The sequence below is a fragment of the Thermobia domestica genome, chromosome 7 (genome assembly GCF_964235325.1).
Source record: "Thermobia domestica chromosome 7, izTheDome1.hap1.1, whole genome shotgun sequence".
Classification (NCBI taxonomy): Eukaryota; Metazoa; Arthropoda; class Insecta; order Zygentoma; family Lepismatidae; genus Thermobia; species Thermobia domestica.
In genome coordinates this window covers 230,747,922-230,892,100 of record NC_137460.1, presented here as the reverse complement: position 1 = coordinate 230,892,100, position 144,179 = coordinate 230,747,922, and the positions used below count along the sequence as shown (strand labels likewise).

The window sequence follows — 144,179 nt, the reverse complement described above, 5'->3', positions numbered from 1 at the left end:
TTCCTCCCACAATTTCATTCCAACAATTCTTCCATCATCATTCACTTACTTTAATCATTCTCTCCCTTAGCCTAACAGGCATAATCCTGGGATGTTACACTCAAAGATTTGATTTCATTTTTTAAAAAACCAATTAAATCATAATTGAATTGAAAACTTATTCTTTTAGCATGGGAAACATATTGACACCCATGGCCGTAATCAGGCTTGAAGATTTGGTCGGACAGACATCATTTAGGGTCAGACTCGTAAGTATTCTTTTAATAAACAATACTGAACAAACTAGACAATCGTGTTTTAGGATTGTAGAAAACGAAAGTGAATTATGTTCAAACACAATTATTATTATTATATTTATTTCTCTGACTATTTGATCTATACATTACAGTGTTAAACAAAAGAGAATAATTGTTTAATTGTTTGTATAATAGTATTCAAGAGTTTTCTCATCATGATTAGTTTTGTAAACAATTCAATTACACTTATTTGGTGTTTATTTCTAAATAATAAGCCCTAATACAATTTCATAAAGTTGTAATTCTTCTTTAGTTTGTATCACTTTACAGAATGACAAATCCAAAAGGTGTGTTGTATCGGTGCAGTACCAGTTTTTCACGGTTTTCAAATTTTCCAAAACCCAAAGAATAATCCTTAATTTCTGATATTTTAGTCGTCACAAATTACAATTTTATAATGTAGTCAATATTTATAATTACTGGGCAGTTGGGCGTTTAAACTAATGACATCATAATAAAGTCAAAACCATAATTTTGAGTTGAATTGATTCTGAGTTTAACGTCCCGTTCAGCAGCGAGGCTATGTGAGACGTGGACCTACTGATTAACGTGGAATCCGAACCACATGAACTCCCACCGGGAATCAGCCCAGGTTTCCCACGTCAAAGGCAAGTATGCTAACCGTTAGTCACGAAGGAGCTCCACCATAATTTTAGCGGGCGATAAGAAATATCTCGCCAGTGCTTTTACAATAAATAAAATTTTATAAGTATTAACGAATAGTGGTAAGAGATTTTATAATAGCTCTTTTATTTATGAGATATGAGTATTTTAAAAATACTAAAGAATAGGTTGGCGGAACCATAAAAGACTCGTAAAATAAACTTTCTTATAAATACATACGCACCTTACTCACCTTTTATAATTGCTATGCTTACGTTCTCCATAAAAACAGAAATTCTCTTTTAGTGATACTTTACACAAGATCACGAAGTGGATTCCAATTTAATTAAAGGCAAAATACAATACAATAATCCACAAATATTGCCTCAACTGAGTTTAAAGATTTCTAAACAGTGCGAAACCGGGCTCTGCCGTTGCGATCGATTTGCAGGTCTTGAGACGAAAGTAAGAAGGGACTTACGCACATAGTAAGTAAAAACAATTAATATGCCTGTAACTTTCCCCCAAATGGGTGTATCTTAAAACTAACCTCACCATTGTTTTCCTAATTAAATTCTAGCAGGAAATTATGTATCATATTACCCTATTCCCATTTTGAAAACTTGACCTTAATTCAAAATGGCGGATTTCAAGATGGCTGCCGTCAAGGTCATACCTACCATACGACTTCCCCCCAGTATCCACATGGTTGTTCTTCACTTTTCTTCATTAACGCTCCGTTTACAAAAGGTAGTAAGGGACTTCTGTAGTAATCTCTAATAACCACATCACAACTCTTAAAAGTTATATTTAAAAAAATATATAGAAAACATGCACCATGGCAAAAATTTGTCATCACAAGTAATGCAGACATGCCTTCTATCAGCAAAAAAAGTTTCATTGAAATTGGAGCCGGACATTTGAGTGATGTCCCTTATGGGATCTGATTGAACGTGACGTCAGAACGCATCGCCCCCTTTCCGGAATTTACGGGAATTAGGTGACCTGACTGTGCACATGTGGATTCAGCTCTCTCCAGCGACCTATCAAGGATCATTGCGTGTATGCCAAGACGTGTCGCCGTTTTTATCCATGCCAAAAGTCGACATACTGACAATTAGGTAGGTAGTCATAATGGTCTGGCTGATATGTGCGTATATTTTAACTCGTACATTTTGTCTCGACTCGAATTTCGAGAAGTCTCGACTCGAATTCGAATCGAGTCGAGACAGAGACTGTCAAGTCGAGACACGAGTCGAGACAACATTTTCTCGAGTCGAGTCGAGACAGGCTTAAATCTCGACTCGACTCGACTCGTGCGCATCCCTAAAACTTATAAACTAGTTATTCCTATGTAGTTTTGCCCACGATTAATGTTTTTTTTCAAGTCTCGTCTTATAAATAGTGTTGCCACGAGACGAGACGAGACGAGACTTTAGGCTGTCTCGTCCCGTCTCGTGCAAACCTTGTCTCGTCTCGAAAAAAATGTGCTCGTCCCGTCTCGTGTCTCGTCTCGAGAGGTTCTGTCCCGTCTCGTCCCGTCTCGTCTCGTCTCGTCTCGTTTTGTCTCGTCTTGTCTCGTAAAAAATATAGCAGCATACCATGGGAACGAAAGTAAAATGTAGCAGACAGCACCATGCTAATCAAGATACAACTAAGTTACACGTATTACCCAGAACACACAAGACAAGAAATGTCACGGTAGCTACACCGTGAAGCCTTCACCTCTGGTGTATGTGGTCGTCGGTTCGATCCCGGTTAGTGCCATGTGAGCTTTGTGGTGGACAAACGTCGAATGTGTGTGGGGGCCGCGGTAGGTCAGTGGTAGAGCGTTCACCTCTGGTGCTTGGGGTCTCGGGTTCGATCCCAGCCCCCGCCAAGTAAACTTTGTGGTGGACAATGGGTTTTCTCGGGGTTCTCTCGTTTCTTCCCACTTTCTTCATTCCACCATTTCATTCATTACTCATCATCACCGTCTCCTTCAGCCTAACCGGCATAACCGTGGGACGTAAAACTCAAAGATTTCATTTCATTTCATTTTTCGTATGTGTTTGTTTTCTCGAAGTTGTCTAGTATCCTACCACTTTCTTCATTCCACTAATTTTCCCATCAACATCCATTCGGGGTGGGCCAAAGTTGCCTAAAGATCTTAAAAATAAATTCAAATAGGCTCACGAGGCAAGGAAAAATAGTTTACAAGATAATATATCTCTGCTGTTAGTTGTCTGAGGCTTCTCGACCCTGGCTTTTTTTTTTTTTTTTTTACATTCTGAAACATTGTAATTTGTTTCACCAGTTTCAATACACGAATATACAGTAAATTGCTCATAGGTACGTCGAAGATGAAGACACTAATGTCAAATAACACTGGTATACAAAATTTTGCTTATTATTATTTCTTGATGAATTTTTATGTATTTTGACCCCCTGAACACGAATCTGTCACTTATTTTTATGTAGTGTCTATATTTTCAATGATATAAGCATGTTTTATTTTTCTCCTGTACTGATTTGTGCAGAGTAATTTGCGTCCTTTTACTTCGATACTCGCTAGGTGGTATCGCATTTGTTATTAAAGATAATTGTTCGGAGTACGAAACAGAGAATATAGATTCTAAAGATACATAGCAGAATTGTAAATTGATTAAATAGAGCTAGTTATTCAAGTGTGAAGCTCATGTTGGAGAAAACAAAATATAAGGAACATCAATGGGACGTGTGTGGGGATTTCAATATTATTGGTTTTCTTCTTGGGTTGCAAAGTGGTTATACTAAATATTCCTGCTTTCTATGTCTGTGGGACACTCGGACAACTAACCAGCATTATGATCAAACCGTGTGGCCTGAAAGAACGGAGCTTATTCCAGGAACACATGTGATAAATGCAGCATTAGTGCCCAGGGGGAAGATTCTCATGCCAACATTACATATTAAGCTGGGATTGGGAAAACAATTTGTGAAAGCTCTGGGTCGCAATTCACCTACCCTACAATGTATCAAACAAATGTTTCCAGCTTTATCAGAGGCAAAAGTTCTGGCTGGCATTTTCACAGGGCCTCAGATTCGTGTCATGCTTAATAGTGCTCCACTTAAACAAAAAATGACGGAGTTGGAAAGAAACGCTTGGGAGGCCTTTCATAAATTGGTGGCGGGATTTCTTGTGCATAACCGAAGTGAAGCGTTTAAACACCAAGTTAAGACACTCATTGATCAATATCGAGCATTGGGATGTAGAATGTCTTTAAAATTACATATGCTACATTCATACTTGGATTTCTTTAGGGAGAATTAAGGAGATGTTAGCGAAGAGCAGGGAAACGTTTCCATAAGGACATTGAGGTAATGGAAAGCAGGTACCAAGAAAGGTGGGTCTGTGCAATGATGGGTGATTATATTTGGGGGTTAGTCCATGACTAAGTGAGCGTTTCCCACAAAAGAAAAAGAACCAATAACTTTCACTTTTGACTACGGAATTTCAGTACTTGATGAACACTTCCCTCCAATCTCAAGTACTTTTGTATATAATTTTTATAAGAAATGTAATATTCATATATTTTAGTATTTATGTATTGTTATGTAGATTTTTGTTACCCAGAAAGTTGATGTCCAAAATGTGTTATGTTTGTAATTCAATGTTCCTATAAGACACAATTGTATAATATATTACTGTTTGAGTAAAATCTAATACGCTTATAGCATTACAAATTTTGACATTACGGGAAAGTAACTGTCATACTCGTGTTCAGCGGGTGCAAATCATTAAGAAACCAATGAAAAATCAACAGAAGCACGACTACAATGCTTGTGTTATGCTTGTAGTTCAATGTTCTCATAAGATACAATTGTATAATATGTTACTGTTTTAATAAAATCTGATATGCTTATATCATCACGACATTACGGGAAAGTAACTGTCATACTCGTCTTCAGCGGGTGCAAATCATTAAGAAACTAATGAAAAATCAACAGAAGCACGACTAGAATGTTTGTGTTATGCTTGTAGTTCAATGTTCTCGTAAGATACAATTGTATAATATATTACTGTTTTAATAAAATCTGATATGCTTATATTATCACAAATTTTTACATTACGGGAAAATAACTGTCATACTCGTGTTCAGCGGGTGCAAATCATTAAGAAACCGACGAAAAACCAACATAAGCACGACGTTGATCAAAATTTGTATACTAGTGTAATGTTTACATGACAAGCAAAGTTCGATGTAAAGGTGTCACTATCCCCGACACTATCAGCCCACTTGCTTTATAGTGTCTGCATATATATATATATATATATATATATATATATATATATATATATATATATATATAGCGAGAGAGAGAGAGAGAGAGAGAGATGGAAAGATATATAGATAAATAGAGAGATAGATATGTGTGTACACTTTGATTTCATATATTCTAGCCTTTAGGTTTCCATACCAATCCAAAAACTACTTTCCATTAGATTTGTTGCAATTCTTCTTTTTTTTAAAAAAAAAAAGCTCGGAACCAAATAATTTTATTGAGTAATGGAAAGTATTTGATTGAAATGTTATATGTTACTGCACAGTAAGCTCTACTTAAAGTGCCATAGTAATGGGAGCTGAAAGACACATCGGACCAAAGAATGCTTGGGGCCAGTCTTCACCTCCATGGTACAAATCTGTTCCCATAACCGCGGGGTGTGTGCCACTATATGGTGGTTGCCCCGTTTGTGTAACAAACTTATGACAGTACACCCAGATTAACTAGTAGTCTAAAAAAGTAGTTGATTTTTCGGTGGCCAACACCCAGATTAGCTAGTAGTCTAAAAAAGTAATTGATTTTTGGGTGGCCATTTTGGATTAAAGTTTCTTATATTGTCGTGATCTATTCGCAATCATACAACGTACATCTTCATACCAAGCCGAGCGGTCTGCGGCGATAGACCATCGGCTTGAAGGCCCCGGGTTGAGTCCCGGAAGGGTCATGTGTATGGATTTTAACAGCATTTGTTTTTTCGTATTGTGTCAGGGGGCGAAATCGTACGGGATAACAGGATTTCAGTCTGAAAAAATTGGAGAGAATATCCTCCCCAGGATACTTTCATGGGAGTAAGAAATTAGTAAAAATATAGGATATACATTTTATAGCAGGTTTAAAATTATGGGTATCCTATTTCTTTTCTGTTAATTATGTTCTTCAATGTTCGCATTTTGATCATTCTCATGGTATTTTCTGCTTTCAACCAGTTCCATGAATATTATACCAAATGTTCTTTACACTCTGTAAGAAACCATTTCTGAAGATAATTTAGGCCCTAATGAATATTATTCACTAGGAAAGGAAAATATTCCTCTCCTCTCAACATGGAAGCAGAGGGCAATTTCGCACTCTGCCGCATAACAAAACGAAGGTCCCCCTGTAAAACCTCTTCACTTCTAAGTGTTATTGTTAGTATCATAAATTTGCTGAAAGCAAACAATTTGAAGGGTTCGTCGATAATATCTTTGCTTTTTTGTCCTTCGACCGCCTTCCAAACAAAGAGGTGAATTTTACAACATGACTGCTGTATAATAAGCGAGCGATTGGTAAAACGGTAAATGTGTGTTTTTATGTGTATGTGTGTGTGTGTGTGTGTGTGAGAGAGAGAGAGAGAGAGAGAGAGAGAGAGAAGACAAAATTTTAGTTGCAAGATGACATACTTCAATTGCCGTTTTTGGTTCATATAGCAAAAAGAATACCGCCACCAGAGAATAAAGACAAGTGTAGTGTGTTCTGTTCTCTTCCGCCATCCCAGCCAGAACTTTCAACTACAGCCTGTAATGAGAGTAGACCTTACCCAGTTTTCAAATTGAATAGATGGTCGTGGTAGTTCGGTTTCTTGACCTTGTAAAAATCTTCCCTGTCTTTGATTTTGTTCGTCATTATTCCAGCCAGAAATGAAAAAAAATGAGAATTCCTCAGTTTACAGCAAGGGGAATTGGGGACAAGACATTAAGGATGATATTCCTGGAAGCTCATGTATCACGATTGTTTCATTCAATAGACAGAGGACACTTTTCTATGAAGGCTTTCAACATGTTTTCACACAAACATGTTTTCTCCTTTTGCAATCTATATGACTACTGGCAATTTCAATCTTGGCCATTTCCACCAGCGTTTTCATTTTCGAGACACGAGACTAGACGAGACATTTCAAGAGACGTCCCGTCTTGTCTCGTGTCTCGTCTCGTTTTCGAGACGGGACAAATAGTCTGTCTCGTCTCGTGTCTCGTCTAAAAGGTTCTGTCTCGTGTCTCGTCTTACGAGACGAGACGAGACAAGACCCGAGAAATGTCTCGTCTCCTGACAACACTACTTATAAATTTTGTAAAAGTGTCATCTCATCTGGATTCTCAAAGAATTCCTTCTTGGTTTGTATCGATTCTCGAAATGCTTTTCCATTTCCGCTTTGGAAAATTTTCTCGTCTCATTTTGTAAGTTACAAACTGATTTTTTACTTTCTTAATTTAATCTCGAAATTGTCAAAATCGTTCCGCGTCGCGAGACGAAGTAATATAAACAACATTAAAACCACATTTATAATTGGAGTACATTGTGTGTAATGACTTGGATTAATTTGTTATGTTTCTCGGTTGGTCTTGAATTTAAAAATGTTCTCGGGGGGGGGAACTACTTGTTTCTTTTTATCAAAATTACTTATCTTTAGGGAGGCGCACGAGACAAGATTTGTGGCTGTCTCGTCTCTAAAATTTGCTGTAAAAGTGATATCTCGACTCGAAAAATGTATATTTCTCTATTGGAAGAACCGTGTCTCGACTCGAATTTTGTCAGGAAAATCCTGTCTCGACTCGTCTCTCGTGCGCATCCCTGCTTATCTTGTAGCATGCAAAGTATGCGTAACTTCAAAAGACAAAAATGAAAGCTTCCAGTTTAACGTCCCACTGTTATGCTCTTTAGGTTGAGGCACACGGATGACTAAGGCAAGTAAATGAATATGGGAGAATCGGTGGAAAGAAAATGTAGGAGGAAACGCGAATAATCCAGAGAAGACCCACGGACACGATGTTGTTCATCACAAAATTACCTGGCCAGGGCCGAACCAGGGATCCCACGCAGTAGAGGTAAACGCTGTACCACTGAGATACCTTACAGAAAGAAAGAAAAAAGAAGAAAAACTATTAAGAAGCTTTAAGTATGAGAATCTACTTACTACAAAGAAAGATAGGCAAAATTGATATCCATGCGACCATACTCAGTGAGAATAAGCTAATATAGGTCTACTTAATAAAAATTGAGATTTCCAGTATAATCTACTTTCAGATGATAAAAAAGAACCTTGAAATTTGAACACATTATCTCAGTACGGATTCCATTTTAAACTATAGGTCCATGTCACATATAGCCTCGCTGAAAGGGATGCTAAACTCCTTAACACGTTATTTCAGTACGGATTCCACCTTAAACTGTAGGCCCATGTCTCATACAGCTTCGATGAAAGGGATGCTAAACTCCTAAACACATTACGTCAGTACGGATTCCACCTTAAACTGTAGGCCCATGTCTCATACAGCTTCGATGAAAGGGATGCTAAACTCCTGAACACATTACGTCAGTACGGATTCCACCTTAAACTGTAGGCCCATGTCTCATACAGCTTCGATGAAAGGGATGCTAAACTCCTAAACACATTACGTCAGTACGGATTCCACCTTAAACTGTAGGCCCATGTCTCATACAGCTTCGATGAAAGAGATGCTAAACTCCTAAACACATTACGTCAACGGATTCCACCTTAAACTGTAGGCCCATGTCTCATACAGCTTCGATGAAAGGGATGCTAAACTCCTAAATACACTACGTCAGTACGGATTCCACCTTAAACTGTAGGCCCATGTCTCATACAGCTTCGATGAAAGAGATGCTAAACTCCTAAACACATTACGTCAGTACGGATTCCACCTTAAACTGTAGGCCCATGTCTCATACACCTTCGATGAAAGAGATGCTAAACTCCTAAACACATTACGTCAGTACGGATTCCACCTTAAACTGTAGGCCCATGTCTCATACACCTTCGATGAAAGAGATGCTAAACTCCTAAACACATTACGTCAGTACGGATTCCACCTTAAACTGTAGGCCCATGTCTCATACAGTTCGATGAAAGAGATGCTAAACTCCTAAACACATTACGTCAGTACGGATTCCACCTTAAACTGTAGGCCCATGTCTCATACAGCTTCGATGAAAGGGATGCTAAACTCCTAAATACACTACGTCAGTACGGATTCCACCTTAAACTGTAGCCCCATGTCTCATACAGCTTCGATTAAAGGGATGCTAAACTCCTGAACACATTACCTTAGTACGGATTCTACCTTAAACTGTAGACCCACGTCTCATATAGCCTCGCTGAAAGGGATGCTAAACTCCAATCAATTCAACAAAGCAAATATCATTTGTCGTTAGTATTTGCTAACTAAATGCTTCGATTTACGAAAGTTAATAAATTTAATGAAAGTTTAGAAAAATATATATTAAGGCATATATACAATTAATTTAAAAGTACGATTTTAAACTCAGTGGGGTCCCATTGCCTCCCTTTGCCCTCTCCAAATGATACATCTGGTTTCATCAGTTAATCAGTCTCTTTTTGTCTAAAGGGCAAATTGTTAAGAGATACAATAACTTACAGTATTTTTTCTCTGAGGCACTCGATTAAAATTGGGCTCCAATAACAAAGAAGAATATACGGAGACTATACTTGTTTAATCAAGTAACTTGTATGAAAAAAAGTCATTTAGATAACAAAAAAAAAATTAACGGATAAAAATCTTTTTTATTTGACTACAAATTAGACATTATTTTGATTTACTGCATTTGTGCAAAATGGCTCAAAATTGGCAAATATCCTGAAATACGAAGTAAAATTTACTGTACCTAGATTGTTTCTTTTCACAATCTTAACTTCAAAATTTAATTTTAAACCATTTGAAATTTTGCCTAAGGTATTTCAATAAGTACTCGTACTGCTAATAAGAATAATGGAGCACAGTAGCTCAGTGATACAGCTTTCACCTCTGGTGGAAGGTCCGTGGTTCGATCCCCTGGCTTGAGAGTTTGTGGTAGAAGATATCGTGTTCATGGGTTTTCTCGGGGTTTTGCTATTTCCTCCTATATTATAATTCCATCAATTTCTCACACAACCATTAACTTTCACTCAGTAGCGTCGTTTAAGATTTTGTCAGGGAAGGGGGGGGGGGAGCAAAATTATCCAGCAGCATAAGAGTTTCACTTTCTTGTTAGTGTATTAGTATACGATTTATTTAAAAGTGTGTGTTTAAACTCAGTGGGGTCCCATTGCCTCCCTTTGCCCTCTCCAAATGACGTCCCTGGTTTCATCAGTTAATCGATCTCTTTTTGTCTAAAGGGCATAATCGTGGGACGTTAAAAATAAAGATTTCACTTCAATAGGCTAAGGGAGGTGGATGATTAAGGCAAGTGAATGATAATACAAGAATTAGTGGAATGAAAACGTGGGAGAAAACGGGAATACCGGAGCAAATCTATGGACACAATGTTATTCATTACATATTTGATTGCACCAGGGATCCCCACGCACTAGAGGCAAGCGTACTACGACTGAGCCACTGTTCTTCGAAGATTTCATTTCATTTCAATAATAAAGGAGTCCCATCCAGGGACGTCATTTAGGGGGCAGGGAGGGGCATTTGGCCCCCCTGAGTTTGAGATTTATATAGATTTTATCAATAGAATAGTAGTAAGTCAGTAAAAACGCGAAATTTTACTTATATCAAGGGGTCTTGCCCCCCCCCCCTTTCCAAGCCAAATCTGAAATTACGGTACTGGTCCCATCATTTCATCAGTCCTATCTTAGGCTTGTGTTAAGTGAAATCTGTCTGCCAGTTGGACATTTTCCTCAGAAATCAACAGCAGAGATTTCCCTCTATTATAATTCCATTGCAAACTAGAAATGAATCGGAGCAGAAACGCGCGACGTTCTAAAGTAACTGTTCGCTGCTCCACCTGCAATAGTGATTCCTGCTGCCGACAGATTCGGAGCAACGGTTATCAACTGCGCTTCGTCATCCATCTATCCAGAAAAAGCGACAGACCTGTTCTGGTCTTCTAGCTAATGGCCACTTTTTCTTTTTCTTTTCTTTTTTTTTTTAATTGTTGATTTTAACATCTCTGCAGAAGCCATACATGGCACCCACCGCACAGAAGCACACCTCCCCTTTTCCGTGAAAGGCAAACACAGCTTCTAAATTCTACGTCAGAAGTGGTTAAAACAATCTATAAATTATCATTCACAACGCTGCCCACCCCCATATGGTCTATCTTCCTTAGCCCGCTTTATTTTTTATTTTATTTTATTTTTTTATTTTTTATTTTTTATTTTTATTTATTTATTTTATTTTATTTTTTTTGTAGGTACACGCATTTTCGGAGAGCATATTTGTCAATAATAGAAATGAATCAAGAGGATCCGATGTTTCAAACACTTTGCTAACTTCCAAAGGTAATCTTTAAACATCTTGGTAACTTTAATTCCTTGACAAATTGTCCGACCGTAAACTGCTTACTAATATAATAAAATTAATCAGTAGTGTATGCAGGATGCACTATTTTTTTGTTGCTTTCTACATTCTACAGAATTTTCACGGAGATGTCTCTAGAAAATTAGACATTCTAGAGTAATATTCGAACATTCTAGAATATTATTAAGGTAAAACGAAGCAAAAAAAAGAGCGGAAAGAAAAAGAAAGTCTCTATATGAGAGCTAGATAGGGCCTATGCAAAAAATCCGACATTTTGGGACGAATGTTATTTCCCATAAAACCCATTTTTTTTAAAAAAAAAAAGAAAGAAAGAAAAGGTTCACTTCTTTCACTTTTTATGACTTTCTTGCTTCATTACCAGTACTACTTGTGTTTGCCTGTACTGGATTCTACAATTAAGAAAGCGCGTTAGTAGTAGAAAATGGATCGATCTGGCTCATAATAGGACAACATCAATCAACTCAGGAGCCCCTGGGAAAATGAGCATTGTACACCGTGAGCCCACGGTCTTTTACGACCTCCATTTTAGGGGTGAATTTATTCCCTTTTATGAGCACTTTTTAGGGGGTGTATTCGTTCTCTTTTACCTGCACATTTTAGGGGGTGAACTCGTTCCCTTTTATGAGCATATTTTCCAACCCCTACGAACACATAACAGAACATCAGACTACGTAACATAACGAACATACAGCAGAGCAGATTGAACTCGTTCCCTTTTATGAACACTTTTTCAAGGGTGTATTCATTCTCTTTTATGAGCATATTTTTCAACCCCTATTTTAACATAGGAGATAACACATACGATTACGAACACATAGAAGAGCTGATAACACATAGCACTATTTTAACATAGCAGAACATGAGACTACGTAACATAGCAAGGGTGTACTCGTTCCCTTTTATGAGCATATTTTTTCAACCCTTATTTTAACATAGCAGAAATTACACTGAGACTATGAACACACAGCAGAGCATAAGGCTACGTAACACATAACAACCTCCATTTTAGGGGTGGACTCGTTTTTCAGCCCCTTAGCATCAGACTACATAGCACATCAGACAGAGACAGGGGTGAACTCGTTTTTACGAACACACAGCAGATACATAAGACTCGTTCCACCCTTATTTAGAGTATGGTATATTATGCTCTTTTACGACCTCCATTTTAGGGGGTGAACTCGTTCTCTTTTATGAGCATATTTTTCAACCCCTATTTTAACATAGCAGAGAATAGAAGTGTACTCGTTTCCAACCCTTATTTTAATGTAACATTATTTTCTTTTACGGGGGTAGCAACACCCCAACCCTTCTCCTTTCTCCTCCAGGGCTTGGGACCGGCAATGGCGGAGTTTTAAAAAGTAACATCATCATACTCTCATAAATGAGTAAAGCATAATATCATTAGCATCAATAGTGGTGAGTGAGAATTTGTTTAAAAAATCGTACAACGAATAACCAGATGCACGACATGCTAAATATAGGAAACAGTAATGTCCACAAAATTGAGATAAATCACCTTGAATACGTCTATTATTCCATGTATAATACAGACAGTTTCGTTTTAAAAACCTTATATGATGTTGTATATAGGGAGGTATACCATAGCTATCGAAATACTCTCCCACACACATATTAGATATATAAACAGAAACCCAATGTTCACCAGGCTTATCACTAGAATCAGTATTTATAATTATGGCGGCTGGAAATGTATGAATAAACAAAGGTAACTCATCAGCAGCATATACACCAATAAAATGATCTTTAGGCAAATTTTGTTGTAATGCTTCATAAAGCTCAATTGTATTTAACATTTTTTTCTTTAATTAATATATATTTTTCTCTGGAAATCAATTTCTAATTCTGAAGAGAATTCACCATAAATAATTGTTGTTACAGGAGATGGCAGTGCTTCTTTAAAATGAACCTCTAAACGTACACTTCCTTGCCGTTGTGGACTAGTATGAAATGCAGCACTTGCGCTTGAATCAGGAGTTAAATCAAACACCAGTAGAGTATAACCATTAGGATATTCGGCAAGTGAAATATTATTACCTTGATTAGAATAATAAATACCTGAACCTGTAAATAACGTAGAATATGCTTGTACAAATAGCTTATTATCAAAATCTGGTTGTAAAGGTTTGAAGGGCATTGGATTTCCATCAACATACAGTGTAAAAATGACATATTAAAATGTTGAAAATTGAATGGATTTGTTTGATAAGTACCATTGAAAGCAGTATTAGTAACAAAACCAATAATAATACGTTTAGGCACTATGCCTGAAAACAGATCTGGAAGTGTACTATCCATAATTCCTTGTGGCAGAGTTTCTGTCTTCACCTGCACTTTTGTTATAGGATATTTTATTCTAAATTTAGGATTTTGTAATACTTTATTTTGTGCTATTTTAACTGCTGGTGACACATCAACCTTTTTCACAAGTAATGTTGCATCTGTAATTACAACTTTTCCATCAGCACCTGCGTCACCCATTAGACAAAATGTAGGTTTAGCTGGAATTAGTTTAATACGCAGTTGTACACCATTCAGTAAAAATTTCTCCTGATTAAATATATCAGCATGAATATAACCCAATAGTTCAAATGACTGACTTAAAATAGTGAGAAGAAAACGTTGTTTAAGTCCTACATTAGCATCGGTCACACTGTCCATATGCCCTGCAGTATCTTTAAACCACATTGATGTTTGAAGATGCGTTGTTTTAGCTTCAGCATTATAATTTAGTAGTTTTTCAATATACGATCGATATGGATATGTATGTGAAGAGTAGGAAATAATTTGATTATTTAAATATAATTGCACTTCACTGAACATTGCATTGAGAAAATCATTTACAGGGCCGATTTTCTTATCGGCAGAAGTTAAATTAGAACCATCTGATTTAGTAATTTTACCTTTAACATATAACATTGTGTGCGGTAAGTCAATATAGTCATCCCCATGACCGGGGACTACAAATTCTATTGGTGCATTATCAGTTATTGAAGCCACAGGCTTATATGGAACTATTTTATTACCTATAATACTGGTTTGAGTGGGTAAACCAGCAAATAAATCTAATTCTGATTTCATACACTCACACTGCATTTTTTCTTACTATTAATATTCACACATGGTAAAATTTACAATACCATATTACGTCTACGAAAATGTAATTTTACACATACACTGCCATATTGGAAAGGAAGTGGATTACCTGTACTATCTCTTAAATCAATAATAATTTGATCAAATTGTTTACGTTGCACGGTGACATAATGAGGATTATCAAAAATATGTACATTATTAATACCATGATCTGTAATATTTGTATTTATAATACGTAACAATGGAGCTACGGTGTCACCCACCATTTGTGGTTCTACAATATCACTGTAAATATACATAAGTGTAGGTAGCGCTTTTTGTAAATCAGGTGGATAACGAGCATGATGAACAACTGCAATATCTTCTTGTTGTATGTGATCAAAACCTAGTATTCTGGCTAGTTCAGGAGATAGGCGTACTTGTATATGCTTCTCTTGATCTTTTATTACTCTATTAACCTCAATTCGTTTCACTGATGCTTTGACTTTTAATTGTAAATTTAATATATCACTTTTATGATTAATTTGAGATAGAATATCATCAACATGATAATAGTGGCCTGGTAAGATTTGAGTTATGTTCGTTTTTTGTATTCATGAGACGATAATAAATATTATTTGTATATTTGGAAACATTCTGAAATAAACTTATATAATGTACTTCAACAACAGCTGTTTCCCACACTCCCTTCTCCAGTACAATAGGTTGATATAATTTAGTAGTATAACAAGCAAGAGTATTTTGAGGAAAATATTTCATAGAACTATTGCTAGGAAGTGTGAGATAAAAAACTATCACTTTGCTCCATAATTAATCAATCAAAAATATCTTTGGATCTTTTTATCCGTCTCACACCACCACCACCACTAAAATGAACTTTCTTTCTTTTTCTTCTTCCAGATCCTTCCAACACTTGATTTAATTTATTTCGAGCTTTATTTTTTAAATTTGTTTTAGCTTCTTGCCATCGATCATGCAAAGACTCTTCAATAGGTCTATTATTATCTAGTACATCTCCTGCTACATTAATTCCTGTACGTATCAATTCTTTACCAACAGTTTTTGCACCTTGTTTTAATAAAGGAAATACAGTACGAAATAAACCTCCTAGAAAACTACCAATGCCATAACCTTCTTGATATGCTGTACCTCTATACACGTTATAATCACCTCCTGCTTGATGTATGTAATAATTAAGGTAGGGTTCATTCATCTTTCTTTCTTTCTTTCTATATACTTAAAAATATCAATAGATTACAATAGAATATTATTCTTATTGCTTATAAGTACACCATTTGCGTTTACGGGGTGGAGGACCATCCTCTTCGTCCTCTTCGTCTTCTGTTAGTTTTCTAATATAATCTATTCGTTGAGGATTACCAATGTACTCTAAGGGTATATTGGCTTTTGCTAATAATGTAGCAAAAGGTTTCCAGCCAGCAACTGAAATATTTTTCTTACGACATCTAACAAAATCGGATATCAAATCCACTATATTTGCACCTGGAATTAATTTATTATTAATATTCACATTTCCATTATCGTCCCATTGAATATTTGGATTTTGTTTCAATTTACGTAATAAAGGTCTCGCTTTACGTTTACAAATTTCAGGGAGAGTAGATATTATTTCATCATCATCCTCTTCTTCTTCCTCCGTAGTAGTAGTGGTAGTTGCTGTTGTTGTAACTGCTGCCGGTTTTTGAATAATATTTAAATATTTTTGTAAGACTTCTCTATATCTTGTCCATTTTTCTTCTGCATTTAAACTTTTATTATTTAAAATTTCTTTCATTTCATCATCAAGATTAGATATCGTTTGATAATGATGTAATTTTTCTGGTGAGATTAAAATAAGTTTTTGTGCGTTTTGCATAATTATTTAATTAAACTAGATAGTATACCTCCAATAATAGGTGCAAGCAAAGCAGTAAGAAAACCACCTTTTTGTATAATTTTTCGTTTTTTCTTTTGTTTTAATGACGGACCTTTTTTCACCAAATATCTCAGTTCCTTTTTATATTTTTTTAGCTTATTTATCTCTGTTTTATTTAATGGAACATTTCCCTGTAATACGTTATAGGAACATTCACAAATAGAGCGAATTAAATCAGGATCTGCATTTTGAAAATTGCCTTACATGCTTTCGGTTTTGACTTTGCTAAAAGTTTTAACAAATGTGCATTTTCCTTACTAATTATTTTTTACGGGTATTAAAGCATAAATAGTTGTTAGAATATAAACCATATTACAATTAGTTTTTTTACAGGTACATAAACATAATTAAAAGAATCTTTTGGAAAGATATTTGTTCGAACTCGCTGCTCATCAGGAGTATTTTGTTTTAAATCAAAGAGTAAATAACCATGTGCAATTCGAGTTGCATCTTGATATGCTTCTTGAATAAATTTTGTCTTACCTGGATACAATTGTCGTGCGAGATAATTAATTTGAGCTTGGTCTCTAGGATTTTTAAAACAAACAATATAATGACAATTTAACGAAATATCCCGCATTCCTTTTTGTTGATGGAAAATATTCTGTGTTATAAATATTACACTTATATTTCTATGATGGCTACCCTTAGTAAAAATATCTACAATCCGATGATCACACTTACGCATTAAATCATCAATAATGACAAGATGTGGACCTTCGTGTGCTTGAAATTCATTATTTTGAGGTAAACCTTCTTTAAACGTGCAGTTTGAAAGAGTATCCTACAATGGCTGCCATTCACCATAACACCATACAATATTTTTAAATAACTTACTATAATGGTCAAGAAATGTTTTAACAAAATATGATTTTACACAATCTGTAGGACCTGCTACCATACATGTAAAAGGAATTTTAAATTCCATCTCTATTACAGATATATTGCTAGAATTTAAAATACTTGTGACGACATGCTTCACCTATAAATTCTTGACTTATCTTTTTTTTACAATATAGTATGTTTTAAATCAATCCAAGAATTTTCATTTTTTGGCAGACCTAACCATTTCACATAGGCCTTATTATTTTTCTTTCGCAACACTTTTTCAATTAAATATGTTTTTGGGAATTTCGTTAATTGTAATTCGTGTCCGTAAAATCTTCCTTCAATAGGTTTATTATTTGAGTCTACTAAGTGATATGTCGGAGGATTAGTGAAGAAAACTTTAGCAATTCGAAAAATTTCTGTACTCCAATTGCGTGTAAAACCTCTATCAAAACCAGGACGCTTAAGTTTACTAATTCTTACATATTCACCTATCTTAAATTTACTTTTTCTTTTTATCACAGAAAACTTTTTGCAATAGATGTTTGTCAATAGATGTTTTTCATTTTCTTTTTAATAGCGTCGATAGGTTTCATTTTAATAGTGGAATGAATAGTATCATTATATTTATGTAGTAATTCCGGCAGAATGCCAATCCATTTATAATTTCCCTGCAGTGTAAATTTTCTCCACATTAAATTACGTAATGATCTATTAAATCTTTCAATAATACTTGCTTTCACATCACTGTACGTGGAATAATGTTTAATGTTATTTTGGTTCATCGCCTTCTGAAACTCTGAATTATAAAATTCTCGACCCCTGTCAGTTTGTAAAAATTTAGGGCTTTTGTTTGCTTTTCTCAGTACTGTTATAAATGCAAGTGTAATTTCTTTTCCAGTTTTATTTTTCACAGGAATAGCCCAAGCATATTTAGAGGATGTATCTATGACAGTTAATAAATATTTGTAATTTCGATTAATTTTTGCTAGACCTTTTAATTTTCCACTATTCATTTCAACTAAATCAGCTTGCCATAAACCATGAATCCCTTTCGTTATAACGGGTATTCGAGGATAGTTTCGTCTTGCACTTTTATGTAATTCTGCAACTATTTGTTCTCGAACTGATTGTGACATATTTTTTAATACTAATATATCAAAAAAAATATATCATATTTACAATATACAAATCGTACATGTTAAATCTTTATTATGATACCCCCAAGGAACAGTGTGTATATTACAATTTAAAATTTTTCTTTTGTCATCATACGGATCTAACGCTAATTTTGTCACCTGATTTGTTGTTAAATTATGGTATTTACTTTTAATTTCAAATTGTGTTTTATGAATCGTTTCGTTTTGAAATAGACATGATTTATAATCTTCAAACGTAATTTGTTCTTTAACTACATTTTTCTTGATCCCTTTACATTTTTTCAATTCTTTATTTTCACCAGTTTTTATTGCATAATTTTTTGCTCGTAAGCCGACATATTCAATAATGGGAAGTCCACCTAATTCGTCTTTCATTTTACCTAAAACGTGTTTATTTTTTGTGCTATATAAAGAATTATTTTCAGGATAATTTGAGGTATCAAAATAGTCATTCATATCTTTTATATCGTTATAAATATTGTTAGTTTTAATATAGTAAATGAAAGAGTCAGTATCCATATAAGCAATACTAATCTTATCTCCATATCGAGGTTTCATTATATTATAATGGAATTCATACATTGCTAATTTTGATAATTCTAAAACTGTAGCTCCTACATAGATCGGTTTATTTAAAGTTACAGATTTTTTTAACATATGGAATAATGCAAGATTATCTCCTAATTTTACCCAATTTTGAAACTGATCTTGCGCTACTAATTTTTTACACTTTTTTCATTGTTAATTAATTTTATATCAATTCGTTTTCGTACATTCTCCATTGTCTTTCCGTATACAGAATTATTCAATTGTAGCATTTGCACGGCGTTGAGTATTTTCTTGTATATCAGATGCAAGCCATTTAGATTGATGAAACCATAATATTTTATGTACTTTTACCAATATTAAACCTTGTTTTAGATAAAATTGTAATACTCTATAATGCAAGATATAATTCGATTTCGATTTAAGTGTCAATAGTAATTTTGAGTATTTACCATTTGGTGGAACTTCATTAGTGGGAGCACACGGAAAATCAGAATGTCAGAATGGTATTCGTGTAAATAATTTGGATACTCTAAGTCCACTTCTAGAAAAAAAACCCATTCACTATCCGTGGGCCAATTGATAATTGTATTTTTGTCTTGCCAATTGTCAATTTTATCCTCCCACCGAAAACCACCATATGGTAAATAGTCAATCATTGATAGTCCGTACAGATTGTTCATGTCAATATACAGTAAATAAGATTTTTCTTTTTCCGCATCAAAATCATGTACGTAAGGATTATTAGCTTTGGCATACCTTAACACAGCTTGAGTAATACCTCCGCGAATCGATTTTTCTACAAACATATACATATTGATATCTGATAAAAGTTGAAGTTCAATTTTTGTTCTATATAACATGGCTTGCCATGCCAACCCAGGTGCAGTAACCCATGCCATGCCAACCCGGAAATTTGTGTTCCATTCAATTTGCTACTAAACGCCTCTCTTCCAGGAAATTCAGTTTCTTTAAATGTATCTAAATTTGTTATGTATTCATAAAAATAAATCCCCTTACGGAGAATTAAAGGAAACTTTTCATCAGAAAAATATTGCTTTGTATAGACAAATTGCTCAGGTTTTAATTTTGACACCAAATTTTCGAGACTGTACGGCAGGAATTTAAATAAGTCTACAAAACGTAACTCGATAGGTCTACCATTAAAATTAAAGTGCTTAGAGAATGTTATGTATTTCTCAGTGCTTTCAGCAATTACAGAAATATTTCCAGGGGTGCAACCTAATTCTTTCACAAATAAATGTGCATCATACCCAGACAAATTATGGAAGAAGACAGGGATAAAATTACTTTGACGTTTAATTTGTAAATTACACTTGTTGCACACCGTGGCAATAAATTGACCAGTTAAATGGTTATGATGTTTAACTTTTCTATTGTTACTCGTATATTTACTATCACAAACTGAGCATTCAGTGGATAGGTTAAACTCCTGTAACTGAGAACTATTTAATGGTATTAATGGTTTTTGTTGATCTAATATGTTTATGATTTTTCTTAATTCATTCTCCATAGCAGACATAAACTTCATCGATACATTTTCTCCTCGATAAATAACTAAATCTGATTTCATATAGTTGTTACTTCAACATACAATATAACCAAAACTGCATGGTATATGTTGGTGAATTTGTATTGTATGAGATCCACTTTGTTTATTTATAAGTTTTAATAAACTTTCCAAATATGCAATTATTATCACATCATTCTGTAATAACAATTTCAAATTTCGAAATTTTAAAACTTCTTGTTTCGGCATGTTAATTTTGGTTGGAGTGTGTTCTTTACATAATTTGTCATGTTCATCTAATTTTGATTTGTTATAAAAAGATACTAAACATCGTCTACAAATAAATGTTTGATGACTACCTAACTGATGTCTAACTAAACCATTTAAATTTGTAATTAAACAATAATGAGAGTTTAAATATAATAAATCTATATGTTTAAATACACCTGTATTTTCGCTTATACGTAACGGAAAAATAGTTTCATTATCATAATTAATGCCATATATATTAATAGAAATTTGTTCCTTAGTAAATACAGAATTATACATATGTTCAAATTTGCTTATGTGTGCTATTTCGACAGGGAATTGTATATTCGTTTTTTCAAATAACGGTAATAAAGTATTAATATATTGTATGTAATTATTCACACGATATGGATTATCTTTTGTGGGATGCAACGCAGCTAGAATACTATACATAAAACTTCTATTATCGTTATTTTGAATATTTAAAACACATTTTGTGGATAAAATCCATTGAGGCAGTTTTACATAAGTTTTCTCTTTATGACTTTTTAATAACGCATTGAGATTTTTTATTAAACAATAATGAGTGTTGCAATTTTCTTCACAATACAGTAAATCTATACGTTTATCTACACATGTGTTTTCGCTTATACGTAACGGGAAAATAGTTTCATTATCATAATCAATGCCATATATATTAACGGAAATTTGTTCCTTAGTAAATACGGAATTATACATATGTTCAAATTTGCTTATGTGTGCTATTTCGACTGGAAATTGTATATTCGTTTTTTTAAATAATGGTAATAAAGTATTAATATATTGTATGTAATTATTTACACGATTTGGTTGTTCTTTTACTGGATGCAACGCAGCTAGAATACTATACATAAAACATCTATTATCGTTATTTTGAATATTTATAACAATTCTTTTTGGATAAAATCCATTGAGGCAATTTTACATAAGATTTCTCTTTATGACCCTTCAATAACGCATTGAAATTTTTTATTAAACAATAATGAGTGTTGCAATTTTCTTCACAATACAGTAAATGTATACGTTTATCTACACATGTGTTTTCGCTTATACGTAACGGGAAAATAGTTTCATGATCATAATCAATGCCATATATATTAATGGAAATGTGTTCCTTAGTAAATACAGAATTATACATATGTTCAAATTTGCTTATGTGTTCTATTTCGACTGGAAATTTTATATTCGTTTTTTCAAATAACGGTAATAAAGTATTAATATATTGTATGTAATTATTCACACAATTTGGATTATCTTTTGTGGGATGCAACGCAGCTAGAATACTATACATAAAACATCTATTATCATTATTTTGAATATTTAGAACACAATTCTTTTTGGATAAAATCCATTGAGGTAATTTTATAAAAGAAGAAGCTGACAGAGGATCATATTTACTGATTTTAATTTCTAAGTGATGGTTTGGTTCAGAACATAAAGACCACCCTGATTTCTTAATTGCTCTATTTTCTTGTTCAACTAAAATTTTATTAAATAGTTTTTCTATTATAGAATTCACATCTGTACTCGGTAAAATAATTTCGTTACCACTATTTACAAAGAATCTACATGTTTCTAAATCTACTGGTTTTACAAAAGTTGTAGCCAAAGAAAAATTTACTTTAAAAGATGAATTATCTTGTTCCTGTTTTAATATATCTAAACAGTCTTTTCTTTTATTCTTTAAAAAACATCCACTATCCTCATTTAAATCAGTATCACATTTTAAAATATTTTTTAAAATTATTATTAAATAGAGTATCAGTTGGTGAATTAATAGTATTTAACCTTTTTTGTTGCCATTTTTTAAAACTAACTCAAAGTTACTATAATAATTCTGAACTGAGTTTTCATAATATAATATTATTATTATAAAATGTCTTACTTACAAAAGAAACAAAACCACACTAATAATAAACCACACACAAAAAAATATCTGAACTTTACGCTTCAAACAGCAAACAGGAAGTGATTACAAAAAAACATGTCGGTCAGTCTTTTATACCTGTCTGATCGCATTACGTCATATTGCGCAATAGGTATGAATCATGCTCGGGAATTCCCCTTTTTTTATACCTTTGTTATTGATTACATTACGTTCAGGGATTCCTATCGTTGAATGCCCGTATTGTCTGTTAAAGAGAAAACTAGTTCAATGTTTTTAAAATCCGGATGAATGACGTAATGAGAATTATCTACATATGGCGGAAGTTATTATGTAACTGATAACAAAACACGGAAGTTTCGCATTCCTTTGCAATCTTTAAATAATCTCTGTTATGTTCAAATATAGGTTAGAACAAGTTCACTCCTTAAATGATTATATTTACTATAGAGAGTTAGAACGAGTTTACCCCTTAAAAATGGACTATGCTCAAATAGAGGTTGAAAAATGAGAACGAGATCACCCTTTAAAATGGACTATGTTTAATCTAAGATGGAACGAATACAACCTCATTATTGTCTTAGTTTTATGTAATTCCTACTATGTTCAAATAGGGGTTGGAAAAGGGAACGAGTACACCCTTATATGATCTTCACTATGTTTCGTAGTCTCTGTCTGATGCGCTATGTTGAAATAGGGGTGGAACGAATACAACCTCATTATTGTCTTAGTTTTATGTAATTTCTACTATGTTCAAATAGGGGTTGGAAAAGGGAACGAGTTCACCCTTAAAATGGAGGTCGTAAAAGACCATGGGTTCAAATAGGGGTTGGAAAATATACCATACTCTTTTATTAGCTGTGCTGTGTTCAACTGCTGTGTGTTCGTAATCGAGTCCACCCCTGCTATGTTCGTTATGTTCACCCCTGTCTCTGTCTGATGTGCTATGTACTCTGATGCTAAGGGGTTGAAAAACGAGTCCACCCCTAAAATGGAGGTTGTTATGTGTTACGTAGTCTTATGCTCTGCTGTGTGTTCATAGTCTCAGTGTAATTTCTGCTATGTTAAAATAAGGGTTGAAAAGGGGAACGAGTACACCCTTGCTATGTTACGTAGTCTTATGTTCTGCTATGTTAAAATAGTGCTATGTGTTATCAGCTCTTCTATGTGTTCGTAATCGTATGTGTTATCTCCTATGTTAAAATAGGGGTTGAAAAATATGCTCATAAAAGAGAATGAATACACCCTTGAAAAAGTGTTCATAAAAGGGTACGAGTCTTATGTGTTATCTGCTCTGCTGTGTGTTACGTAGTGTTATGTGTTATCTGTTCTTCTATGTGTTCGTAATCGTATGTGTTATCTCCTATGTTAAAATAGGGGTTGAAAAATATGCTCATAAAAGAGAACGAGTTCACCCCTGAAAAAGTGTTCGCGGCGACAAACCACTCGCGGCAAACCACTCATTAAAAATTGCGGGCCTTAAAGTCGTTGTGTGAGGTAGAGACCTGCACGGGCCGAATTTTTCGGCCCGAGCCCAATCCAGCCCGAATATACGTAGGCCCGGCCCGGCCCGATAAGTTTTTTAAAATTATTGGCCCAAGCCCGGCCCGGGCCCGATAAATTTTCGAAGTTCCATTTTGTAACATTTTCACGGACACACTTCTTCAACGTTTGCATTTATTCTAATTATCGTTTAACAAATGTCAATAATTATTAAAGAATTGCAATTAATCGACCCCAGCCGGCCCGACCTGAACAGAAATCAGTGTCGGCCCGCCCAAGCCCGGCCCGCGCCAGGTCCGGCCCGTGCAGGTCTCTAGTGTGAGGTAAATTTGTCATTTGGGCAAAATACGGCACTTTGGCGTCCTGTATCGAAGCTCCTAGGACGCGGGACAAAATCATAAAATAAAGGATTGTCCCTTAAAATACGGGACATTTTGAAATGCTGCCGTTAGCTGTTAAGACATTGTCGGATTGACTCGATTAAGGAATTGGGCGGAGAGAATAGCTTTAGCAATCTATTGCAATAAATATAAATTAAAAATTTACAAGTCACCGTTACCCGTTAAGACATTAACGGATTGACTCCATTAAAGAACTCAATCGAGTTAATCGCAGTAGCTACCTATTGTAATAAACAGGAAAGAGAATAGTAAGTCAGCGTTACCCTTAAGATATTAACGGATTGACTCCATTAACAATTCGGCCGAGATAATCGCTTTAGCAATCTATTGCAACAAACAGAATCTGAATTATAACACGCCGTTACCCGTTAAGATATTAATGGATTAATTCTATTAACAATTCGGCCAAGACAATCACTTTAGCAATCTATTGCAGTAAACAGAATCTAAAGATTTACAAGTGACCGTTACATGTTAAAATGTAACGGATTGACTCCATTAACGAACTCGATCGAGATAATCACTTTAGCAATCTATTGCAGTAAACAGAATCTAAAGATTTACAAGTGACCGTTACATGTTAAAATGTAACGGATTGACTCCATTAACGAACCCGATCGAGATAATCGCTTTAGCAATCTATTGCAGTAAACAGAATCTAAAGATTTACAAGTGACCGTTACATGTTAAAATGTAACGGATTGACTCCATTAACGAACTCGATCGAGATAATCGCTTTAGCAATCTATTGCAGTAAACAGAATCTAAAGATTTACAAGTGACCGTTACATGTTAAAATGTAACGGATTGACTCCATTAACGAACTCGATCGAGATAATCGCTTTAGCAATCTATTGCAGTAAACAGAATCTAAAGATTTACAAGTGACCGTTACATGTTAAAATGTAACGGATTGACTCCATTAACGAACTCGATCGAGATAATCACTTTAGCAATCTATTGCAGTAAACAGAATCTAAAGATTTACAAGTTACCGTTACATGTTAAAATGTAACGGATTGACTCCATTAACGAACTCGATCGAGATAATCACTTTAGCAATCTATTGCAGTAAACAGAATCTAAAGATTTACAAGTGACCGTTACATGTTAAAATGTAACGGATTGACTCCATTAACGAACTCGATCGAGATAATCACTTTAGCAATCTATTGCAGTAAACAGAATCTAAAGATTTACAAGTGACCGTTACATGTTAAAATGTAACGGATTGACTCCATTAACGAACTCGATCGAGATAATCACTTTAGCAATCTATTGCAGTAAACAGAATCTAAAGATTTACAAGTGACCGTTACATGTTAAAATGTAACGGATTGACTCCATTAACTAACTCGATCGAGATAATCACTTTAGCAATTTATCTGAATGTATAACACACTGTTACTCGTTAAGATATTCACGGGTTGCCTCTATTAAAAAATTTAGTCGAGATAATCACAGTAACTACCTATGGCAAAAAAGAAAGAAAAAAAAACAGTATGAAGTTCCTAGATAGAACATACAACTAACTAAACATCTTGTTTAGGAAGTGTTTCGGAGGGCAAATTAGTTTGTTAGAATTACCTCTTGAGAATCTTTTGATAAGTAAAGAACTACATGTTATAAAAAGAGTATCTCTAGAGGAAGAAAAAGAAGAATGATCTTGGGGCTTCCGGCTGTGTGTGTCCATGTCTCCTTTTCAGTCTAGAGTCCACTTCACAAGGATCTGTTGTTGACGCAATGAAGTGTTCATCAATAAGGGATATAACCATCTTCCACTTGTCTACTACATCTTCATCTGGGCAAAATGCAAATGACAACAGGCACGAGGCAAAAATTATTGACTACACAAGGATCTGAAATCAGAGTACTTCAAGCTCTCCTTCGTTTTTATAGTCTTCCCGCACAGTCCAGTGACTTCAATACATGCAGTCCATTTTGATTCTTGATGGAGCCAAAGAATTTTTTTTTTGTGATGAGTTGAGTTGATCTTCAGTTTAACGTCCGTGTCAGCAGCGAGGTTATATGAGACACGACCTACTGATTAACATGAAATCCGAACCACATGAGCTCCCGCCGAGAATCGAACCCAGATCTACCACAGTAAAGGTGCGTACGCTAAACGCTTAGCCACGAAGGAGCTCTGTTTCTGTGTTGAATTGGCACTATGAAACAATGGATATTTGAGGGGTATTTTTGAGGAGGGTACACTTTTACGATGTTCAGTCATAAAAATAGTAAATTTGCTGTTAATATAAGTGAGTATAGGTCTATATGAAAGAGGGCCGTCTAAGATATTAATTTTCATAGGCGGAGTATTTCTATACGGTGTACTGAAGCTGTATTTTATGTTTATAAATGTAGGTTTATTAGCTTAATGTTTAAGTTTTATGTTCTGCTAGGCTAAAGGAGACGGTGATGATAAAAAAGGAATGAAATGGAATGAAGAAAGTTGGAGGAAACGGGAGAACCCTGAGAAAACTCAGACAGACGGTGGTTTATCCATCACAAAGGGATTGAAACAAGGACATCATACACCAGAGATGACCGTTCTACCACTGAGCCACCGTTGCTCCTTGTAGGTTTATTAATATCTAACCATTACAAGTAATGTAAGAAACAAGCAAGTTATTTGAAGAAGTGAAAAATAAAATATCCAAAATGATCATGATTAGCGTTTAGTTCATAGTTTTCGGAGTCGGGAACACGACTAATTCGTTTGAAATAACTTTTGAAACATAGTTACTGTCCATTTAGAAGTGTCTTTTTTTTTTTTTTTAATTGTGTCATTTCGATTGAAGTTCGTATTCTATAGGAGTAGGGTGTTTCAAAATTTATCCCAAAAGTAGAGTATTTTATGGATTTCCATTACTAATTTCATTAAAAAGCTTATTCTAAGAGGAAAGAGAATTGAAATATTTCCTACATACCTATTCTTCCTATTCGAAGAACGGTCATATATATATATATATATATATATATATATATATATATATATATATATATATATATATATAAAGCGCGCCATAGACGCACGCACTTGCATTACCAACATGTATGAAAGGTTTCTTTCATCATGCATCTTGAAAGAATTTTTTGCCCACACACGTACCAACGTGCTGTCCAACATACTGAAAGTAGTTGGAGAAATGTGGAGGACGAGGAAACGCGTCCTTTTTCTTTCTGCAACAGCACGACCTTGACATGCGACGGAGGAGAGACTCACATGATTTCTTCCGCTGTCGTGATTGGCGGACCTAAATATAAAACAGCCACCTTGCATGAACGAGCCCATACACGGTAAACATGCATGCAGAACGGCAAAAACATCAAACATGTTTTCAGAAGATTTTGAAAACTTTCAACATGAATGAACGAGGCCATACACGATCAACTTGTCTGTGGTTTTATCATTTTTCATACAAGTCGGGCTGTTTCTTCAGGCATGTGTTTACGTGTATGGGCTGCTTAAGGGATGTAGACCTCTATGTAAGTGCTAGAGCATAACTCTCCAGATAGAGCATAACTCTAGAATAACTCGAACAATTTCAATCCAACTTTGTAGACATATGCCTTACAATCTTTTTTTTTTTTTTTTAAGAGAAAAGTGGTGAAAGACACCCCACAGCCATAGGGCGTGGATAGAAGGTGAGATATAAAAGTAATCAAAAATGATTGATATTAGTGTCTAATCTATGGTTTTCGGTGTTGTTAAGCTGATTAGTGACAGACACGATGAAACTAACTAATGCAAAATAACTAATCAATTAAAGGAAAAATATTACATAGACCATAGGATTATGTTGCAGAGTAATGTGTCAGTAGTAACTGGACGAGTATCGTAGATATTGAGAAAACGAATAAAATTGAATTTAAGAAAATTCGTAAGAAATTCACGGATCTGACCCAAAATTATTATACGAAGTGGTGGAAGATGTTATACCACATGTGGAACACCCAAACATATAATAAAGGGTGTCCAATTACCATATAGTACTTTACCCTTAGCATGTGTAACTATCCCGAGCATTCACACAAACAATTGTTCAGGGAGGTACAGATGCAATGTATGTACATGGTCCCACAGTAGATAGTCCCGGTTAGAAGTCGCACCATGTCACCCACGTTAGGACTGTCTGGAGAAATAGTAGGCCAAAGAAGGAGGTATGTCTCGAGTAGAGCACGCTGGGTTGCTTTTGTGGTATACATGGGGAGGCGCATTACCCTGCTGGAACATGGAATCTCGCAACACTTCAGAATTTCCCGCTCACTTGAGTGCTTTCGGACACGCATGTACCGTCCATGGCAAGGTAATTCTGATCGCAGAATGCAAGATACTCAATCCGCCTCGTCATTGCAGACTCCCCTAGCTTACCCTCACCCCCAAATAAAACGTATAGCAGTCCTGCCTACAATAATCGATTGTTTATGTTCGTGTTGGTATAGATATTGGGAGCTACTATAGCTCTGATCAGTCGTATAGTTTAGTGTAGCTCTATGGTCGTGAAACTGAGCGATTTGTTCCCCTTTTTAACTTTATGTGTAACAGAAAGAGTGTAGCTGGCTGTCATAATATACTGTACGTAAATCAAAACTTGGACTTTTATTTGTTTAATTTTTTGATTACTAAGTCTATGTATAAGAAGACCATTGATATCGTATCGATTTTTAGAACAAAAAATATTTTAAATAGTTATTTTTAAATCTTTCTAGCACAGGCTTTAGATTTGGGGTACTTATTTTGTCCTGAACCGTGGTGTTTTACAAATTAGCCATCACTGACGTACACAATCGATAGACCACTGAAAATCACAACTTAGGTTTGCAGCTATTGTGAGGAATGGTCATTCGGCTATTTACAGCCGCATTATATGTTCATCGTGAAAGCATAATTTTTCGCAAAAAGTCATGCTTGTAGTTGTCCTGGGACTGACATAGACTGTGATTTACACACTACACTGCGCTTTTGAGTTATTAGACCATCTCCAAATTACTAACAGTATAACTTCCTTAGATACAACGCTTTCTCTAGGTGGCCAGCACGCTGGGAGCAGTTTCAAATTGGATCAGGCCTTCTAAAGGTATACTTTCTATAGTGCGAATTTCGTTCAAATCGGATGGGACTAGTTCTTAAATTTCTCCACAAATATACAAAGGAGTTCAAAAGTTTTGCACATTGGGCCATAACTTTTTTAATAGTTGCAGTAGAAACAAGAAACATGTGTGCATATACTTGTGTTCTTCATGTACATACTCATATTGCTCAATGTATCTTCTATTCAGACGACCAAACGGAAAGAAATCAGACGGGTTCAGGTTCAGACTATAAGGAGGTTGAGGAACCACTTTCCATCCCACACTGTCCATTTTCTGCTCTGTGTGATAGGCAGAGTAGATTTGTTTCTGTTCGCTTGTGAGCAAGTGTGGCGCCCAACGGACACAAAGTTTTCTGTAGCCTAAAGACTACGTTACTGTTAGAATACACCCACAGATGACTCAGTCCTTTCAACAAGGTGCAGTGTGGTCTTTGTTAACGTTGTTCACTGTACTTGGTGGTCTGCCGTACCATGTTAATTCAGCAGACTGACATCACCACTGTGAAACCTTTGTAGCCATTACTGAATATTGGTGCGATCCAGGAGGGGGGCGATCGGGGTAATCGCCCCTCCCCCAGAAGAGGAAATTTTCTTCTTGTATACATATATAAATTAAACCCATCCCAGAGTTTGGAGCTCTTAAAAGTAGCTCTAAGTAGCAGTATTAGAACCCACCGCCCCTCCAGAAGTCCGTCCTGGATCGGTCCCTGATGCAATGCAATATATCATCCCCATATACACTAAGCTATTTGTGTCAAATGGATATGGCTGAGTGATTGGTGGTTTTGTACAGGAATTTAATGGCCAACTGAATTTAATTGGCGGGTGCGGCTGTCTACTGCCTTCTCCATTGTGAGCGATCTGTAAATAGAGGAAGAAAATTTGCTACAGAATTTCTTCATAAAGGGCATAAGTCTCGTACGCACACAAAATTTCACGGTTCTAGTGAAACTAGATTTAAAAAAAGTTATGGCCCTTTGTTCAAAATTTTTGAACGCTCTTTGTATATGTATATAGCTAGGTACGTGTCATTGGCTTCTTAGTTTATCACAACGCACAAGTGCACACACACACACACACACACACACACACACACACACACACACACATACATACATTCATTCATACATACATTCACTAAGGCCGGGTGCACATTGACGAAAGAACGGGTCAGCCAAGCCGAGATACAAAGGTATTGCAACAAATGCTCGTACCGCAAATTCACTCGAGCCAATGCTAGGCAAAGGCCTCTCCAACGTTGGTTGTTATTGATACACACGGTCAACGTACTCAGGGATCTGTCTCCTCTCTCCTCCTGTCTCCCTCTGCTTCAGCTTGGATGTCCTGACTCTAGTCAATGTGCAGCCGCCTAAGATAGCCTTAGTACCGCTACTGAATTCTGCAATAACAAAATTAGCTTCTTTTTTATGTCAATTTTTGCATACTGTGCCTTAACTGACATAGCTGCAATCAGTATTTAAGTGCTTAGAGATTTGTCGTTACTCATTTATTTTATTTATAATGCAGTATTCTATATTATAATAATTTGGCGGATCGCTCTCCTCTGATGCAAGGTATCCCTGGTTTGATCCCAGATCATTGAAGTTTGTAGTAAAGAACATCGTGCTCATGAGTTCTTCTGTTTCATTCCACATTCGTATTCCACAAATGATTTCGTAATCATTCACTGTCATTGATCATCCGATACCTTTAGCCCGAAGAACAGAACCGTGGGGATGTTAAACTACAAAATTTATTTCTATAATATTCTTTGTGTATTTGTAATATACTATAGCCTAATGTAAATAGATAACAAATCTACTAGAAAGAAATGAAATAATTACAACGGCTGGTTCTTTATTGATTTGATTCTCGAAACAATATTTTTGAAATTTCCCGTAGCAGGTAAAGCATGTTCATCATTGCATAACGGTAGCTCAGGTAATTTACACAGTTGACAGAGAAGAAGTAACTGTTTCAAGTGTCCACAATTTTTTTTGTATGTTGTATCTTCTTGCAAAAAGTATGGAAGGTAATCGGTTCGACCATAAGACTCCTGACAGATATTATAGAGCATATAACTTCGGAATATATATAGCTATCGTAGACCTCGATCAACATGTAGCAACGCAGGAACAGCAGACATACAGCAGTAATAGCAGAAGCAGCAGCATTTCAGTATTGGTCTTCATTTTAGCCTATTATTATTCCTATTCAGCGATTGTATTTAATTTGTAGAGTAGTTTTCTGACTGTATGAAACATTCCATTTTTTTTATTATTATTATTATTTTTCTTAAAGGATAATGAAATTTCTTCTTCTTCTTCTTTGTCCTCTGACATCAAGAAAAATTCTGAGTTATAGCGATAAGTTCATTGTGTTACAATTATCGAACGTAAAACAACAAAATAGGTGCATTTCTATTTTAGAACATCTTCTCAACCTCTTCAGATCCATAATCTCAATCTAAAGTGGATCAACCAAATGTGATTAAATAAAGTCAATATGACGACAAGTAAACCAGAAATATTTCATTTGTTTTGCTTTCTTATGTCCTGTTCATCTTCAGTTTTAACTGAGGAAAGTGAAGAACATTCAATAATGTTTTTTTTAAAGTACCACCAAATGTACAATAACTAATTAACATCTTATTTCCAAAGTTCATTCTCTAAATTCTCCTGGATTCGTTAATACTTCTTCTTCTTTTTCTTCTTTTTCAAACAAGTATGAAGACTTCGTTTCATTTTCATAACTTCCTCTTCCAATCTGTGGGCCAATCTAATACCAAATCAGTTTGCAACGAAAATCAGCATTCTTTCCTGCTTAGAATTGTTGTATTATCAGACGGCTTACAATGAATAGTACGAATTGCAAAAAACAGGGTAAAAACTTGACATTGTGGTCTCATTACAAAGATTAATAACTTTAACATGTTCAATAATAAAATGGACGTCACTTGAATCCATTTACAATTACAATTCTCACTTTACAATCAAGAAAAAAAACGCAACATTTGACCATACACTCAATTCCGTGAGGAAAGTTGCTTCCTTCTTCTTCTTCTTCTTTTCTAAATTTATTTTCTAGAGAGGAAAAACAAGTTGAATATGGTGAAAAATTATACAAAGTCTTCAATTACTTCTTAGCTTTAAAAAATAAAAGATGGCCTGGAAGATTCATTTTTCGATTATTCTGAATAATCATATCACTTGCCTCAGTTCTGGGTCGAGTCTATCACTCAAATTATATTACTTTCCAATCTAAATCATATTTTAACAGTTGTGCTAAAGCCAGCAACTACGAGAAAAATTTACATGTATTTCTCTTCAGAGATTGTCCCAGACAGTAAGTAGTGCAAAAGCGGTGATTATCAAAGGGAGGGCTTCCACTTAACATTGGCATAGCAGAGATGGTATAAAAGCCATGAAATCAAAGCCCTTTGCTACATATGATTGGATAATAGCTTCAACAATACAAAGATGGGACTCGTAGTTTTCATTTGAGTTGAATGCAGCAGCAAGAGCATAACGCTTTCCAAATAGCTTTCCATCTGCTAGATGGAGGTACAGGATCAGCTGATGATGGGTTGTGATCAGTTGGCTCCTCACTTGGAAAATAATTCCATCGTATTCTTCTTCTGGAATTGAATCAAGATCCTCGTCCAAGTTTGATGGTACTTCTGGAGCAGAAGACGAAGATGGAATTGAAGATGGATCGGGATCGCCTTCGTTGATGGTGGATGATGATTCTACCACGTCTTCGCATGTGTTTGATTCCGAGTCATTAATTCCAACGGAGGAGCTTTCATACAACTGATCACTAGGTGGGTCTGAGTAATAAATAATATTTTCTAGCTCTGGATCTTCAATGCTCCCAATATCGCTTTCAGACGAGCTTTCATATATATAATCATTAAGAAGGTCTACCTCATCCTGTGAATCTGTTAAGATATCATTCAAGTCGAACTCTGATATACTTTCACATGAGCTTTCGTAGATATATTGACCTTCATTTAGTTCCTCTTCTGAATCATAGATGACATCAAGATCTGACTCGGCTACACTTTCATCATCACTATCTGAACTTTCGTATACATCAGCGCTAAAGTCAACGTCCAAAGGAGTTTCCTCATCGTAATAACAAATGATACGACCCTGTATTCTTCCACTCGATTGACACCAGATAAAAGCAACTATGCAGTAAGACATGAAGATGGTCCCAGATGTTACAATTCTCTCTTTCAATAGGAAAATCCAATATGGACTGTTGTTTGCGATCCCAATTATTTCCGTACATTCTCTTTCGGTTGCTCTTATACTTGAGTCCCAAGAACCACAGCGTGGCCTAATGTTATAGTCCCTTAGAAAGGAAGCCATTTGTGAACTTTTTTCTTCGCTTTATATTTCAAATGTCTCTCTCTTAGAAAAATTTCGTTCCTCTTTGATTAATTCACCTCGCTACACTGAAGATTTCTATCTTTTCCAGGAAACGCAAAACAATATTCAACAATAATGTGATTTTTAATATATAATCTACCCATAGCAACAAATATGAATAAAATGCCAAATATTATAGTTATTAATTAATTATTCATTATATATGTACATATATAATTGAAGAAAACGAACAAAAAATTATGTAAATATTATAAGATACAAATTCACGTTTTAAAGATGGTTTAACATTTTAAGTCATATTATTATTACTCTTCAGTAATGAAATATGTTATACTAAGCTGAAATACTCGAATCGAAATAGGAGCTTCCTCGAGGTTAACGCGCGCACCTTTAGCTTGGGAGACCTGGGTTCAATTTCCGGCTAGAGCTCACGTGGTTCAGATCCCACATAGCCTCACTGTTGAAAGGAAAGCTAAAATCGAATCAATCAAATAAAAAAAAATCGAAATGAAATTATAAGAACACAGCTCGATACAAATGCTAACCATATTAACAGTCCTTTTATACACACGTTCTTTGCAAGTGTATCGCATGCGTGGAAATTTAGAATCTACCATCCTTTTCAAGTTTCCAGTGATTATAAATTTCTTTTATATTTTCACTTGTAATGACAATTGAGGTACAATATTGAACATTTAAGGGTTGCCAGACGAACGGAAACAATTTACAAGTCCATTAAAACTTTATTTTTGGTTAGTGCAGTGTCAGTACGCTGCTTAGCTATATAAATGGGGTCTACTAGTCCCCGTTTATAGGTAATGCACTCTTTTTTGTAGCACGGAGGGAAGTTCGGAATAATTTAGGGTAGGTTGTACCATACATTTACAAGATGTATTATACACCACTTTGTAATAAGTAAATAGACATTCGTAGGCAACACGGTTTCTTGGAAACGCCGAACGATTGCGAACAACTGTGCAGTTTGATGTTATGTGGTTGTCTGAGCATTCAGCACAACAAGCTGTACTTTGACGCACGGACATGGCTGTGAGTAGCAGCAGAAGGAGTTAACCGACGTCGTATAATTGGGCATTGAGATGGTAGTACAAGTTAGCACATCATCCATGTTGTGATAACACATGGGCTGAAAAGTCCCGGGCCTAACAAAGAAAACACCGTTTTTTTGGTTCAAAATTAGCTTTATTCATCAACGTAATCTCCATGAAGAGCAACGCAATCAGTCCAGCGCCGCTCTAACATTTCAATACCACTTTTGTAGAACGATTTATCTTTTGCCTCAAAATAGGCCTCAGTTGCAGCGATAACCTCTTCATTCGTGCGAAATTTCTTACCGGCGAGCATTTTTTTCAGGTCTGCGAACAGCCAGTAGTCGCTGGGAGCCAAATCTGGCGAATACGGTGGATGTGGGAGCAATTCGAAGTTCAATTCATGTAGTTTTGCCATTGTTTTGATTGACTTGTGACACGGTGCGTTGTCTTGATGATACAAAAGTTTTTTCTTTGCCATATGCGGTCGTTTCTTTGCAATTTCGGCCTTCAAACGCTCCAATAACGCTATATAATAGTCACTGTTAATGGTATGTCCTTTCTCAAGATAGTCGATGAATATTACACCACGCACATCCCAAAATACCGAGGCCATAACCTTGCCAGCCGATTGTTGTGCTTTCGGGCGCTTTGGACGAGGTTCACCAGTTGCTGTCCACTCAGATGCCGATCGTTTTGATTCCGGAGTGAAGTGATGGATCCATGTTTCATCCATGGTCACATATCGACGCAAAAAGTCCGGTTTGTTACGTTTAAACATGGCCAAACACTGCTCAGAAGCATCAACACGTTCTTGTTTTTGGTCAACAGTGAGCAAACGCGGCACCCACTTTGAACAGAGCTTTCTCATAGTCAAATGCTCATGCAATATAAAGCCAACACGTTCTTTTGATATCTTTACGATGTCAGCTAACTCACGCACCTTCACTTTTCGATCATTCAAAACAAGTTTGTGGATTTTTTTTATGTTTTCTGATGTTACTGCCTCATTTGGACGTCCACTGCGTTCTGCATCATCGGTGTCTCTACGACCACGTTTGAAGTCAGCAAACCAACGTTTTATTGTTGTTTCTGATGGAGCGGAGTCCCCATAACACTTTTCAAGCCATTGCTTCGCTTGAACGGTATTTTTTCCCATCAAGAAGCAGTGTAAAATTAAAACACGAAATTGTTTTTGATCCATTGTTTTGAAACTAACACAAGTAGGGTCACTCTTAGCACAATAACTCACAGACGAATGAATAGAATATCATGAATTTCTCACAGCTGTCTTGTGAAGGTTAGTATTCACTGAAAACAAGGTGACTGCAATACAACTAGCGCCATCTATGTGTTAGGCCCGGGACTTTTCAGCCCATGTGTTATGTACTATTTGTAAGTATTAACACGATCGTAGCACGCTTAAAACGAAATGAAAAGATATGAGTAGACCCAAGGCCCAAGAACAAAGCGGGATTTCGTATGTGCGGTCTTCTAAAGGACAAGGATAAAATCTCCCACTGATATCCCAGCCGAAATTGACAAATCCGCACGAACCGGGCAGCGGTATTTCTATTGTGCCCGAATGTAGTCAATACGTCACTAGAAAATAAGTCTTTGTTTACAAAGACCAGAAATGACACGGAGATGCAATTTGACCACTACCACATGAAATAAGCCACAATTTTGGAATCTGATGAAAGTCGATTTTCCGATGGTAGTAGATTTTGCTAATTCTTGGACAGCCGCCCGACAGTGCTTGTGGAATGGACAGACTGCAATTCACTAAAATTCCATAATCCTATGGAGAATTTAGGTTGCGTAAGTGTCAGGTATTGAGTAGTCTACCTTTTCGAAAAGTGATGGTAATAACATAATAATAATAATAATAATAATAATAATAATAATAATAATAATAATAATAATAATAATAATAATAATAATAATAATATATTATTATTATTATTATTATTATTATTATTATTATTATTATTATTATTATTATTATTATTATTATTATTATTATTATTATTATTATTATGTAATGGACACAGTGCTGCAAAATGTTTCAAGGTATTGCAAATTGAATTGCTGCCCTTCTTTGAAATACAATGTGCTGCGTGGTGTCATACAATTCATGGATAACTGGGTATCAAACCATGGGACAAAATCGATTACCTACTGCAAGAGATAAAATGGATTCTGCTGTGCCTCGTAAAATCTATAGAGAATGATTAGTGTCCGCTAAAAGTAAAATACAAACCCACGAACGAACGATATATTACTTGAGAGACGCTCTGTGATGAATAATATCATCTGCTCCAGGATGCCATTAAGAACTTTTCTGTATCATTCTGGGTTGAATCTTACGCGCTTCCAAAAGGGAGCTACACGAAGCACTAACTCCAGTATCTGCAATGGTTCTTTCTGCGTACTTCGTAGCAAAATGGCTACAGGGTTATTTTTCAGGTCTATTTACTTGCATCTCGGTAGTGTATTTTAAGTATTAAGTATGAAGTTGTAAAATGGAAGCAACGTACGTACAATATATTGTAAGCTACATTAAACACGTATATGGGGAAAATTGCGTTGTGATATGTACGGTACATTAGTAATAAAGTAATACATAGTTGGTTAAGGTATGTTTTATTTATCTTCCAAGGACGACGAAATAACGTACTAGAATAGTAAAGATAAGAACAGATAATTTAACTAGTATATTTCGATATTCTACATACTGTACATACCAATAGTAAAGAAACAAAAATGTTTTTAAGACTACATAATATTGTCCTAATTCTTGTTATGCAGTATTTTAAACGCAAGTTGTTCCACTTTTAGTAGTACTAAACTCCCTGAAGCAGTCCATGAAAGGACAGGTTGGCCAGACGGCGCACATTCAACAGGTGATATGTGTTCAGAATATTGGTTCCCAACCTCAATATATCTGGCTTTTCATTCTTAGGTCACCGTGTCTCTGTATTCATGTCTTCCCTATCACCTTAACAACGCTAGGTCAACACTCAAACCTCTGAGTCAATAACTAGAACCACTCATAAACTAAAAATACCAATTGCCGGTTAACTAGCTCCTTGAGAGGATCTGCATCACTTGTAACTAATTTCTTATATTATTATCCTTTTTTGTTAGAAAGTTTACTTGCACTTTTTACACTACACTGTTAGACAAAATACAAGTAGCTTTATTAATCAACCAATAGACTTTCAAAATTTTCATGATACATTGTTGCTATTTCATGGCGCTGAGTACCTACGCTATCTCTACTTTTTCAAGTTCATTTAAGTATGAGAAAATATTCACTTTAGTTTATTTAAGTATGAGAAAATATTCACTTCAGTTCATTTAAGTATAAGGAAATATTCACCAGTTTATTTATGAGGAAATATTCATTTCAGTTCATTTAAGTATAAGGAAATATTCATTTCTGTTCATTTAAATATAAGGAAATATTCACTTCAGTTCATATAAGTATGAGGAAATATTCACTTCAGTTCATATAAGTATGAGGAAATATTCACTTCAGTTCATTTAAGTATAAGGAAATATTCACCAGTTTATTTATGAGGAAATATTCATTTCAGTTCATTTAAGTATAAGGAAATATTCACCAGTTTATTTATGAGGAAATATTCATTTCAGTTCATTTAAGTATGAGAAAATATTCATTTCAGTTCATTTAAGTATGAGAAAATATTCACTTCAGTTCATTTAAGTATAAGGAAATATTCACCAGTTTATTTATGAGGAAATATTCATTTCAGTTCATTTAAGTATAAGGAAATATTCATTTCAGTTCATTTAAGTATAAGGAAATATTCATTTCTGTTCATTTAAATATAAGGAAATATTCACTTCAGTTCATATAAGTATGAGGAAATATTCACTTCAGTTCATTTAGGTGTGAAGAAATATTAACTTAAGTTCATTTATGTGTAACTTTTTAAATGTGAGGAAATATTTTTTTCCTGTTTTCTTTGAAATGAGCTGGAATTTAACTGATGTGATGTACTACCATATTGTGTTTAAATTTTAGTGCTCTTCCACCGATAATCGAACCTGAGACTTCCGTGCCTCAAATGCGTCTGCGCTAGCTACTAGATCAACGGGTAGGGCTTTCACGAAGTAAGGGGACATTTGTTAATAAGTAAATTTGTAGAAGATATCAGTAACATCTAACTATTAAAATTCCAGCTTTTTTTAAAAAAAAAAAATAAAACAGGAAAAAATCCCTATGTACGAATGAACTGGGAGAAAAAAAGACAAGTATTCAAAATTATTACGGAAAGCAAAATTATCTGAAAGAGAGAACTTTAGGTACAGAAAAAAAAAATCCATAGAACTATTTCACAAAATTCATACTTCTTTGGTAAATGTGGCAAAAGTACTTTTATAACAATATCACTAATTACACCTTTTTCCCCCCCTTTTGTTTCACCATGCACGTAAAGACTGATGATGGTGTATCTGTTGCGCCACCGTTACTGGCTGCTGAGCAGCAACGTCAATTCCTGAAGACGCCACTGAATAGTTCTGTCCAGATGCAACCATCTGTTGTGGCGTTGTTATACTCTCCTGAGGTCTTGCGTAACCATTTTGGTGATGATATTGCGCTGGATACGCTGGTGGAGGCATGTTGTAGTGGTTTGGCGTTGTGTACGTCGTCGGCGTGAGTGGTTGCGACGTAGAACAAGGTTTGCCCTCACGCACTAGCACTGGCACTGACACACGACGTGGAGTTTGTAGTCCTGATGCACTCAGTTGCAGTGTTTTGTCCTGGCGCTGGCGTTTACATTTGTATCGGCGATTTTGAAACCAGATTTTTACTTGTGTTGACGTCAATTTTAGCATTTGTGCAAGATGTTCTCTTTCTGGTGCCGACAGATAGCGCTGCTGTTTAAATCTTCGTTCGAGTTCGTATACTTGAGCCTTAATAGATAAAAAAAATAAATAAATATTAATACATAAATTGTAGGAAAAATAATTAACGTTATAATGTGAACAAAAATACGTATAAAATACTTAAGTTTACAAATAATGCCTGAGACTGAGCATGACACTAAATTTTTAATGAACGTTCTAATTCTTACATCACTGGCTAAGAAGTCGGCATAATTTATTGAACGTCTATATCTGATGGGAATTGAAGTACAAAAGCAAAATAAGTAAAGATCACTGACGAATCCACGGAGACGGCAGTGAGAACAAACGTCCCCGCAAAGGCTACGTTGTTATTGGTTTATATAGAGGGTGGGTCAAAAGTAGATATACACCCGTGCATTGATCAAGTATAACATTCTAGTTTATGGGTTTATTTGCTTCGACTCTTCCGAGCTTAAAATGTAAGTAAAAACACATTAAGAACAAGTACGAGGGGATGCTGGGAAGTCCTTAGCTTTGTCCCCTTCCGATATTTATAATGTTTGTTTTTTATTTGAAAGCTACATGTGCCTATATGTTTGTGACGAAATATTAAAACATTGGTACTAAGGAAAGTTTTTTTTTTTTTTTTTTTTTTTTTTTTTTTTTTTTTTTTTTAGGTGAGTGCTTGAGATGGCAGGCCAGCTCAACAAGTTTAACGATGTTGAGAGTCGAGCGGTGATGAAGTTCCTCTTCCTCCAGGGGAAATCTGCATTGACGATCCATGGTAAGATGCAACAAACATTGGGGGTCCATGCGCCTTGTTATGCCACAGTGAAGAACTGGGTTGTGATATTTAATACAGGCCATTTTGGCACTGAAGATGACCCCCGCCCTGGGAGACCATCCATAGTGATTGTGCCAGAAATCATTGAACAGGTTCATGAAATTATTCTCACAGACAGACGAATTTCTGCTAAAAGTATAGCAGAGGACCTAGGTATATCCTGTGAACGCGTTGGTGTCATTATTCGCGATCATTTGCACATGAACAAACTTTCTGCCAAATGGGTGCCGAAATGTTTGCAAGCCGATCAAAAGCGTGCAAGAGTGTTTGCTTCCAAAGAGGTTTTGAGCCGTTTTGAGCAGGAAGGGATGAATTTTGTGGAACGTTTGGTCACGGAGGATGAAACATGGATCAATTTATATGGTCCAGAGACAAAGGAACAATCAAAAGAGTGGCGTCACAGTGGTTCACCGAGGCCAAAAAAGTTTCGTGTGCAAAAATCAAGTTCAAAGGTTCTTGCCAGTGTTTTTTGGGATAAGAATGGGGTCAGGGGCGGATCCAGGAAGGGGGGCGATCGGGGCGATCGCCCCCCAGAAGAGGAAACTTTCTTATTTTATATATATAAATAAAACCCATCCCAAAGTTTGAAGCCCTTAAAAGTAGCAGTATGACAAAACACCGCCCCCCCAGAAGTCGGTCCTGGATCCGCCCCTGGATGGGGTAATCTTTGTTGATTATCTAGAACAAGGTAACACCATAACCGGAGCTTACTATGCATCATTACTGGAAAGGCTTCACTCAGAGCTGAAGCAAAAATGCTGTGGAAAGTTGTTCCGAAAAGTTGTCTACCTTCAAGACAACGCATCTCCTCACAAGAGCAATGTTGCGATGCAAAAATTGGCTAGCTTAGGGTTTGAAAACTTGCACCACCCACCATATTCACCTGACCTGGCCCCATCAGACTACCACCTATCCCCAAATTTAAAGAAACACTTGAAGGGGCAAAAATTCGCCACCATTTCTGAAGCTATTACAGCAGTAAACTCATGGTTTGACACCCAACCAAAAGAGTTTTATTTAGAGGGCCTCAATAAATTGCAGGCCCGAAGCAAAAAATGCATCGAATTGAAGGGAGAGTATGTTGAATAAATCCATCAAAAAAATTTAATTTTGTCTTATTTTTCTTAGTAAAGCTAAGAACTTATCAGCACCCCCTCGTAATAAAGAAACTAAGTTTACCTGATGTATAACAATAAATAATGATATAAAATGCAACTCGCTGATCAGTACCGGTATGGTACTGTTATCTACTTTTGGGCCACCCTGTATAAATTATTGCACTATTCTATCTTGATTAGCAGTAAAACTCTATTCCAGGCCTATTATCTTCCAAAAGGAGATCTGCCTCTTCAAGCGACTCTACTGGATCCGCCAGTGCTAAAGATCCCTCTACCGACGATAGAGCTACGTTGTGAACCGATAATACTTTCTCTATCTCACTCCCAAAAATATTGTCCATATCTATTTTCATACACATTTATGATATTACTGCTTGACATTCAAAAACAAACAACCTGCAGACCTAAAAAGTGGCGAATTTCTGTCAGATTTTGGGCTGTATACAGGGTATTTAAAAACAACACCGACAACGTTTGGGAGGTGATTTCTGACACCAAGATACAACAAAAAGTATAGACCACCATGGGTGCACAAATGCTTATTTTTGGAGTTATAGGCTGCCGAAAACATGAAAAAATGAACTTTAAAAATCCATAGCTCCAAAACTATGGGGCATACCATAGTCCAGTCAAGCCCTCACTTAGAAACTAGTATGTGCCCTATCCAAATATCCGTGTTTCAGAATCTTGCGATACTTCCGTAACAATGTTTATAGCGGTAGTTGGTGAGTACTTCTTATTATATGCAAATAGCAAAGCTACCTCTATTTAAAAAATGCTCAGTGAGTACCTTAGGACTCTGAAACATATATTTTTGGATAGCGTACGTATTAGTTCGTAAGTGAAGTGTTGACCCGACTACGGTAGGGCCCATAGTTTTGAAGTTATGGACCTTTAAAGTTCAATTTTTCATGTTCTCGGACGCCTATAACTCCGGAAGGAAGCATTTGTGCACACAAGTTGGTCTATACTTTTCGTCTTATCTTGGTGTCAGGAATCACTTCTCAAACGTTGTCGGTATTATTTTGAAACACGCTGTATATTTAAGAGAAAATGACTTCGTCTACAGTTCTTTAATAAAAGAAAATCCAACAAATAAATGATAAAATGAGAAGGAATATGTGTTAGCAAGTGCAACCAAGACTCAACTGATTATTGACTACAGTACCGCCGTCAAAACAGAAGTGACGCATCCAGAAAACAATTGTGACAAGCGTGGCAAATTTGAAAATGTGTTCCGAAAGCTATGCCGAAAATCTGAAAGAACCGGATTATCGATAGAAAGATTTTTGAAGGACAACTTGTACTACTTTCGCTGCTGTCAGGCCAATTTATATCAATGATATCGTAAGATAATTTATTTTCATGACAGACGTCAGAATGGGAGAAAATGACTATTCTCAGACTGACACGAGACAGGTATTAATGAAATAAAACTGGGAAAAAGACAGCTGTCACAACCATCAAACCAAATCTCGCTTTACACTTGAGATTGTAATCTATTTCCAGTATTTGAGATTGTAATCTACTTCCAGTTTTGTAATACCGCATAGTAACATACATGTGTAAAATGTCGTCCAATTCCGAATAATTATTGTTTCTATTTGTAAAGATATTAAGACAAATTGTTTTAAAACTTAATGATTACATTTAAGAAGGCGAATACTCATCTTTATATGAAATGAATTAGCTAGGGTCGTTCAAGGTTGACCTGGACTTTTATTTCTTCAGAAGAAACAGATAGCACAAGAATCATCAAACTGTCAGCTTTTCAAAGTATTCTCGGTGCGCGTCGAGGCACCGTTGCCATCGTTGTGGCAGCTCCATGATTCCTTTGGCGTAGAAAGAACTCGCTGGTCGTCGTAGCCACTGGAGAACATTGTTCCGCATTGCTTCATATGCCTTGAATTTCTTCCCTCCCAGATGGTCATTAAGGGGTACAAACAAATGATAATCACTGGGGGCTAAATCTGGACTGTAGGGGGATGGGGCAGAACTTCCCAGCGCATTTCGACCAGAGTGTTTGTTGTCACATTGGCCGTGTGAGGGCGGGCATTGTCATGGAGAAGAATGACATTTCCAGACAACATCTCAGGTCTTTTCTTGCGAATAGACTTTCGTACAGCACCACTCAACAATGTGGAGTACTACTGGGCATTAATTGTGCTCCCCTTAACCAGAAAATCCACATGGATAGCACCCTTCATGACCCAGAAGACACTTGCCATGATCTTTCCAGCGGAAGGCTGCGTTTTTGCTTTTCTTGGGCGGCGGGGAACCTTTATGCCGTTTGTTCACCATACAGTGCTTACAATCCTCTGAAAATCTAAGCTGGTTTAACTTTCTCCTTCAAAAGAAATTTGATTACACACCGCTGCTCCACAGCCACAGACACACTGCTTGCCACCATGTTCGCTGCAACTGCTGAGCATGCGCCAAATAAGTCATGCCGGGCGCTAGTTACTTGGGAAGGAATACATTACGTCGCCCGCAAGTTTCATCATGATCCGGCTATTCATCGATTATTTACGTACGAAAATCCCCGTCAACCTTGAACGACCCTTGTATTAGTATTTCAGTTCAATGTCAATATAACAGTGCTGTCATATCAACATATTTTTTGATTTTACTTGTATAAGTCTTTTTTTTTCTCCTTGAAATATGTTTAAATACAATAAATTTCATATTATGAACTGTTCCTTATTATTTGAGTGGAGTTATTAATTACTATATATATTTATTTTGAAATACAGTAGAGTTTCAAAAACTCGGCCTAATGTGGACTGAAGAGTGGCTGAATTATGGGGAATGAAGTTAATAAAAAAAAGAATAAGTACGAGTGTTTCCTCAGAAAATAGAGTACTGTACTTGTATGTATTGGTTGGTTGAGAATACAATAGAGAATAAACTGCCCAACTATCCTTAAACAAAGGAAAAGCACGTGCTTTATGAAGGCATAGATCCTTTACTATACATGAAAATGGAAATTAATGAACACACACTGTACAGTAATTTACCTAATAAGACAGATCTCAGAAAAATATCCGGCAACAACCTTGAACGGATCTGTGCGCTGGTTTTATTCGCCCTGCCAGTGTGTAGCCGAGTTATTTGCACTGCCGGGTTATCGAGTGCCGGGTTTTAGGGACTCTACCCTATTACGAATTGTGGTACATAGTATATGAATCTTTTCATTTGTTTACCACATGGGCGCCATGATACCATAAAAACCATAAGTGTGTGAGAGTTTTATTTTCACTTAAATCCCTGTGAACGAACGGCCTTTCGTTTTCAAACATCCTGAGTTCGATTTCTGAAGCATGTATTATTTCTTTTGGCGTTTATTTGGTGTTACCTAAATTCCATCATGCTCTTGTTGATTTAATGTAATTAATGAATATCTCCAGATTGTCTCTGAAGTATTTTATTATCATTATAACTTGGTTGATATAATCTGTGTCGTAATTAAGTTGTAGTGATACACATTTTATTTTCTTACGTATAATATACGCAAAATTTAAAATCACTAATTTTTACCTTCATCTACAATTAAAATTGAAATAGCATTGTGTTAATTTTGTGTTTAGATTTTATGTTACTTAACAGCATTTCCTATTCTACCATCATAAATATACTAGATAGATAAATATAGCAAATTCATTCGAAATAAATTTGCTATATTGCGGAAAGTGAATTTTAAGTCAACTCCAAAACATGAGTCAATAATCCTGTAATTCTGATTCGATAGCCACAAATAGTACCACCTTTTCTTTCAAATTTAAGATCTTAGCATAAAAGATTTATTGGATATTCTCCTTGCATTATAGTATTCAATAGTCTACATCACTAAGGGCCAATTACACGAGGAGAAAATTAGAAACATATTTCGTAACAGGCAAATCAAAAATAAAACGGTAGACCTTAATAAACCTAAACATTCAATTATGACAGAAGGGTAAGGGGAAAAAACAAGGAATGTCCATGTGTGTGCTCTTTTGGGCGCTTTGCTCTATCTGTTGGTGACTCTTGGTACTATTTGACTGTATATGCCATGCATGCGTAGATGTAGAAATGCCCATGTAAAAATTGGCAAAAGATTTAACTAACCCTATTCTTTTTACGCGGTTTTCAATATTACAACGCCGTTTTCTTGAAAATGCAATTTTGTGACATTCCTTCTTTTTTCCCCTTACCCTTTGTATGTTGTTATTATTCAAATATTAAAACAAAAGTGTTCAGGACGTGGTAAAAGATTAGCAATTGGTTTTAATAAGAACAATGAAGTTAGACAAATTTTTTAAAGAGTTTGAAGGAAATAATACATACTAAATGTTTATTTTCGGGCCACACGAAACTACTCGTGAGTCATATACGACCTGTGGGCCATTGTTTGGTCATCATAACTCTCTCTCTATATATATATTAGGTTTTACTTGTTAAAGTGGCATACTTTTGCCAACTTGTAACTTTGTTACTGACTATAGTAGTGTAGGCAGGGAAGGACCCTGGACATATCCCTAGTCAAATCGAGCAATTATTCGAAATTTTAACTGAGATTCAAACATAAATTCAAAACGTCCTATCTATGAAATAGACTTCATAGAATACAAATATTTCTTAATTGGATGGAAACTCCTGAAAAGAAAAGTGCAACTTACCATATTAATATGGCGATGGACCACCTTTCGCTCTCAAGACAGCTCTGATACGACGTGGAATGAAGTCATGGAGATCGTGTGTATTACATCAGGGCCAAGCCGTGGAAAATCAGCGCCCGGGGCGACAGTATACGGCGGCGCCCCCATACATATATTCCAAGCAATTTTTCCTATCTTTTTTTCCTTTTTCTCCCGAATTTTTCGCCCCATTACTTCGGCGCCCGAGGCCATCGCCCCGTTCGTTCCCCCCGGCGGCACGGCCTTATATTACATCATTCCGCGTGCAGTGAATCGCTCAGTTCTGTGAGAAAGAAGATGGAGGCGAAAATCTGCGCAAGATCCATGTGTGCAAGCTCTTCAAATATGTTTAGGTCTGGAGATTGAGCAGGCCAATGGAAGTGTCAATTTCATCCCAATTTTCCCTGTTACGTCGTCACAAATCGAGACGTGTGAATGGGTGCATTGTCATCCTGGAATATTACGTTAATACCCAGAAAGACCTCGACTATGAAATGTATATGCCCCCCCCCCCTTAAATAGCAACATAATCATGGGCGGTAATGCGACTGGTAAGTATCAGCACAGAATCCACTGAAAACTAAGATAATGTGGCCTACAGTATCACAGAGCCGCTGCCATATCTTGCAGTTGAGTGGAGACATTGCACTACTTTGCACTCTGTCAAACATAAACACGGTCCGTGGTTTCAAATAAAGCGAACGATGATTTATCCTACCATATCGTATGTTTTCAGTCACCAGTGTCCATGTTGCACTATTGGCGTCATGCTAAAGTCTTACAGTTTCTTCTCAATGCGACATGCAGGCATCTAACCTCACATGTTCTTATCATGTAACTCGTGGTGGACTGTGGAGTCGATACAGGCTGTGAGATGTGTTACATGATTTCTTACATCACTTGCACCGCAGTCGCACGAAGGTTCAGAAAGACATCAGTTTTAATGCTTGGCGGGACTGTTCTGTTCACCTTGTCCCTTTTACTGTGAGTTTGTTCGCCGTCATCAAATGGCTTTACACAACACAATTGTCACTTTTGTCATGCTTGCATCACATAACTGAGCGTTAACAATTCCCTCTCTTTGGAAATCAGAGAGATTTCCCATTTTACACCATCACCATCTGCTCAGTTCACTATAGATATACCACATTGACTTGACACCTAGTCTTCCGTTCCAGGCGCTGCTATCGGCTGAAGGAGTTTCACTCCCTTTCGCTACAGCTCTCATTTAGCAACAGCTGAACTCTTATTGGCTCAACGCGTGGGTGTGTCGAGAGTGGGGTTTTAGTTCGCATTTTTGCCACGGCTCAAGACATTTTGGCAGCACTATAGTCACTGACGTTCTACTGCTTCTCACGTAGTATGAAGTTTGCTCTAACACACCACTACAAACGGCCCGGCGCTGCCAACCCAGACATTTGACGTGTTTCCAACTCCAGATATTTCCATCAAATAATAAGTTATTAATAAATTAATAACACAAGCTTCTTACAATAACTTCAGGAGTCAATTATAAGAGACGAAATGAACTTACTTGTGAAAACAGAACTCTGGGCTTTCTCTTGGTTCTCTGCCGCTGTCCGTCTTGTTGACCCTTTTTACTAGCGTCTGTCTTCCCAGAAGGTGGACTCCCTATTACGAAAGTAAAACATGTCACATCCTACATTAGTGCAACAGAATAAGTAACACAAACTACAAATATACATATATACATTCTAAGAAAAATATCTAAATTACTGATTTCATAATTCTAATTTTGTGTTTTTTTCTAAACCGAAAATTAAGTTACTGTTTTATCTACTGTGTGTTCGAGGTGAAAAAATTCATCACAGTTGTTAAAACTATACTAAAAACATAAGTGCTCTAGCTCACAAAACATTATATCTTTTTTAAAAAAAAATCAATACCGTGAAGATTAAAGAGAATGTATTGTTACCAGATCTTAGTTCAGAATATTTAACCATTAAATCTCAATCTGATCATAATGTATATCTGAAGCAGGCCCGTGCTGGCCCACCGGGACACCGGGACATGTCCCGGTGCGCCCTCCGAAACATCACATTATAAATAAAGGTACGAGTTTTTTGTATAATAAATTCTTACAGTTGTTATTGGTAAAGAACCTGTGATAAGTACACTGCGCCCTTTATATAAGGCGCCCTTGCGAAACCAGGTCAAGCATAAACGGTTTTATTTCTTCTTCTGTATGGCACAGTTCTGTACAATGAATACATCCTTTTACTGTTGGTAAAGAACCTGTGAAGGGTACACTGCGCCCTTTATGTAAGGCGCCCTTACGAAACCACATCAAATATAACCGGTTTTATTTATTCTTCTGTATGGCACAGTTCTGTACAATGAATACATACTTTTACTGTTGATTAAGACTCATTTGAAGGGTACAGTACGCCCTGCAAAATATCACTTTATATATTAGTGACTTTAGTTGTTCTGTGGCATACCATTTCAGTATAGTAAATTCATATAGTGACTTAGTAAAGAACCTGCGAAGGGTATAGTTCACCCTTATAAAAGACGGCCTACGAAATATCATATTACATTTTTTTTAAAATTCTTCTGTGTACTAGTTTTGTATTACGCATTCATACAGTTGCTATTGAGGGAGAACAGGTAAAGAGCACAATCGGGATATACATAGTCCGATGGAATTGCTGTATAACAGAATAGGAAGTGATGCGTTCAACGTTAGAGGGTTATGTCTAGGTACTCACGGTCGAATAAAAGTGTAGACGTTGGTGTTTAAGTAAAATTGTTTGTGTTAATCTGTACGTGCCTGCGCAATGGCAGATTACGCTACCCTTGAGCTGGCAGATATGCACCTCATTTATGAAGAGGCAAAAGAAATAGCCCAGAGGCGATTCGTTTATATCGTGACCGTCGCCCTCAAAGGAGACTAATTTTTCTTGTATTTTTTCCACGCGTCCATATTCGCATTCGAGAGATAAGGTCTCTTCAATTTTCCCTACGTGAAATCGGATCGACCGTCCTGAAACTAGCAATAGTCAAGTGTAGGGCGTAAAAGTCCACATGCAACTGTAGTGAAGGATCAGCAGGAGAGATTTAATACGAGCGTGCTGTGCAGTATGGTGGATAATTTTGTGGTAGAACCTTATTTATTACGGACTCGTCTGTGTGGGAGGATGTATTTTTTTATTTTTACGTAATGTTCTCCCGAAACTGTTAGAACTTATGCCCTAGAACATAAAACAGCAGATGTGATTCCAACATAACAGAACACCTGCACATTTTAACAAAACTATGCAGACCTACCTAAATGAAACATTCCAGATCTTTGGACTGGGGAGAAGGATCCCATGCCGTAAGCGTCGGTGGACCACCGATGGGCACCTAGCGACATCTCCCGATCCGCGGTGGCCCCACTTCCGTTTTGAAAATTATACCACCTGCGGCCCACCAGCGATAGAAACGCGACGAAACGCCAATGAACCACAAAATTTCTCCACAAAATATGTTAAATCGTCTATATGAATAATTTGTTTAAGTTTAGGTGATTTTAAAAAAAACACTAAAAAAGTATTAAAACAAAGTACCTGGGGAGCGGTAGAGCCATCAACCTTTGGATTAGTCGCTTCGCATGCTTCCGACCTGGCCACGGAGGCGAAGAAGATTACGCCGCTTGTAGAGGGATAAATGTTAGAGGTCTTTTTAATTTGGCTAATCAGAGTGCTCCTTTAACAGTGTATATTCTATTATAACCGTTTGGGATCAGATAAAAAGCGTTCGCCATGTAATTTTATAATAAAATGATGCTTTTATATTTAATTTATTTCATGGTTCTCCCATATTCACTTTCAAATAATCGGTGACAGTTGTTATCTAAATTCATACAAATGTACGCACTTATCTCAAGATTTTTCACTTCATGGTGCTGAGGCAGGAGTTACTCTTGGCCCTAGAGCTCACTTTAGGAACAATTCGTCAGGGAAAAATAATATATAATAATAACCGCATGCAGATGACTGGCGATAGCTCGTGTTGGTCCCTTCGCGATTCTCCGTGACGAATCGAAGGACCGCGGGCCAAAATGAAGTCCTCGCTGCTATGCGGTGTAACTCCAACACCCGACTCTAGATATCTCTTTCGAAAAGACGAAAGCCTGCCGCCAGTGGCACACTAGTGGGAGTCCTTCGACGCGTCGCTATATCGACGATCGACATTTACTGGCAAGTGGGCCACTAGGTGTTGGTGACTTTTACGGCATGGGGATATGTGTTATGACGACCTTGTTCACAACACCTCACACCCCTTTGATTCCTTTTTAAGGGGGTGATTGAAACGCGTTTTGTATGCAACACCAGCTACGACAGCCGAAGAACTTGTTGCTCGAATTAATATAGCTGCGGCAGTCATCTCGGAAATTTCAGGTGTGTTTCACCGCATGCAGAAAAATTTTCTTCGCCGATATCATCTTTGCAATACGGTCAATGGTCCACAATATCAAACTGTGAACTCTTATTATTCACACCTGTCTCGTGTACACATACTCCATTGCACAAATGCTGTACAAGGTACCTATGAGTATTTTATCGTTATACTACTTTGTACAGAACAGAATAAATAGTTTGAAACTGTATTTCTTTGTATCATTGTGCAACACATGCAACAGCTTGTGTTTCGTCGAGTTTCATTGCTTCTGTGCTTGGAGTTTTTATCTTTCACCGAATTACGTATTACAAGGAGGAAATCTTTTAATACAGCTTACTTTCGCCCTAATTGTGTTGACATAATTTGTGACAAATCACTGTTATGATATGAAGAACCCCTTGTACTCTCGTTCATCATACATGATCTTTGCTGCCTGACTGTCTTATGCACAGTCGTTATAAACCTAATCTGGATCAAAGTTATTTTTTCTATTTTCGCACACTCTTACTTTGGACAGGAAGGAGTTAATTTGTCATCCGTTACCATTAGCCTAAGATATAACTGCGATGCGTTAAATACTTCTTTTCATTTAAACTCTTCATCCGAGAGTTTATTTTGTGATGAGACAAAATAGCTCAATCACACATGCTCTTTCGAACTCTAAGTGTTCTAATTTGAACTCTGTACTATAACTTTTGATTGTTGAAATCTCGTACTTGATTGTTGTACATTTCCTCATTCAACGTTTGTTAAAATACTGAAAGCCATACTTCAGTTTCTTTGGGAGTCACCCTTGCATTGCCACTGCACTACACACAATTGTACATTAATGGAATCTACAATTAAATATAATGGACATTTTCTTTTGCCCAGTTTCGATCCGACATTTTGTTCCCGAGTATGGCTGTTTTTGCATTTTTCCGAAAATTTTCGGGTGTTCATAGCTCCGATGCATCTCTACACCCAAGTTGGTCTATACTTTCCGTTTAATCTCGGGGACAGGAAACACCTCCGGATGTTTCAGACAGGGACGTACGGAAGGGGGGGACACGGGGGTCCGGACCCCCCCCCGAAATTTCGACTTTTTAAAAATTTAGCCTAATTTTAGGGGCAATTTTAGCAATTTTAATATAAAATAGCTTCATATTTAGTTTGAACCCCCCCCCGAAATAAATTCCTGGGTACGCTACTGGTTTCAGACATTAATTAATTTATAACGCACACACACACACACACACACACACACACACACACACACACATACGCCTATATATATATATATTCACGTTTGTATGGGCGCCCTTTGGTAGTCTTGTCCACCGCCCTCGTTAGTATCCCAGCACGGCCCTGATCTGAAGTATGTAAGTACTTAGTGTATCTCAACGAATATATTTTAAATGTGGATGTACTAGTTTATTTCACGGGTTATCCACCTTCTCCACTGACGTAGTATTATTTATAATAATTATGGAAAATATTAATGTACCAGAAGTCAGCGTTATTGTGGATAAGCATGGTATCTTTGCTGGATAGGTAAAATTAGTCACCTATTGACTTATTTTGTAACTAAAAATTAACTTTTAGTTTTCTAATGTATATTTGCCAACACGAAAACATTTTACAATACGCAGACGACTTTTGCGTCATCCTATATATATATATATATATACAGTGGTGCCCCCCTTATGTCCATGACGCACCCCCCAATTGTCTATCCGTAGGTGTTCTTCCATGAAAAAAACTTTTCGAATAATTTTTACACCCACTCAAACATATTTATATAGATTTTTACCCCCCCCCAATATTTCAATGACGCACTTTGCGTCATAGCCCCCCTCTGTGGGCACCCCTGATATATATATACAGGGTGGGCCATTTTAATTAATCCACGGAAATATCTGAAAAATGATAAAACATAGAAGAAATTTTTGAAGTACATGGTATATATTGCTAAGGGGGAAAACCAATTCCGCCAAAAGTACCCCTCCCCGCCCCCCCTAAATGGGGGTAACGGGGGGTAACTTTGAAATGTCAAATGGGAACATGGGTCGAGTAATACCTCGTTCGAAAGGTCTTGGAAAACTAAGTAACGCTGTACCAAAAGATGTTTCATATTGTGCACCAGTTCCAAAATGGCCGCCATGATATGGTTCGGAAACTCCAGTACCCGTAGTATGAAAACCATGGAAGGTAAATGAATGGAACAAAATTAAAATAGGTGAATATCATAGGGCATATCGAATGATGTAATCCCTGTGATCCCAGTGGTCTCCCTGAAGGGGTCTTGTGGGCTAACTTCAAAATGTCAATATCCGACTGGAGAACGGTTCGGGCGTACGCTTGACCTACCCAATGCTGTTTGGAAGGCAGACTTCATGCATAGAGAATTGGTGCGGATGGCCACAGTTACATGTTGATTAACTATTAGCATTCATGTCATATTGTGAGCTTGAGGGACGAAACGGTGTGTACGTATATCCCCGAAATGCTTTCTGAATAACCAGCACGCATTGCATAAAAGTTTCTTTTTTTTTAGTCACTACACCGTCATCCTTACAAACAAATGTTTCAACCACACCATACCTATTTGTAAGGTTAGCCTTAATTTATGAATTAAAGTAGAGTTCTCGTTTGAACTTTCACTTTACTTTCCACCCCACTCGCATACAGAGCGCAGGGAGAGATTATTTTGCAGGACTTGGATTTCTATACATTATGGCAATTTCACTCTAATATGTTTACCTCTGTTGTATTATTCTCGAGCCTTGGAACGCCTCCGTGGTTTTCCTATTTAATTTTCGTTATTTTCATTTATGTCTAACCGTATTCATGCTATGGGCACTAGACGTTTTCTTAGACACAGTCACCATGTCTTTGGGATCATTTTGAAAACGGTGTCCCATGTCGAAAATTTTCTTACAGAAGCTGTTTGAAATTAATTTGTCTATGTAACGTGATGTTACTCGCTTCAAGCTGCTATTTGAAATTTTCAAGTTGGCCCCGGATACCTTTCGGTTGGCCCTTGGAATCACCCCGACAACACCTCTCGATGTGCCTTACGTCAGTTAGCTACTCCAGTTTTTCTTTTGTTGATTTATCTCCAATCGCTTTCATACTACGGGTACTAAACCTTTTCTCTGGCACGGATACTATGTTTCGGCGGCCTTTTGAGAACACTGCCATTTCACATCAATCGTTTTCTCCTACAATATGTTAGATTTTGCAAGATTTATCGAACGAGGTACCACTCGACTCATGATACTATTTGAAATTTTGAAGTTAGCCCCCAAGACCCCTTTAGGGAGGCCACTGGGATCACAGGGACCACACCGTTCGATATGCCCTATGATATTTACGTATTTCAATTTTGTTCCATTCATTTACCTTCCATGGTTTTCACACTACGGGTACTGGAGTTTCCGAATAATATTATGGCCGCCATTTTGAAACCGGTGCACAATATGGAACATCTTTTGGTACAGCGTTACTTAGTTTTCCAAGACCTTTCGAACGAGGTATTACTCGACCCATGTTCCCATTTGACATTTCAAAGTTACCCCCCGTTACCCCCATTTAGGGGGGCGGGAAGGGGTACTTTTGGCGGAATTGGGTTTCCCCCTTAGGAATATATAACGTGTACTTGAAACATTTCTTGTATGTTTTATTATTTTTCAGATATTTCCGTGGATTAATTAAAATGGCCCACCCTGTATATATATATATATATATATATATATATATATATATATATATAGGATGGCACAAAAGTCGTCACCGTATTGTAAAATGCACTCATGTGGGCAACACATTAATTTATTTTTATTCTTCACAGATCCACGATACACATGGATGAACCATGGATCACTATACTCCCCAGGTCTGGGGAATAATAGTGTCAATGTTTGTGAGAAGCAATTTTGGCTCAGCGTGAATTTCGTCGCCGATTTCATGGGCTTCGGGCACCAATTGGCCAAACGCTGCGACGTCTATCCGCTCACCTCTTGGAAACTGGCTTAAGGTTGGTTTAAAAGGACAAGTTTTGCCGATAGATGTCACTATATTCTTCGTATATATATCGTATTTTTCACGATTTCTCTTATAAATTTCAACCTAAAGATTTCAAATTTTTAAAGAAGGAACTTCATAACCTATCGAAGGCAACAATCCGTGCCGATTTTTTATTTAGAATTTTCTTCATTGTTGAAATGGCTTGATTGAAGAAATGGAAATCTAAACCTTTAATAATATAACTATTTCAACAATGAACAAAATTCTAAATAAAAAATCGGCACGGATTGTTGTCTTCAATAGGTTATGAAGTTTCTTCTGTAAAAAATTGAAGTCTCTAGGTCGAAATTTGTAAGAGAAATCTTGAATTTTCATGAAAGGTAAAAAATACATGAGAGATACGAGAAAACTGTAGTGACATCTATCGGCAAAGCTTGTCCCTTTACACCAACCTTAACGCGGGACAGTAGGAGAAATAGCCTGCTCTGTAGCATCCGCACGGTCGACATCACTGCTATATTTGTTAATGTGCAACAGGATACTCAAACATCATCCAGACTTCGGGCCATGCAATCAACAGAGGATTATTACAGCAAATTTTGGTGCAAGATTTACAAATGTTCCGGTACAAAGTGCAAACAACAAACCAGCTATTGCGTGCAGACCGCAAGGCACGTGTGCAATTAAGGTAACCGTACTAAACCTCGCCCTCGAAAATGAAATGAAATGAAATGAAATCTTTGAGTTTTACGTCCCACGGTTATGCCGGTTAGGCTAAAGGAGACGGTGATGATGAGTAATGAATGAAATGGTGGAATGAAGAAAGTGGGAGGAAACGGGAGAACCCCGAGAAAACCCACGCACACGGTGTTTGTACACCACAAAGTTCACTTGGCAGGGGCTGGGATCGAACCCGGGACCCCAAGCACCAGAGGTGAACGCTCTACCACTGAGGCACCGCGGCCCCCGCCCTCGAAAATGAGAATGAGATTGTATATCAAGTCTGAAATGAAATGAAATGAAATCTTTGAGTTTTACGTCCCACGGTTATGCCGGTTAGGCTAAAGGAGACGGTGATGATGAGTAATGAATGAAATGGTGGAATGAAGAAAGTGGGAGGAAACGGGAGAACCCCGAGAAAACCCACGCACATGGTGTTTGTCCACCACGAAGTTCACTTGGTGGGGGCTGGGATCGAACCCGGGACCCCAAGCACCAGAGGTGAACGCTCTACCACTGAGCCACCCCAATATATCAAGTCTGAGTGTGGTCACTTGGGCATTATTATCTTTTTGACATAATGACTTAAAATGTAAACGTCTTAACAGATGTTATTTTTTTTTAAAAAAAAAAGAAACGAGTTATCTTTTTCATTTTCGAACAAATTTACAAACTTCGAATAGTGAAAAATTAGTTCTTCTTTGAATCTACTGAGTGGATTGTTCATTAAAATATCATTTTTAACATAATTAAACTAAAGTTAAGTAAAGAATCATATTTCTGATTATGGTACTTTAGTTCCGAAGTAAATTTATAGTCGAGATAAACTATGAATGAACCTGTTTCTAATTGACTTAATTAAGTTGTTAAGTCAACTTAATTGAGTGTTAAGTTCGGTTCAATATTCCACCAGTTCTGTGATATATATATATATATATATATGAAAGAAAAATTCATATTCACAAAGATAAATAGTAGCAAACATCAACAGAAATATTACAGCCTTTTCTGAGATCGTTGAATATTCCTTTCTTTTTGCTAACCAGTAAACTGTTCTATTCATCCTGTTTTGTACTTTCGCTGCAGACTTTGTTCTTATGAAATCTCGAATCGCTCATTTTTCTCAGGAAGGATAAGCGTTTCTGATCAAATATCTTCAATCGGAAACGGGTTCTAATCCACAAGTTATGAAACAAAATTCCACATTGTGTCATTGGATCACCAAGATGGTCCTTTATGTTCAATGTCAGCTCAATAGGAAGAATAATTTAATTCTCGGTTAAGAAAATACTTACGTATACCGCACAACTTTGCAGAAATCATGAGTGCCACAGATTGAGAAACCATAGTTTATTAGAGTGGTTCCCAACCAGTGTGACGCGCATGCAAAGTTTTAGAATTTAGAAATCGTAAAACATTTAAAGATTAAGTTAAAATCAATTTTGAGATTTATTGTACTAGTGAACGCTTCATGTTAGAGCAACAATGCTTATTAGTGCATAGACACTTACTTCACAAAAGCTTACAGTCTCGCGTTATAATTTATTTTATATATAATTAATTTTTAAAAATCAAGAAAATGTGTCGTGATGTCATAAGCGTTTAGTAAAATGTATCAACAGTCAAAATAAGTTGAAAATCATTGGTTTATTACATACTCTTGCTGTATTAGGCTTAAAGCAATTGCGTATTTTGTGGGCTACCGGGCCTACCAGCGCTAGCTCTAGAATATTACAAAAAAAGTTATTATAATTTACTAAATTATATTGACAATTTTATACTTTAGTATCTTCTTTCAATGACACAAGTTTCTGAGAATTGTATGTATTTAGAAAGATCCACTAAATTTTTTGCACGCAGTCTGTCTCGCTAACTTAAGAAGTCCTCGATATGACAACGCAGCAGTAACCACTTTCTAGCTATTACAGCAAGAATCGTATGAGCGCATTCCCCTTTGCTCCACCTCCGCCCACAGTGTAGAACGGGCTGTCATTAACAGCAGTTGCCTCTAGAAAAATCGGTTTCTTGGGCGTGTGCGAAGAGAAAAGGGAAATTACACGAGCAATGGCAAGTCATTTTGGAAGACTCTGGGAGTTGTGTTGGACATCTTGAGCTTCGTTCCGTAATGGTTTGCGTCAACGCATAGAAAATTTTGTTTTATAGTATTTTACAATAGTTGACATATCTGTTATAAATAGGTACTTGTTTCATTATTTGCGTTTCGTTGCGAAGGCTCTTACAGACTGAGACTCCCTCGTCGGCTAATATCCTATTTCAGTGTTTTTTAGTACTTGGACAGCTTCGATTCACTTTGGTGAGTAGGGTTACGACCTGTTCAAAGCAAACTGTGGGATTACTTCATGGAACAAATGAAGGTATAAATGTAGGATCGGTTTTCCCTAATACTAAGTAGATAAGTCTTGCTAGTGAAGAAAAAATCATATTTAGCTACTTGATAAAAGGAAAGTGTGTTGTAAGTTTTTTTTTTTTTTATTTTGAAGAATGTATAATGACGAGGAAACTAAACTCTAATAATAATAATAATAATAATAATAATAATAATAATAATAATAATAATAATAATAATAATAATAATGTACATGTGCCATAAAGGTTAGTGGTAGCTCAAGCCATCAAACCAGTATACGCCACTGGCTTAAAGCAAGGTACATAGAGTAAGGAGTCCCGACTAGCCATTTGAACTTTAAATAGCAGTCACCTAACCGTGTTTCGTTCTACTCTTACGACCTTCCTTACACACAGAGCCATGTTACATTTACAAGTAGGTAAGTATGCGCGTCACTGATAGGAGTATGTAAGCCTATGTCGCTATTATGAGTATGTTTGTCACTGTTAGTAGTATATAAGTCCCTGTTAGGATGTTTGTCACTGTTAGAATTATGTGTCTCACTATTAGGAGCATGGGTGTCACTATTAGAAGTACGTGTCTCACTATTAGGAGTATGTGTATCACTATTAGGAGTGTGTGTCACTGTTAGAAGTGTATCATTATTAGGAGTATGTGTATGCCACTATTAGGAGTATGTATATCGCTATTGGGCGTATTTGTACCACTGTTAGGAGCATGTGTGTTACTGTTAGGGAGATGTATATCGCTATAAGGAGTACGTGTCACTGTTAATAGTATGTGTATCACTATCAGGAGTGTGTGTCACTATTAGAAGTACGTATGTCGCTATTAGGAGTAAGTGTGTCACTGTTAGTAGCATCTGTATAACTGTTAGGAGTATGTGCATCACTATTAAGAGTGTATGTGTCACTAATATGTAATGCGTGTCATTGTCAAAAGACAAACAACAATATACTCAATCTGCTACTTAATAGTTTACGTAAACAAATGGAAATTTGTTCAAGGAAAATGAAAATTACCAAAGTTTCTCGATCTCTCGATCATTACTCTCCTTGAATCATTTTATTTTTTTTTCAGTTAGACGTGACCTATTGATTGACATAAATGTCTTTTCTCCGTACGGTACTATAGACTTAATTATAATAATCAAAAACTTAATAATAATTTTGAGGCATATCTCATTAACCACATACTCTATATTGTCATCTTGTTTGGGTTATAATGAGAAAGCATGATAAGGGTTGTCTTTAGAATAAGGTTGTCAAATGACCCGTATTTTACCGGTTGACCGTTATTTTTGTCGGGCTTAACTATATATTTCAAGGTTCAAAACATAATTAGTTTCCATCTATTCTGATTGTGAGGGTTATAAGCGGTTGCTGGTAATATTATTTTTCCGTGTTATTGTAGAGGATCAATTTTAAGCTTTTTTTTTCACGGAAACCACTTGTTTGGATTTACATTCACCGATATCATATTGTTCAGTTCAGCTCGGTAAAATGTATCAATTGGTATGTGTCTCATATTTGGATATTTTTCTTTCTTCATTAAACGTGTAATATCCTCTTTTCTGGAGTGCTTATATTTATTGGGTGATGATATGCCAGATCTCTACAAAGTGATTGGTTTCATCATCAGTTATCATCGGACTGAAGATTGCAGATACGTTGCACCACAGAGGAAAGCCACACCAGGAGAAGAAAACTCAAAACATTGTAACACATCAGGAATACTTGTAGTTGCAGTTATATTAAAGATGGATATAAAATAGTTAAACCAATTTACAATACAAACGAATTACTCTTTACTTAGCTGCAATTAAGTTAAGGACGAAAGCAGTTTCTGATGCGACTTATGATTAAAAAATAACAGGTGAGACACTTAACATACACTTAAGAAAATGCATGACGTACAGTTCGCAGCAAAAAAACCTTCAACATGAGCATGTAAGTTTATTGTGAAACTACGCCTAACAGCGCATGAAATCAACATAACGTCTAAGTGGCATGAATCACGCCAGGAGAAACCTCGGAGTCCCCCCCTCTGCACACTTATTTTGTAGCAAAAGACTTCGTCTTTTCACAATAAACTTACATACTCACGTTGCAGATTTTTTGCTGCGGACTGTACAACTCATGTTTACATTCGTCATTAGCCATCAAATGCCTAAGGAGAATCATCTTGTTACATACTCATTAATTATCATAACTATATCATTCCATATCTTTATTCATTGATTCACTTCATTAAATATTTATATCAATTATACTTAATACGCTTCATCGCGGAATATATACCACAGATTATATCCGTTAACATGAAACACATCAGACTATCAAATACGAAATGACATCAATTTAAAGCCAACACATTAAACAACAGAATCAGTACCTGAACATCAAAATTAAAACTGCATCTACTGTCGCCATATGTTTGAGCTAATCCAGAATTAAATAACAAGTTTCTGATATGACATGCATCAAATGTTAGAATAAGACGAAAGGGATATATTCCGTTCACGGGATCCTTATTCCGGACGTTTAGATTTAGCTGGACGTTATTTATGCTGTTTCACATCCAGAAACAATATACAAAATCACCACTTCACAAGAAAATGTGTATATAACAAACACATTTAACACATTTCAATCACCTACAGTCAGTGGCGGCGGTTGGACGTTAAAAGTGAAGGGGGGGTGGCAAGACATGATCTGAATATTTGCATATAAATGTTAGTTTTCCTACTTGTTTCTAATATTTTGTTTGAAGAAAGGTTGTATAACTAATAGGATACTATCCTTTTCAGTGAAATACCGTATGTAGTATTTCATATTTTATTAAGTAAATTGACAAGATCAACGCCAATAGGTACTACTCTTACTCTTAAACAACAAAAGTGTAAGAAGAGATTTGAGTTCTTGCTCATGAACATCTTAAAATTCTGTCTGGAAAACTGTGTGATCAGATTATTGAACAACACATTTGCAAAACAAATAAATAGAAAGGATAATATTAATCATAGTAATAAATAATGATGCTCGTTTTGCAGAAGTCATATTGAAACATGGATTAATGAACAACTTAATTTTTAATTCCTCATATGCTATTAAATGTATGTTATTACTCTTAGAAAATCAAAGACAGTAAATACGACAAGCATATTCTACGACACTTAAAGAAATATATGCTTTTGCAACTTCCCGAAACATGTTCGTTGCCATTAGGTGCAGTTTTCACTTTGTTGGAGCACATCAAAACACAACAATACCTAGAATCACTCCATACTAAAGTTATACAAAATAACACTAAAACCTAGAATTATGTTGAATTCACTAAATCTAATTGTATATACACTCGTACACCCCTAACACACCACTTCACTCATATATTACACTACAAACAATGGAAAAGGTAGAAGTTGTTACTAATTACGCTATTTTTCCCTTACTTTAGAAGGAAGAAAAGACATTTTAGAAACTGTCAATTTTTGTACAATTAAAAAATAACTTGTGAAAGACCTTTTTTTTTTCTTTTGCGAAATGCTCTCTGAATTAGTTTCAAAGCGGCTGACTAACATATTGTATGCTGAAATTTTGAGCATACATTCTTTCCCTTGTAAGAAGTAAAAGTATGCTGAAATTTTTGTGCTCCAATAGGTTAATTTTCGGGTTATTTTCTGTGGCAATTAAAACGCAATTCCTGTAGTTTTTACTCCACGGGAAGACAACCAATACATACTCATGGAACGGCCAATATATGTCACCATTTTTTCTATGAACCAGTAATACATACAGAAACTTTACATTTCTAAATGAAACCTTATGCATTAATGGGTTACTTCAAAAAAGTGCGGGGTCAACTGCCCCCTTTGCCCCCTCTAATAGCCGCCCATGCCTACACTATCTTTATATACAGGGTATATATATAAAATATATAAAATATAGAGGATCTGTCCATATATATCTTCATCCTATTAAATCAATGAAGCCAAAAAAAAAAAAAAATGAGCACCAGCACGTCTGATTGTCTATTTTCGTTTCCGCCATGATTGTTGGCTCAAAACATTGCGATCTTGTTGGGCGGAGTAGGCAGAGTACGGGTGGCGAAACTGTGACGTATGGCTTCAAGATTTTGTTGTAAAGACAGATCCTCTATTTTATAACATCCTTGTTTTCTTCTAACATACAAAGATCAAACTTTAACTGCAATGCAAGGAAGAAGAATAAAAACAGGCATTAATTTCACTATAAATTTCGCCAGCATTTCAATGGTGCAGATAAATTTTATTGTGTCATCTTTTACTGTGAAGGTTAGATTGGTATAATTGATTGCTCAACCTGAACATTAACAATAATTAATAACATTTAAAATTGGTTAATATGAAGAATAATGGCGTACACAGATAAAATCACATAAAATGCTGTAATGGATCAAACAGGTCCATTACAAACGCTAATTAATATTGTAGAATGTATTTACTAAAATAGTTCCAAAAGTAGAATTGAAGGTGTCGGGAATGAGGCTTGTGTGTGGAATGAGACTATACGGATACGGACTCGTAATGTCACGGAATTGAGGCACATACCTATATTTTGATTATGTGTTCCTAGGTGAGATTCTGTGCAAACAGTTCATGTTAACTTGCAGTCGGATCAAGATGGTTAGGTAAATTGGGAATATATTATTTTCTCTCATAATTTGGAATCTATATCACAAGTTATGTAAATATTAATTATATGAGGATTAGTTTCTAGCACTATTTGGTATTGGGACTCGGAAGTCTTTTCGGAATTTGGAAGTCTTTTCTTCTTCTTCTTCTTGTGCATCTCAACCATAGGTTGGTGGGCAACAAGGACATTTTAAAACTTTTCTCTCCCTTAGGAGAGCTGTTTTATACATTGATAAGGCCTCTTCTTCATAACTGCATCAAGATATTCTATCCTTGATCTTCCTCTTCCTCATTTTCCTTGTCTTTCCTTCTATCAAGACAGTGATCCAATCAGAATGCCGAAAAAGGTGGCCAAGCATGCTGTTTCTTCTTTTTCCTAGTAAGTCTTCATTTCTCTTCCTTTCGGTTCATGATGTGAGCAGCACTCTGCGCCAACACCACATTTCAAATGCTTCCAGCTTGGACATTTCAGATTTTCTCAATGTCCACGTCTCTGATCCGTAAAGCGCCACGCTCCATACCAGGGTCTTAATGAATCGTAAAGGAACGTCCAACGACACATTTCTTTATTTTAGCAGTTATCTTTTAATATTGAATGCTTGTTTAGCCTGCGCTACTATGGAACTTAACGTCTTTTTCACTTTTTCACTTCCGAGGATATTATACTTCCTAGATAGGGGAACATCTTAACTTCTTCGATTTTCTCTCCCTTTAGCCATACGTTTGTTCCTTCCTGTCCTGCTTTTGTGCACTTTATCATTTTGGTTTTCTTCTTACTGATCTTCATTTTGCATGTTTTTTCCAGTTGGTCGTTCAAGTTTGAAAGTGCTTCCTGCAGGTCCTTTTCGTTCTCCGCTATCAGTGCTATGTCATCAGCAAACCTCATTGCGCTGAAAACATTTACGTTTACGCCTTTCTCGTTTTTATCAAAGAATTCTTTCATAGCCTCATCTATATAGACGTTGAACAGGAGATGTGAGATGATTATGTTGGATTTGTACAGAGGCTTAAGCCTAATTAAGAGCAATGGTACCGTTTCAAATAAATGTGGAGTTATTTAGTTGTTGATAATAGTTATGGATGGTTCTCGGCATAGATTTGGTTTAAGCGTACCACATTCACTCACTCAATAAACAATAAATCAAAAAGAAATACCTCTATTATTATTATTATTATTATTATTATACTGTATTTTCTAATAAAACCATTTTGTTTCACATTGGAAACAGTGAAGAATCGAAACTTGGGCGAAATTTTGGAAGGAGAAAGTCAGCCACGGAAGTACAGTTATAGCCATTCCTCCTTGAAATAACCTGGTGATACTGAGGATATACGTAAGCCATAATTTGGAACTAATTGTGACCATATGAAAGCAGCTGAGCTTCGTATGTAACCCAGTGTTCGAAGTGGAAAAAAAAGCAGAGACGGTATGGTTTATTACGATTTTGACTCGACATACCGGCTATCTAAATGTTGAAATGCAGTGAATGTATGATGCCTAAATGATTGTATTTGCATTTACATAATGAGTGAAAACCATTGGAGAACTTCTTTGTGGTAATTTGGGGAGGGGAGGGGGGTATGTAGAGACTTTGATTGTCCGCCAACAACTTTCTGAAAAAAAAAATAAAAAATATGACCTTATGTTGTATTATAGAAAATTACACACGAAAATGCTCAAGAACCGAATGAGGATATTAACAATTTGTTGTGGGAAAACTCCAATTCCAATCGACTATGGGGTATTCCAAACTCCCAGAAGGTCAGTCCCCACAGCAGACAACTCCTAAATTTGCCCATGCTCAAAACACGGCATTTATATGCATTAAGACAAGAATACACACATATTCATAAGAAAGAAATAATTCAATATGGCGCATCAAAATATAAACTATATGAATTTCTTTGAACATAGCTTATTTTAAAAACAAAAGGCAGGGAAAAGATAACAAAAATGTCGATGTTGTCAACTTAGAAATTATTTCTACATAATAAATAAAATATTTTTACGTGCAAAGCTAATTACGTGTATAAGTAATTACTGTGTATCAAAATAGATTTCTTAAAGGTGTTTGGCATCTACTTTCCAGTGGCGGTATGTTTTAATCTTTGAAAAACCAGAGACGGTATGCCTTCATCACTGAAAAAACAGAGGCAGTATGGTATACCACCGCATACTGTCTCACTTCGAGTACTGGTATTACTGCTACATCAAGAATTGTCGACAGCAATTAACACTCTGCCACTGACAAATTCACTGTTGACAGCTCTTTATAGAAATACAATGATTTGTAACATGAAAAATGTAGTCATTGTATTCAAACTTGGGATCTCCGTATTATGAAGCACTTACACTAATGCATTACCTATGAAGCTCGGCTGCTTTCATATGGTCACAGTTAGTTCCAAATTGGTTGGTTTATTAATTTAAGATTTCACGTTGTTTCAGCATCGGGGACATAATGGAGATTAAATTTGGATTACAGCTTAACATGCGCTCCAAACCACATGATCTCCACCGGGAACCGAACGCGGGTCTCCAGCGCCAAAGGCAAGAATACTTGGGTTATTTATCCAATGCATATTACATATGCTACTATTAAATGTATGACGTAAGTTTTGCCGCTAGAACAGTTCCTAGTTATTGAGTTCTACACTCCGGGATTCTAGACTTCGATAACACAATAACAAACTGAGGCGGAGGAGAAATGAAATTATCAACAGTCCCAAATTTTGATCTACCTTATAGAGGCCGGATGTGTGCATAAGTTACAAACTTGTGTTGTAGATCTAGATCTTGCATACATGTCTACATACGGGGGAGGGTCCAAATTTGTGACAGTCATCATGTATGACTGAATGAAGCATTCAGTTTCCTTGAGTTTGGTGTACCATGCACGAATGGTTTTATCCATAAACGCTTGTGCTTAAAATTTGTTACAAAATCTGGATTTCATTGTCACAACACATGCTCATTTAGCAAATTTGAACACACAGAAACTATTTGTCTCGGTAAGGACGTACGCAATGGGTGAGCTCTCAAGGTCTGGACTCCCTTTCCCGAAATCACAACTTTTCTGTAAATTTAGTCTAATTTTTGGAGAGGTTTTACAAATGTTAGTATACTTTATCGTCATATTAAACTTGAACCCTCCCCCTCCCATGAAATTAGAGCAGTTCCAAAAATATATTCCTACGTACATGCTTGCTTCTCACCATTCAAGTCCATGATTGCTGACTATCCTCTGGTGGTAAACTCTCCAAACACGCTTCGTTTTTTAATACGCACTAAAAGTTGGACAGTTTTTCTAGTATTTGCTGATATTTTACTTCTATTCTGTCTTCCTCTGAATGAATTACGAATAACCATGCATATTTCAATATGAGGAATAGAACCTAAATTACATACTCAAGTTTTTCAGTAAAAATTACTACAAAACGCGCTACCAAGGATTTCATTTCTGAATTCAACCTTTCATACTACAAATAATAATAGGTTTAGTATCACAATAATGATGAAAAATATTTAAATATTAATTATGTAATATTAATAGTAAAATTTAACATCTTTCTGCATGATTTGTTTTCTTTTAGCGAAAAAAAATAATCAGTACTGGAAATCCCCACATGGGAACTTGAAAAATGAATTAAAACTTGAATTTTAGATTTTTCACTTAATTCGACGAGAAATAAGTAAGTGCCATATATGACACACTTACAACTCAGAAAGAACATGCCAAATGACACCAAAATCTCTTATTCATACACGTCAATATCTCACACAACAGACAAAACAGTCATTTGGTGCCTTTGATAATTCACGCAAAAGCTAAAGTGAAAAAAGGGTATGTGCCATATATGGCACGGCATGCTGTAAGGGGTTAATTTCATGTCGACCGTATTCCTAGTGTAGTTCCAACACGGGATGTATTTCCACAGTAATATAGTGACAGAAGTTTGTCAGTTCTTATCCGTAATGTTACTGAAATATTTTACATTATACAGAGGAATGTCGAAAATTGAAACTCGATATCTTCCCATTATTAGGAAGGAAGAATTCACCTTTTAATTTTTCCTGCTTTGTTAAATGCGAAGAAATTAATAATGCGTTTACTGTAATGTGTATTATTGACTCTTTCTTTGAGAATAAAGAATAATTCATAAGAAAAGGCACAAAATGATTTGGCCGAAATACGATGTTATAAAGAGACATACATTTTTACCCGAATATGGGATCTGCTTTTTTTAAATTTTCTCCTTTTTTATTTAGCTATAAGAATTCATTCTTTCTTCATGGAAGGTTGTTGCTGACCACGTGTATATGTAAACATTTCTTACAACGAAAGATATACATATACACACATAGGCATATACATACTAAAAAACAAAACAAACAAAAAAAAAGGTTTTTAAAGTCTGGAAGTGTGCTATCTATTGCCTGCATCTTTATGACCAACCAAATTCCATCTGAGAGGAAATGATGTCATATATGTTTACACTTTCCCTTTAAAGTTCGGTTTCTGTTTTTTTTTTTTTTTTTGCTTTCTTTCTTGTTAAAAAAAAAGAATCTACATTTACTATGTAAACTTCAATTCAACTAGTAATAAAAGAACTTAATACGGTTAGCATCAAGGCAAGGCGTATTCAGATTTTGAGATTTAGAAAATTATCTTCGCTAGTTTTATTACAAATTTTGGTGTAAAATTAATACTCTCTTACTGACAAATTTACTGTAGACAGCTCTTTATAAAAATACAATCATCTGTAACATGAGGGATATAAGTGTTATTGATTATTTATTATAAAATTACAATTAGTAATAATAGCTGCAAAGCATTATTTATTTGAATAATAATAATGTGTTTTATTTAGAGATGGTTATCAAAATAATGGGTCCAGCAAAAGACCTTTGAACTTGCCTACTTAACTTCTACTGTCCCCGTGTTCTCAATTGAGTACGTATTTCTATTTTCATTAGTTCCAATTTATCAAAGCTTATATTGAAACCCAAAGTACTCAAATGAGCACTAACCAATAAAATCCATCCGAAAGCAAATTTTTCACTAGCTATATGTTTTTCTGTTTATTCTATTCCAATTTATTCTATTCCAGAACACACGAATAATTAAAAATATTTTTTTTTCATAGTTAAAAAAAAAGGTAGAGGTTACGTATGATTCGTCGTGAAACGGAGTCATTATAAATCAAATCGTACCCATAGGAATTGTGTCTAATCTTTGTGGAGTGCAACACTCAGCTCCGTTACCGAAGACGAAAGAAGATGTGTGGCCTTTAGAATACCTAGGTAGAAACATCGTATGCGCCAACATGTTGAATTTTTACATTTTTGTGTTCTATGAAACTTCCTCTGTAATCAGTGAGAGAGTGTTACTGGTTCATACATCGCGGATATAAAGTCGTCGATGCAATGTCTCACTATATTTCACTTACGTGATTAGCTATTCTTGGAGATTTGTAAATTAAATAAAAATAAATCTTTAATTTCACGTACCACGATTGCATGTTTATGGCTAAAGGAGACAAATGATTAGTGGGAAAGTGAATGATTATGGAAGAACTGGGGAATTGGGATGTGGTAAGAAACGGGGAAATTTCGAGGAAATCCATTAACACGGTGTCCACCTGAAACTCACATAACCTAAGATCAAACCAGGGACCTCTACATCAAAGGTAAGCGCTCTATTACTGAGCCATCTTACCCGCTTAAGAATTTGAGTAGGGTCTAAGTTTTTTTTTTATGTTTTATGACAACTATATGTTATGATTTTTGTAACTTTGTATAACTTTATTACAGCCCTATGTAAGGCCTATTTTTAGTCATGTAATTGTGCTTAGACTACCTTGATATGTACTTTTAAACTACTTTAATAAATATATATATTTTTGTTTATTCCTCGTCAGTACATCTTCAATTATTATTATTATTATTATTATTATTATTATTATTATTATTATTATTATTATTATTATTATTATTATTATTATTATTACCATACACATTCACATTAGACGAATCTTGAAAGCTGAATCTTGTATTCAAGATTCACCTACAGTTTTTTTATGAGATATCACATTAAGATTTCATTGCCAGAGGTTACTAGAAGAATCTTAAATAAGCGAAATTTGATATCACCTTTAGGAACTAGGGATGGCCACAAAGTTCCGGTTCCGGCAGAACCGGTTCCGCGAGGAACCGGTTCTCGGAGATCCGGTTTTCAGAACCGGTTCTGGAACCGGTTCTGGAACCGGTTCCGGACCTGGATCCGAAAACCCGGTTCCAGAACCGGATCTTAGGAACCGGTTCCAGACCTGGATCCGAAAACCCGGTTCCAGAACCGGATCTTAAGAACCGGTTCCAGATCTGGATCTGAAAACCCGGTTCCAGAACCGGATCTTAGGAACCGGTTCCAGACCTGGATCCGAAAGCTCCCAAAGACCCGTAAAGGAGGCATCAAGTTCACCTTCAAAAATAATGCAAAGAGGACCATGCGCGTGTGCCTTCCCAGCCCAGACCCGCTTGTGCCCCCAGAAAAAAAATTGGTCCACCAGTGGGTGTTTAGCCAAATGAGTTGGCCAGTTTGCCTGTTTAACCAATGAGTTTGCCAGTTACCCAGTTTATTTAGCCAAATGAAACAAGCTGCCGCCGCCTGGGCGCCTGCCTGCCGCTTCCACCATTTCATCTAGCATACTGTTCACAGCTTGCCAGCAGCTCGGGTTTAGTGTAGCGATGGTCACAAAGTTTCGGTTCCAGCGGAACCGGTTCCAGACCTGGATCCGAAGAACCGGTTCTAGACCTGGATCCGAAGAACCGGTTCTAGACCTGGATCCGAAGAACCGGTTCCAGACCTGGATCCGAAAAACCGGTTCCGGAACCGGATCTTCTAGAACCGGATCCGTTCAGACCCGAAAACCGGTTCCACCAGGAACCGGTTCTGGCCATCCCTATTAGGAACCGGACCGCTGCAATAAACTGAAGAATTACGGATACCAAAATTGTAAAATACATAAATAATCGAAGAAAGAAAGAAGAAAAAAATCAGACCATTTTATTTATTAAGGTGTGTGCACACATATAGCATAGCTACTTCGTCTACGACTGCAACACAAACGAGAAAATGGGACGCGAAATTCGCAAAAAAAGAAAAATCTTACAAGGACATGTTGACAAAATTCCACACAGTCCTACATTAATGGTGTTATTTCTAAAGCCTATTCTATTCTAAAGGAAACTGAATGCACTACAATCGTGACTGCCTTCGTGGGCTACCACTGACCTTATAAGACCTGTACATTGCTAATAATAGGAGATTAGGCAACGAAGCAGCCTCAGTCTGTAAGAGCCTTTGCAACGTAACGTAAATATGAAAAAAAAAAAATCATGCAATGAGTTATCCGCTCTACAGCAAATGCTGGAAGGGACCCCTGTTTTGATTCAAACACTGGTTGACACGTTTCATCATGTTGGCAGGAACTTTACGAAAAGTACAAGTGTTAATGTTCTCAATGGCACTGCGAATGTTCGTTTTCAGATTTTATAAAGTTCGAGGGTCGTCCTTGTATACCTCTTGCTTTAAGTAGCCCCATAGAAATGAATAGCAGTGTTGTGGGGTGCATGTAAGTAAAAGTTTTATCATGATAATCGCAAAGTTTCTTTTTCCTTGCTTTGAGGAATTGAATAATGTTGACAGATCCTTAACAACCCTTTTGATGCACTGAAACATCAGCAGTGTTGCCAATTCAGAATGTTAATTTATGAAAACTATGATTTCCCGAGTTCCCACTTACAAAGGCCTCATCCGATTAGTTATAGGTGGAAATGAAAAATTATTTTTTCTGCTTCATAGTTTCTAAGCTACTCCAACTAAACAAACTAAAAATTAACGACAGAACATTCATAGGTATGAGTTATGAGTCAATTTACGTCTTTTGCGAAAAAAATTGATTTAACCTTCGGTTACACCTGGCAACACTGTGTGGTTCGTAGTGCACTTCAATCTTTGGTTCCTAGTTTAAAAATATGTGCATGAACAAGGTTTCATTTTGGGATTACCATTATTTGTGTATCGCTTCAGGTTCAAAAGTTCTACTATCCCAAACTCCGGGTTGCAATGTATATTGAACACCCTGTATAACAGCTATGATGACTATCACAAAATATTATAAAACACAAAATTTGCGTTGCGTTGACGTAAACAGCTACAGAACGAGGTTCAAGATGTCCGAGACAATTCCCAGAGACGTTCAAATTCCGCTTTCATTAATCGTATTACCAGTGTTGGGTAAGTTACTTGTAAAAATGTAACGCGTACTTTACTTTTCTTTCTCTTAAAATGTAACGCGTTAGTAACACGTTACTTGCCCCAAAAAGTAATTGTTACTTTACTTCGAGAGTAACGTGTTACTTTTAGGTCCGAAACTTTAAATATGTGAAAAATATTACTCCAATTTTCCGTACTACTATTACTACCGTTATTAGGGCCTATTATTATTATTATTATTATTATTATTATTATTATTATTATTACACTTCTGAAACGCTTTATGTAAATGCAAGGACAAATTTTTACTGGTTATATGAACCTTTTCATATAATGTAACATTGATAAAACGCCATACTGCGTTACTCGTAGGAATGAGCACGAGCTAGTTCGAGCGAGTTTTCTTTGAAACTCGATTCGACTAGAAACATACATCTTTGAGCTTGACCCGAGAACTCGGCTCGAAAAATTTCCTCCACCCTCGACTCGAATCGAGTTTCAAGTCGAGTCGAGACAAATCCGGTGTGTAGTTTCGAGTACTCTCTTCAAGTATATTACATAGACAATATAATTATTATCAATGACACTACTACTATAACAACTTATATTATTATTATTATTATTATTATTATTATTATTATTATTATTATTATAACAACACTGTATATTAACATGAAAGATAGGCGGTTTGTAATTGAATACTAAAAAATTAGTTGATTGCCAACCTCGGTAGTCGTGAAGTCTAGAAGTCAAGAACATTGTTCACGAGATTCTGAGTTTGGGTTGAGGGTCTAGGTTGAGTATTCGAGCTCGAGCCAAACACTGTTAAAAGTTATAGGGCACTGGCCAAATATCTTCAAAACTGCTCGGCCCGGGTTTAGAATTGTCGAAGACTCGAGCAGCTCGGCTCACAGCTCATTCACTATCGACTCGAACCGAGAAGTGAGCCGAGCCAACAGCTCACCCAACCGACTCGGCTAGAACCCTCGGCTGAGTTGAGCAGAACCGAGCAGATAGCTTATCCCAACCAAGCCAGCTCAAGTCGATGGTTCACCACAAGCAAGCCGGCTCGAGCCATCTTCTCAGTTGAGCCGAGCGGAGCTGAGCTTGTTATAAAAAATTATCTTGTGGTCTCGCTATCGAGACGAGACGAGATGCGAGCAGTGTCCCCTCTCGTGAGCAACACTAAAAGTATTCCATATTACTGCTTGCTTACATTTCTTATGGCTTTCGCTTTCCAGTGTAATCAGGCCATGATTTCAAGATGAGTTAAAACGAACGAGCAATTTATCAAACTCGAATGGACTCGAAACTCGACGCGAAATACTCAATCGTTTCGGAACTCGACTCGAGAATATTACCTTTGATTTGACTCGAAACTCGACTTGCATTCGAGTCGAGTCGAGTTTTATCTTGACTCGTGCTCATCCTTATGCGTTAGAAAAGATGGTTGCTTATTATTATTCTGCTAAACTAATTATATAATAATAACAATGTTGTTATGTAAAATTAAAAATACAGAATATAGACAAACATTACATTACAACTAATAAAATGAACACATGAACTGGGGGTAAATCAAAACTTGCCAGTAACTCTAAAATCGATACATGCTTTTTAAAGCTATGCTTAAAGCTTTTGATTTGGAGCTGTCAAAATCTACGACCAAATCTTCCAGGTGCTTGCAATCAGTACACGTGATTTTTCTGAGGCTGTCCTTATCTTCCAAAAACAGCAAGTGGCACTACGAACTTATCTGTTTCTCTGTGTGTCGGTGATGTCGGTCACTGACATACGTAGTTTATGCTCGATTGGTTCAATCTGAGAAATTCACTTACAGGAAAGAAACGTTTCCGAAAAAAAAAATACATATATTGTAGTAACTCATCCGAAATGTAACGAGAAAAAAGTAACGCAAACTAGGGACGTTACTTAAAAATTTGTAACGCGTTACCGTTACTTTGGAAAAATGTAACGCGTTACTAGGAAACGTTACTTAAAAAGTAACGTGTTTCGTTACTTCACAAGACTGTGTATTACTTTGTTTTACCCTTCGCTCAAGTCCAAGAAACCGATAATTCTAGAGGCAACTAGTGTTACCAGCAAACCAGTTTTTACACTGTGAGTGGGGTTGGAGCGAAAGGAAATGCGCTGATAAGTGCAAGATTCTTACTCCAGTAACTACAGAAATGGTTTCTGCTACGTTGCCATATCGAAGATCTCTTAAGGAAGCGACGGAGACTGTGTGCAAAGAAACTAGTGAATGTTTCTAAATATAAAGTTCTCAGAAACTTGTGTTATTGAAAGAAGATACTGAAGTATAAAATTTTCAATATAAATTAGTTTATATTACAACAACTTTATTTTGTAATATTCTAGAGCTACAGCCGGTAGCCCACAAAATAAGCCACTGTTAACTGATTTCAGTAGAAATCCAAACCTCTTTGGAGGAAAGCGGGAAACCGAACTGGCTTTTGGAGAAAACCGATTAGAAAAAACGGTTTCCAGCTTTTATGGAAACAAGTTTCGTTCATCCCCAGTAGGTAAGGGCCTTACCCACCATGGCTCTAGAATCCTGTGGTGTTATTCTTAGATGACTTATTTATTTAAGAAGAACACAACAGGTATTTCTACCCAATTACAGTGTTTTCGATCCCAGCTCGCGCCGTGTGGACTTTGTGGTGAACAAACACCGTGCTCGTGGGTTTTCTCGGGGTTCCTCCGTTTCCTTCCACTTTCTTCATTCCACCATTTCATTCATTTCTCCTAATCACCGTCTCCTTTAGCCTAACCGGCATAATCGTGGGACGTAAAACTTACAGATTTCATTTCATTTCATTTCCAATTACAGTGTTCATAGAGTTACAAGGAATTACTGTAATATTATATATTTGTGAAATCTACCCTGACTCATACCGTGCACATCCAGAACATTGTTACATTTACCCAGTTTGTTGTACACTGCACCTACCCTCTGATTTATGATGGACAAACACCATTTTCCTGGAAGTTCTCCCGTTTCTTCCCACTTTCTCCATTCCACTATTTCGTTTATTATCATTACCGTTCCCTTAACTTAATTGTAGAACACTAAACTAATAATACTAATAAAATGAGTTGGAAGACAGTTCTTATAGAGAAATAAGTCCTCTGGAAATTCAATTAATGGTGTTGAATACCGGCGATATCTTTAGTTTTCAGCACATTGGTTTATAAGAAATATTCCGTTTTCTTGAAATGAACGGGAATTTGAACGCTTTGATACCACTAATTTCTTCTTCGGACTTACTTAGATGTCCTTACTTTTATTAAATAATAACAATACAGTAGAGCGTTGATTATCCGAACGTCGGTCAACCGAACGACCGCTTAACCGAACTGTGTACTCGCTCGCACCTATTACTCTCCCACCCTACCGTCCATCATCCCCCTCACAACAAAAACCAAGTTTCCCACAGTAGTCGCCGCACTGAGGCACCACTGGCGGAACATTGCTTCTAATGGGGCTTTCATAAGGCGCTGCTGACCGGCCAAGCCGCCAGTCGCTGTGTTTCAACAATCAGCACACTTCTTTCTATGAATAAATTTACTGTACAGTACTTCCTTTTGGCAAATAAACATGTACAGTTCGATTCTCCGAACAAACCAGTTTTCCGAACACCCATGTCCCCCAATTACTTCGGATAATCGACGCTCTACTGTAGTTACAAAGTTTTGTTTACCAAATACTCCTTTATGTATGTATGTATTTATTTATTTATTTATTTTGTCTGTGCATGACATCCAGAAGAAAAAGATCAAGAATGTATTGATGAATCAGCATGAATTATGGCCAAAATGTAGAGTCGAAAGTTAGGAAAAAAATGAAATCTTTCAGTTTTACGTCCCACGCTTATGCCTGCTAGGCTAAAGGAGACGGTGATGATGAGAAATGAATGAAATGTTGGAATGAAGAAAATGGGAGAACCCCGAGGAAACCCACGCACACGGTGTTTGTCCACCACAAAGTTCACTTGGCCGGAGGAGGGTTTGAACCAAGGACCCACGCACAAGAGGTGAACGCTCTACCACTTTTTTTTTAAACTTAACTGACTCACCGAACGTGTCTCAGTAACTTACTTGAACTACTCTTGCTGTACTGTACTGTGGGGTTACAACCACAGTTATTTGCTCAATTATCAGTTCTTTACTGAAAGAATGTGGGGATAGCACTTCGCATGGCAAGAGAGAAAGTACGTGGGGATCTGAGCAGTACAGCGCTGAAGTAATTAATTGGGGATGAATGAAATGAAATGCATGTTTTCTAATAGAAGAAATCACAGAGACGCAAAGGTTAGGAAAGGAAAGGGTTTACTGTACCTCAGCCATTTCGATATGATGAGCCTCTTCAATTATCGGGTGAAGCCTTATCCTCCAATCCGTTGAGTGTTTCCGTCTGGTATTGATCTTGGACCTCACGTTCGAGAGTGAAGAACCTCTCGACCTCAGGGCAACAGCTCCCAGATGTCCTGGCCTCTTTGGAATGACACCTCTGTCATGCAATGGATGGTGAGGGCCCAAGCGTGCCGACCGTCTCTCAATTGCTACTAGCACGACTCTTCTGAATAGGGTCCAAAGTGTGTTTCTGGCGGCTCCTGTCACACTTCTCACCTCGAGGGTTCCGTGTCCCCTGGTTTTGTTCTACTTCCTAGCTTTCGCTTCTTCCTGGTGCTCCGCACGTGGATGACTAGCTCATCACAATTATCTTGGTCAATAGGGAAGTTTAATTGCTGAAATGGCGTGGCTGAGTTTGTTTTGGTGAAGTTACGGAAACTAGGAAGAGAATGGTAAGCATGAATTTGTATTGGGATGAGGTGACAACATAGGGAAGTCTCTTCTTTATTATTTAATAATTACAATTTCTTGTTTGAAAAACAAAATAATTACATACAGGGAGAATTCAAAATAGGCGCTTAGCCTGATATCCTCTACACTACTTATTACTAACTTTACTCTTTAACTGACTTTTCCAATCATCCAGAACGACAGCAAGACGAACACAGAATGATCGAGGACAGTTAAAATCACAAAGGCTCTCTCATCGGGAATCGAACCCGGGACTCCGTACACCAAAGGCGCACATGCTAGCCACTAGACCAGCGGGGAGGGCTGTTACTGAGCCACCGCGGCCCCCGAAAGTTACGAATCGAGTTATTTGACGGAAGTAATATTCAAACCGGAAGTAGTATAAATCAAACCGTTTCCAGCTTTTAACTCTGATCACTATAGAGCAACAATTGGTAGACTAATAAATAGTGAACCGTGGTTTAATGTAGACGATTAAATGTCCCAGGAATACATTTCACCTAAATTTCTGAACGCATTCCAAAATAAAGTTCTATTCGCAGGAAAATACCCCTGTACAATATGGAAAAGGTTATGGTTTCTCAGTTCACAGTATTTTTCTCACAAAATACTTGAAAAATCAGTTTTTCATAGTGTATAAAGGTGCTCGGGTACCTTATGTAAGAGCATCTCCATAAAGTATGCTCGTAATTGTATTTTGTGTAATCACTAAAACACCACGTTAAATTTAAGTTACAAATATGCATAATTGCAATTATTATGAATATTTATTCAAAGTAGTTTACCTAAAGCAAAGAAGAGACTTACTAAAAATTAGGTACAAAGTTAAATAACACAAATAAGCCATTAGTAATACAAGTATACATTTTCCGTAACTCGTAATTTTCCACCTTAAACCAAATCTGAAATCGGATTTATTTCCTGTTGGTAACTTTTTGGCGGTAAATCATCCGCAGTGGAATGATGTCCATCCTTCAGCCAAGAAATAACTAGCTCGTCTACTTTGAGCTTGTCTAGCGGTGGGCCATTAACATTGATCAGCAACAAGTTAGACAATGTTTGAGCACTTAGTGTATTTCTAATATCAGTCATCTGTAAATTCATAAGGGGAAATCCGTGTTCGCACTCTGTCGTGGAAATTGATAATACTTCTACCCGATTTCTGCAACTTCTCGTCGACAATCTACTTGTTAGACTTAAGTCTGATAACGATTTTTCTTGGTCAGGTTTGAAATACTCAGCAAGAAGTATCATCTCTCTATCACTATACAACATCTTTTCCATATCGACTATGTCAGTTGGCAATGTCGACCCATGTAGAACAGAAACTTCATCTACCACGCCTTTGATAGGGAATCTTGTGAATAAATTATCAATTAAAGCCTGATAAACTGATGATTTCTTATTTGTTTATAAATTTAATTTTTGTAATTACACATGAAGGTTTGATACCATTACCAAGTTCCCTCCCCCGTCTAGAAAGCGAAAGGGAACGAGGTTCCTGGAAAGTGTTCAGAGGTGAATGGGAATTTCCCTCCTTCTTCAACTTCAATTACCACACTGCTGTTTGCCATGTGCCAAATTACGATGAATTTCAATTAAATTATCATAGTATAATTATTTCCTTGTTGAATTATCAATACTTTTCAGTAGAAAAAAGGATGAAATTTCAAAGTTTCAAATCAAAGTAAGTAGACCAACGTAAAGGGAGAAAAAGTGTAAAATTTTCCATACAATTATGCGTACAATCCAAACTTCAAATTTCCGTGTAATTTAGCTTACAGTACAAATTTTATGCCTATTTTTCTCAACTTTATGGGTTGATTGCCCTGTGCTGTAAGCGCTCCATATAATAAACATAAGCTTCAGCAATTATTATAGCAGAAAGCAATGGATATATTAAGCCAAGCACTGTGTTTTTTGTTTCTATTTGTTTTCTTAAATAACATCGATCGTTTTCGATCATTTTTACAAACAAACTCACTACCAATTTTCCATATATAGAAAGTGCCCCCGCCCCCACATAAAGGAGAATTTAAAAAATGCTAGGACACACTCTGTTTATTTTCAATAAAGAGTTAATACACTGAATTTCATCTCCGTAAGTTTAACGGCTTGCGAGATACTCATTTTTTTTTCGCAAAAATTCGGATCCTCACTACCTCCTTAGGATATTATGCATTATAATAAAAGCAATATAACATCCCAATTTGGATTAAGGCTTAACTATATACCAAAAGTAATTTCATTTGACTTTGCAATTTGACCGTGATGATCAGGCACACATAGTTACATTCAATTTTTTAATATAATAATTTATATATTACAGTGATTCAAAAATGTATTTTTTCCAGTAGTTAGCTCTAAAAACTCACAGGTCTCGAAAGCCAAGTAGTAGTGTAAGTCCTATTGCTATTATTACTATTAAAAATATCAATATCCAAAAGTGGCTGAAGTTCTTTTTTCACTTGGTTAGATATACTCACCTCAGGTAAGTAGACAGAAACAAGTGGAAAAGAAAGGGAAATGAAGGTCTTGAAAGTAAAATGGAGACAAATTTACCAGTCCTCAGAAGATACTGTCTACAATGCAGTGAGCAGAGAGAGTCGGTAGATCATACTGAGACGGTGGGTCCAGTGGGTCACGGTGGGTGGTGGGTCACAGTGGATAATGGTGGGTGGTGGGTCGCAGTGGGTCACGGTAAGTGGTGGGTCACAGTGAGTCACATGCTGTTGACCCACGACCCACTGACTCACCCAGAAAACTTGACCCACTTGACCCACTGACCCACTCCATCTCTGCACTGAAGATATGTGTAGTGCGATATAGATAGTATTACGTATGCGCAACAACGCAGCCAATAACCCGTTGGAGTATGTCAAAGAGCTTACGTTAAATGACGTCGACGATAACATGTATGCTGGGATGACTATCAAGAGCACTGTCTCGAAGTTAAACAAACCAAGTCCAGAGCGAAGTTCTGACATCAATGGTTCGACACCTGATAAGTAGTGCGTGTCGTCGTCACTGTTGATCTCAATTTCGTAATCGTCTTCACTCGAAAGACTTTCATCATATCCGTCGCTGTCAACCCCACAATTGATGCCGAATATCTTGATTTCTTCATTTGACATTCCAGCCTGCTACCGATACATATTCTCTAAATGTTCAACATGATCACAACACCTCATCCATTCCTCAACTGAAGCTGAACGAAATGCTTCTTCTGTCAACTTCAATATAACTTTCAGAGACAATTCAACATTTTGAGCCGCAACTGTTTGCTTCACAATTCCCCATATCTTTTCAATGGGTGAAAAATCACAATGATATGGCGGCAATTGTATGGGAATGGCCATTTTCTTCTAAAATGCGATGGGAATAGTATTTTGGATTTTGATTATTATTTAAAAGAAGGCAATTTTAAATATCTATTTTGTTCGCGGTGGTCGATGGTGGTTTGTTTATCAGAAGAACGTGATAAGATGCCTGAGGAAACGTGCTTGTCATGCTACAACATCAACCCTTTCCAGAAGTTTGCTCCGCTTATCTTTACACCTCTTATATTTGAATCCCATTGGAATGACGATGGAAAAGGAATACTCCCCCAAATCCAATTGTATCAATCAGTATCATATAGGTTATTTATTACATCAAGCTAAAAAAGGTTTAGCGTTTAGGAAAGAAGGCAATATTCTTATTTATTTTATTCACTTCAAAATACGAAGCGACCTCGTTCTCATGTACGGCTTCGAGAACCACATGACCTCATTGTTTCGGGTGGTATTTCGATCAAAACAATTGACAAAACAGACCGCTGATACCTACCCTTCTGGGCTCCGCGATCGTTTCCGAGAAAAGAGATTGATGGACAGATGCAGATGACTGAAATTGGCAACGTCTTGATTGATCATTCACCTACCTCCTCCTCAATAAGGAAAAATGTGACAATATAGTAATAAGCCTATACCAGATTCAGTTGGTAAGTGCTACTCTGCAACTGGCTCGCAACCAGAGGGGGGCTAGGGAGAGCCTGGCCCTCCCTAAATTTTTCATGTCCCCTCCAGACCTCAATACAAACTGCACAATTTAGATATTTGTAAGAGAATTTTTAATGGCTTGGCTCCTTCTAACATATCCATGGCCCCCCAAAGCTCTGTGGCTGGTTTCGAGCCTGCTCTGCAAGTGGTGTATGAACGGACAGACGTTAGAAGGGTGTGGTCAAAACGTTTTTAGAAATGAAGAGATCGGTCGAATTAAGAATTATATATATATTCTAGACTGAGTCTAGTGTTATGCAGGAACGCATTTGGCGCTAGCTTATTTTTTTGTAAAGTATATTTTTATTCACGTAAATTCATTGAGCGGAACAGAGCTCATAGTGAGTCACTTTTTTAAAACTGAAATTTACTTTTTTTCAAGTTAGTCACTAAAAGTTACTTTTTAAAAAAATTGTTACTAACAGTTACTTTTTTGAGAGGTAAAGTGACTTTTTCGTGTGATTTATGTTTTGCTTTGGCAGTTTTCTAAGAAAAATATAAAAACAAATGGAAAAAGGCAGAAACTTGTTACTCATTACTCTTCTGAAAGCTTCAGTACTTGCTGCCACATGTAAAAACAGTCAGCTTTATTCTCATTTCAGCTTTTATTCTTTCTAAAGCACAGTGGACGGTTGGTGGATGTTTAAGCTCTCAAGGTGGGGTTGAGAATCCTTCTGTGTCTATTCTTTCTTCTATCATAATAATCTTTTAGTTTTCTCTCGTAATAGTTAACGCTCCGTTCAACGTTGCGTAGTTTGTGTGGTTCATCATGTTCGTCTTGTGTTATGCTTCTTGTATGTTCTTCTTAAGAGTAGGTGATGAATTTGAATATTTCACGTTTTTGAGAACTCTTAATGCGAAGTTAAATATAATGTCTGGGATGAACGAATTCGGAAATAGGCCAGAACTGGTTTCACTTACTCAGAAGCTTTTTACATCTGCTAAGTCTGCTTACCGTAACTACAAAGCATGCTTTGAAAACCTAAGAAAGGTGGAAGCTCAAAAAGAACAAGTAAAGAAGAAACAAAACAACAAACAAAGAGAGAGGTGATGGAGAAATTGACAAAGGAAAAAAGGGCCATGATGAGATTTTGGTCACTTTTTCGTGTGCTTTTGGCCATTTTTGGTCACTTTTCAACTATTTAGAAGAGACCAGGCTACTATGAGCCCTGGGATTATTAAAATTAGGGTATATTAAAGAAGAAACAACAGAAAGATAGAAAATATTTGTAAATTGAAAAACTGGATTTCTGGAAAACAACTAAATCAATGAATAATTTTCTTATGAAAGATATTCAGAGCGAATAACGTAGCCAGGAAGGGGCAGGAACGGAGATTAAGAGATCAAATAATATTACAACAATTAACCTTAACAACAGGGTTAGAATATTAAAATAATGAAATTGGAACTATCTACAGTATTAATTACTAAACTAATGTGATTTCAGCATGGGACGAGGGAATTTTTCGCCAATTAATATTTTGGAAGAAATCATCCACTAAAACTTGCTGGGGGGGGGGGAATAAATTGAAATAATAGCAGAATTTTGCAAAATAGTGACAATAATTCGTATGTAATCAATTCGCATGTAATTACTGGGTAAAATAGTGGATGTTAATTCCTAATACAATGAAACCTCTCTTAACGGGCATCTCTCAATAGTGGACATCTTCATAAGAAGACAAACTTTCTTATTCTTCCATGCCATAAATATGTGTGGGTGGTGTTATGAGAGAGAACTCCTCCTTTTATGGACACCTCTCATTTACGGACAAATAATCGGTTCCACTAATGTCCGTTTTGAGAGGTTTCACTGTATTACTTAGTTTAATAACAATAATAAATGTTCAAATGTGTGAACTTACTTTATTGAACCTACCTATTATTATTATTATTATTATTATTATTATTAATAATAGTAGTAGTGGTATTGCAATAGTTGCGTAACAAAATATACTGTTTTCTTGTTTGAGTTTGTTTAAAAATTATCACACTATTCTGAGAGCACACCCCCTTTTATTTTTAACACCCCCCAAGTAAAAATTTCTGGCGTACTTACTGATCACACACACACATACATACGCACATGCATGACATCACATGCACACATGGATTATAACAAATAATCACACAATAGTCATATCCATTTAGTGAACAGAAAGAACAAATAAAAGGTAGAAATAATAAAAATCAGCATTTTTTCATATGTTAGTAAGCCTTGATAGACTTATGGAGGATCTGCTCAACCGACTTCTTAACTAGACTGATTGTCTGAGATTGCCTTGTGTTGGATGGGAGGTCATTCCATGCACGTATAGTGGATGCAAAGAACGCATTAGAGTAGAATTTTGACGAATGTAGGGGAAGATAAAGGAGTTTATTTACACCCGATCTTGTATTGTGATCGTGGTGAGCATTTAGTGGTTACAAGCGTTGAAATAAGTAGCAAGGTTATTCAAACCGCAAAGCCTTAAAAAGAAGTTGCTGGAATCTGAAGTCTTCCTGTCCACCTCCTTGCCTCGGGTTTGAGGGAACTCTGTCGGTTGGCCATTTTCCTTTCAGTTCTGAACAAATACAAATTCAGTTTCTTCGTAGTGCTAATAGATATTTAACCAGCAATATATCCATTTAATAATTACTATATGCGCCATAGATGGCAGCACAGTATATACTGTACAAATACTTAGATATTTTTCAATTGATAGTAACTGTGTAAAGTATTTTCATATTGTTCTTTGCTGAAATATATTTTTATTTAAAAAAGAAAACTTTGCTGATAATACTAAATATTGTCTTGACTATGTATTGTCTTTTTTCTTTACGAAAGACACTGTTTATTCCTGAAGCTACAGCTATAAATTAACTGACTAAGACCGTCAAAGAAGCGATACGTTGCTAATGGCGACTATCGGGCCATATTTTTTGGATGTGGAGGCGGAAATATTCAGCGGAATATTTGTGTCTCTGCAATATTAAAGTACTCTAATCATTACCGTAGTAACTACATACAGACTTAGCACAGTTTTTACTTCTGTACTGTTTATTTTGGTTGTGACATAGATTGTTGATTGATCCAGAACAAGTTAGTGTCAAAGGTTCTTACAAGGAAGTTCTGAAGTAAATTTTAAGGAATTCAAACCAATAAAACGAGCACAAGTTTCTAACTGTATCTCTTGAATAATGCGGTGATAAAAGACAAACTGTACAGCAATGAATAGCTACAGGGTTAACGCACAATTGCTGTAAATGTCACATGTTGAACTTCTGTGGTACACTGACGATTTATTGAAGAAATGACTAATAAAATTAGCCATCTTACACCGATATGTCGGGGAGAGATGCCTAGTGCTTCGAGGAAAGATGCCACGAAAACAAAATTGTAGTTACAATTAACAAAGATATACGTTAATGCCTTTATTTTAGTACAAAAATATACAATAAGCTTGTCATGACCCAACACAGTTATATCTAACATAAAGGAATACATAGAAATATAAATAAAGTTAGTTTGAAAACATTGTACTTCTCATACAAAAGAAAACTTCATGAATTAAAATAAAAGCAGCATTATGTAGGGACTTCAAGGTTAATATGTTTTATAGGATTAGTTTATATCTGTAGAATAAGTATTAGCTACATTCCAATGCAATATTGAGTCTTCATGTTTACCTAATAGTTAGTATAAAATACTGGAAAATAAGCGCACAACCCAAACAAAATTAAATCCACTAGTCATGAGAACAAAGTATGGTTAAAACAATGTTTCCTACCACATCAATACTTGCATTTATAACATTTGAACTCAGTTGTTGCATGTGACACATATATCAGGAAATATTGCAAAATTTTCGTGCAATCACATGTTACAGATCGTACATCTCACCCATGCCACGTTTGGACCTTTTGGATGAGTAATAACATCGACCGCATATAAAGCAAAGTCATTGGAGGGAACATCCTTTCTGTTATTTAGACATAGCCCTAGTTTTGCAGCTGATCTCTTAGAAGTTTCTTCAATTTGCCTCCGGAACTTCCTCCAGAAGTGAAAGAGGACATTGTTGCTACTTCAACATTTACTTGCTGCTTATCCCTAGTGCGTTTTGAGAGTGTATGTTCAGTGTCATTCAAAATATGTGCTGCTCTTTTTGGTTTCCGTCTCCTATCAGTTGGGGTTTCTTCGCGATCTACGGGATAAATTGGAGATATGACTTCAAAAGGTGTTTTCTGAGGGAGGGAGGATGAACGTACAACATTAATAAAAGATCCAGGAATAGGAGATTGAGAAAAGTCATTTGTGCAGCTAAGACTTGCAGAATCTCGAGGAAGATGTTCTGAAAGAGTGCTGTCATCTGATAAAGAGGGAGAAGCAGAATTTCGTTCGTCACTAAGATCTGAAATAGCAAAAACTTCATCAGGGATGATATTAGGATAGTAGGACACGATCCCACATGTTTTAAAACCTGAAGTATCGTTTCTGTGTGTTGCAGCTTTATCCCAGGCTTAACGATGCAAGGTAGGAAATTGTAACCTGGATAGTTTTCTATGTGGATGTGTTCGCTGACATTGTGACACAGCTCTATGGTAACAATGCTTCAATGGACGAAAGAAGCTCTTATCTAATGGCTGGAAATAATGAGTACAGTAACTGGCGAGGGGGGGGGGGAGCAAGATAATATCATTTTCAGTTGAAAAGTCCAGCATATCAGGATTAGTGCAATGAGAAGAGAGACTGTCCAGAAAGAGAGATTTTTCCTGGAAGTTTGCGTGGCAGAAAGTGTTCTTGCAACCAATTCATAAAGATTTCAGAATTTGCATAAGTATGTTTTGGATTCATAACTACTCTAGAACTATTAGAAAGAGCATCTTCCCACTCGGGCCTCTTATTTTTTCTTCTCAAAATACATAACATTGGCAGAAAATTGCCTTCTGCATTGGAACAAGCAATCAGAGAAATATTTTCACCTTTGTCTCACGAAAGCACTCTAACTTGTTTAGAACTTTTTACTACAGTTTCTGAACAAGAATTAAATTGTAGTCCTATTACATCATAATTAAAAATACTACCTGCTCTGTTGAGTAAATCATGTTTCTGGCAGATTTCTGAAAGAAGTTTAAAATAATTTCCAAAATTCTCGCGATTCATAACTTCTACTGCATCGCTACACAAATTCTGAAACTTTCTTCTTACTAAAATAGGAAATCTCATGAAAGACTACAACCAATCCTATCCAGCCATTCCATTCCATCTGTTAAATTTGTGCTTCATACAATGACGTTCCGAAGGTGTTTGCTAGTGTTCGTATCTATCGTCCAGTTGCAGCAAATCCTGCATTTTGTAGTTTCTTTATACAGGCAAAGAGCAATTTTAAATATTCGCGACCAAGACAAGCTGGAAAAATAAAAATACACAATGATCATACGATGTGTTATGGAATATGTATAGAAGTGTATGTGCATTGTATACGAAGGGTTTTACTAATAACTAACTCTAAGGCTTATGGATCTCATAGCCGCTAAATCAAACTTTCGCCCTTTCTGAGCTTTAAAATATTACCGAGAGAGTAACAGTTCTGTATATTTTCATATTCAACTTTCTTGATATTAATCGCGAGGTTAGGAACTTCGTGACTACCCGAGCAAGAATTAAACTTCCATCTTTACCCGAGAAAATGTACACATGCATCTGTACCCGACATTGATGTAGCAACTTTCCCAAACATCGGGGAAGGGTGCCATCTGAATTTGCGCGCCAAAACTGCCACAATATATTCTGTGACTCACGTGCACTTGAACACTGCAACCCTCTTTATACAGCAACTACGTGTTTCGCGTCATTATTAATTGTATTCCAATCTCATGTAGAAAATACGACTTATTCACAAACAAAAACATGCGTAAATTTATTGATAATTTCTACATTTTAGCATGAAACAATGCATAACATACTCCCTGACATGACTGATGACGTGTCGTCTTTCTCCTTGACCTCCGGTAACAGCTTGCGCAAGCTCGTGCCATATGTTGTTGTTACGACGAAGTTACAGCAAAACTTGCATCTCTCCCCTATAGGCATCTCTACCCGAAGCACTCTATACCTAGGGCCATAATTAGTTTTTTTTCTTCTTCTTCACAAAAGCGCAGTTTGAGCAGAACATTACATGAACCGTTTCACATGAACTGACTCTTCGGAACGTTTCAAGGAACAGTTCCCAAAAACGATTCAATCAATCGGTGCAATCGAAAAGTAAATTCTGGACGAGTTTGAGAGACCACCTAATGAACAATCGTAATTCATGTTCTCGCAGGTAATGCACCCACATAACATAAATTTAAAAAAAAAAGACTTAAATACTTCACAACAGCGACAACTGGGTTATGATTGCTTACTAAATGATCTTCCGCACTCACCCAGAATTTACTCTTCAATTGCTATGACTAATAGAAACTTCTTTGAGGACTGATACCTAAACTATTTCGAAAAATCAGTTCAGTTGAAACGGTGACTATTAATTTTCAGAGTTAAATGGGGAGCTACTGCTATCCCCAAACCTCCGCCAAAAAACAGTAAAAAATATAAACCATCCAAACCAACAAGAAGTAATAAAACAATTACTGTAAATATAACGTAAAAATAACAAAATGGCAGCAAGAAAGTAAAATAACACTCACCGGTTTATAAAACAATGCAGCATGACGAATAAACATAAAATACATCCCACCAATAGAGTAACCAGCAGCAAACCTTCCCTTTAATAAGTAATAATCAAAACAAACAAACACAGCACAAGTCACAATATCATTGCCACCTACCGCTAAAACTCCGAAACAATATTGTCAACAGCAGAAGCAAGAACACCGTCTCTGTACCTATCACGTACAAACAACAGTGATTATATTCCTGCAATGCCACTTCCTGTGACAAATTCGTTTGTTGTGCTGAAAGTGTACTTTTACTTTTTTTTAAATACGTGTACTTGAGTAAGTAAAGTATTTTGCTTCGGGTAATAAACTTGCAGTCCTCAGCACAATACTTTCCATAAACCTTTTTTTCCGTGCGACAATATTATTATTATTATTATTATTATTATTATTATTATTATTATTATTATTATTATTATTATTATTATTATTATTATTATTATTATTATTATTATTATTATTAAAAAGATCCATTCCACGTGAAGTGAATTCTGAGTGAGGATAAACGAGGGGAAATAGGCAGATAAAGTTTTGCATTCCCTCTTCAGCACTGAGCCTATATGAGACTTAGGCGTAATGTTTGAGATGGAATACGAATCACCGCAATGCTTTTATATTTTAATGCTTTCCATCTGGAATCAAATTGGAGATTCCCTTCAACAATGGCTCACGTGCTAGTCTCTAGAATATCAGGTAGAGCTATCAGGTATTTAGCACTAAGGGGATAGGGTAACAAAGGTTCAGTGATAGAGCATTTACCTTTGGTGCAAGGAGACCATATTTCATCCATGGTCAGGTCAGTTTGTGGTGGACAACAGCGTATTCGTGGCTTTTCTCGAAACTCTTCTATTTTTCCACGTTCTCATTCCATCAACTGTGCCCTGCGTAGCGTAGTCGCTAACGCTCTCGCCTTAGTTGTGAGCGGTCCCAGGTTCCACTGCCGGTCGAAAAAGTGTTAGAGCTTCTTCAGGTCAGACATTCTGAACGACGTTTTCTTCATTCACACCAGACAAAGGCCGGATGGTACCTAACACAATAGTCCCAGGATGCTTCTTCCTTCCACATTTCTTTTATTCTTCCTTTACTCGGATAGTGTGATCCCGACGGACATGACCCCATAAGTGACGGGCTAGCATGGCCGTAGATGATGTAAGCCCAGGAATGTAATTCCTAATCCCAACAATTCCATCAGTTCTTTCTTTTTCTTCTTTCTTTTTTCATTTTCATTAATCACTTGTCTCCTTTAGTCCGTAGTCCATAACTACGTTACGTAGATTAAAGTTGGGCCAGATTCGAAGCGCTGAGCGTTACTTTACTTCGCTGGCCGTAGACAAAATACATTTAAGGTTTTGCGTTTGTATATAATGCGTGAATGCATTTCCAATACAATGTTATTTAGCAAATGAAGTCTTTGGGGCAAAAAACCCGTCAAGTACGAAAAGTGAAACTGTAAAGTGAAACTGTAAAGGAGGAGCTTCACAAGGGTTTCTCGTCATCCGATTTCCTTCAAACTTGGCACATATATACTAGACCGAAAAAAAATTGACAGGTATTTCTTTTGTTACTTTCGGCAAATAGGTTATGAGGGGCAAAGGAACCCTTTTCAAAAAAACGGTCCCCTAGACTAAAAGGGCCACTTTTAGGAAACGAAACTCTGCCGATGCAAAGATGACTTCAAAGTAGGAAATACAGATTTTGTGTTTTTTTTGCGTGAAAAGGGTTGCAAGGGCAATGCCCCATTCGAAATGACGAATTACTCCGCACAATCCTTACGGAAATTGGATTTCAATTGAATTACATGAAACTGTGATAAGTTGTAGATATTGTGTTCCTAAGAAAAAGTGTCAACTGGCACAACCACAAATCACGGAGCGTTTGGCCACAACAGGGCCACATTTTTAAAACAGCTGAAGATAACGACATTCTGGATTTCGGTAAAAATGACTAAAATGCTGCTATGTTGTAGATATTGTCATCCTAACAAAGTCTTAATGGGTATAACCACCAATCACTAATTAGTTGGTCACTACGAGGCCACTGTTTTCAAAGAAGCCAAAGGTAGTAATATTCCGGATTTCAATTAAAATGACTGAAAGCGTGCCATGTTGAAGATGTAATCCTGAGAAAAACTCTCAATAAACACAGCCACCAATCATTGACCATTTCGCCACCACTGTACCACTTTTTTTAAGGTTCTAAAGGTAATGGTATTCTGGATTTCGGTAGTATTGCTTGAAACCGTGATATGTTGTAGATATTGTGATCTGAGAAAAAGTCTCAATTTGTACACCCAGCCATCACAGACGGTTTGGCCACTACAGGGCCACATTTTTGAAAAAAAGCAGAAAGTAACGTTATTCTGGGTTTCGTTGAAATTGCTTGAAACCGTGATATCTTATAGATATATTATTCCTAAGAAAAAGTCTCAATTTGTACAACCACCCACCACAGACGGTTTGGCCACTACAGGGCCACATTTTTGAAAGCAGCCGAAGATAGTGATATTCTCTATTTCGTTCAAAATGACTGAAACGCTGATATGTTGTAGATATTGTGATCCTGAAAAAAAGTATTAATGGGTATAACCACCAATCACTAATTATTGATCCACTACGAGGCCACTGTTTTCAAAGCAGCCGAAGAGAGTGTTTTTCTGGATTTCGACTAAAATGAGTAAAAGTGTGATATGTTGTAGATGTTGGGGTTAGTGTTGTAAAGGACTGGAAAAAAAAAACGGAAATTTTGGGTAAAAAAAAACAACAGTTTTTTACCTTTTCCCCCAGTTTGGAAAAGAACGGAAAAATTGAAAAAAAAATGGAATTTTCGAATATTTTACTACATTATGCTCTTAAAACAAGGCTATTTGTATTTACTACTTTACAGTTAAGATTATTGAGTAGTTACTTTCTTGTATTAGAATAGAGAAATTTTGTGGCAACAAATATATTTGCACCACTCCTTTCAAGTTAGCACTGTGACAGAATGGAATTATGGCTAAAAAAAAAAAATACTGAAATATAATCCTAGTTAGATTAATTAATATAGACGCATTTAAATTATCTTAAGTAATCTTATAAAGTAGTAAGAGTTTGTGCCAGGGAAGAGTTAAAATAACAGGGCCAGAATAATTTTTGTCAATACCAGTATGTTAAAATCAAATATATATATTTTATGGAGATACGTATTTTCCTTGTCCTGTGCAAAATTTCCGGAAATTTTGAACCCATTAGAAAAAATATATTTTGTTCGGAAGTGTTGACAAAACACTGAAAATATAATTTAAAAATGATTTCTTCGCCTGATGCTAATTTTATTTGCTGTGACGTGTCTGCAGCATACAACGTATTTCGCTAGCAGGAAAAATTCTTAAAGCAACAACCTTTAACTTTTTTTTTCAGTTTTCTGATTTCTGATAAAATCCCTCTTTATTGTTTGTATATTTTTCGAACAACTCAAAAAGTGAGATGATCTTATTAACATGTACACGTACACCACACACGTGCGTAAATTTGAGCAGCGACAAGTATCACAGAATTTAACATGTGAAACTTCCGTTCGTTATTATTAAAGACTAGAAGAATACCTGTTCTTTGCATAGGGAGAATATGTTTCATTTTTTGTATAAGGGGCACCAAAACTGTCACCAATGAACTTAGTGACCCCAAAAACTATGAATTCCACACTAGTATCAGTAATTTGTAATTACTTTTACACGTCACCCTCCCCCTTAACGTGTACTAATGGGGGCTGAATTTGGATTTAAACGCCATCGAAAGTGTCTCTGTTCATCTCAGCCACCCTGAAAACTATGGATTCGACACTAATATCGGCCATTTTCGAACATTTTTATATATCCACCCTTTCTTCCTCCCCCCAGTTGCGGCGCTGAATTTGGTTTTAAACAACATCAGAAGTGTTAATGTTCATCTCAGGACCCCAAAAACTATGGATTCGACACTAATATCGGTCTTTTTCGATCATATTTATATATCTCCCCGCTCCCAGGTCATGGCGCTGAATTTGGATTTAAACGGCATTGGAAGTGTCACTGCTCATCTCAGGACCCGAAAACTATGGGTTCGACAATAATATCAGTCATTTTCGGTCATATTTTATATCACCGCCTTCCCCCCCTAAAGTTTCGGCGTTGAATTTTGGATTTAAATTGCATCGGAAATGTCACTGTTCACCTCAGCGGCCCTGAAAACAATGGATTCACAATAATATCTATTATTTTGCATCATTTTCATATATTTCCCCCCTCCTCCAATTTGCGGGGGTAAATTTGGATTTAAATGGCATCAAAAGTGTTACTGTTCACTTCTGTGACCCCGAAAACTATGGATTCGACACTGATATCGGCTATTTTAAATCATTTTTATATAAAATATCTCCCCTTCCTCCTCCCCTAAGTTGCGGACCTGAATTTTTATTTAAACAGCATCGGAAGTGTTACTGTTCATTTCAGCAATCCCGAAAACTATGGATTTGACATTAATATCGGTCATTTTCGATCATTTTATATCTCCCCTCCTCTTTCCCCAAGTTGCAGTGTTGAATTTGAATTTAAGATTTATCGAAAATGTCACTGTTCACCTCAGCAACACCGAAAACTATGGGTTCGACATTAATATAGGTCATTTTCAATATATATACGCACTTACTTCCTCCAGGTTGCACCTTCAAAGTAAAATGATAAAAAAAAAACATCTCAGGCCCATACCTCATCTATGTAGAAACTTTTTTAATCGAGATCAGTCTGGTAGTTCAAGAGTTGTTAAGTTACAAATATAGTCACTTTCATTCTAATATATGTAGATAATTTGTCGCACTAGAAAACAGGTATTTGCCTACATACAAAATTTTGTACATAAAGTTTATATTAAAGTCTGTATTTGAATATTAAATAATAGTAATTACAGAGTGCATGAGTATTAGTGAAATTTGCTTACTGCTCTTTCTTTTAAGAAGTAATTTAGTTAAAATTAACATAATTTCACCAGAACAAAGTGCACATTAAGAACTCAGTTTCATTTAAGAGCCCTATTTGTTGCAACAGAAACGCTTCATGATTGCAGATGTATATGCAACTGTAAAAGATCTGTAATTAATGCACAATCAGAAGTAAACGACTAAAAGACACACAAAGGAGATGAGTGCAGACTATTAATTTTCAAGAACAATTACAACAGTTTAATTTTCGAATGTTTCTTTTTTTTTAAGTATTCTGGTTACAAGTAAAACTACCCTAATATAAAAATATTTGTTATTTTCCCAATTTTTCTGGAAAGAAACCAGGAAAAACGGGTTTTTACCAGCAGGTTCAAAATTTCCGGAAATTTTACAGTAGTTCTGATCCTGAGAAAAAGTCTCAATTCGTACAACCACCCATCACAGACGGTTTGGCCACTACAGGCCACATTTTTTAAAACAGCAGAAGTTAACGTTATTCTGGATTTCGGTGGAATTGCTTGAAACCGTGATATGTTGTAGATATTGCGATCCTGAGAAAAACTCATAATGGGCATAATCACCAACCGAGGACACTTTTTTGAAAGCAGCCGAAGATAGTGATGTTTTGGATTTCTATTAATATGACTGAAACCGTGATATGTTGTAGATAGTGTGATCCTGAGAAAAAGTGTCAATGAACACAATCACCAATCAGTGACCATTTGGCAACTACGGAGCAACATTTTTAAAAACAGCAGAAGATAAGGATACTCGGGAATTTTGGTAGAATTGCATGAAACTCTCAAAAGTCGTATCCAACAACCCGGAAAATGGATGGGGAGAGTAACAGCCAACATCATTTAAGCAAAAACCACATTCAAGTTCCATAGACCATATTCACCTTACGGGACAAAGGAAAGCCCTAGACAATTTTTCTCAGGATCACGACTTCTGCTACATATGACACTTTCATTTATTTACAGCGAAATCAAAAATATCGTTATAGTCCCATGCTTTTTTTTTTAAAGAAAAGGACCGGTGGTGTCCCAATAGAGTTGCCAACTGGCCGGTTTTTGACCGGTCTGGCCGGAAATATTGTTATTTTGATTGAAGCCGGTGATCGATACAAACTACTTACCAACCCCTTTATTCCCTTTTTTTTTCCTCTAATTGGTACCTAGTTTGAAATATAGATTTAAAAAGTAACTTTCATTCTGTAAATTCAAAACTGTCATCTTTCAGTATCTAAAAGTGATTAATATATTTTTTTATCTGTTTAGATAATTTTAAAGAGAAGACAGTTCTGTATAGGGAAATTTTGAAATTTGCTTGAATTTGAATTTTATACACTTATTGAGAGTGAAAAAAGTTTCCTGTAGTTGAAGTATAAGTTTAAAGAGTAAATTTTATTTTCCAAATCTAAAATTGTCACGTAAAAATTAATATACTTTTGTTCATCTGTTTTGATGACTTTAAAGAAGTGGCAGTTACTGGTAAATACAATAAAATGATCAATGCCCATTTTGGTTCCTCATTTATAGCATAATACTGTATATCTATTGAGCTTACTAGTAATTGTACTAAAGATATGCTGAATACAGGTGGTAGTGCACTTTTGTTCACGATAGTACATTTCCTTCCCATGACTGGGTCTAAACAGAGGTACTTCACTCTCTGACCTATACCATAGGGAATTTGGAGGGGGTGATAGTTTTCTATTTTCCAGAGTTGGAAACCCGATGGCCGAACGATCATAATTCGATGGTTGTGTCCATTAAGACTTCTTCTCATCATTTGAAGATCTTCAACGTATATCAGTTTTACTGAATCCTACCAAAATCCAAGACATCGTTATATTCGGCTATTTTCAAGGAAGTTGCCCTGTAGTGACCAAACGTTTACTGATTTGTGGTTTGTCCATTGAGACTTCTTCTCAGGATAACAATATCTACAATATATCACGATTTCTGTCACTTTGATTGAAATCCAGAATATTTTCGGCTCGGCTCCTTTCAAAAAAGTGGCATCGTAGTGGTCAAACGGTCAGTGATTGATGGTTGTGCCTATTGAGACTTTTCTCAGGATCACATCTAAAACATATCAACGTTTCAAGCAATTCCACAAAAAACACAGAATAATGTTACCTTTTGTTGTTTTAAAAAATGTGGCCTTGTAGTGGTCAAAAGGACAGTGATGGGTGGTTGTACAAATTTAGACTTTTTTTCAGGATCACATCGTCATCACAACACAAATTCGTTCTCTATCCATAAAATGAGAATGAAACTGCATGGTTGTTTGGATAGCCATGCGTGCTAAGTTTTTGTTTCCTGTGCGGATTTAGTACTTTTCAACCTGGTTCGAATCCCACTCGATGCTCTTTCTTTTTCTCATTTTCCAATTTCTCATTTATTTTTGCTGTACACTTTTATAGTGTATGTATTATATGGAGGTGATGCATAACTCTCTAATTTATCCAAGCATAAGAAAGATTACAGGCGTAAAACCTTTTCTATATATTCCAATGTGAGCCCCCTTAGTGCAAATCACTTCTTGCTTCGATCCGTAAGATTTTCGTAAACCTGAAAATAAATCCAGAATTCTAGGGCCTTATGCAGAGTCGTTTTGACGTGTGATTAGTGCCATACTAAAGAGTTCGACTAACATATATTTCCTGCAGTAGTCAGATGTTTAGTATGGTGCTAATCATGCGTCAAAACGACTTTCCATAAGGCGGCTAGTGTCTAGGAGATCACTATCAGCCCTGAGGGAAGAACATAGACTGAAAGTGTTTGAGAACAAGATTCTGAGACGAATATTCGGACCCAAGAGGAACGGGAATGGGGAATGGCGGAAACTTCATAACGAGGAACTACATAATTTATATGGTTTACCCAACATTGTTAGGGTCATCAAGTCTAGGAGGCTTAGGTGGGCGGGTCATGTAGCTAGAATGGAAGAAAGTAGAAACGCTTTCAAAGTCTTGACAGGAAGACCAATCGGAAAACGACCATTAGGAAGACCTAGGCGCAGATGGGAGGACAATATTAAGATAGATCTCGCAGAGATAGGAATACAAAGTAGAAACTGGATGCAGATAGCTAAGGATAGAAGTCAGTGGAGAGCTTTTGTGAACGCGGCATTGAACCTCCGGGTTCCATAGACCATAGAGTTAGTTATTATTATTATTATTATTATTATTATTATTATTATTATTATTATTATTATTATACACGTCTAGCGTGGGAGACTCGGATCGATTCCCGGCGGGAACTCATGTAGTTCGGGGCTTACGTTAAGATGTACGTTTACTTCTCATATAGCCTCGCCGCTGAAAGGGACATTAAACTCAAATTCAAATATATTATTATTATACCTGTCTTTGGTGTGGGAGGATGAGAGCTCATGTGGTTTGGTTCCTGTGTTAAGCTGTACGTTTACTTCTTATATAGCCTCCTGCTGAAAGGGGCCCTAAACTCAAAATCAAATATATGTTTATAATTGTTGTTATTATTATTATTATTATTATTGAGATTATTATTATTATTAAGTAGGAAATAGAAAGAAGGTTTGAGTGTACTAAATTTGGTGACACATTTTATTTCCTCCCAGTTTGTTGTTACATCCAGGGCCACAACTTGTAAGGGAAGGGGGGCAACTGCCCCCCAGGGAAGCTACCGGCCGTTCGATGGGGGCCAATTTTAAGACAAAGTTTTTTCACTCCTAAAGATGCAAGGGCTCGGAAAGAAACCGGCTTTTTTGAAAAAAAAAACTCGGTTTTTTCTGCTTCGCTTTTTTGCTTGGGAAATTTGGGCTTTTTTGAAAATTTTGCTTTAAACTGATAAAGCCGACTTTGTTTCGCTTCTCTACAACAAAAAACTCATTTAAATAGTGGCTGATGCAGATAATAATATGAAACCTCAAAAATAAAACATGAATTTCAAAAAGATTTTTTAAAATTCTTAACATATTTACATTATAAATTCCAAGGGATTAACCAAATTGATGATGTAAATTTAATAGGGGATGATAGGAGAACAGTAGAAATAAATGCAGAGATCTTATTAAACGCTTGCAGGGACATGGGTTTAGAAGTAAATGCAGAGAAAACTAAATACATGGAAGTGCGTCGGGACCGTAATACGGCAAATTGTGGATGCGTTAAAATATTAAATAATACTTTTGATAAAGTTGATACTTTCAAATATTTAGGATCAATATTAACAGACGAAAATCATATTCACGAAGAAATTAAATGTCGACTAAAAGCAGGGAATTCGTGTTACTACACTTTTCAAAATCTCTTGTCGTCGCGAATTCTGTCGAGGAATTTGAAGCTTAAAATATATAAAACGATAATCATGCCTGTTGTTCTGTATGGTTGCGAAACATGGTCGCTTATTCTGAGGGAAGAACATAGACTGAAAGTATTTGAGAACAGGATGCTGAGAAGAATATTCGGACCCAAGAGGAACGAGAATGGGGAATGGCGGAAGCTTCATAACGAGGAACTACATAGTTTATACGGTTTACTCAACATTGTTAGGGTCGTTAAGTCTAGGAGGCTTAGGTGGGCAGGTCATGTAGCTAGAATGGAAGAAAGTAGAAACGCTTTCAAAGTCTTGACTGGTAGACCCATAGGAAAACGACCATTAGGAAGACCTAGGCGCAGATGGGAGGATAATATTAAGATGGATCTCACAGAGATAGGAATACGAAGTAGAAACTGGATGCAATTAGCTAAGGATAGAAGTCAGTGGAGAGCTTTTGTGAACGCGGCACTGAACCTCCGGGTTCCATAGGCCATAGAGTTAGTTAGTTAGTTAGTTAGGGATTAACCAATATATGTAATAATATTTTAACCTCTTATATGCAATAAGTACTTTAAAAAATGATACACAAATAACTAGCAAAATTGTATGTAGTATTTTTACTTTAAAATACCACACACCCTCTTTTTGAAGCTAAATAAAGAAAAACAGAGAAATCTGCACATCAAGAGCTTCTTTTCGGGTGGTTCTGTACATTATTAAAATTTTTCAGTTAAGTTTTACTTTCATATACATTGTATGAATATTTCGAACAAATTTTTCACTGATTGATCACATACGTAATAATCTGTTACCACCTATCAGGTACTTCGGATCTGCAAAATCGGTAAAGCTCCAAATTCTGTAATGCACTGACTGCTCCTTAAGCTTGTTCAGAATCGGGAAAGTATCAATTTTTCTGTTCATGGATCATATATATAATAGACGGTTTATCTGAGCATATGGTTTCCTAGGCTGTAGAATATAAAGCCACAATCACGGTTTACCCAGTACTGAAGGTTTCTGAATTTTTAACAAGAAAATTCAACATATCTTTACGAAACTTTTTTTTTTTTTTTACAAAAAAGAAAAACTATGGAATACATTTAAAAAGAGTGGAAGAATCAATCACTGTTCCAATTCACAAGAAAGACGACAAAATTGATTGTAATAATTATAGAGTCATTTCCCTTAACATTCTATTAATAAGACTGACCCCATACGCAGATGAAATTATTGGAGATTATGAGTGTGAATTTAGTCGAAATCGACCAGATATTTACCATTCGACAAATACTCCAAAAGAAATGGGCATATATTACCCAGTACATCAACTGTTTATTGATTTTAGAAAGGCTTACAACTCGGTAAGGAGGGAAACATTGTACAACATTCTTACAGAATTTGGAATACCGAAAGAGCTAGATTTATTAAGTGTTTAAATGAATTCCAGAGTAAAGTCCGAGTAGAAAAATCCGAGCTTCCCCGTCGAAATTGGCCTGAAACAAGGATATGCGTTATCGCTGTTATTATTCAGCTTTGTTCCGGAGTACACTATAAGAAAAATCAAAGATAGGAACCAGGGCGTAAAGTTGAATGGTATTCACCAGGTTATGGTGTATGCTGATGATGTAAATCTGATAGGAGAACAATCGAAAGAAATGCAGAGGCCTTATTAAACGCTTGAAGGGACATGATTGAATGCAGAGAAATCTAAATAAAAGGAAGTTCACAAGGAAGTTACGGCAAATTATGAATGCGTTAAAATATCAATTAATATTTTCGACACAGTGGATACTTTCAAATATCTTGGATCAGTGTTACCAGACCCAAATCATGCCCACAAAGAAATTAAATATCGACTAAAATCAGGAAATTCTTGTTATTATTCAGTTCAAAATATTTTGTCGTCGCGAATTCTGTCAAGGAATTTAAAGCTTTAAAATATATAAAATGATAATCATGCCTGTTATGCTTTATGGTTGTGAAACATGGTCGCTTACGCTGAAGGAAGAAAGCAGACTGTAATTATTTGAGAATAAAATTCTGAGACGAATATTTGGACCCAAGAGGAACGGGAATGGGGAATGGTAGAAACTTCATAAGGAGGAACTGCATAATTTAAACGGTTTACCAAACATTGTTACGGTCATCAAGTCTAGGAGGCCCAGGTGAGCAGGTCATGTGGCCAGAATGGAAGAAAGTAGGAACGCTTTCAAAGTTTTAACTGGAAACCCAATCGGGAAACGTCCATTAGGAAAATCTAGGCTCAGATGGGAGGGCAATATTAAGATGGACCTAGCAGAAATAGAAATACAGAGTAGAAATTGGATTGAATTTGATAAGGATAGAAGTCAATGGAGAGCTTTTGTGGCCATAGACAAAGAGAGAGAATACATTTAAGTTAAGCACAACTCCACAACAAACATGAGTGAGTGGTTAGCTTTCGCGCTTGTATCGTGAAGTACGGGATTCAACCCCGCATTCAACCATTTTAACAAAAGATTTTCTTAATTCCATTTGTGAATGTAGAGATAGTGAGTGTACTGTGAGTCCTGGCCGACTTACTTTCTAATCGTTTTTAAATCTTTGTTATTATTAATTATGAGCAGTGATGGATTTGCGAAGAGGGTTAGGGTGGGGATGTCTTTCGGATTGAAGCCTCTACCCCGAAATTACGGAATTTCTAAAACAAACTAAATATTTGGTTTGCCTTTACTCATAAACTTCAAGCTGTCCTCCAATAAAAAATTAGGAATTTTTAGAAAAACTAAGCATTAATAAGAAACCCTCCCAAAATAATTTTCTAAATCCGCCACTGATTATCAGTATAAAATGGTCTTCAAGGTTGTATCTGGAAGATTATAGTTGAATATACAAACGAAACGAAATATTTGTTATACCTGTACTCATAAACTTAAGCTCCTCTTAAATAAAAGTTAGAAATTTTTAGAAAAACCAAACATTATTCAGAAAAAAAAACCTCCCAAATATTTTTCTAAATCCGATACTGATTATTTCTATCAAACGGTATTCAAGGTTGTGTCCGGAAGATTATTATTAAATCATTGCATAGCTACAGTATAACGGAAATGTGGAAGTACGCTCTGGCAGATATATTGAAAAACGCACTCTCTGATGGATATATTGAAAAACATAAGTTTAGTTATGTGGTAGAAGCTAGAGTACTAAACTCTAAGATGTGAAACACGGATGACTAAAAAGAAATGATCTAGAAAATAAAAAAATGTCGATAATTTAGAAGTTAAAATCAAGTCAAATAGCTTCTAAAATTGCCCTCAAATACTACGTACTTTATTTTACTTTAATTCATAAACCATGCGCTCCATCCGTCATGATGGTGAATTCCAGAGCAAAATATGGCATTCAGGTCATGAAATCTTATTTAACTTTAGAGTATATTATAAGAAACCTATTTAAACAGAAAAATCATGAAAATGAAAAAACCCAAAATTTCCAAAATTCTCGTTTTTTCCCAAAAAAGCCGGCTTTTTATGTGCAAAAAACCATCGATTCAAAAAAGCCGGCTTTTTTGCATCTCTATTCACTCCATATACGATACGAAGATGAATTATAATTGAAGCATCAAACAGGTTCACTACATTACATAAACGAAACAGCACACAAAAGGTAAATAAAACAAGAATGAGTTGAGGGCCCATTTCAGTAAAAAAAAAAAAAAAAAAGTATTTACTATTAGGTGTCCTAGAAATAATATGTAGTCGCATGGCTTTGTATGAAACGGGCCCAGGAGTGCAATTACCGGTCCGCAGATCTTGCCGTGCAGGAGGACACACAGGCTCCGTGGGGCCCATAAAGAGTAAGAGAAAGATGGAAAGGGGAGGCCCAAGAATTAGAAAAACAACTTTTCTAGGGGCCGTTTTAATACTCCCCTCCCCCCTCCAAAAGGAAATCTAAGTTACAGTGCTAATTACACCTATGGACTATATGTTATCTTGGTGTATCAGAACCATTCACACGACGATCTCACGATCACATTTTTTCACTTAAACGTCTTAATAGTTCTCAATAGTATCACTGTTTGCTAGAGTCTATCTCACAAGCATGCCCTCCGTTTCATGAAATATTAGCCATCATCTTACCCCGAACAATCTCTCATGAGTATTTTGAGAGTGGAGATGAGGTGTGTTCTGTACTGCTTTCAAATTTGTGCTTTTCAGGTTCAAAGTAGTAGTGTTGTCAACGGCTAGAGCACCTCGGCTATCGGCTCAGTCACCACCAAGCCGAACTGAGAAGTGAGCCGAACCAACAGCTCATCCAACCGAGCCGGCTCGAACCGATGGTTCTTTCCAACCGAGCCGGCTCGAGCCAATGGTTTACCTGAGCTGAGCCGAACCGAGTTTATGGCTCACCACAGCCGAGCAGGCTTGAACCGGTGACTCACCTGAGCGTAGCTGAGCCGAACCGAACCGAGAAAGTGGTTCATCGCAACCGACGGTTCGAGCTAATGGCTCATTCCAATTGACCCGACTGGAGCGTTTGGCTCAGTTGAACCGAGCCGGAGTTCAAGCTGAGCCTGTGGCTCAGGGCTCGAACCGAGCCGGTTGACACCACTATTTACAACTCGATAAAGGTTTTGCGTATCTATCGTGAAGAATTAATCGATTTAAACAGTATTTAGTAGTTTTCATCGGTTCAGGTGAGAGGGCCATGGTTTTCATACCCCTTCTTTGGTTATAACAAGAGTACTCTAAATCATATCCTTAACTTTAACAGTTTTGTGAGCATACAGAAAACCAATTGACAAAGGTGGTATATTTCCTTCTATCGCTTGTTGAAATCGAGGAAAGCAAGATCGCCTAGAATAGACCAGAGAGGCACACGTAGAAGGCAAGTATATAGTATATTCACCATTTGCCTACATTACTTTAGTATGAGCAGTGATCGGAAAGCTACTTTTCAAAAGTAGCTGCACTACAGCTATAGCTACGTGATAAAAATTGTAGCTCACTACAATTATTAGCTAGTTTTCCAGAAACGTATTCGCTGCTTAAGCTCTTGTCACAAATACAGTTTACTTGGTACCATACATCATAATATGTCATGGCATCTACATGAGTAACTGAGCTTAAAGTTTGGTTAAAATATTGCATGAAAGCTTTGTTTGTCAATTTGCATTTCACAGTAAAGTATGCATTTTGTCTGTTCTTTTTAAAGTGTATATATATATTACCCCCTCCCCCAAAATATGTATATGCTTTCGCTGCTAGAATGGCGTCTAGGTCTATTTTAAGAGTCATTACTATCCTTTTGGCATATTGTCAACACCCCAACTTAGTCCAGAAAATGTTCTTGTAATATTGTTGCAAAATAATTGGAGACAGAAATCAGAAAACAAATTTTCTCCCTATCGTCATATAAAAATTTACTAAAAAATGTGAGGAAATGTTAGAGTTACTAAAGGCTTTTGCATCCTGAAAAAGATTTATTTGTAGCTTTAGTGCAAAATTCGCTACATACTATAAAAATATGTAGCTTAGCTACAGCTTTAAGCTACAGGTTTAGACTTGTAGCGCCGCTACAGCTAGAGCTACAAAATTTGTAGCTAGCTATTTGAGCTTCTCTATAAATAGCGCTCTAGTTCCGAACCGACAATGAGTTATATTACTAACAAATATCACCTAGTATAACTTGTGTCATATGCTGTATATAAGGAAAATTTGATGACATAGTAACGCGTTACATTTTAAAAGTAACTTAACCAACAGATTGAACTCTAGACAAGATATTTCACGTTTCTGTCAAATTATATTTCTATATCAATGAAATTTATTATCATTTTGCTTTTAATGTGCCTATATTAGGCCTATTCAAAATTACCCTATCATTCAAAAGTTCGGACTACCTTTTAGAATATTCATTTCCGATAATTCATGAATCTTCACATTGTTTCCAAAATTGATACTCATTAAACACTTTTACTGATATCTCCAACAGAACAGCAGAGTCTATAAACAGTAAAAAAGAATGTGGGTTAATTGTCACTTGAACATCTCTTCTCCAATGAAAATTCTGTGGTGCTGTATAGTTGCGCAACATAGTGTTGTAAACAAAACCTGTGAAGTTTTATTTTCAATAATGTAAACATACATCGTTCTTTTTAGTGTTTTTTTTTCAAATGTCCAATGAAAACCATGGCCCTACTCACCTGAACCGATGAAAACTACTGAACACTGCGTAGATAAATTAATTCTTCCAGATAGCTATACAATAAATTTATCGAATTGGAAATTTACACCTGACTTTACAAGAACTGTTTTGTATCAATCCTCTTCACAGCCGAACCAACGATTTCTTTAAGAAGAGACCAGATACAAGAAAACTCACTAAGCCGTACATACAGTCACTTACATACAAGCGAGATCCAATCTAACCCCTAGCGACCAAACTCGATCCATTTGAATACGTTGAATGAAACGTGCCGACTCTAATTGTGTAATTGTTTTAAATTGGTCTGTTCACGACTTGTTCACCACAGAACCCAGCTCAGAGAGACAGGTATATATTATGTCTACCGAGTCGGTGGCGCACCTCAACCGAGCCGACTCGAGAGGATGGTTCATCTGAACCGAGTCGAACAGAGCGGATTGCTCATCGCAACCTAACCGGTTCTGTGGTGCGCATTACCGAGCCTTTATTGGGTACCTCTACTAGAAGGATTCACCTCAAAAATCCATCTTTATATGTGTCAATTGTTGAGGAACCGTGGAACTTCTAATGCTACTGTGACTATTTGATTTCTAAAAAGTTAAAGGTTCATTTTTAATGAACTTCGCTGCTGTGCACCTTTAATAATACTGACTCACAAAACATTGATGTTATTTATGACAGTATTGCAATGTCAGAACCTTTGGTGTGCTATAGAAATTATATGCATTTTGTATCACAAGTTACAACATTCTCTGATGAAATCTTGAAGACGTGACAGGTTCCCAAATCTGAATGCTGAACACAGTCGGCAGCGAGTTTAGTTTTTTTTTTATGTGTACGTTTCCTCTCGATGTTGAAACATCGCCCTGCGCAGGATCTAAGATATATTAAATAGTGTCCCACTATGGCCTCAGCACATTTTAATTTCTCTTCAGACCAATTTTTCTATACGAAAACGGGAAAGAAACCTCACTTTTGAGCACATCATTTATCTTTATAAAGAGGATATAACCAGGTTTTAGAAAAAATCGTAATTCAATGTATGGCTTACACTCAACTACTTTGAACCTCAGACAAAACCGACTTAAAACAGTAAAGAACACACCTCATCTTCTCTCGTAAAATACTCACGTGAGAGTGTTTGGGTAAGGTGACGGCCAATGTTTTATGAAACTGAGTGAATTCTTGTGAGATAGACTTTAGCAAACGGTGATAATATTGAGAGCTATTAAGACTTCTAAGTGAAAAATGTGAGATCGTCGTTAGAACCTATGTAATGGTTCTAATACACCAAGACAACAATAAAGTCCATAGGTGTAATAACAAACTGGGAGGAAGAAAAATGTCTTTCCAATTTTAGTACCCTCAAACCTTTTTCTATTCCCTATTCATAATAATAATAATAATAATAATAATAATAATAATAATAATAATAATAATAATAATAATAATAATAATAATATGAATTGAGTTCTGGTAGTGACGAAGGAGGTATTAGGTCTGATATGATTTCCTGAACACTAGATTTCCGGATTTATTTACAGGTTTACGAAAATTTTATGGATCGATGCAAAAAGTGCTTTGCACTAAGGGGGAATCACATTGGGATATGTAGCAAAGGTTTTACGCCTGTACACCTTTTTTTTTTTTTTTTTTTTTTTTTTGGATAAATTAGAAAGTTGTCCATCACCTCGGTCCAGACCATTAGTACTGAAAACGAAGATCGAGCTACGGAGGCAAAATAAATAACACATTTCATTAAAAACAAAGTTGCAAACGGCTAATCAATGAAACAGATTGGAATAGGTTTAACAGATAAGTGGAAATCAAAGCTCATACATTGCAGGCCCATGATTCAGGAAAAGATTTAATTCAAGATGTCATACATATAGGAGGCCAATAAGATTCAAGATAACAAAATCGCATATTCATACGTCTGACATCCCACCATCGAATGACATAACTGCAGATCATTTCTCACTGAGAGAGGTGGGAGTGTCCAAACTATAACCTCTCTGCTGTTAAATTCAAAGAAAGATTAGGGCAATATCCTACATTACACAAGCAAGCAAAAAAAAAAAAAAAAAAAAATGCCATCTGGAGATGGGTGAAGTCGTAGAAGGCAACACCTTCTCTGCGGCCAGAGATTTTGTAATTGTATGGAACATTGGACTTTTAGAATGATTACAGGATAAGTGATACTATGGGCTGAAGAAGGAACTATGTGGGTTCTGTATTAAGGCACTCAGTTAAGTACAATATCAGACTTTACATTATTTATTATAACCCTACTTACTGCCGCTTTCCAATCATTCTGAAGCAAAAGAGAAGCACTACGTATAACTGTACAGCTCTCAAGATGATTGGCTAATAAATAGTCAAACTTACCTAAAGATTTTAAGCATTCAATATAGTTACCCTAATTATCAGATTCGTCATTCTCATTATGACAACAAAAATTCAATTCCTGTTTTCCAAGGAAACAGAATATGTTGTTTAAATGCAATAAAACTTCCCGATTTTTTTTTTCACAACAGCATTGTTTAGGGCAATATGCAGAGCTCGTTGTTAATCTAAATGTAAATCAATTCTTGTATTTCCAAAACGTGCGATATTCATGCTACTGTAAACGTAAGACTTCCATTTATCATGTTTGTGCGCAGCAGTGCGAAAGGAATTCAAGTTAACAAACCCTTTCTTCGGCGACACATTAGCTTCATTACTAAAGCATGTGACAAACATCTTGGCATTTCAGCTAAACGAATAAAACGCAAGCTCTGACGCGACGTTGCCAAGTGATAAAGGGGTGCGGCTAAGCAGCGCGATCAGGTGACAGGGAATAGACTGAAGTGAATGTGTACAAAACCGTGACAATACCGCACGCCTCGCATTTGCTACCAGCATTTAAAGGGAACTTGGAGCGCCGCCTTCAAATGCCAAGATGTTTGTCACGCCGTTTAATAACAAACACGGCAAACAAAATAATTTAGACAATTTAGAGTCAACTCACAACCAATTATATTTATCATACGAAGATAATCTAAAATGACCTGTGTAATCATACGGTGTTTTTCTTTTACATCAAAAGATAAGGTTGATTCAGGAGTTGTTCTTGCCGTTTTCACATTTTTTTTTTTTTTTGTATGAACGACGATTAAAATGCACAATAAACAAACTTTCTGTAGTACAGTAATTGCCAATAGAAATCTTTCCTGAAGATTTTTCTGCTATTTCCCCCTCCCCTCCAAAAAATGTCATAATACGAGTTAATACTTGATTAACTTGATTTCAGTTTTCATACTTGATTGAACAAAATACGACTTCAAATCAGAAAGGAAAAATTTAATCGCCTCCTCTGAAACTCATTTATTTCCCTGCAAGAGGTAACTTCAGTACATTACTCTCTCCCGTCCCAATTTTGTCGGCACAGTCCCGATTTCGGAGAAAATGAACCGCTTCTGAAGTGGCTCTGTCGTGACTTTAAAATCTCAGGAGTTTGATGAAGTTGGTTATTATTATTATTATTATTATTATTATTATTATTATTATTATTATTATTATTATTATTATTATTATTATTATTATTGGAGTTTAGTTTTCAAGTTCTTATAAAATCTTCAAAATACGAAAAAACCTTACAACACATTTTCCTTTTATCAAGCAGATAAATATGGTTTTCTCTTCACTAGCAAGATTTATCTTATTACTATTACAGAAAACGATCGTACATTTTTACCTTCATTCATTTCCTACCTTTTGCGTTGGATAGATGATAGCCTTATTCACCACAATAAATGAAAGTTGTTCAAGTAATAACCAACTAACTCTATGGCCTATGGAACCCGGAGGTTCAATGCCGCGTTCACGAAAGCTCTCCACTGACTTCTATCCTTAGCTAACTGCATCCAGTTTCTACTTTGTATTCCTATCTCTGCGAGATCCATCTTAATATTGTCCTCCCATCTGCGCCTAGGTCTTCCTAATGGTCGTTTTCCGATTGGTCTTCCAGTCAAGACTTTGAAAGCGTTTCTACTTTCTTCCATTCTAGCTACATGACCTGCCCACCTAAGCCTCCTAGACTTGACGACCCTAACAATGTTGGGTAAACCATATAAATTATGTAGTTCCTCGTTATGAAGTTTCCGCCATTCCCCATTCCCGTTCCTCTTGGGTCCGAATATTCGTCTCAGGATCTTGTTCTCAGTCTATGTTTTTCCCTCAGAGTAAGTGACCATGTTTCGCAGCCATACAGAACAACAGGCATGATTATCGTTTTGTATATTTTAAGCTTCAAATTCCTCGACAGAATTCGCGACGACAAGAGATTTTGAACCGAATAGTAACACGAATTCCCTGCTTTTAGTCGACATTTAATTTCTCCGTGAATATGATTTTCCTCTGTTAATATTGATCCTAGATATTTTAAACTATCCACTTTATCAAAAGTATTATTTAATATTTTAACGCATCCATAATTTGCTCTATTCCGGTCCCGACGCACTTCCATGTATTTAGTTTTCTTTGCATTTACTTCTAAACCCATGTCCCTGCAAGCGTTTAATAAGATCTCTGCATTTCTTTCTATTGTTCTCCTATCATCCCCTATTAAATTTACATCATCAGCATATGTCATAACCTGGTGAATACCGTTCAACTCTAGGCCCTGGTTGGTATCTTTGATTTTCCTTACAGCGTATTCCGAAACGAAGTTAAATAATAATGGCGACAACGCATCTCCTTGTTTCAGGCCATTTTCGACGTGAAAGCTCGTGAACAAAAATTTTCCTACCCGGACTTTACTTTGGGATTCATTTAAACATATCTTAATTAATCTAATTAGCTTTCTCGGTATTCCAAGTTGTGTAAGAACGTTGTATAATGTTTCTCTCCTAACCGAGTCTTACGCCTTTCTAAAATCAATAAATAGTTGGTGTACCGGGGTACTGTATTCCCACTTTTTTTCGAATATTTGGCGAATGGTAAATATTTGGTCGATAGTTGATCGATTTCGTCTAAATCCGCACTGATAATCTCCAATAATTTCATCTGCGTATGTGGTTAGTCTTGCTAATAGAATATTTGAAAGTATTTTATAGGATGTTGACAGAAGAGAAATGCCTCGATAATTATTACAGTCAGTTTTGTCGGCTTTCTTGTGGATTGGAACAATGATTGATTCTTTCCACTCTTGTGGCAATTCTTCCTTGTTCCAGATAATAAAGAACTCTGAAATAGACGATTAGCCAACGGAGCCTCAGTCTGTAAGAGCCTTCGCAACGAAAAGCAAACAATGAAACAAGAATTTTTATTTGCTATGTCAATTATATCAAAATACTGTAAAAGAGGAAATTTTTCATTCCGTTGACGCATACTGCTACGGAAAGAGGCTCAAGATGACCGAGACAATTCCCAGATATCCCCAAAATGCATTGGCATTACTCTTATTTTCGTTTGTTCTTCGCTCACGCCCAAGAAACCGATTTCTCTCGAGGCAGCTGGTGTTACTTTCCAGCCCATTCGTAGCTATGGGTAGATATGGAGGGAAGGGAAATGCGCTGATAACTACCTACATGGTTCTTGCTGCAGAAGAGAAACTAGAGTGGTTACTGCTGCGTTGTCATATCAAAGGCCTATTAAGGAAGCGAGACAGACTGCGTGGAAAGAAGTTAGTGGATGCTTCTAAATACATACAGCTCTCAGGAACTTTTAGCATTGAAAGAAGATAAAGTACAAAATTATCAATATAATTTAGTTTATACTATAATAACTTTATTTTGTAATACTGAGTTGAGTTGATTTTGAGTTTAACGTCCCGTTCAGCAGCGAGGCTATATGAGACGTGGACCTACTGATTAACGCGGAATCCGAACCACAGCGCTACCGCAGGTAGCCAACCAAATACGCTACTGCCTATTTCTAGATGTTGCGTAATGCTCGAAATGAAAGTGGATGTGTTAGCGTGACCTCCAACCATAACTTTGCAATTTATTAAGAATAATTTTGTGGACTAAAGAATAAGTGTTTTAGAAAACTTTTATATATTTTAGTTTTACTTTGTTTCTTTTATATACTTCAGCTACAAAAGCCGTCACGGTACTCATAATTCTTCCGAAAACCGAACTGACTATTTGTTAAAGTATTGTTTCTTCCCAGAAAGGATAAACCTACTACTCTGACATACAATACTTCTTCAAAACTTTGTACAATGGAACATTACAATACTTTTGCCTTGTAACATGTGTTCAGAGATGTTACCAACCAACATTTCTGAATGATCATTTGAGGTGAAAAGAGTAGAGGCAAGCTTTGATGCTCAAATGCCAACAAGTTCTCTTTCAATCTCGAATTCAATTCTTATTTGTCTTCGATTAAGAAATAGCTCTAGTTACCAGACTCAGTTCACTTTTCCCTGTTTTATATATTCCGATGAAAGGAGCAGTGGGAGTCACCAAACTACAACCAACTCTCCTGTCCAAAAAACAAATACCAGATAAGTACTAAAAGTAAAGGGTAAAATAAGATTTTTTTTTACAATGCAAGAACCCGTAGAAGGGAATACCTTCTCTTGGGAGTGGAGTTATGCGTAAGGGGAATAAAGGATAAATTGGATGGACAAAGAGGTTTCATTTCATTTATTTACTTATTTATTGTCTTTTTCATTCATAATTGGGATTTTTATTCATCAATTGATCAAGAATCGTTATTATTGTACGTACATTATCTATCAAAATGTATGTGTGATGAGATGAAAGATGAGATGCAAGTTAGACGCCACAACACAGTGATATTGTTAGTTAGACAGGTGAAGGGTTATCTTCTTGTGCCGGGGCGACTCGACACATAATGAGAGACAGTATGATGCCCTTGTTATTGCGAATTAAGGTGCAAAAGATGGATAGATGTTTGGTGATAAATCTGGTGGTTGATATGCTAATAGATAGTCGTCTATGTGTTCGTCAGGATGTGAAAGAACATACATTGTAATTAAATGCGGAAGGGGTGTAGGTTGTAGACGGACTGGAACGTCTTGTTCAGCATCTATACGTATACTACTGCAAAGGATGGGATGGCCTTGCCTCCAACGAGTAGTGATGTATCTGGTACGCAGTTTTTCCAAATGAAGAAGATGTGGAAACGGAATACGCTCATAGAGTAGCCGGATAGGACTAGGCAGTTTGATGCGATATGCCAGGCGTAATGCATGTCTTTCAGTTATCTGGAGGCGGGTGTAGAATTTGTTACTGGTATTAAGCCATGCGATGTGTCCATGAAGTATAGATGGTCGTATGAAGATTTTGTAAGTATGTAACACAGTCTCTTGATGAAGGCCCCATGAAGTACCGACTAATCTCTTCAGAAGATTTAGTTTATTTTTCGCTAGAGATATGAGATGCTGAAGATGTCCACGCCATGAAAGATGGTCATCAAAGATTACACCCAAATACCTCGCTGTACGTGTGACAGAAATGCGTGTGCCTGCTATGGTAAGATGTAAAAGAGATCTATTGTGTCGGACCCGACTGGTACGTCCTGATAGTATGATGACAAGTGCCTGTGTTTTAGTGGAGTTGATTCGGAGTCGACAAGTATTACACCAATCACAGAACTTATTTATTATCTCTTGAAGTATACTATTGATATGCTGAGTAGATTTCCCACAGGCAAGGTAAGCAGTATCATCTGCAAAAGTAAAGGTGTATATAGGGTCAGGAGGAACAGGCAAATCTCGAACATATAATATATATAGGAGTGGCGATAGCGCTGACCCTTGGGGTACACCAGTAAGTGGGAAAATAGGAAAAGATAAAGATGAATTAATGCAGACATATGCTATGCGATTGGTAAGATAGTGATAAATCAGTCTGATATATGTGAATGGTAGTCGTAGAAGATGAAGTTTGTAAATTAATCCATCGTGCCAAACTGAATCGAAAGCCTTTTCCAGATCAAATAACAATAAACAGGAAGGTTGGATGCTATTGAAGTGGTTGGTAAGAATAGTGGTAAGTTTGAGTAGATTATCATTGAGACTGTAGTTAGGGCGAAAAACCAGTTTGGTGTAGAGGAATGTGATTGTGGAAGAAGTGAGTATGTAGGCGACGAACTAATATGCGTTCAAGTATCTAAAATAAGATCGCTCTAAAATAAATAAGTACTCTTAATCTTAGGGAAGTAATGGTGGAAAATTTAATATTAGAATTATTTTTAGCAAAACAAAGAAAAATAAAAAATCGAAAACATATGACAATCTTAACAACTATACAACTTCCACATTGTTGCAAATGACGTTCAGTTCCTCTGTAATAATTAGGATACTTCTGAAACAGGTTACTGGATATTTGTGCTGCCATCTATAAACCATTTTAAATAATCTCACTTCTGATTCAATTGTTTTCAGTAATTTATTTTTCTATCAATTATTTAAAATGGAAGATGTCTGCGCAAAGAAAGCTACCCTCTGACAGATAGCTGCACAGGAAACAAAACGAAAGTGGGAATTATTAGCCAATCACTGCAGTATTCTTTCACTCTGTTTCTAGGCAACGACGGCGCTGTCGTCGTAGTTGAGGCAGTGGCGTAGTTGAGGCACAAACTAAATCGCTAATTTAGCTTTGCGTTACCGCAAATAGTTACAGAAAGTGCAGGTTATCTCCTGCAATATTTTTCTCATGTTTAAACGAATCAAGAACAATTTTTCGTTCATCAGTTTCATCATATATTATGTGTAGTGATAATTATATTTGACCTTAAATCCACTGTTGTACTGATTTTAGGCTTACAAATAAACGTACTATAATCAGTTTATTTTGTAACATAAATAAAAATTTTCAATTTTCTTTGTAGTATTTCATTTTCCAGCTAGATATCAATGACAACGTTCGCAAGAGTAAAAAGAAGTCAACATATCCTCCAATTGACAATATGCCTCATTTCTGATTTCTATTACCTAATTTCGTAAAGGTTCGCGCACAATTTGCCGGTTATAATGCAATTCAAATAACACAATAAGTAACTGTAACTAGAATACCATGAATCGCAAAGTAAAGCACTAATTTTGCATTGCGTTGACACAAACCGCTACGGAATTATGCCCCGTAATTCTCAGAAATCTCCAAAATGGCTGCTATGTGATTGTTCTAGTATAACTTTCATTTACTCAGTCGCTCCGATAATAAAACCGATTCACACAAAGGAAACCTGCCTGGTTGCTAGCTCGTACCTCACTGCATTATGTTAAGGCGGAACATTCACAAAGACACGCAAGCAGTGATAGAATTCTTTGTGTTGGCAGCAGCAGGGGTTAGTGGAGAATGGTAGGGCAGTGGGTTGTCAGTCTCTAAGAAAGCGTGAGGGATTGCGTTCAGAGCGTTAACAGCTGTACTTTGCGCAGTTAGTACCGTTCATGTTTTGTAAAAATAAATAAATAAATAATAAAGTAAACTAAAATTTTAAAAAAACTAGTACCAAGAAAACAAATGAAATGAAATTGAATCTTTGTTTTACGTCCCACGATTATGCCGATTAGGGTAAAGGAGACAGTGATGATGAGAGATGAGTGAAATGAAGAAAGTGGGAGGAAACAGGAGAACCCCGAGAAAACCCATGAGCACGGTGTTTGTCCACCACAAAGTTCACACTGCGCGAGCTGGGATTGAACCAGGGACCCCAAGCATCGGAGGTGAACGCTCTACCATTAAGCCACCGCGCCACCGCGTCCACCACAAATCTTTTAGTTGCTTCTTAGCACAAGAATTTGTATTCTAAGTACAGTAGAGCGTCGATTATCCGAAGTAATTGGAGGACATATGGGTGTTCGGAAAACTGGTTTGTTCGGATAATCGAACTGTACATGTTTATTTGCCATGCGCGGAGCGGCATGCCTCAACTCTAAGCTGGCGCAGCTGTTGCTGTGAACAGCTTTGATACTGCCGCTACTTCTACAGCCAGTGCCAAACCGACAGAAGTGTGCTGATTGTTGAAACCACCGCCTCCTTGATTCACTTACCTGCCTGTTCATTCTTTTCAAAAACCATTGCCTCCCGCGTGAACGCTTGTTTTCTAATTTCGATGCTAGAGTGCAGCACGTACTGCCCATTTTTTGTGAGTAAATCTCTATGGTTTGCATAAGAATTGTAACACTCCCCTCTTCACCACTTCTTTAAGGTATGTAGGTTTGTGAACACACTGTACTTGCCCAAGATAAATCGTGACGATAGTACAGCGTTGATGTTCTAGTTGTAAACGAATTAATGAATTCGTTGGCCCAGGCGGAAGATCACAGGACTCGTGTCAGAACGACAGGACCCCTCCTTGGAAGTTAAACATCAGATTAAGCTTCGATCAATACTCGGAGAAGTAATGAAGATTTCCAACAAGATAATATTATTATTTCTAAATAACAAATTACACCAAATATTCCATCCAAACTATACTATGTATAAGTGTTGGCAGTCTTATAGAACGGCTATGTCCTTCGGTTGACAGGTATCAGAGCAAAAACGGCAAGAGCTATCGACATGCAGTTTTCGGGGATCGATTCAGTGTCCCAGGAATATTTTCCATCTCCTTGGACTACCTTCTACTTAAGCCAGAAGTGGTTGAAATCGACCACTTCTGGTTTCAACAGTAAAGCTTATAACTCAAAACGGTGATAGTAGCCACAAACTGTTTTCGGAAATTGGTTCATGGTCTCAGGGAAATAAACCATCTGCATCCCTATATCTTAGTAAAACTGGAAGTTGAAGAAATTCAGTACTACGTCCAGTTTCAATGTTGATTTTCATATAGCAAAACCGGTAAGAGATTTTGCGAAAGGTTTCTCAGTAATCGATTCAGTCCCAAAAATGTACTCCATGTCTTCAATATAGTATTCAATTTGCATAGCTTGGAAGTCTACTGTAGTTTCACTGTCTGAAACGATACTCACTTGTATATTTTGAATATTGTTGCTCTCGAGACAAGATTTAAGCTACTTCATGTCAAGAAGCTGTTCTATATTGTGAGACAGCTTTGTCATCTCGTTTCTCATAGACAGTTGCTGTCTCGTATCGTGGGCAACACTAATTTTAATACTAAAACAATGTACAATTTGGCTTAGAGTAAAAACAATCTATATAACATGTTGTGGTGTGGTTTGCGATAGCCCAAAATCTGGAAAGTATATTAAAAAATGTACAATTCTTTGTGTTTCACATTTGTATTAGTAATGACTAGTGTTGGGATTTAAACTTCCTTATTATATATAGGGTGGCCCAAAAGTAGGTATACAGTAACTTACTGATCAACCCATTGCTTTTTATATCATTTCTTATTGCTATCCATAAAGTAGACTTAGTTTCTTTATTATTTATTCTTAATATCTTTGTACTTACATCTTAAGCTCGGAACAGCCGAAACAAATCAACCTATAAGCTAGAATGATATACCTGATCGATTCCGGGGTGTAGGCGTATACCTATTTTTGAGCCACCCTGTATAATTACAATTATAGTTAATGGCGCCGATTTCTCAGTAAATTTGGGAGGGGGGCATTCAGATGCAGAAGATATATATGAGGATTTTAAGACAAATTGCATTCAAATTATACCAAATATCGCATATTCATAAGTACCATGCGGGGGGCCGGGACCCCGCCCCCAGGATCGGCACCCTTGCTTAGAGCATCAGAGTTCCTTCACACGAGAGCATAAAATTATATATATATATATATATATATATATATATATATATATATATATATATATATATATATATATATATATATATTCTATTTAGGCCAATATATGATTGTGCGTATTCTTTCATTTTTGTGCCTCAGCCGTAACATCAACAAATGTGTTCCTATTTGAAAATTTTTTTTGGTACTTGAATGACTACCGCATATTATATCCTTTACGCAAACCATTTAGATTTCTTTACATTCTTTCTATTAACATGTATACGTACAAATGTCAAACTGCAACGCTACAGGATTGACTGTCAAGCGGTAGAATGCCATGGTAGGACCTGCCATTTAGTGGCGAATTCGTGACGAAAGGTATACGCATTTTTTGGCTGATTGAGCTGAGCAGGCAGCTAGAGGGAGCGGGCGGATGTAGAAGGCAGTGGTTGAAATACAGCGACTGGCTGCTTGGCCGGTCAGCAGCGCCTTATGAAGGCCTCATTAGAAGCAATGTTCCGCGAGCGGTGGCTCAGTGCGGCGACTACTGTGGGAAACTTGGTTTGGGAGTGAGGGGGATGATGGACGGTAGGGTGGGAGAGTAACAGGTGCGAGCGAGTACACAGTTCGGTTAAACGGTCGTTTGGTTGACCGACGTTCGGATAATCGACGCTCTACTCTATATCGGAGCAGTAAATTAGTATATATTAGGAAAACCAATCAGTAATTAGCCAAACTTTGTAAAAGTTCGATGAAAATTTAATGAAAATAAGTCTTTGGTATTGAATTCAGTATTAGAATATTGAAAAGTCTCTCCATTAGGTGAATAGAAATATTGAAGCTACTGAAGTTTCGAAGTTAATGTAAACTCAAGGTAAAAACAGTTTATTAATATATTCTTTACTTTCCTAGTAGAATATCAACATTCCGAAAATTATTATTGTTGTTGCTTGGAAATCATAGTTCCTGTCATATTTTTACGATTATAAAATTGTGACTTGTTAAATGTGCCCTAATTTTTCGCCAAGGCTGCTGTGTCTGCGAACAAATTTTTAATTCGTTTCCGGGAAATTTCAATGGGCAGGAAACACTAAAATTAACGTATCTCTTGTGAAGCTTCCAATGAAAAATAAATTATCCCATACTGTAGGGTGATTATCGAAACCGTTGTTCGTAAGGCATGAAATAATAGCTAGAGTCCTCTCTGAGAAAATAGTCTGATAAAACTCACCTACAATGATAAATTGAGTCTTGAGTGTTTTCATGAAAATGATTTAGTCCACATAGTAGAGTATTTATGAAACATGAAGAAAATTGGATCTGGCATAATCGTTCAAAAGAACACACGCAAATACTAAAATATTCCTGGATTGTTTCCCCTAGAAGTGACTTATAGCACAGTATAGGATTGTTAACCATGTGAAATACGGTCAAAAAATTATTAATAGCATTTGCGAGAAAATAGGATTTTTAAATTTCACCCTTATCTAGCTACCCCTATTTTAAAATAGAAAGAAAAATCAACTCCATCTAAAGAATTTTAGCAAAAACTTAATTTTAAATATGATATGAATTTGCTATACGATGTGGCATCTAGGTGAGAATACATACAAAGAGAAGACCTGACAGTCAAGTTTTTTTTTTTTTTTTTTTTTTTTTTTTTTTTTTTTTTTGCGCGTAGTGGCTATGAAACGTGAATCCCTTGAAATCTGGAATTAGATTTTGCACGATAGCCATTCTTTATTCTCTCTTACTGTAACTTGTAAGTAGAAACAGGCCCGTAGCCAGCCCCAAAATGTAGGGGAGGCCCGGCTGAAGTTAGGGGGGGCCCGATCCAACCATATGATAGTTCATCACCATATTATAGTTCTTTTGCAAGCCTACTCTAAAATTTTTAGGGGGCAGCAAAAATTTAGGGGGGCCAGGCCCCCCTAGACCCCCTGGATACGGGCCTGAGTAGAAATGACAACGTACCATTTTGAAAGTTTTTCTTTTCAGCTTGAGAGTGTTTGACTATATAGAAATGAGCCAAAGGTGAATAAACAGCTAGTCCCTAATAACAGGCAAACTATGTCCGAATTTGAGTAAGTTAGAACTGAGTGAAAGTGAGAACGAGTGAACGTGAATAAAAGTGAGGATTATCGAGTGTGGTTTTGAGGATAAGTTCAAATGAGTGTAAGTTAGGGAGTTGGGTTTTGGTGAGCGTGAATGGGGTTATGCATAATATTTGAGAGACTGAGTGTGAGGGAGTTTCATGGTCTCATTTTCAAGTTTCGTAATTCACTTTTGAAATGGATTTCCAAATTTAAAGAAAGTACAGGGTGGCCTAGATAAAGGTAGCCCGTGTAAGGATAAAGGAATTACAGTGAAGTGACAGAAACGAAGAGCTGAAACAAACTTAGCATTGATTTACAATGAAGAATAGAGAGAAAAATACAGTGAGAAATGCGTTTATAGAAGATATTGAAAGTGACCCCCTGCGACACCAATACACAGCTCTGCACGTGTAAGCATATTCAGATACACCCGGCGTAAAACTCGGATATCGATGGCGGCGATTTTATGGCTAATGATGTATTTCAGTTGCTGTGTTGTATGGGCATTAGTTTCATAGACCTTTCTCTTCAGGTGTCCCCACAGGAAGAAATCACATGTTGTTAGAACCGACGAATGTGGTGGCCACAAAACTTTGCTAACAGTTCGTTCCTCAGAGAAGACATCATGGACTCGTTTCACGGATATCTTAGAAGTATGGTGTTCCGCCATCTTGCTGGAATCAGCAGCATTGTCTTTCATATTCAGGTAGTTGAGTACAAAATGCATAAAAATTTCCATATTTGCAACCGTGTTGAGGGTAGTGTCAAAAATGTCGGCAAAATGATAAACATTCCTGTTACACCGTACCAAACTCAGATACTTTTTTTAATCATGGAGTGGTTACTGACAATCAACGTTAGGGTTCTCCGTTCAAATGACCTGAAATATGGAACTATGTTTCATCACTCGTGGTGCAATGGAAAAGGTCTAACAAACCATTCTTGACGTGTAATTTCATTGAAGAAATAAACTGAAATGCTGGCCGAAGAATGCTAATAATCGATAATTTTTGTATGTTGATTGTTGCACAGGGTGCGGCAGAACCAACTAAGCAGTTTTAAGGAGCAATAAAAAGTAAATCTGGATATATAGAGAAAAAAGATTTTATTTTCTAAATTAGTACAATATACCATTTTATATTCATTTAGTTTTGAAAATAATGTCCTCAAGATGGCGGCCGTAAGCATCAATACATTGTTGTAGACGATCCCTGAAGTTTCGAGCAGCTCTTGCACACATATCGCGGAGTATGGCATTCACTTCATCAATAATCTGCTGTTTTAACTCTGGTAGGGTGTGAGGGCGACTTTTGAAAACCTTTTCCTTCAGATATCCCCGAAGAAAGTAGTCACAAATGCTCAAAACTGGTGACCGCGCAGGCCACTCGACATCACCCCTCAAAGAGACGAGGCGTCCCGGAAACATTTCTCTCAAAACATCAAGTGAAATATTCGACCTGTGTGAGCAGTAGCTCCATCCTGTTGGAACCACAAGTCCATGTTCTTTAACAATCTCGTATATTCTGGGTTGCAGAAAATTTTTCAACATTGAAGCATAACGTGTAGAATTTACTGTCGCGGACACTCCTTCCTCAAAAAAGCTCGTTGTGTAGCGATCACAGATCTGTTGTTTTCATAATAAGCGCAAACGGCAAAACCATGATTTGCACCGGTCCAGACCATATTAGCTACTGAAATGGGGTCAACGACTGAACAAAGGCAGACCACGTGCAACTGCCTACCCCCACCACAGCTCTCGCGGTAATCGATAGAAACTGGTTAGTCGGTTCTGCCGCACCCTGTATATTATCGATTATTAAATTATAATCCACAATAGCATAAATAGTCCACTGTGGTAGCTGTTTACTAGATTTCAGAAGTCGAAATATTGCATTCACATTCAAAGGGGTTCGGGCTATTTTTAACTGCGCCACCCTGTATTTCCAGAAAATATAATTTCATAATTTAGTTGCAAATTCAAAGACTTAAAATTTATGTTGGTATATCACAGAAGAAATGTAGATCATCCAGTGGCGAAGCGTAATCCCACAAGTAGGGTAGGCCCGATAAACTAATAACACAAAAACATTTAATATATCATAAAATGTTTAAAATTGTACTGCATCACGTGATAATGACTTCATAAGAAATGTTAATGCTCAGAAGGAATTTCATTTTAATCAATGCAAGATATTTAATATTGTATTCTATGCAGTGGAATACTTAAGGGGGTGGTTTCGGAGCTTAAGCACTCACAGAAATTTTATCGTAACTTTTATTGTAACAGTGGCGGATCCAAGATATGATCAAGGGAGGGGCTAAACCATAGTTTGCAGCTTTATCCAATGTAAAGCAGAATTGAAGCCCGTTTTATCCAGTGTATACCTGAGCGTCAAGTGAAGCTATAGCCAAGCCCGCCGAAACAAAATCGTGAATACTCCACTTATTTTATGAAATGAAAAATTCAACTAAAATTACACACAAATATTTTTTTCCTGTACATTAGCGTTTGGTAAATTTATACATATGTTTAATGTATCAGACTTATATTCTACTAGCTATTATGGCCCAGACCCTATGTAGAAAAAAAACTGCTACTCAGAATGACTCCTGATAGTAGACCTATATACCTAAATTAAACAAGTTATCACTAATAGAAATACATAATTCTACACAGAAACTTTTTACTCTGTATTAAGGAATCATTTTATAACATATTAGCATTGAAAGATACCTTCAACGCTAAAACTAAACTCCAAGAGACGAGCCTTCACACCTTCCGAAGAATGCGTGAAAACCCCAACGATAATAGCTTCGCTCCCTGAGCAGCAAAGCCCGTAAACCTGTCTAGCAAGCTGGTGGCATTTTCGCCGATCCCAAGAGGTTCATCCAATACATGGCTAAAATAGCATTCTTATTGGCCACGTACGGATAACGTCACAAAGATTCAAGTTCAACGTGTAATTATGCTTGTTGCTTTCGTTTCTCTGTTTTGTGTGTGTGCGTGTTTAAAAACAGAGAGTGGAGATTATCAATATTATTACTTGTGAAATACATTGCATTATAATTCTTGATTTATATTCACTTCTTACTCGGTACAAATAAATTATCCTTAAATAAGTCTTTGTCCAAATAAAAGTGTTATAAAACGCACTTCACATGAATGTTATTATTGCCTACAATTTTAACATTTATATTAGATCACAGAGACAATATTAGCTGATGGTGCTCAGAATGAATACACTGGCTTTTGCAGAAATCGTGCACTTTGTTATGAAACATCTTCTTTTGATATCAAATTTACGTACAGAACTTGGGTTCCACTCAATTGATGATGTAAAATTGAAAGCGTCTTGGCCTTGTTACTTTTACCATGTACAAAAATGTTTCTCAGATTAACTTTACATTACACACTCCAGTTCGTCTTTATTTGCAACCAAAAGTAGGTCTGGTTTAGAATTTTGCTGCAAATAACGTTGTAGTGCCATTATTGATAAGCCATGCACAGTTCAATTGCACGAGAAATGCCCACCAAACTGAACTAGATGACCATTATTAGCTAGCATTCTTTATGAACCACATAAGGATACCAAGTGGAGTATACAAAGTAGATTGCATTATATTTCGTTGTAGTTTAGCATCCCTTTCAACATCAAGGTTATAACGAGACATGGACCTACTACTTCACGTGGAATCCGAAGAACATGGAATTACGCCGGGAATCCGGATCTCCTGGGCGAATGACGCGTACGTTAACGATATAGTCGCGATATAGTTCCAGACAATGTAAAGTTAACCCTGCCTTTCTTTAGAATGAATATACCAGGGTCAACTTTAAACCAGTGGTTCCCAAGGGCCAGATTCCTGAGGGGACTTGAAGAACAAGCGAGAGATCACAAGCTGACTACAGAAATAAACTATGAAATTGTCAAGAAACTTAACAAGATGTGACGTGTTTGATATTTTGTCTTTGTTATACTTCCATTCGAGATTTTTAAGTAATTAAACACTTAATAAATATAAACAAATGGATACAAGGCGAGTGGTTTGAGGTTTGGAGTCCCGTTCAGCAGCAAAGCTATATGAGACGTTAAATTACAGCTTAACGTAAAATCCTAACTACATAAGTTCTCGCCGAAAATCAAACTCTGGTCTCTCGCACCGAACACGTCTATGCTAATCATATAGCTACGAGGGAACTAAAGATGAAAATATGGTTTTTATTTATTTATTTATTTGCCTCTTTTGCGTATAAATGAGAGTATTCTCGAGTACGCATACAGTTGTTAAAATTACAAAATAATTATATATATATATATATATATATATATATATATATATATATATATATATATATATATATATATATATATATATATATAGATGGTGATCAGAAAAATGGAAACATCTGTAGTTGGCAACACGTCAGATGTATGGGTTGGGGCAGTGGTGTCGTGGCGCTCGCAGCGCCGGACCGCTGGTGGTGGTGTGTTAGGTCGGTCTCCATACTACGTCAGGCGCAGTGGAACAGCAGTGTCCAGTGGCTGCAGCAGACGGAGGTAGTGTAAAATGGGAGACACCTCAGATTTTCAAAGAGGGCAAATTGTTAGTGCGTGGTTATGTGGAGTGAGTGTGACGGCAGTGGCTACTGTGTTAGGTGTGTCGCGTGGGACAGTGTCGAAGATGATGACGGCCTACACAACACACGGGAAAACCACATCGGGGAAGCGGAACAGTGGGCGGAAGAAAATCGTGAGTGACAGGTGACGCCGGCTATTAAAGCGCATTCTTACGCAGAACCGTCGTGCCACTGCGGAGCAAGTGACGGAGGAACTCACTCAGCACCTCCCCCACCCTGTTTCGACAATCACAGTCCGCCGCGAATTACATGAACTTACTGGGTCGTGTTGCACGGGCCAAACCGCTCATCAGGGACCATAACGCTTTCGCACGCCGCAAATGGTGCCGCGATCATGCAACTTGGACCGTTGAGGACTGGAAACGTGTGATATGGTCGGATGAGTCATCCTTCACCCTATTCCCAACCACGGGCCGTGTTTATTTGTGGAGAACGCCCAAAGAAGCTTATGATCTGCAGTGTCTCCTCCCAACTGTGAAACATCGCGGCGGCTCGGTGATGCTGTGGGCCGCCATATCATGGTTTTCATTGGGTCCTGTGGTCACACTTAGCGGACGAATCACTGCTAACGATTATGTCGCAATTTTAGGAGACCACTTGCATCCTATGGTCCGGATGTTGTTCCCGGACCATGACGCCATCTTTCAGGATGATAATGCACCCATTCACACAGCTGGTGTTTTGCAGAGTGGTTTGAGGAACATCAGGATGAAGTCCAACACCTCCCCTGGACCGCCCAATCCCCAGATCTGAACATAATTGAACATCTGTGGTCCGTCTTGGAAACACGACTCCGGCGACGATTTCCACCTGCATCCTCTCTCACAGAACTGGTCGATGCCCTGCACGAGGAATGGTGTAAAATTCCACTTGCTACCATTCACGACCTCTACGCCTCCATCCCACGTCGCATCAAGGCTGTTCTGAAGGCGAAAGGTGGCCCGATACCATATTAATCTGGTAAGTTGCAATTTCGTTCAGGTGTTTCCATTTTTCTGATCACCATTTGTATATATATATATATATATATATATATATATATATATATATATATATATATATATATGCTATAAAACCTTAACAACAAAAGAATAACATACATAACCATGACTTTGATAAAAGCTTACACATTCATAACGTAATTAACAAAATACATTTATACATTGTCTTCAAAAAACTCATTTACTGAGTAGTAACACTTATCTACTAAGAACTTGTGAAGAGCAGATTTAAACATAAAATATTATTTATTTTGCTTTAGAAAGTTCAATAAACTGGTGTAGTTTATGCATAATGTGTGATAATGGTGACGCATTTGCTTTCAATTCAGAATCTGATTAAGAGAGCGTTTGTTAAATTCGTATACATTTGTAAATCTATGCTTAACTTTGTAATATGTTTCAATTTTATTATTTGAAACATGGTAATTATACATGTCTGTATTGTAATTTTCAGATTTTTTAAAAACCTTCTCTGGCAATTCTGGCTCTTTTACGCTTTGGTGTCTTTCGCAGCTGCTTCTGCACATAGGCCTACATACACTCAAAGTGACGATAACAAGATATATAGGTTATATGGGGTGATTTTCCCAGCATGTGATGGGAAGTTCGCCACTTTTCCTCATTTTCGCATTTTTAATATTACGGCATAAAGAGTAAGGCAGTGTGTATTTTATGTTCCATATAATCTACAATGACTATTTTATAAATAGTATAAATTTGGTCCTTCTACCCTAATTTGCTTAGAAACAATAAATGACATTTTGGTGGCGAACTTTTCTCTCAGTTACCCTACAATTATTCTTGGTATTACCGGCGTCTACAGCTTAAGATTGTCAAGCTTGAAGCATGATGTCCCTCAGAGGAAGAGAGAAGAATGAAAGGAAGCAGCATGTATATTAGATATCAACCCGACATTTGCCTGGTGTTAATGAGAAAAACCCGGAAAAACCTCAGTCAGGATGTCTGGTTTGGAAAAGCTGTTGCACTTTTTCGATTGAATGGCCCCACAGGAAGACGAACTCGGAACCAAGGGCGAGAACGTTACCAAATGGGAATATATTATTATTATTATTATTATTATTATTATTATTATTATTATTATTATTATTATAAATTATTATTATTATTATTATTATTATTATTATTATTATTATTATTATTATTATTATTATTATTGGTACGTATTCTGAATTTCGGCAGGTCCTGGGACTAAAAAGTTTCTTTTTTCAAATTTTTGATTTAGACCTCGAAATGTTTCTTCCACGTTTTTCGATCTTCAGCTTCCCTTTCACCTCCCAATCATCAGTTAGTTGTGTTCTTCTTCTTCCTATTCCTCGCTTGCCTTCCATCTTCAGCTTCCCTTTCACCTCCCAATCATCTATCACTTGTGTTGTTCTTCCTATTCCTCGCTTTCCTTCCATCTTCAGCTTCCCTTTCACCTCCCAATCATCTATCACTTGTGTTGTTCTTCCTATTCCTCGCTTTCCTTCCATCTTTTCCTCTATGGCTGTATGAGGAAGACAATTTCTTCGCAAGATATGTCTAATCCAATTGGCCTTCCTACGAAGAATGCTGGCTAAAAGTATTTTCATCTCTCATATCCTTTTAAACCATCTTCGTTTGTATCTCTCTCTGACCATTATATTTTCTTCATCTTCCTCGAACACCACAATTCGAAGCTCTCTAAATATTTCTTCTCTACCTTCCGTAATATTCAAGTTTCTGAACCATACAGTCCAATGCTCCATATATAGCATCTGACCAACTTCTTCTTAAGTCCAATATTGAGCCTGCTAGTTAAGAGTGATCTTTTCTTGTTGAATGCTTCTTTGGCTATGGTTATTCTTGAGCTGATCTCTTTGGTGCAGTAAGAGTCTCTCGTCAAAATACTTCCCAGATAACTGAAATTCTCAACCTCTTCAAGTTCTTTCTGTTCTACTCGGACCCGCAAGGGCGCGTTTCCTCGCGATATTCTCTTGACTTTCGATTTTTTGATGTTGATTTCCATTCCATATAGTTTTCCAGTGTCAATTATTTTGTCAATCCTCTTCTGTAATCCTCCTTCGGCCGTGAAGCGTAGAATGTATCAAGTGAATTTTTCACCATACTAGGGATTTGGCTTAGCATTCTCTAAAGTGATTGTTCAAGGAATAAAATAGATGATAATCGGACGATGCAATGTCCAGGGAGTGTGGCAGATGCAATAGTGTTTCCCATCCAAGGAGTAGAATGGTGTCCCGGGTCATACTAGCCACGTGTGACTTAGCGTTGTCCTGTAAGAGGAGGACCGTTTTGCGATTCACAAGTGATGGCTCCAGAGTTTTGAGTTTTTCTTGAACTCGGCTCAACTGCTGAAAGTAAACAATTGCATTGATGCTCTAACTAGCTAGTAGCAGTTCCCGATGCACGATGCCACGAAAATCTCACCAAACACGACCTTCTTCGGGTGCAGTGCTGGTTTCGGCTGTTTGGAATCAGTTCATGGGATGGTAACCAATGATGACGGTAAAGTGGAGCTTCGTATAGGACCCACTTGTCATCACATGTCAACACCCTGTCCAGAAATGGCTCCTTCCTCAAACGAGACAGCAAAGAAACACAGGTGTCTGCTTGCGTTCCTTCTAGCCCGGACTCAAGTCATGCGGGACTCATCAACCCAACTTGTAGTGCTTCCCAAGTTGATGGAGATGCTGCCGAATTGTTTCTCCACTCACACTGAATTGTAGTCCCAGTTCCTCACATCTAACCACTGTTCGCCTCAATTGCTGAAAAGAGATCTTCATTTTGTACATGTGTTGGTCTTCAGGCACGTTTTACTTTTTCGAGTATTTTGTCACCTTCCTTAAACTTGTTAAACCGCCGCTGCACTCTCCGCATGGTCACAACACACTCACTAGAGACCTGGCATATCTTTCGTCTCACTGCAATGGCGTTTGACCCCAGTTTGAACTCGTACAGCATACACGCCCTTATGACGCTCCGTGGAGGACTTATGTTCACTCTGTCCTTACGCAGGTTCATGATGTAACTGAACTACTACAACCATATAGTATGTTGGATATACCCACACAAGTAACTGACCTTCGCCTTATCTCTATTCCCATTCAACTCACGGTGTGAGGGCCAATTGAACACACACCTCCACAAAAAGCCACAGAACGGTCTTGGTTATCCTTATATATATTATTTGGTAAAAGGCAAATAAAGATAAGACGAAGGTCAGTCATTGGTGCGGGTAAAAGTATCCAACATACCAGTTCAGGTCCATGCTGTCGAACTGGTTGTAGGAGTTCAGTTACACCGTGAAGTTGCGTAAGGAGAAAGTGAACATGGTACCGTCACAGAGCGTCATAAGGGCGTGTATGCTGTACGAGTTCAAACTGAGGTCAAACGCAACTGTAGCGGCTCGGAAGATCGGTGGTGAGGGTCTTTGGTAAGAGTGTCATGACTACGTGGCCAGTGCAGCGGTGCTTTAACAATTTTAAGGACGGTGACGAAACACTCGAAGACACACCACGTGCCAGAAGACCAACATATGTACCAAATGAGGATTTTCGGGCACCAATTGAGGCGAACAGTGACAAGGAATGTGAGGAACTGCCATTACAATTCAGTGTAAGTGAAGAAACCATTCGGCAGCACCTCCACCAACTTGGCAAGCACGACGATGGGTCTCACATGATTTGATTCTTGGCCAGAAGACAACGCGAGCAGACACCTGTGTTTCTTTGCTGTCTCGTTTGAGGAAGGAGCCATTGCTGAACAGGTTGTGATGAGAAGTAGATCCCGTACGAAGCTCCATGGCGCCGTCATGACTGGTTAGCATCTCATGAAGCGTTTCCAAAACAGCTGAAACCAGCACTGCACCAGAAGAAGGTCGTGTTCGGTGTGCTATTCGCGTCATTGTTCATCGGGACCTGCAAGAGCTGGTACGAGCATCAATGCAAATGTGTACTGTCAGCAGTTGAGCCGTGTTCAAGAAAGACTCGAAACACTAGAGCCATCACTTTTGAATCGCAAAACGGTCCTCCTCTTACAGGACAACGCTAAGCTCGATGTGGCTTGGATGACCCGGCACACCATTCTACTCCTTGGGTTGGAAACACTATTGTACCTATCATACTCCACGGATACTGCATCGTTCGATTATCAAGTTTTTCATTCTTTGGACAATCACCTTAGAGGACATCAGTTGAAATCTCTAGTACAGGTGCAAAATGCACTTAATACGTTCTTGGCTTCACGGGCCACCAAGTTCTACCGCGATGGAATGCAGAACGTTGACAGAAGGTCGTCGATGCTGATGTGGACTATTTTTGATGTTCCAGGTTCGTCTTAGGTGACATATCGATGTTTGAAGGTGATGGGTGAAAACGGGACACAACTTTTTTGGTTACTTTAAATGAATAAGAAGTTTCCACAAAACTAGGATTTTGTAGTTATATGTAAATAACAAACTGAACCTTCGTACTTCAAGGCAAAGAGAGTACATTCACGTGATTTGTGGGTGGCTAGCGAGACGATGACAGCAGTGAATAGGATTCCAAATCCATATATATATATTAGTGTTTTGGAGCAGACTAGAGACTTGCAAAATTCTTGGCCCAAGCCCGGCCCGAGCCCGATAAATTTTAAAATTTTTTGCCCGACCCCGGCCCGATAATTTTTTTTAAAGCCGGGCCCGGCCCGGTCCAAAGAAATAACAGAGTCGGCCCGCCCAAGCCCGTCCTGTGCAGGTCTCTAGAGCAGACAAGAGCTCTACAAAAGCAGAAGATCGCTTTAGTTTGAGGTCCTCCATAAAAATTCAGCATTATATTTTAATAGTATCTAGTATTATGATTTAGGGTAATTAACTGGAAATGCACGATTAAATATTTACAAAGGTACTCATTCTTGAGCTTTTGTTTAAATTAATTAATTAATTGTAGACTGAATATAAAATCCGTGCTAAATACTAAAACGAAAATATTGATTAAACAGTCCAGATGTTACTTCAGAACTAATGGGACATACTGTATAGCCACGCACATTCTTTTGAGAATTATTTGAACTACTTGCACAGTGAATATTAGATAACCAGTTTTTCACTGAGTAGTGTTAGGCAGGTAGGTCACGTTCATTTATTAAACCGTAATTTTCCATTTTTGACATTTAGCACGGAATTTATATTCAGTCTACAATTATTCACAAAGTAAAATTCGATTCAACATGATAATAATACAGATTATATATGTAACAGGAGACATTATGGTGCCGCTTACGTTAAGATTGTTTAGATTTAGTGGAGATACATGATAAAATATTCAGGAAGATACTATGTTTCGAGCTTTCATTTTACTAATTAATTAGTTATTCAAGAGGTACGAGTCGCTTCGACATGGTGATAGCACAGGTGTAAAACTTGCCGTTTACAATGACAAATGGTGTTGATGTATTTTGATTCAGAACGGTAGTTTGAGATACATGATAAATTATTGACAGACATAGGGTATATTCAGTTATCGTTTCAATTAGCTATTTAATTATTCACAAAGTATGCTTCGAGTAAACATCGGTATAATACCGATATAAAAGAGACAACAATAGATGTAATTATATCGAATTCTATTATGACGGAGTAACTGGAGATAATGCAAGAAAATAATCAGAAACGTAGTGTGTTTAGCATTCCTTTTAATTCAGTAATGACTGTAATTATTTAAAAGGTGTTAATTCAACGTGATGGTAGTACAGAGAAGATACTGATTTCTTGGAGGCAAAGTTGTGTCAATACCATTTTCATTCGAGTGGAATAACTCGATATCTATGATAAAATATTAACAAAAGTACTCTATTTTGAGCTTTTCTTTCAATTGTTCGGTTAAACACGGGGTTAATACAGTTATGTAAACTTAATTACGTAAGATAAGCTGTAATGCTATCGATCTCATTACGTGGTGTAAGAGAAAATATTTGATGAAGAATTAATCAAACTATTCTATTTTGAACCTGATTGTCTTTTGATTAATTATTAGTTCATAAATCAAGTTTCAGTTACACATGGTGATTGTACAAAAATGAAAGTACTTTGTGCCACCACCAACTTTGTCAATAATATTTTAATTACTCAAGATGTTCTATAAACTCCTCAAATATTGACACCATATATTTGATCGTTCTGCATGTACGAAATATCTCTTAGAATTACTGTAGTGCTTTGCAAGGACGTAGGTTTAGGCGGACCTAGAAAGTAAAAACTGGGAGGACCAACATGAACCCAGACTATGATAGGTACTGGCACTGGTTACTATAAACTTTAAAAAAACATATAAGTGAGAGCTTCAATTATTTTTGTCACTTAAAAAACTGGGGGCCTAGGTACCCCAGGCCACGGACTAGATCCCGTCTCTGGTGGGTCAGAAAATTTCCTGGAAGAAATATCATTCATATGTAGCAGATCATTCGATCCAGAGGAATCAAAACGTTAAATTTAGGAAGTTGGGATCATCGTACAACTTTCCAGAACCTAAAATTTCGATCGAGAGGAATGTATTGAAAGCAGGGGCGGATAAGCATCAATAGGGGGGCGCGGGAGCTTTTTCCCACAAGGTCCACTAGCATCTCCATGTCATAAATCAAGCTGCGCAGTTTTCTTCTACGGTAAGTCAATAGTGTTAACAATTTAACAATTAAAACTTTACATTCTTTTATCAGCGTATCTTTCTGAATTGTTCAAAGTATTACACAAAGTTCAAGGAATACGTATACTATATTACAAAATTAACGGATGTTTTAGGTACTACTTTTCGATGCTACAACATCGATCACCTTTTCATTTGAAACATTCTCTAACAACTCGTTTTCAATAGATATCAACATAAATGTTTCCAAAGTTCCTGAGACATGGCACTCCTTAACCTATTTTTAATATAGTTCAGTTTTGAAAAACTTTCAAATATTACCTGCTTTACGGGCAAAGTCAACAGAAATGTGTAAGCTAGTAGCAAACCTGGATAAGCATTGCTGCACAAATTATAATTCTACAAAATTAAAAAGCAGCACGTTGGATAATTTTTGCAACACATTCAGTCGCACTCGCATTCCTCGTGAAGATTTAAAAAAAAAATCCGAACCACTTACTCTATCAGCATGATCAGTCCTCTCTTCTCGGTTGTACTCATCAGTAAAACTGACATTCAAGGATTCCTACTTCCTTGACAAGTCCAATAGCTCTTGAATAGAATCCTTGGAAACTTCTTTACTGAATTTTTTCAGAAGGTGTGTAAGTTTACCGAAAGCCGTGTCTGGAAGCTCAGTTACTTGGTTGAAGTTTCTAGGACCCAAACACTACAAATCTACCAATCTTGCTTCTTGAACCTTGAAGACATATTCGAAATTACCGTATCCAACATTGTGTTAAATGCTTCGATGCTGTACCTAGTCATTGGATCAACTTCACATTCATAGGGAAACAATCTTTCCCACCTGCGAATGCGAGTTGCCGGTAGGTCAGTAGAAGGAAAGAAATCACATCCTAATTCTTCAAATCTCTTATTGGCCTATTCTACAAACCTTAATGCTGCATTTTTAACGGATTCAAAATCAGCTCTCTTCTCCTTTAGTTGGAACAGTCTAGTCTGCATCATTTGATATAACTGCAATACATCAGCACCTTTTGTTTGGAGATAATTTGACAGAGGGGTCGTCACTTGAAATATTCTCAGGAATACTTGAATTCTCGAATGCTGCCTTATTGTTTTGAACTTGAGAACACTATCTATATATCATTCGGCTTTGTCTCTAACTCCCAGTTTGATATTTTCTGCAAAAGCAATCTCCTTCATTGTTATGATAAACTCTATGTATAAAGCATTTTCTGGATTCAAAAAATGACCAAACACTCTGCTTTGCAGCAGAGTGTTTGGGCCACCATCTTGTTTCTGCAATAACTATAAGATGCGTTTGTTGACATTTGATCTTCCAAATGTCCATCACACGCAAATTGACTTACGCACAACAAAGGCATTCAGCTGAATAATGACATAGAATCGATGCAACTTTTTGTCGCATCACATAGGACAAGTTTGAGTATGTGAGTGTAACACCACACGTGTAACTGATCAGGCCACACGGTACTTAAGTGTTTTAAAAAAACGCCCTCGCATGTTACTTGAGGCACAAGGAGCCGGAATTGGTGAATCACAAGGATGTGCTGTTCCTGCACAACAATGTAAGCCACATATGGCAAAGAGGTTCCGGGGAGACCTTTCAGAAACTTGACTGGGATATATTGTAACATGCATCATATTCAGCGAACCTTCTTGACCACCTCCGTGGGAGATCCATCGCAAACAAGGAAGACTTGCGGAACGCAATCAGGGACTTCTTTGCATCTACAAGCGCCAAGTTTTACCTAGGTATTACCAGGATATTGTGCAGTTGCAGGAATATTGACAAAAGGTGTTGGATGCTGATGGAGATTACTTCGAAACCTAAAGGTTCGTACCGACCACTGTGTTGTCCTTTCTTTATCACTGCTCTAGAACGGCAAATACTTTGGTTACCTTGTTTTGGTTACCTTATTTGGTTACTTTGTTTTTGGTTACCTTGTAATGTACACATGGCCGGATGAGTAGTTTTACAGACAGTACACAACAGGCCCGTAATCCGTTTCAAGTCTCGGGGAAAGAAGGCCATATTTGAGGAGAGCTTAAGCATTCCTTCCTCAAAATATATATCACAAGAAAGTAGAAGGAAAGTCCGAAGAAATACCTCACAGAACGCGGTATCATATAATATTATGAACAAGAATGCACAACAGCATGCGGAAAAAACTTCATTCATGTGATATTTTCTACATGAATGTTAAGGAACTTACGGCCCACCCTATAGAAACGATGAAGGCGTTGGTTCATTGTCTGTTCTCTGGTATCAAAAACTTATGATTCCTGGAATAATTTTCAAAATAACCTAAACCTAATTTCAAATGCAAAATAATATATAACAAGTTATGTGTACACAGAGACGTCGAACTGTTTGAGATTACGGTGGGATGGGGGAGCCTGATTATACTTTCAGAAAACCGGAAATTCAACTGGTTTTGCACGTACGTGCCTCACTTGAAACAAAATATGTTTCTTGGTTCCCAGTGTTGCGGTTTTCTGGATTTAAAGATTGTTCCGTTCAGTTCGAAATTTTCTTCTATACGCTGCTTTTGGAAGCGCTTGGAAAGGGGGCGCACCGGGCACCGCCCGGTGGCCCTATCCGCCCCTGATTGAAAGCTATCAATTTCAGAAAATTGCCAATCGCTACATCATACTTGGTATTAGTATACGATAGCACATGAACGTATGTGTTGAAAAAAGAATGAATGTCATGTGTTTATTCATTTAATCCAGGAAACACCCAACTACAAAGGTCATGCTGGTAGTTCAAGTGGATAGTTTATGTAGAAAGGAACAACATCAGAAAGCGATCACTATATAAATACATGTTCAGAAGCGTTGGCCAAATGAGGTGGAAGGAGCACTGAAGGACATATTAACATGTACTCTTAAGTTCAATTAGTTTCCTTTCCAGTATAAGAGATACGGGAGTCGCCAAACTACAACCGCATCCCCTGCTAAAAAGTAAATGGCCTAAAGTAAAAGTTTACAAAAATGTATACAATCGCATCATTATCCTTTTTTTTTTGTTCGTCGTCCCGTTTAAAGGGTTGTGCCCTTTCTTCGGGTAAGTGTTGTACTGTAGATCAAGTGTCTCTATGGAAATGTAGGTGGTCTAAGGGTTGCCAGGTTTATTATTTCTTTATTCATCACATTAATATGAAACATACATGGATTGAAATGATTCCAGGAGAGAGAAAAAAAATATATATATCACACAAACACTAATAGGTTAATGGTTAGAAGAGAATATTGGCAGTTATTATTACATAAACACAAAATATGAGAGGAAAAGAAAGTTCAGGGCTGCAGTAATAAAATGAACAACTGTAATGAATGGATGAAATGCAGTGCTTTGGACGTCACATCACAAGGTTATGTTAGTTCATACGAATGAAGTTATCTTCTGTTCCTGGGGCGATTCAGGAACTGATGAAGACGAAGGAGGCCCTTGTTAATAGGTATTACTGTGCATATGATGGATAGATATGAGATGAAAGTTCATGCGGTCGGTAGATTGTATAGATTTCGGGGTCCAATATGTCATCATCTAACTGTAAATGATATAATGTCATGAAATGTTGGAGAGGGGTGTCAATGAATGTTGGTGGTGCATCGTTGTCACGGTCGTAGCGGAGTATATCAAGTATCATAGGATGGGGCTGTGCTATACGTTTGCTGATGTAACGTATACGTAGTTGTTCGAGGTGCGTTAATAATGGCGGAAAATCGATCATGTCATAAAGTAAACGTGTTGGATGAGGTAGGCTTATGCGGTATGCTAGGCGTATAGCATGGCGTTCTAGTATAGCAAATTTTTGATAGAATTTTAGGGGCGCAGATGCCCAGGCTGTATGTCCATAGGTTAATGTACTCCGCATGAAGGTTTTATATGTATTGAGAACGGTATGTGCCCTTAATCCCCAGGTTGTGCCCACTAATCGTTTGAGAAGATTAAGTCGATTTTGCGCTTGACCTATGAGTTTGGTGAGATGTGGAGTCCAGGTAAGATGAGTGTCAAAAATGACACCGAGATACGTAATACTACTTGAAACTGGAATAGGCGTAAGATCAACCTGAAGGCGAAGTAGATTCGGGTTTCGATGTACTCATGAACGGCGTCGACGAGGTAAGAAAACTATGGTTTGTGTTTTGGAAGAGTTAATATTTAACCTCCAAACATGACACCATCGCACAAATGCATCAATGGCTACTTGCATGGTTTTATTGAGAGATTGTACGGTGCGGCCAGTTGTGAAAAAAGCAGTGTCATCAGCAAACTGAAATATTGTGGTGTTATTAGGAATAACAAAATCAGCGACGTACAGTAAGTATAATAAAGGAGACAATGATGAGCCTTGTGGTACACCAGATTGCAGCAAGATAGGATGAGAGAGCGTTCCATTAATTGAGATATAAGCTAATCGTCCTATTAAGAAGGAGTGTATGAAGCGGATGTACGAAGTTGGCAGAAGATAGTTACGAAGTTTATATAGTAAGCCAGGGTGCCAAACTTTGTCAAAAGCCTTTTCCAAATCAAACGTAACAAGGCAAGAAGGAAAACCTGTATTATATTGATTGTAAATAGCTGTGGTGAGACGGAATAATTGATCTTGAGTACTAAAATTTGGCCGGAATCCAGCTTGGTGTATTGGAAGAAGATTATGTGAGTGAAGATGGTCGTGCATGCGACGGACAAGGATTCTTTCCAAGATTTTGCATAGGCAACTAGTGAGGTGAATAGGACGATATGATGTGACTTCTGATGGAGGTTTCTTTGGTTTAGGAAAAAGAAGCACTTTTGAGTATTTCCAGTCGAGTGGAATATATCCAGTTCGCAGAATAAAGGTATAAATGGTGCTAAGAAAGAGTAGAAAAGAGTGAGGCGCCTGTCTGATGAGTACATATGTAACAGAGTCAAATCCTGGTGCAGTATTCCGTTTACCTTTAAGTGTATTACTAATAGTTTCGGGTTGAATCGGCATGGTTAGAGGATTATTTGGTTCTAAATCATGATCAGCAGACGGACGAAAGAAAGGAGAAGCTGCATCGGTATGTCGGTTTATAGTTGATTGCAAGCGACCTGGTGTATGCCAACCGGGTAGAGGTGTAAAGATATTTTGAAAATAGTAAGCAAAAATATTAGCCTTTTCTGCATCCGTAAGGACTGCTTGATGATTATAAACAATGGGGTAAGGTGTACGAGAGACTCTACCTGTTAATTGATGGAACTTGCGCCAATATTATTTTGTAGGATGTGTTTCATTAGCTAGTGTGTTGCAAGTTTGAATCCAGTGGCGTCTCTTGAACGCAACGATATAATTGAGTGATCCTTAGGTACTGGCGATGAAGCCGAAGCGCTTCAAGGTTACCCGTAGCGAGATATTCACGGAAAGCTCTCCGGGATGCTGAAATAAATGGTAAATATTCGCATCATTATTATTTTTTTTTCGGCTGTTTTCCGCAGACGATAACGTCGTCTCTTTGGGAGTGACTTAAGTTTAATTGCAGTGAGAAATGGAACACATGTATGGGCTATGAGGTTTTCTAACAACAATAATAAAGAAGCTCACTTTATTCATACAAATAGGTGAATTATTATTGTTGTTGTAATCATGGCAGGAGACACAAGGATAAATACACAGAGCCTAAGTAACATCAAAATGAGACTGCAATAATCATGAGTTTTACAATAGCAATGAAAACAAATAAACAAGGAAAGAATATTACGAAATCTGAGTGATCGTAAAGTTATGATGATGAGATGAAGTGCATGGACGCCACAGTTCACAGGGCAGTGTTAGTAGTCACAAATGAGGTTATCTTCTGTGTTGGGGCTACTCAACACTGATGAGCGACATGGGGAAGCCCTTGTTAGAATGAGAGTTACTGTGCAAGCGATGGATAAACGTGATGATTGAATTCTGGTGGATGATATGATTGAAAGAAATGTTGATCCGGATGCTCTGGATGTTTCTGACTATAGATTGTAAGTAGATGCTGTAAAGGTGTATAAGCATACCTAGGAGGAGTGGAAAGACTGGCATCAATGTGTATGGTTTCCAGGAGGGTGTGATGCTGAGTTGTCCATTTTTTATCTATGTACCTAGAGCGGAGATCTTCAAGATGCCGAGTGATATGCGGAAAGGTCAGCTTATCGTACAAAAGGCGAGTAGGGCTAGGCAAGGTGATGCGGTAGGCTAGACGTAACACATGACGTTCGATGATAAGAAGCCGCTTATAAAATTCATCTCCAGCGCTAACCCAGGCTGTGTGACCATGGGTGAGACACGGACGGAAAAACGCTTTATACGTTTTTAACAATGTGTCAGCATGTAAGCCCCACGTGGTACCGACCAGGCGCTTCAATAGATTTAAACGGTTTTGGGCCTTCTCTTTGATTGAAAGAAGGTGTGGTTTCCAGATTAATTTAGCATCAAAGATCACTCCCAGATATTTAGCGGTAGTACTTGCATGGATGGGTACACCCTGGACTTGAATATTAAGCAGAGATGGATTACGTCTCACTCGACTACGCCTCTTATGCGGAAGGATGACTAACGCCTGTGTTTTGTCACAGTTTAACTTTAATTGCCACCGACTACACCAGTTGCTAAAAGCATCAATGGCTCGTTGTAAATGAGTATTGATTTGATGCATAGTTTGACAGCAAGCGAGCAGCGCTGTATCATCCGCAAAGGTGAAAGTGTAAATCGGTTCTGGCATAACAGGTAGATCGCTAACAAATAGAATATATAATAAAGGTGATAAAGCTGAACCTTGTGGGACGCCAGTGCATGGAAAGATTGGAAAGGATAGACTGTTATTTATTGAAATACATGCAAGACGGTTGGTGAGAAAATGATACACCATCCGAAGATAGGCCGCAGGAAGACGAAAAAAATGTAATTTATAGATAAGACCATTGTGCCACACTCGGTCAAACGCCTTTTCTAGGTCGAAGAGAAGTAAGCAGGAAGGTGCTGTTTTATTATAATTATTCGTGAGAATAGTAACTAGGCGTAAGAGATTATCGAGGAGGCTGTGATTAGGTCGAAAACCGGCTTGGTGTGTAGGCAAAAGATCATGGATTGACAAGTGGTGATGAAGTCTGCGAACGATTATTCGTTCAAATATTTTGCCTAACGTTGAGGTCAGTTGAATTGGCCTGTATGATGCTGGGTCTGACTTTTCTTTATGTGGCTTAAGAAACATGAGTACCCTGGAAACCTTCCAATCTGGTGAGTAATAGCCGGTTCGGAGAACGAAAGTATACAGCGATGCCAAAATGTGGAATAAAAGAGCTGGACCTTCCTTAATGTGACGGTAAGTGATACGATCGAAGCCAGGCGCAGTGTTCTTTTTGTGGCGTAGGACCTCGGTAATGTCTAGTGGAGTTATAGGTGCAGTCAAAGGATTCTGATCGTCTAGAGTATGATCCATATTTACTCTTAGGTACCCATTATGAGGGTTGCTGTACTTCGCAACACGTTGATAGAGATTGGACCTGTCTCGAAGCGAGACTTCTGGTCTAAAGGTGGTTTGAAGAATCCGGGCAAAAGCATTAGCTTTCTCTGTATCTGTGGTCAAGGCAGTATTGTTCTCAACTAGCGGATAGTGAGGTGCACTGGTCTTCCCAATAAGACGGTTGAAATGTTTCCAGTAACGTGTAGGATGACTTTCTGTGGCTAAGGTGTTGACAGTTCTGATCCAGTTACGTTTCTTATACGCTCGGATGTAATTTTGCACCATTCGAAGATACTGGCGATGGAGACGTAGGGTGACAGCATCACGAGTGCGTAGGTACTCCTTGTATGCAGTCCGGGCTAAGGAAATAAATGAGAGGTACTGAGGGGGTAATTTAGGCCTGTACAGATTTCTGGTGGTCACAGGAATGGAGAGTGCACTGGCGGTTTGAATGCTCGTAGTGAGATGGCTTAGTGTAGCGTCAAATGATGGGATATCGTTTGGAAGTGGAACACCAGCTAGCGTATCCGTTAATTCCCTTCGGTACTCTTTCCAATTAGCTCTGTCAAAATTTGGCTGGGTACAGATAGCTTCCGGTTGTGGTTTCTTGGCGGTAGGAAAGTGTAAGTCTACTTTGATAGGATCATGGTCACTACCTATGGAATCAAGAACAGTGATCTCGAGATACGGCATAATACTAGAAGACGCAATGACCACATCAGGAGTGGTATTTGAAGATGGACGGGTTGCTCTAGGTATAGCGCAAATTTCGCTATTCGTATGCGAGTTGATAAAATTCGAAAATGCACGTTTCTCAGCATCACTTCTGCTGTGGTAGTTGATATCAGCCATGATAATATAATAGCGGAAAGTAGTATCCAGATAAGTGAAGAAGCAAGTTGGTATGCGAACATGGGGACGAATATATATGGTAGCTACAGTGATTGGTCTGGCTTTAAAGTAAATAGTAACGATATTATGTTCCGGAAGAGGTTCGGAAGAGTTATAAGTAATGATTCGACTTGGTAGTTTATGTTGGGTCCCTATAGCCGTTCCGCCGTTTGCTCGTTGCCCTGGAGGGCCATCGTGGCGGGTGAAATCATAACCTGGAAAATAGACAGAGTGCTTCGGTGTCAGGAAAGTCTCATTCAATAGAAAACTATGTACCTGATGTTCACGTAAAAGAGCAGTGAGAAGATCTTTCCCGGTACATAACGACTGGATATTTAGGTAGAGTAACGTTATAAGAAGACTCCTATCCATGATGAAAAACGATTAAACTTGGGTTGTGACGGGATTGATTTGAAAATGGACAGTCTGACCGGAATAAGTCGCCTTGACATCGAGGTGATATAATACTTTGGTCGCATGAATGACTTGAGCGACAATGTGGGCTCGCAAGAACGGATGGATATTTTGAAGCGTGAGACTGAAAAAGCGAATCATATCCTCAACAGTAACTGGTTCACGCAGTGAATTATGTGGGGGCACTGGAGCATCGGGAGTGCGTAAAGGCACAACTAGTTCCGGTTTCGTAGGCTCCGCTGGAGGTTTGGCTTTGCACTTATAGCTGTAAGTAGGGTGCTTTTCGTTACAGGTATTACATTGTGGCGGTGCTGTTCCATTCGGACAATCTTTAGTGAGATGAGTTTGACCACAGTAGCCGCACTTAGAATTGTTAGGACAGTTAGCTGTCAGATGTTGATTATACACTTGGCACTTTTCACAACGGATGGGGAGTGATGGAGGTGTACGAGAAGGCTCCATGCTGTAGCAAGTGATCAATGGCCTGTTGTTCGCTGGTCAGAACTCGAACTAAGTAGGTAGCGCCTGTATTGTTACGGATTCGAATGCATTTTTGAATGCTGACCCCTTCAGCTGTAAGCTCCTCTTCGACCTCAGTGTCTGTTATCTCGGGATCGACACCCTTGATGACCACAGATAATAATGGTGGTTTCCTTGGTGGTGGAGCTTGGGCCTCACGTTTTGGTTGCAGAACAGAAATGTTTGCGTTTTTGCCAAAAATTTCGAAGGAGGCCTTGTTACGGACATGGCGATGAAAATCTGGATTTGCTGATTTCAGTATGACGCCATTGTTTGTGAAACGAATTTCGGCTATTTCCAGGCGTGGAACGTACTTGACCAGTTGTTGGAAAATATGTTTCGAATTCTTGAATTTGGTGTCAAAATTAGTGAGAAGAAAATTGTAGATCGGAGTAGTCGAAGCCTGAGGAGGAGCGGTTGGTTTACTAACAGATGGTTGCGTGTCCATAATCAGATCCTGTTCGTCATCGGCAAGATGGGCTGTCTCGGGAGCAGACCCAGAACGCGGGCGCTTGTCAACAGATTGATCCGAGTTGTCAGATTCCCGCCTAGTGCGCCTACGCTGATCCCTAGGCTGGGGGACCACGGGTGGTAGCCTGTGCATGGGGCCAACGGCCCTACAAAAGTGATGGAGGCGTATGCAAAGGTACAGGTGATGCTCGGATCCCGCTAGCAACAAATGAAATGAGATGAGATGAGATGAGAACAAAAATATAGGTTTTAACCCTCCAAAAGGCGTATAATCCTTTTGTCGACCCTGTAAAAAGCGTACTTGCACCGATCTCAGAAATACGTGTTGCAATACTTCTTCATCGGAAGGTGCAATAACTGTTTCAAGACAGGTTAGGCTTAACCCAAAGTAAGTATCCGCATCATTATTTTTTTTTGTCCGCTAGCAAAAGCTAGCTACTGCCCGAAGAGGGTTATGCCCTCTGTAGGGGAAGAGATTCAGAAATATTATGGCAGTCAGAACAACATACAGATGGGATATGGGTGGTTAAAGGAAATACTTTATTGATAATCAATTAATAGGTCATTATGGCCTTTAACCATAATCATTGGTAAGGTGCAATAGGTACAGATAGAGGAGAAGCATCAAGTTTGGATGAAAGATGAAATGAAGTGCAGATCACATCACAACACAGAGGTTCGGTTAGTAAGACGAATGTGTGTTATCTTCTCGCCTAGGGGCGACGCTAGGCATTAATGAAGACAGGGGTGCCCTGTTAAAACAGTAGGTGTTACGGTGCATATGATGGCCAGATATGAGGGAGATGAGCATCTGAAGAGTATGGTGCGTAATATTGGCTGACAGGATGGTCAGGAGGAATGGTGTAACGGTACAGAGTAAGCAGTAATGAAAGCGGAGGAATGAGAGTAGCAGAAGGGAAGAGCTTACGGGCGTGTTCTTCAAATGTTTGCTGGAGAAGTGGATGATTCGATTGCAGACGGCGGGTAATATATTTGGTGCGAAGTGTTTCCAGATGGTATAAGATATGCGGAAATGTGAGTCGAGCATAGAGGTCGCGGGTTGGACTGGGCAGCTTAATGCGAAAAGCTATACGCAAGGCATGTCGTTCAAGAACGCGTAGTTTCTCATAATATGATGGTGGTGCAGATAATCAGGCTGTTAGACCGTAGACAAGTATAGGGCGCAGAAAAACTTTATAGGTATTCAGGATAGTAGTCGCAGAGAGTCCCCAGGTTGTTCCAGCAAGACTTTTCAACAGATTTAGACGACCATACGCCTTTTTTGAAATATCTTGTAGATGTGCCGACCAGTTAAGGCGGTGATCGAAAGTAAGGCCAAGATATTTAACAGTACGAGAAGGCTTGAGTGGTACATCTTGAACAGTGAGATTTAAGAGCCTGGGATTACGGTGTATACGGGAACGACATGTTGGAGATTGGAACACAATAGCTTGAGTTTTCGTCGGATTTATTTTCAAGCGCCAGTGAGAGCACCAATCGACAAAAGTATTGATTGCTTCTTGTAAAGCCAAATTGAGTTGGTGGATAGTGTTACCAGTGGCGAATAAAGCAGTGTCGTCTGCATATTGAAATAGCTGTACTGTGGCTGGAACAGCAGGAAAGTCGGCAACATATAGAATGTACAGTAATGGTGACAAAGCCGATCCTTGTGGAACCCCAGAATGTAGAAAAATTGGAAATGAGGAGCTGCAATTTATGTAGACGTAAGCCAGGCGACAGGTGAGAAAATTGAAAATGAAGCGAAGATATGGAAGAGGTAATCTGAGCTGTTTGAGTTTATATAGAAGAGCAGGATGCCAAACCTTGTCAAATGCCTTTTCTAAGTCAAACAGAACCAAGCAAGATGGATGTCCTGTATTAAAATGATTGTAGATGGAATTTGTAAGGCGTAATAATTGGTCGTTGATGCTGAAGGAGGGTCTGAAACCAGCTTGTGCGAGAGGAAGACTGTTGTGAAGTGCCAGATAGCAATGAAGACGCTTGACAAGGATACGCTCCAAAATTTTACAGAAAGTTGATGTTAGCTGAATAGGCCGGTAAGAGCTGACATTGTGGGCCGGTTTGCCTGGTTTGAGAAACATAAGGGTTTTGGACGTCTTCCAGTCAGCTGGGATATAGCCGGTGCGAAGAATAAATGTATAGATGAGAGAGAGCAAATATAAAACAGTGTAGGGACTTTCTTGAACGTGCCTATATGTGATAGAGTCCATGCCTGGAGCAGTGTTGCGCCTATGAGAAACGACAGAAGTGATGTCAGAAATTTGAACTGGCTCAGTAAGAGGATTGTTCTCAGGAAGAGTGTGTTGAATATTTGGTTGTAAATGCGGAGATTCAAGGTTTAGTTTGTCGACGGGATGACGACGAGGAGGCAAATCAGGTGTGAGTGGTGTAAATATGCCTTGAAGATAGTGTGCAAAAGCATTTGCCTTATCAGTATCGGTATGAAGAGGCGTATTGTTGTCTATCAGAGGGTAAGTTGTTCGTGTAGTTTGACCAGTGAGTTGCCGGAAACGCTTCCAATACTGCGTTGGATGAGAAAGAGAACCAAGATGGTTGCAAGTTTTTATCCAGCATCGTAGTTTGTAAGCTCTAAGGTAGTTATGAACGGTACGTTGTAGTTGTCGGTGATGATGCAAGGAGTCTAGGTTGCCAGTAGCAACGAAATCCCTATAAAACTGACGAGAACGTCTAATCAGCGGCAGATATTGAGGAGGCAAGGATGGCCGAAATATAGAAGCAGTAGACTTAGGAACATACTTGTCGGTAGCGTTTTGCATGACAGTAACCAGAGAGTCGAGAGAATGGTAAAGTTCTGACTCAGTAGTAGGTGGCGATAGATCAGTAAGATGGTCCGTGAGATGCGATCTATATGCAGGCCAATTTGCTTTATCATAGCGATAGCGGTAAGTAGTTCGGTTATGTGTATCCTGAGAAGTATTGGCTGAGCGAGTTGTAATAAGTAGTTTGATGGGAGCATGATCGCTACCAATGAGATCAAGGACCTCAACACTGCTACGATGATATAGGTTATTCGACACAATAACGATATCCGGGGTAGTCTGACTAGAAGGCCTGGTATGTTTTGGTAGTGGCAGAGTCACGCCAGTAGTATGGCTAGAGATGTAATTAAGGAACTGATCTCGCTGATTGGCTGGTCGGCTATGTAAATTCACGTCTGCCATGATTATGTAGGTGCGAAAGTTATTCGAGATGTATTGGAAGAAATTAAGAGGAATATCATGGCCAGGACGGATATACACAGTAGCAACGGTCACGTAAAGTTCCTTATAGTATAAAGATGTGACAAGATGTTCAGGAAGATTTGGAAAAGCTGGTGAATGACTGCGGAATGGAATGGAAGGAGAAAATCCAATCGCTACTCCCCCGTTAGCTCGCCTTGCTGCTATCGTGCTATCCTGTCGTAGCAATTGAAATCGAGGTATGCGGCATGTCAGTTTGTGTGTGAGATGAGTCTCATTTAGGAGAAATGCATGGATCTTTTCTTCGAGCAGAAGCGCTTCAAAAAGCGGCTTGTGTTGTGGTAGAGAACGGATGTTCAAAAACAAGAAAGAGAGCGCCATAGTGCAATGAAGAAAGATAAGATGGCTTTCAAACTTCGGTTTCCAATACATTTGAATGATAGTAGACATTATTACCAGAATATGTAGGACGGATGTTGGCGTGGAAAATTGCCTTGGCTGCATACTGAATTTGTTGAGCGATGTGGTTACGTAAGAACGGATGAATATTTTGTAAAGAGAGAGTGAGAAATGTTAAGAGCTGATGAACAGTTACAGGCTGTTGAAGTGCTGGATTTGTAGGTGGTTGGATTTGTTCAGGTATGCGCAGTGGCACTACTGTTTCTGGTTTTGATGGCTCAGGAGCTGGTTTGGATCGGCATTTGTAACTATATGTCGGATGTGAATTTTCTTGACATGTGGAACACGTCGGAGGTGATTTTAAATTTGTACAACTGCGTGTAGGGTGTGGACCTGAACAGTAGCCACACTTAAATGGATTTTTGCACTGAGAAGTAGAGTGCTGACCATAAACCTGACAGCGCTCACAGCGAAGAGGTAATGGGGAAGAGGTGCGAGACGGTTCTACACGATGGCGCTGTTTGTAGATATAGGCACCGCGAGTAAGCAGGTCATCAATAGTCTGCTGTGAGTTAGTAAGGACGCGCACCATGTATGTTGGACCATGGTCGCCTTTGATCCTGATACATTTGATGATAGTGTAGCCTTCTAACTTGAGTTCTTCAAGTACCTCATCATCAGTATAGCTCGGATCTACACCACGAATAACAACAGATAGAGTGGGCGATTTTCTCGGTGGTGGTGGCTGTTTGGTGCTTTGGTCACTCAGCTTGGTCATGGTAGATTTTACTCCGAAAATTTCGAAACTGAATTTATTCCGGATTGTACGGAGAAATTCCGGATCCGGTGTTTTGATTATCATCCCGTTCCTGGTCTTTATGATCTGATTGATATTGGCACGAGGCATGTACTTCGTGATCTGAACAAAAAGAAGTTTCGTATTAAGGAATTTCGGATCAAAGTTTTGAAGTAAATAAGAATAAAGAGCTGGTCGACCCGGTGGAGGCAGATTAGGAAATTGGTTACTGTCGTGAATGTCAATATGCATTGAGGATTCGGAACTAGCGTCACTGATCTTATGCTGTCTTTTAGCAGGCGGAAGTTTTGTTGATGCCACTGGGGAACGGGAGCGAGCTGAAGAACCCTGGCTGGCAGAAATTCGCTCCAATGAATGACATCTTCGTCTTATCGATGTCCCGGAAGAGCAGGAGGGTTGCTGTATAACTGGTGGTAAACCAGAGTGTTGGCCACTCACTGGTTGAGATGCCATAAGGCACGCCTGAGCTCGTGATAGTCTCCGTCCTGTAGTGAGTTGAAGTGAAAGTGAAAATGATGATGATTAAGAAGAAGAAGAAATGATATATGAATGATGAAGCTAAGCTTCCAAAAATCTTGTACACTTGTGTGCACGGTAAGGCAGTCTCCACTTGGGTGAAACCCTTAGTCTCTCTCACTTTCTTGCCCGTAACTAAGACTTGCCGTGCTTGCGTCCACAAGCACGTAATAATCCTAGCCTAGACTTGACACTGCAAGCAATGCCTCTAGTGAGAAAGCTGGATACTACAGAAGATCCTTTTCACGCATCATTATTTTTTTTTTGTGGTACGGGAATAGGGTAACATTGAAAGTTTTATTCATCTTATTGCTTTATCTTTATAAAATAAGTTCCTACTCCCAGCCAGTAGAGGGTTACGCCCTCTCTTTGGCATAGGTTACGATACGTATTGGTGTTGCTAATACAAGTACAATAGATGGTCTAAGTGCAATTTGGTTACACGGGGAGTTAATCTTTATTTTATTCAGGTTCTATTTTATTTGATCATGGTAAAAAAGAAAAGTAGAAGAAGTAAATGAAAAGAGGAACATGAAGTGCATTGTCTCAACACAACACAGATGTGATACTGTACCAAATGAATGCTATGTTCTGTCCAACTGTGGACGTGATGAAGACCAACGGTGCCCTGGTAAGACATAAGGTTGTTATTGTGCAAAGGATGAAGGGGCTATGTAATGAGGAACGACGGATGATGAAAAAGCTGCAACTGCGTCTAAATCCGGATGATCTGGAGGTAGGGTATAGCGATAAAGTGCAAAGAGTAGCGACAAAGGTGTATCCTGTAATTTGCGAGGTGGATTGAACGGGATGTCTGCTTGCATTGTGGTGAGGAGTAACGGATGCCGGGACTCGAATCGGTTAATAATATACTTCGTCCGTAAAGCTTCAAGATGGAACAGAAGATGTGGAAAAGGCATAATGTCGTAAAGATCTTGAGTAGGACTAGGAAGTTTTATTCTGTAGGCTATTCGTATGGCATGTCGTTCTAGTATCTTCAGTTTTTCATAATGACGCTGGAGTGCGGCTATCCATGCAGTGAATCCGTAGGTCAGGACTGGTCGTAAGAAAACTTTGTAGGTATTAAGAATGGTATTTGCTCGTGGTCCCCAAGTAGTACCCGTGAGGCGTTTGAGGAGGTTAATCCTGTTATATGCTTTCTGTATTACATTCTGAAGGTGAGGGCGCCAAGTGAGGTGGTGGTCAAAAATAAT

The 144,179-nt window shown here is 37.3% G+C and overlaps 1 protein-coding gene across 1 annotated transcript; it reads right to left on the bottom strand.

Annotated features, from left to right (window-relative positions):
* Window positions 1-38,930: 38,930 nt before the first annotated feature.
* Window positions 38,931-79,153, bottom strand: LOC145689592 (homeobox protein Nkx-2.5-like). The gene is made up of 3 exons (XM_081763771.1): window positions 78,911-79,153; window positions 48,255-48,380; window positions 38,931-40,148 (listed from the first exon to the last, which is right to left on the bottom strand). Exons 1-3 carry the CDS (start codon window positions 79,151-79,153, stop codon window positions 39,654-39,656), a joined length of 864 nt encoding a protein of 287 aa, XP_081619897.1. The 3' UTR covers window positions 38,931-39,653.
* Window positions 79,154-144,179: the final 65,026 nt, after the last annotated feature.

Bases quoted from the DNA above. Each gene is read 5' to 3' on its own strand.
- LOC145689592 (XM_081763771.1), bottom strand. From the start codon at position 79,153: ATGTCAAATGAAGAAATCAAGATATTCGGCATCAATTGTGGGGTTGAC. The intron at 48,381-78,910 runs GTAAGCTCTTTG...GCACTAATGTAG, and splicing joins TATCGTCGACGTCATTTAAC to GATGTGACATGTTTTACTTT. The intron at 40,149-48,254 runs GTAAGTTCATTT...TTATCTATTAAG, and splicing joins CCAGAGTTCTGTTTTCACAA to GCTCAAGTATACGAACTCGA.